The sequence below is a fragment of the Athene noctua genome, chromosome 1 (genome assembly GCF_965140245.1).
Source record: "Athene noctua chromosome 1, bAthNoc1.hap1.1, whole genome shotgun sequence".
Classification (NCBI taxonomy): Eukaryota; Metazoa; Chordata; class Aves; order Strigiformes; family Strigidae; genus Athene; species Athene noctua.
The window spans coordinates 126424672-126568850 of record NC_134037.1 but is presented as its reverse complement, the minus strand read 5'-3'; the positions used below and the strand labels follow the sequence as shown (position 1 = coordinate 126568850).

General features: G+C 39.8%; 4 protein-coding genes across 7 annotated transcripts; 1 reads left to right on the top strand and 3 right to left on the bottom strand.

Moving 5' to 3' along the window:
- Positions 1-48829: 48829 nt before the first annotated feature.
- On the bottom strand, positions 48830-63255 carry C1D (C1D nuclear receptor corepressor). 3 transcript variants are annotated; one of them, XM_074920955.1, is made up of 5 exons: positions 63187-63255; positions 54170-54316; positions 52797-52863; positions 52270-52325; positions 48830-49392 (listed from the first exon to the last, which is right to left on the bottom strand). In XM_074920955.1, exons 2-5 carry the CDS (start codon positions 54314-54316, stop codon positions 49216-49218), a joined length of 447 nt encoding a protein of 148 aa, XP_074777056.1. In that variant the 5' UTR covers positions 63187-63255; the 3' UTR covers positions 48830-49215. The 3 variants fall into 3 exon arrangements, with proteins under 3 accessions (XP_074777056.1, XP_074777142.1, XP_074777229.1); XM_074921041.1 differs by having other exon boundaries at positions 54170-54335; positions 63187-63248; XM_074921128.1 differs by lacking the exon at positions 63187-63255 and adding an exon at positions 57739-57882.
- Positions 63256-76015: 12760 nt separating this feature from the next.
- On the bottom strand, positions 76016-85002 carry DNAAF10 (dynein axonemal assembly factor 10). Its single transcript, XM_074920471.1, has 8 exons — positions 84728-85002; positions 83482-83582; positions 82297-82427; positions 81711-81812; positions 80248-80363; positions 79761-79895; positions 77607-77704; positions 76016-76908 (listed from the first exon to the last, which is right to left on the bottom strand). Exons 1-8 carry the CDS (start codon positions 84911-84913, stop codon positions 76701-76703), a joined length of 1077 nt encoding a protein of 358 aa, XP_074776572.1. The 5' UTR covers positions 84914-85002; the 3' UTR covers positions 76016-76700.
- A 6-nt stretch (positions 85003-85008) lies between these two features.
- Positions 85009-90386, top strand: PNO1 (partner of NOB1 homolog). The gene is made up of 7 exons (XM_074920603.1): positions 85009-85293; positions 85440-85589; positions 87427-87510; positions 88153-88213; positions 88945-89062; positions 89582-89652; positions 90106-90386. Exons 1-7 carry the CDS (start codon positions 85081-85083, stop codon positions 90171-90173), a joined length of 765 nt encoding a protein of 254 aa, XP_074776704.1. The 5' UTR covers positions 85009-85080; the 3' UTR covers positions 90174-90386.
- Positions 90387-91844: 1458 nt separating this feature from the next.
- On the bottom strand, positions 91845-132212 carry PPP3R1 (protein phosphatase 3 regulatory subunit B, alpha). 2 transcript variants are annotated; one of them, XM_074920732.1, is made up of 6 exons: positions 132012-132212; positions 108924-108963; positions 99594-99770; positions 97330-97389; positions 96249-96433; positions 91845-93992 (listed from the first exon to the last, which is right to left on the bottom strand). In XM_074920732.1, the coding sequence occupies exons 1-6, from the start codon at positions 132012-132014 to the stop codon at positions 93945-93947; spliced, it is 513 nt and encodes a 170-aa protein (XP_074776833.1). In that variant the 5' UTR covers positions 132015-132212; the 3' UTR covers positions 91845-93944. The 2 variants fall into 2 exon arrangements, with proteins under 2 accessions (XP_074776833.1, XP_074776924.1); XM_074920823.1 differs by lacking the exons at positions 108924-108963; positions 132012-132212 and adding an exon at positions 99980-100036.
- Positions 132213-144179: the final 11967 nt, after the last annotated feature.

Sequence of the window (144179 nt, the reverse complement as noted above, 5' to 3'; positions counted from 1 at the left end):
ATGCTTTCAGTGTATCAAACTGGGGATTGTAGAAATTAAACAAGAGCAGCCACAGCCCCTAAGGATCTTATAGTCTGAACAGTGTTTAGTCATATCTTGATGTTTTACTCTGAAGCAAACACATCATCAGGATTAAACATATCTGACTACCTGCACACAACTGACAATCCATGAGAAAACTTTGCTGGGAAGGGAAATGAAGAAAAAATTGCTGTGCCACTGGAGACAGCAATGGCAATAAGAGACTGGTGAGCTACGTTTACCAGAACTAGAATTATGTCAAGACACCAAAGCTGTTACCTACTACTGCTAAAAGTGGACCTGTAACAACCTCCACAGACCAAAAATGTGATCAAAAACATAAATTCACAGTTGCGTCAGGAAAAAAAAAATGTCCTCCCATACTTTAGAATGCTACAGTCAGATCAACATTCCCCAGAAGTCCAAAACAAGCTAAATGTCAATAGCCACACTAAATCTATGACTTTTAGATTCAGATCTTCTATCTTTTATGTAGATCCTGGAAACAAACTGCTGATATCTGTACTCAAGCCAAGGACTAATCCTGACAGGTACCTGACATTAACATGTGTTGTCAGAAAAAGATGAGGACGCACACTGCTTACATTTCCTGCCTCGGTGACTCCTCTCAAAAGCTTGAAAACATCTACTGCTAGTGCAGGTTCTTTGCAAAGGCAAAGTTGGCAACTTTGACTAGGACATCAGACTTCTGTAAGCTGCAGCCATAGCTCTGCGGCCAAGCGTGCTAATGCCAGAACTCTGGAACCCATGCTGGACGCCACTGATGTTGTAAGAGACACTGTGGAGATGACAGTTATTTCCAGGAAGAAATAATACTTCTCTGCTTCCCTACCTCCCACCTGCAGCAGGGAGGAGGTGGCCTCTCTTTGACTTTCTAAAGATTTTATTCCCAGATTCACACCATTCCAGCACTGGTCCTTCAGTCCTGATAAAGCAAAATCCTCACACTGGCAAGAAATTCCATCCCTGCCTTGCCCACAGCATGTAAGAGAACACCTACAACAAATTCCTGAAATCTAATGTACATAATAACTTTTAATTCCACAATTTCAGTGCTTACAGAAGCAAAAGGCACCTTTAACATCTTGGTAACAGAAACCAGTGACATATCTGAAAGAAATCTCTAGACTAGCTACAAATACAGCATGCTCTGCCTGCCACACACCACTGTCTGTTCACACACCTGCCTTGGAGGCAGGCTCTGTATTGACTTGTCAGGTGTAACCAGTATGGCACAAGGAGATTTGAGGCACTTGCCTGCTTCTTGCAGAAAGGAAGCTTTCCTGCATGTACCAAAGGCACAGCCTGCATGCACATGCTTTATTCAGTTTTCTCACCTTTGGAAGGAATATGGTTCCCCCAGTCTGTCACCTTCGCATGGACTCAACTGTAACAGTTAGACAGGCTTCAGGGGTTAAGGAAAATAAATTCAGAAACAGGACAGATTGCGGTGAAGATTGTAACTTGAAAAATGGAATTCCAAATTATACTTTCCCATAGGTTATCTTCTTAGTAGCTCTAGTAACCACTAGGCAGAATCCTTACAGACATGATCCAGACCTCAGGAGTCGTATCCTATGAGGCAGAGATTGACTGGAAAGGAGACCAACATATATCATGTCTGCATGACAGACTGAAACACACACCCACCACCAGAAGAATAAAACCCTCTCTTGAAGGCGACTGCATTGTAAAAGAGAGAGGGGGAAGATTGATTTATTTAAACAGTACTTAACTAACAATAAACACTATCAAACCAAAGCAAACTAATGCTCAGCCATTAAAGCATCCATTCAATGGCCCATCTGTCATATTGTTAAGACCTTTAGAAGTTGTTTAACAAAATGTTAAATAAGATGACATTCAGCAGCACAAAATGCTTGACTGGCTAATGCAACAAAAAGGGGTTGGCCTGCTAGTGTTTGATATACTGCTCTGTGCTAGAGGCTGAAAGCTCTGGAGCATACGAGGGGGCTCCCAGGCTGTCGCTTTGTATCTGAGTGAGCAGTGCCAGAAAAGCCCAGAATCACCACAGGCCAGTGTCAGCAGCATCACACAGCAGAGAGAAGAAAATTCCAATGCAGACAGGAAAAGATGTACTATATAAGGAGAGAAAAAGGAAGCAGAAGTAACAAACTGGCCTATAATAGGGAGAAGGAAGAAAGCCCCAAATTACCATATTCTTGGTGACTCATGGGTCTTTCAAATACAGTTGTCTGGGGTTTTTTTCTCACCCACCTCACATCTTTTATTCTACATTTAACAGTAAGGTTTTATGGATGTGCTGTGAAAATACATCAGATTGGCCATGATAGACTATTTAGTAAATATCTAACAACTTCAAAGGTGGATGCAGTCAATTCAGCAAAGATGCATGTAAGTTTTGTTTGCTTTCTTGCATAAGAACAGATTGTTCTCGTTTCCTTTTGAGAATAGTGACCCTCACAATATGACTTTTTAGGAACTAACTGCATTAGTGCCAGAGACTTGGACAGCTTCAAATCTATCATCAGAGTTAAGGCAGTACAAGTAGGCAAGGTAGGCAATCAGTAGGCTTCCTGCAGCAGGTGAAGAATAGGTAAAATGATGCTCCCCAGCCCCAAATGTCACTAACAAAAATAAGATCTGTGAAAATAAAATAGCAACATCCAAATGACTGTTAAAAATTAGTAGAATTTTCTATTACAATTTAAATCCTTCTCCTGGCATTACAAGACCTTTTTTAAGACTCAAGGCTTCACAGTAGTATGAAATGTAACCCTTTGTCGACCAGTATCCTTCAGTATAAAAGGTTTTTGTTCCCCATATTCCTTGCCAGCACATGTCCCTTATCAGTCCAGAGAACAGACAACCCAGGAAGCCCAGCTGTCAGGTTCAAATTTCCCAGCAGTTCAGCACTGACAGTGAGTACAGAGGTCCTTGGAAGATTTGGCCTCAAGTGCCAGAGGCAGAGGTACCTGGTACCACAAATGTCCAGGTTTTGTTTCAGCTTGGTGACAGCTAATAAAAGTACAGTATTAGCAGGCAGGACAGAGATTATATGCTAGTGCTAGACTGCTGTCCACACCAAGGCACCCCTGCTAGTCACATCAGTAGAGCAGCACCATGTTCAACTCTAGGGTAGAAGGTTACAACCTAGAGAGCTTACTGATGTTTCCACTTACCTTCAGTGGTAGCCAAATACATGTAAGGATGAACTACTATTGAAACTACCCAATGTTTCTAGGTAGCTTATTGATTTAGAAAGTATCCCCTCTGAAAATAGTCTTTTAATCAAGTATTATTTAATACATCAAAACTGAGATACAATAAAAACCTAGAAAACAGGAATTCATGTTAGCAAGTCTAGATGAACACAAACTGACAAATGCAGAAAGTTTATCTTGGCTTAAAACTGCAAGCCTTGTTCATGCTGTGATTGATAAACAGATTTCTTATCCTCCGTGAATACACGACTAAAAACAAACAAACAAAAAAAAACAAACAACAAAGCATTGTTTTCCCAGCCTGAAGTATATTCTTAGAAAGAAAAAAAAAAAAAAAAGTGCTATGCCAAGCTGGCTCTAGAACCTAAATCTCCTGCCATAAAGGTTCTACTCTCACACGGTGGTAGTGGCACGTTAAGTACGAACCAGATGCGGACGTAGCTTCAGCTTAATAGCAAGAATGATGGGAAAATCACACAACCCCTTCCCCTCTCAAACGTCCTCCCACAGCCTGTTTCTGCCTCAGCAAGATCTATTCCAGATGAGTAAGGGACCCGGGAAAAGCAAGCAAGACCAAAACAGTGTTCTGTTGATGATGTGAGTAAATAACTCCTATATATATTCACTCCTTTCTCACTGAAATTATCATGGCTGTCAGTAAAGAATACTTACAGGAACATCCTAGAATCATAATTTTCCAAACTAAAAGCTCTAAAGGTCACCCTTCAGTTATACCAAATTCAACACTACCATGACTCTGTCACCTCTTGGGAAAGGGGGAGGGATTCTTCAGCAAAACATATGGCAACAGCAGTTTATTTTATCACACTGCTGTATTGTTTTGAAGTGAAAGAAGGCTTGTAGGGAGAGACAATATCTTTTATTAGACCATCTATTATTGTTTCTTCCTCACCCTTTTAAAAGTAGTTTATTTTATGGGTTAAGGGTGACTAGAGCAGAGAAAAGAGCTCTGCCGTAGTACTTACAGACAAAAGAAGAGAAATAAAGATAAAAAGGAAAAAATAAAGAAGAAAAAGTAAGACAGGCTGATCTATTCAAAAGCTGGTACATGAGGGTCTTATTAGAGACTGGCAGACTAAGGGGAAACACAGGAAAAAAGTCTCATCCCATAAAATGAGTTCTGACTACAGACCGATTCAAAAAGCCAATCCAAAACTCCAACCAGGTCAGCAGAAAGATTCCCACAAATGCCAGTCCAGCCTCTTCGGTATGGAGTTTTCATTTACAAAAACATTGCTGTGAATATTCAAGTGAGAAAGAGGAGTCTATGCCAAATTTTGGACTTTATATGCCTCCCAGTGCAAATTATGTAGAGGAATACCAACTATAATAGCTGCCTTCTGCATGGCAAATACGTCAGCTTTTGCCACAAAGGAGAAAGGATCGTTGCACTGGCCTTTTTGGGTTTCCTCCATTTTGGGAAATATCTTTGCACTGGCCTGCCCCTAGGATACTGTATGGCAGTGAAAGCTTTCTACCTCCAAGCTCACCTGAATAACATCACGCAAGGTAACAGGAGAGCGCCAGCATGTGGAAACTGTGTTGCTACAGCACCAGGGAGATCCTGGCTCCCACTGCAGATTCTTTCCTTCCGTGATCATTAGTTAACTTCAAAGAAGCGGCTGACAACCTTCCACAGAGCATGAAGAAAGCTGAAAAGATCAATTACAAAAATGATTAGTATGCAAACTATACACGGGTTCTGCAGGCAGCTATTCCTCAATAAGTATATCAGAGACCAAACAAAAGGATAAATAAATCATCCCAGCCTCAGTTTACAGCAGAATCAGCAGTCAAAAAGAAACTTTGAAGGATTTAACTCTATTGGAAATATATTCCCTTCTTTCTATCAAATATATTGCACCAAAACTTAAATGAAGCTTTTAAAACTTGAAACTATGAAAACTTATTACCCCGTAAAAGGACAGATTTACTTTCTTGGTGAATTAGTCACCCAGCTAATCTACCTAATTTCTTCTCTATAAGGAAATCTTGCTCTTGTCAAAAGTTGTCATTAACTGTCCCTGTGTTTTTTGTTCCAGGGACAAGGTAACACATTGTCACCATATGCATGCTTGCATAGCATTAATATGATCATTTTGCAGATGTGGAAATAGGTATGTACCCAGCACCTTTACTGTAAATATTACTTCCATGGACCTACAATGTAGATGTTAAAAAACCCCAATCAAACAACAACAAAAACCAAAAAAACCCAAACTAAACACCAACTTCTCCATAATGGCTGCTTTCCTGAGCCTCCCTCAACCTGCTCAGTGTTTTATTGATAGGATTGTGTCCTTTAGAGCAATGAGTGGGTTTTCACCTTTAGAGACAGAGTTTCTCAGGTTTAACTCTTCCCTAAATATAGGAAGAAATCTGGTTTGTGAATGCATCAGGCAACTATATTCCTTGCTAATATGAACTAGTGCAGCTGCACTGACATCCACAGAGCTGCACCTATTAATAACAGCAAAGGATCTAGGCTATAGTACCGTGCTATTTAGGGTCAGTAGGTCTCATCAGTCCTCCACTAAGGAGACAGGAAAAAAAAAAAAAATTAAAAATTGAAATATGAAAGCTGAAAATCAGCTACCATGACTATATCATCAGGTTCATCTTTCAGGCAACTTATGTGTGATTGTTTAACCTGAAGTGGCCTTGGATTAGTGTGAGAGACTTGCAAAACCTGCAAACCACATAGCGGGTCATTCATCCATGAGTCTATTTGATTCACACCGTTTCAGAATCAGCAGAACACATGCTGACTTGGTACGCTGCCTCGCCATAAAGACATTAAAACAGATGTGCAGCAACTGACCAAGAACGCCTTTTCCCAAGCATGTTCTTTCTTCCTGCTGAAGTATTTGTTATATAGATAGGTCTGCTGAAAGGTTACTGAACCACACAGCTAACAAAAACGCACAGAGATAGGAGCTGCATCCTTTGACTGCTGCAGAATTCCTTGGATCCATGTTGAGCCACAGAGAAGCTGTGCTGCTGTTAAACGGCTGATTAGTTTATTCTGCCAAACATCTGAGAGCATCATTAGTTACACAAATGGCTTGAATTATGATCAAATGAGCTGAGTAACCTGCTGCCATGAAACTCCATGTGAGTCCTGTTTTATAAGGTCTCAACATGTGTTACTCAGTGCAAAGCCATGTCTCCTGGCTCTATCTGATGGCTCATCCAGGCCAGGGCTTAAGAGCCCCCTTCTCCTCCTGAGGACCACCTCTCCTATGGAACTGCTTTACCCAAAGACTGCCTCAGTATATATTTTCACCAGACAAGAAGAATTAACACAACATTTTCAGACATCTTTTGCCACTGCACTTTCACACGCTCTTTTGATCGTAGGTATATGGATGTGTTGCTCTCTACTTTTAGAAGAAAACACACATTTCCCTTTTTGAAAGCTCAGTGGTGATGGGAAGGAATTAATGAGATCAGTTCGTCTTTTCACTAAGACAGGACCAGGCTATCTTGCTCAGACCACAGAAAGAGTACTCTGCACAATACCAGCCATAAGATCTACCTCCCTCCTCTACTTTTTGCTGCCACTCCTGCAACCCAACCATTTATAGCAAAGAGGCTCTGCCATAGATCAAGATACATCAGCTCAACCTAATTCCAACAGAAAAAAATTAAATGCCAGTATTTCAAAGCATCAGTCCTCTGGTCTGCTCTCACCTTTGAAGGCTGACACCTGCTGTGCTAAATCCCAAGGGTGAGTAAATGCTTGTATTACAGCAAGTAAGAGATTCTTGCATAAGCTCCAATTGCATCAGTTCCAATTTATATTTCCTCTACTGGGTCTCTAAACTCTTTACTGAGAAAGTAAAGGATCCAGCCAGTATCACACAAATGTTGGGACTCTGCCATGAACTTAGTTTTGTCCTGTGAGGTACTGTGCTAAACAGGAGATAGCCTGTACAGAATCAACACAGCAGAAAAACCCCTCCTGTCCTCAATCCAGAGACACTGTAACATTTTATCCTGCAATACAGAACAGTGCTTCTGTGTACCCCAAAATTATTGCATGGAAAGGTATCAAGAAATACACAGAGGTACTGATGAAAGATTTTTAAGGACAGCCACAAATCAGTGTGTTCTTTCTTAGTTTTAAGTGTCTCAGAATTAAGAGTTTTGTTCTCACCTCTGGGAATAAATGGTTTCTAAAATCTGAAGGGGAGAAATGCATCACACAGAATCCACTGCTGCCACCAAGAATGGTTACACTCATTTAGCCATGACTGATCAATCAAGAAGCTCTGCAGACACTGCCATGCCAGCACGGTCAGACAAGAAATAAGCAGCCAGGTTCATTCCTGAGATTAGCAGAGAGATAACCAGGCTTCACACATGCATGAAACCCTGTCCAAAGACGAGCTGTTGGAGGAAGTACAGCACAAAGCTTGACAAGCTGCCCATCCCGGGACACACGCATTGAGTGTGTTGCTTTATGACTGAGCCCCAATATGCCCATTTCCAGGATACACACAGCATGCAGGGTGGCTTGGTGCCTTGCTTTGTATGACAACAGAAAGGGCTTGGAAAGTTGTGTTTCTTTTGCTAATGCAGAGCCGTGCTCACTCAGGTACACGCAGAGAAGGGATGCTCTGCACAACTCCAGCTATAAGGGTCCTCCTTCTTCTTTAATCATCTCCTCCTCCTTGTGCTGAAGAAGATCTGCAGCAGTTTAGCAATGTGGAAGAAAGGAGATCATTTCCCCTACATTGAGCAGTACTTGGCCAATGGCATCATTTTGTATCTACCACACTCTTACACACACTCTTGTACAAATCCCTGCAAGTGCACTGACAGAATTTATGACCTGCCTCATACATCATTTTTTCCTTCCTTTTTTCAGCCTCTTCCTGCAGAGAGCACCTGAACTTGAGTATAGCTGAGCTAGAGCTACAGCAAGCACCAGGTGAAATGCTATATATGTTATTTTGGATCATCAGACAAAATAAAATCAGAGCAAACACTATTAGTTTTAATGAGTCCAAGATTTAATCCTATTGCATTCATGCAGCTGTGAATTTTCTAACAAGAGCTTCAAGTGAAACAAGTAGATTCTGTAAAAATAAACTTTTCGATCAAGAAACTACCATTTATTCCTTTTAGGATAACTAGAACAAAACTAACCAGTTTCAAGGTGAATATAATTATTTGAGATCACCTGACTTAACTGCAGCACCTCACGACATTTCAGTTTTCAACTACTACACCACTGATAGAACACACATACAATGGTAACATATATTAGTCTGGAAAATACAGTAATTAGTATATTAATAATAATTAACATGACACAAAAATACTACTTTTCATCTGCCAGGAATACTTTTGTTCAAAAATATGCTCATAGATCATGTTTAATTGCAACAGCCTTACATAATGTACACAGGAAAAAAGTACACTGCAAATAAATGGTGTATTTTAAACTCCAATAATACTTTCTGTATGAAGAGAGCAAACCTAACACATGCAGGCTCCCAGCCCATAGCAGCAAACTTGTACCAGCCACTAAAATGAGTTGACTTATTTCCTGCCATAATATCTTTCTCTATTGTCGATGAGAAGACACTTCACAAAAATAAAACTATGGATCTTTACACTTCGAACTACCACAGATCCAAAAGCAATGTTTTCCCCCACTGAGAGACGGAACTAACCCTAACAGGTAGAGCTAGTCAATAGCTCTCTTTTGCACAAACTCGGCCTCAAAGATTTGTAACAATGCTTTCATTACCCAGTTCATAGAGCGCACTGTAATTGAGATACAATTGTTTTCATTAATTAGAAAAGATTAGCAATGCCGAAGTCCTGATCTCCTCTCCTGATAAAAGAAAACATGATCAAGAGAATTTCATTCATTTAAAGGTGGAGTAAAAGAGTGACCACGCCTTGCAAATTTGCCACTAATACATTTTCTGCCGTTGCTGTGTGTTATTCTATTTATGGATTTGCTATGGCTTCTAAGGCGATAGCTGCAACTCCTTTTTTTTTTTTTATTTTTTTTTTATGAAAGGACATCTGGATCAGGCACATATCCAGAATTAGTATTCTTCTTGCAGCAGAACTCCAGCATCTGTTCCATATGCTATTGTACCCTGTATACTGACTAATTTCCAATAGCACTGGATTTTGCAGGGTTTACTACAGTGCTATTAGAGAGCTCATCAATATGTTCCTCCACTCAGAATTCAAAAACCTACTCAGCATTATGAAATATAACCTTACAGCTTTTTTTCTCCCATGAAGCCTCTCACTGCTGCAGTTCTGTATCCTGTCATTCCTCTCTGCCTTTGCATTCTTGTAGTAACTGAGAGAGCAGACATCAGTTCTTTTTCGGCAGCAGTCTTAAAGAAGTCTTTGTTCCAAAGCTTCTTAATGGAGCCTAAGATATGGAGGCATTTTACCATCAATAATCTGTTACTGCTTAAGGGCTGTTTTTCCAGCATAGCATTCTTCTGTGTTTTCTTTTTGATGCCTCTGAATGACCTGAAGTAGATGGCCAGTTCTAAGTAGGCTCTGCTAAATTATCACATCTAGATAGAGAATAAAATGCTGGGAAGAGGTTTTTCAAAAGCACCTTAAAGCACATCATTTTTATGATTTCCTTATTTTTTTCTGACCTTATAGGAAAGTCTCATTAGATTTCCCAAATTTCAGATGTTCTTTTCCAAGTATCTCCTTTTAATTTGCAAATGACCAGAATATTGCTTGTTTTTTGTCTTCCACTTTCTTCAGCCTTTCTGCTTTGCCAGCACAACTTCATTCACATAAGAAGTTTCAAGGAGTACACTTGAAAGTTTGCTGTCAAGACCACTTTTCAAGATGCAGTAGTTCTACAACATAAGCTGCTCTGTAGACAGGAAATTACTCACGCTCTTCTTTGCATCCTCTTCTCCTCCAGATATTCTCTGCCCAGTGAAGCTACTCCTCAGTTTATTTTCTGCCTTGCATGTAAAAAAAAAGAAAAATTACTTAAGCTTTTCGGGACTTCAAGATGTTACCATCTTCTAAGACTTTATGTTGTTTTCCACACAACATTCATTATTCTACCACATATCTACACTCATCTGACACCCACCAATCCATCCTACATGGGATCTGAAACACCTTCCTCTATGAAGTGCTCGTCAACTGAATTTCTTGTCTTGATCTCACACTGTTGCACAAAACTTACAAGTACTCGTGGGTGTATTGAGGAATTCAAACTGATTACTATCGCACCTACATCTTGTCTCTCCTGCTTGAAGAAAAATGTTTCATTTACCCTCCTTTTTCTTTCTTCTTTTTTTTTTTTTTTTTTCCTAGAAAGGCATCATACTGAAAGCATTTTTCAAAGGTATTTTCATCTCCACTAGGGATTTTGCTGAGCAGTGAATCATAAGTGACATTTACCTTCTCACCCACAGAGAGCAACCAAAGTGCAGTTTGTCATTCTGGTCACCAGTTTCAAACTGCTGCCAAAAGTTTTCTGAACCAGCTTGTCCACTGCTGCACCACTGTCACCCCGAGCTCCCCCCCACCCCTCCAAGCATGTTCTGTTGTGACAATACGCAAGAACACTGTACTCCATTTGGGTTTTCAATCAGTTTCTCCCATGTGCAACTTCTATGTATTTTTCTTCTTACCAGATCTTAGTAGAATTTATTTCCATTTGCCTCCCCCAACTTTAATGTAGCCTGCTACTGCATGCTTTATGACTTCCTCCCCTTTTCACTGCAGACTTCTTTGCTCTCTTGACAGTCTGCGTGAGTGGAAGTTGTATCAAAACATGACCACTGGTTTTTTGCTAGTTTCTTTTGCCCTCAATAAAAGGCAAGCACTGTACATCCCATACATTGATTCCCCTCACATCAAATCCTCCTAATAAGTGTGGAAATATCATATCCACCGCTGGGCTCTACAGATAGAGAGCCTATCCACAGCCAAAAAAATCTGTTGACAATGTGCATGCATAATGCACTATCTTAACATCTGTGGAGAATAGTCAAAATTGCCAAATTAGCAATTAACTTCAGATGTCTCCAGTAGGACTCCCAACAACATGTTGCCCTCCAGGAGCTGAAGGAAGGATGTCACCCATCCTCAAGCTTTCATAGCCACATCACCTCACCCAGTGAGGGTCAAGGGTATGTGACAGCAATTCCTGCCAGCAGCCACCTGTGTTTCACTCTTACAATTGCCGGGGAAAATGAGGGTGCCCGATGTATTTCACCAGCTTGGAGAACCACACCCAATCACGTTTTGCCCTCTAGTTTCACTAAGGTTTGTGGCTGCATTTTCTTCAAAGTCTTTTTCCAATTTTTCCTATTCCATTTCTGGATTATTAGGATTATTACTACTATAGGAAGAGTAACCTGGTTCACTAAAACCCAGAGGTCTTTCATTGCCCTCAAATGCACGTTCAAAAAAACAGTGTTTAAATTTTGCTTGTCAAGGCATGGGATGGTTTTGTGGAGTTCACCAGGAATTTTTTTAAATTATTATTATTATTGTTTTGACTCTGTGCCTGCTGAGGAAAAAAAGACCAGCAATGGAAGGGTTTTCACCTCAATATAGTGGGTGGAAGGATTATGCAAACAACTTGTCTGTCTGGAAAGAGGGGCCTTGACAGGTCCCATGTTGTCAAATGACAATTGTGACTTCTTGCATTTCAAAAGTCACGGTCAGATGGTTTCATCTGAAACCCTCTGGGTAATAGTAGCCTTTTGAGGTTATGATATCTCTGGATGGAATTCAATAAAAGAAATTCGCTTTCAATTGAAACACTGGAACACCGCCAGACAGCCCCAACAATGCGATACGTCTCCAAAGAAAATTGGACTGATCCCCCCCCTCCTTTTTTCTCCTCCCCTTTCTATTTCTCTCTCCGTCTTTATTTGTGCTTTTAACCTTGTTTGTGAGTTGCTTTTTTGATATATTTCCTCTCCCAATAAGCTTGGGATGCTGAAGCTTTAAAAAAAAAAAATAAACACTTGAGACTGAAACAGTAGTAGCTAGTAATAGACACAGACGCTCACAGCAGCAATGACAAGTCGCTCTCAATAGCTGACCTTTGCCATATACGTGAAAGGAAATAGAATAGAACCTCTGCTCTAGGTGAAGGGGGGATATTATTACAACCACCAGCTTCCTAGTCCTTGTTAATAAGGCTGGTTGATGTACTTATTTATTTAGTTAGTTTAAGGCCAAGGGAAGGGAAAAAGCTCACAAAACCTGCCTGACTGCCAGAGGCAAAAGTGTTGGCTTTTTGCTTGGGTTGTCATTCACTCTGCCTTGGGATTTTTTTTTTCCTTTCCTTCCTCCCTCCCCGTCTTTTCCCTGGGTTTGGCAAGAGCTGCAATTGTCTTTCCTCTCTCGTTTTTGATCTTCTAAGCAGATTAACGCATGTGCATAGCTGGGAGGCTGAAGATGGAGAAGATGCATCAATCTTGTGAAAGCATTCATTTTCTCCAGTATTTTCTTTAGCCAATGATCTACCTCTTATGTTGTTCTACTACATGTGATTTGCTTTTGATTTCCCACCAGGTCAAATGGGCACAGGAACTGCATAATAAAAAAATAAAAACCCCACGCCTTGGAAACAGACTGTAGATCTGTTTGGCAGATTTTGCGATGACGTTCCTTGTAGTTTGCATTTGATTCACCTTGGGTTGTAAATCCCTTCTTTTGTCTCAATTCTACAATGATTTACCCTTCTTTTCCATTAGGTTAAGATTTCAAAACCAGTAAAGTAACAGCAATGTCAGAGTTAAAAAAATCTGACCTGGTTCCTCTCCCTACAGCGTTACTTGTCCTTTTATCCCTCCAAAGCTCACAAGCTACATAGGTTCAGGTCTGGTCAAGTGTCAGCTGAGAAAACAGGCATGGGGGCGGGGGGGAAGAGGGTCATTTGTTCTGTACATAGTGCTCTCTTCTGATCAGCCACATCAAAAGAATGGCAGGGGATGCACAGCCACCATCTTTGACAAGACATGTCAAACCAAATTCCTGCCTCACAGGGATCCTTGGGATCCACTTGCACTTTCAAGAGAGTTGCCTGATTGCTGGCATCAAAGCTAAATCTAGAATGCAAGCTTCTTATCTGCAAGTTTAAATCCCTCTCTCATTTCAGATTACTACACTTGTAACCATTTTCCTTAAACTGTACATACTATTAAACAGCTGCAATAGGACTCATTTCGTAAGAGCCTTTGCAGCTAGAGGTCCTTGCAAAGACTTTGCTCACACAAATTCAGAGTGTCAGCAATAGCATTAAACGTACCCGATCCCACTTACCTGGAGAAATTTATTTAGGTACTACAGAGGCAAGCAGATGGCAGCTCTGGATAAATTTGCATGCACAAATATTAAAGAGGGATTACAAGTCTCTAACACACAAGATTTTCCCCTAAAATTCTCAGAAGCACAAGGAAATTAAACAACAGCTCCAAGCTCACCAAAGTGACTGAGTGAGGAATAGAAAGCAGGTCTTCTCACTTCCCCTTTCACACCCCGTCCTGAAAATACATCACCTCCTCAGAGTGCAGGCTTGGTGTAACAGACCTTCCCAGGGACAAAGGTATTAACTAGGTACTAAAATATTTAGGTGCATTTACTGCATCTCATGATGTTGGATAAAAAAAAAAAAAATCATTCTAGCCAGCAGTCTTTAAGCACTCATTTTCTCAAGTTAATACGTAAATAAAACACATCCATGTGCATCTGAGCGCAATGAGTTCATGGAACTATATTCTGCTACACATACATTTGCCCTGCCTTAATTCTCCGGAGTGCTAAGCCTGGAAATAGAGTCTGTTTGGACTGGATTTTCTTGTTGTCATTATAATTAAGTTGAAGAACGTCAACTCTCTCCTCAAAAAGTTTTACAAAACCCATTCATTTGTTTGTCCCTTATGGTCAAATTCATACTGTCTTGAACATTGTTCCCCTTTTGCCTCTTTGCAGGAAATACCATTTACTCACACATAAAAATATATTCTAACTACCTGTATAAAGGATAGGAATGTTTAAAGAACAATATTCGAAAATGGTAAAAAAGAAAAAAAGAGCGAGTTTAAATCACTGCAGAGCTACCTTCCTAGCCTTTTTAGTATTTGAAAGATTTTAACTTTGTTATAGAGTAGTAAGTCAAAGCTCTCCAGGCAGGGTAGTTCATGAATATCTCAACAATGTTCTCCATGTTATTTACACCCCTGTATTTGAAATTTTTTAAAAGAAAAATAAATAAATAAACAGTTGTAACAGACAAAAATATAAGGCAACAGATTTGTGCTTTTGAAGCAACTCAGACATCTGCAGTCTAATAAGCTATGTCTTCCTGTAGCAATAATAGAAAAATATTCTATGCAGAGTACAACATAAGGTCTAATCTGCAAAAAATTACAGGCATTCTTCACTGTATTCTTGAAAAAGAATCTTTGTCTACAGAAGCAACAGGAATTTTCCATTGCTTCCTACAGTGCCAAGAACAAGCACTCATCAAGGTGGTAAATGGTTTTACTGCCTTTAACAGGATTACCCACGCTCATGCACTCAGCGGCTGCGCTGCTATCACAGGTGTGGTGATCAGCTACATCTGTACTAGCACAAACCTGGTCAGGTCAGATACTACTAAGAGCAAAGAACAGCAATATAGTTTTTTAACTACTGGGTAAAAACCACAATCCTGGCTTGGCTTACACAGATAAACAGAACAGCTTCACGGCTAGCAAAATTTAGCTAGTGCTGGTGCATCTATACACACTGGTAATTCTTGGATGCAGGCACAGGATAAATACTGAAGTTTGGCATCAAGTAATAAATAGGTGCACTCCTACTTACCAAGATGAGCATATTGTCTTCTCTTGCCAACATGGACTTTACTTGATTGGTTAATCATAGCATGCTACTAAGAGCTCTAACATGGATACTGCCATGTGAGGATCAAGGTACTTTCCTCCAGTACAACTTATTTTTTAATCCTAGCACAGCTTATTCCAGTTGTCAACCCAGAGTGCACTATAAATAAAAATAACTACACACTTATTTATATGTAATAGCATCTATATTGCTAACAGTTAAAGCCACATTACCCTGTAAAGTTATAATCAAAGACCTTGAAGTCCAGACCAAGAGTCTAATTTTTCACCTTCTTCTTTCCATACTTCAGGCTGATAACAAATAATTATTCTCACAGCTGGAAAGAATATAAAGCTTTGCTTAGAGTGTATAACTTGCACTTTACTCCCAGGAACAAAGATAAAATTCCTTAGGAAAAGAGCTGTGAGTTCTAAGCTGTGCAGAAGCAGAGGGTCCAGGAGAAAAACATTTTCCTCTAACAAAAAGTCCACACTAACACAGGATCCCGAATAGTAATATAATTTACTTACAGCATACAATACTAGTCCTAAAATTTAAGCACCTGGTAATTTTGCAGTGAACAGAACTTAATGGGATATTGAGCTGCCGGTTTTAGCTGTGGTCATAAGTAATTTCATGAGAAGAATTCGGCTGCATCCCACAAAGTTTGTGATTTTCCTTTAGGTCATTTTGTTCTAATAGACTGGATTATCACTTTGTAATCCACTAAATTTTCTCATTCTTTTAAAATGGTCACTGCAGCATAGCACTAAGAAAGTAATTTGTTATTTTAAGCTAGTGCAGCGAGTGCCTCAGGTGACCAATACTGGCACCAGAATAACAGTTCTGACTCCCATCAACCTGAGGCATGGGCATTGCTGGGATCAGTTCCAACCCAGACCTTCTTCTTGCAGTGTGAACTAGGGCTGACATTGTTCCAGAGTCTAACCTGAAAAGGAGTTTTTAAAAAACTATAATTATGCTTGTTCAGCCTTGCAAAGTCATTGTGAAAATTAACCAGCATAGGTTGTTCATACCGCATTCACGATAAAGAATAGTGATAATAAAAGGCCAGACAAGGAAAGGAAGATGCCTACCCCTCAAAAAAAAAAAACCACCAAAACCCCAAAAAGAACTACCCACATACCATAATTATGTAAGACTTCTGTGAGAATGTTCATTTCCCCCTCAGATTTTAACATGAGTATGATATGTCTTTAATTTTCACTTCTTGAGCCATGTGAAAAATCAGTCTCCCTTTCTGCACATGAAAACAATGCTGCCCCAGCGATGCTGAACTCAAGGAGTAAACCACATTTCAGCTGTCATTCCCACACACGACAAAGCTTACCATCTTCTGGGAAGGTACCATAAGATAGCCAATTTCTGCAAAGAAACATCCAAGAAGCAAAACAGGGAACAGTCAAAAAAATCACATTTAAAAAAAAAAAAAAAAAGAATACCCAGAAGACAGAGGAAATTTTTGTTTTGTTCTTAATAGACAACCTGAAAAAATTAATGCAAAATAAAATCTATCCTATTTGTTGTACTAGTACTCCTCTGAGGGGTTTTCCTGCCTGTACTGGTGTTTTTCCCCATTCCCTTTTAACTTAATTGATTCTTCCCTCTCATTATGTATCAGGTCTCCAGCATTGTAGGGCAGAAGAGATTGCAGCTAGAGCTGCCAGCATTGCCCTGCTGTGCTCTGCAGCCACAAACATCTGTTTCTTACCCAGCTGTGCCAAGGAAGGAGTCTCTCTCTCCAGACTCTCATTTTTCCCCCTGTGATTCCACTACCATTGCCTGTTGAGTAAACAGAGTGACTAGCCACCAAACAGCAATTCTGTGAGGGCACATTATCATGTCTAAGGCAAAAGCTAGCCAGCTAACAGCTCATACGAATCACTCAGAGGCTGGTGAAAGCACTCATCTCTTCTACCACCATCTTCTGAAGCACTCATCTCTTCTATCACCATCTTCTACTTCTGGAAAAAGATCTCTCCACAGCCTGCAGTCCTCTGGGGCCAGAAAAGTCAAATTACAAGTTAGAAACTCTCATAATAAGAAAGAAGTGCAGCAACTTTTATTGGAAATCGTGCTCCAAAATCCCTTGGCACTTTTTAATCTCTCTCCCATATGATGATTCATCTCACCACCTATACAAAACTCCATCTTCATTTTAAAATTTATTAATCAATCCTCCCACTAAAGGCTAGAAGAACGTTTCCCATAAAACAGTCTCTTTTGTCATAATATTCTCAGCACAAAGTAGTTTTCACTTTGTTGAAAAAGGCAAGCATGCAGGCAAAAGCAAACAAGCACAACCCACCGGGATGAAATTCCAGTGAGTCAGAAAACAAAAAACAACTAGCTGACAGTAACACTGGCTTTACGTACTGTAGCCACTTCACTGTTGATTTCTCAGCCCTGATCCTCTAGGATCCTCAGTTTACAAGTGACCTTCAAAATATCAGTCTGTAAACTAAAACTTCCCAACACAGTGGTTGCTAAAGACGTAAAGGATGTTCTTAGGTCTCTACATTTCTCATTACGCCTCATACAGCCAACCCACCTAACAACCTAGCTGTCTTTCCTTTTTCCTGACATCTAATGGCCTCAATTATTTCTCCTGCTTCACATCTCAGTCCCTACATCAACCATCTTTCTCTGATGCACTGATTAAAAAACAGTAGGCAGAAATTCACTCAGAACTATGCAAGCAGTTACAAGGACTAGTTATTAATCCCATTCTTGGGATGGTCACCTACTCTTCTTCTCAGCCACTAGAGTTCAAAACTGGAGGAGACCAGAGTTGTTACTACTCCCACTGACAAGCATTCACCTTAAGCAGCAGCTCTTCATGCTCTCAGCTCTAGGTGTCTCCGGCTTAAATACTTCTGCCAGAAACAGGTCTGCTGGTCACCTTGCTAATAGTGTACACATTCCACATTCTCTCTTCCATGCACTAGAGCAGGTAGCTAAATGAGTCAAGTTGAATTCACTTCTGTCTCCAAGAACAGTTGTTATTTCACTATTTGCCTTCGGCATTTAGCATGGAGCTCCCAAAGTACTTGTACACAAGAAACAGCCTTCCCTTGCCTTTTTTATTGAGGGCATGTTAGGCAACTGCAAAGGAACTAAGCAGGAAGAGAGCTTTCCAACACTGCTGATTTTTGGTTTGTTTTTTCTCTATCTACCCCCAACTCCCTCCCACCCCAAAATCTGAACCACAAGGCATAGTGCATCTGGAAGGGCAACTGCGGTCTGCAGTTCGTATGGATGACTTCAAACAAGGGTTCATGAGGGTGTATGAGAAGGAAGGAGGAGGGAAGTTAGAGGAAAAAAAAAAAGTTAAATCACATGCACTAGAAATGTAAACTGCAGATGAAAGGTTATCCTTCCCTATTTGTTATCATGTTCCTTCAAGGGACCCTGGCTTTCAGCTCTAGTTTTTGGCCGGAAAACTCCCCAAGCTTAATTTTAATAAACTCATAAAACAGGGCCCTAGGGATGATACAATGCTCTGTGCAACCTCCAAACAGCATTAATGACTAACACAAAATGACAAATGAAAGGAAATTCCACCTAAACTGTCTACTTGTGACCAAATATTACAGTTTAGAGATTAAGTAATATCCCAGGTGGACCTGACCTCTGGGCAAACGTTGTGAGAAAGACATCCTTTTCTTCCTGATTTTACTTCACTTGGTTTTAATCAGATTCCTTTATAACAGAAGTTGGGTCAAGAAAGTGATCTGTATTTAATTTCACTGAGGTAGCTCATTGGTTTCAATTCAGATACAAACTGAAAAGTATCACTTGGATCCAAACTCATTTATTGTTTGCTTTATAATCAACCCAGTTTGAAAGAAGTCCTGAAACTCTCCAAGATACTCTTGCAATTTCTCTGCTTTAAAAAAAGGTCCCCAAAATAACCTTTAAAGGCATAGCTCTTTTTTACAAGCAAATTCAGCCTAAAATACTGTACTTGAACCAAGAACCAAAAGCAGAGATCTCTTGAACTTTTGCCATGAATCATTACAGAGCAGAATGCAGGCACAGTCTGCCACACATCACTGGGATATGCTGGGGGAGCTGTGAAAGGAATGAAGTTCAGAGGGTTCTAGGATTAATGCTCTGATTTTTCAGTTCAAAACACAAGAAACCAGCAAAAGCTTGCCTTCCTATACTCTCCTCCACACTACATTAAAATGGATCTCACCCATAGCAAATTACACCTGCCCACAAAATTGAGGTTGCCTGCACCTCATCTGTTTTTTCTCCCATTTGCAACAGGTCAGTGGAAAAGAGAAAAAAAAACCTGAAGTGGCAGCCAGCAGTTGAGGGTTCATCAAGAGTTCCGTAATGCTGGCGATGGACAACTACAGAAGTTCTCCTAAATGCTGGGGCAAGGAATGGCAAGGAAGGCTGTGTGTAGTTTTGGCAACAAACGTCAAAATGGCACAAGCCACCCAGGGTGGGCCCACTGCTATAGTGATATCAACACTGCCCAAGAGATCTGGGCAACCTGGAATGTGTTTACTGTACGCGCACACACACAGGTCCCTGCAACATAACCGACCAGCAGGACAGATGCAAGCACCGATCAGCATGTATTCACCCACCAGCTACTGAGCTGCACATCATTTACATCTCCTATGGATCTGGGACTCAGTTACCTAAACTGTTTTAATGGCCTCAAAACAGTGGGTCTTTGTTCAGCTGAAACAGTCTTCATCAAATGTACAGTTCTTCATATTTTCTATCGAGGAACGGGTCAAAAGCATAATCCTGCTTTAAAAGAAACTTTATTGGGTATTACTAACATGTCATTGGAAACTTTTCTTTTTGAATGGATAATTATACACACGTTTTTAAAAAGTATATCTCTTTGTAAATAGACATACATATGACGTATATAAATACTGAAGTGGAATATGACCAGACTTATCTATTGCTTTAGCTACTAGAGCAAAGTCTGACTGAAGTCAACTGATCAGGAAAAAAAGCTTTCTGCTAGACAGAAACTGGTGAGGGAACAGTTTCACAAGCTTTTAGGGTGCTTCCAATACAAACCCAGCAAAAGACAAAAAGTGGCAGATCCTTGTCACAATCATTTTGCAACATTTCAGAATGCTTATCATAGGCTAATGACTGGTCTAGCAAGGATTCCATTTGCTGAAGAGCTTTAAATACATAAGCTTCTAAGAGGAAAATTACCTAAAACCACTCCAGGTCTACAGAGACAATGGCAAAAAGTGCTATACCAGTTACACCAGTGCTACCATAAGCACATCATTCCAGTAGGAAGGGGAGAAAAGCACCAGTATCGTCAAGGAAGAGAGTGCTTCTGAGAACCCTCTGTGATACACTGTGTGAAATGAGAAGGCAACCATTCAGGCTGAGGCATTGGTGCTCTCTGCATGTTTTTTCGTTGTACAACACTATTCCAGAAGGGCAGGAACATCACACTCCAGGCTGTAAATTAATAAGGGTGAAGACCCAAAGGAACAAAACCCTCACCTTCCTCTGGGAGTACAAAACAAGTCTAAATGCACTGACACTCCTCATGAGAGGGGAACATTCACTAGGGTTTCCTTGTACTCTGGGAAAAGCCAAATAGAAGCGACAGCTGTGCCCTGCATGGATTTGCTAAATCCACTAGCACATGACCCTCTGGGGAAAGTCATGAGTCCTGCTCCCTCGCTGCCAGACGCAAAGAATGGGAGTGTACACAGGGAATGCCGCAGGATCCCACTTTTCTGTCTGGGTGTTTTGAGGATGATAGCCAGCACAGAGAACCCCTGTGTCACAGCATCATGCTGTGCCTCTCCATTAGACATTACTACTGTGATTCTGGGGAAGCTGAAGCAGCGAGAGTCACTTTACAATTGTTCTAAACTGTTGGTAGGGATCTTATCTTTCTTGATCTGCCACCTGTACAGAGCAGGTGTAAGGACCTAGCTACACCTTCTCCAGGAAAGGAAGCAGGGCAGTATTTTCTGCAGAATGGCTCCTGTTTAGGTACCTCAGGGAAACAGCAAAACCTCCACAACTTTCAGCATCCAACTATTCTAGCTGATAATGGCTTTTTGAGCAAGGAAGTCCTTGGCCTTTGCCTGCTTGAAAAATACTACTGCAAACGACACACAGCAAACATATAGAGCCAACAATTCCATGGGAACTGCTGCCTATTGAACACTGGATGAAAATCCAGTTGCCTGTATCCTGTATGGCCCTGCCATCTCCTTTTTCAATCCTGACCAAACTGCCCTCATTTAGCCAGAGAATATGAAAGGTGTGAAGGATGTCCTTCCTTCCAGGCCTTTCTGTATATGCTTGGCCAAACCATAAGCAGACTTATTTAAAAATAGCTAATGGAAGCTATGCATCAACCACAGCTCACACAGGCTAACAGCCAAATGACTCTGTTTACTGTAACCTCTATGCCCAGAGAAGTTTCCTCTGTTCTTAAAATAGCATAAGTCACTGCAGAGTGGAGACATGAGGAAATTGAAGACTATATATATATACACACACATACATATGGCCACAAATCCTGGGCCTTGTACATAATATTCATTTTAATTATAGTTTTAATTGATTTGCATATTACAGTACTGTAGCTTCTGTAGATCAATGAATACATCAATATTAGGTGTTAAATAAGAATATTAAAGGGCGCCTCTAATGCATAATTTACTTCATGGCAAACAATCTCTTCCTCTCAGATCATTACTATTGCAAATTTGGAACCTTATCTGAAAAGGTTTCCCTAATGCATTTCCTAGAAATTAAATTATTCATACGAATATGATTTACATTATGATTTTTTAATTTGAGTTGAGTAGCACTGTGGGAATGTGCTATTTTCTTAACTGAATGAGAATGAAAAGTTGAGGGAAACATAGCAAGCGCTGACTTAGAATGTTATTTATTTTGATTTTGTTATTTGTATCCCAGTAACCACATCAAAGTCCCAGCCCAGGTCAAGATCTCATAGGCTAGGAATTCTGCAAAGACATCACAAAGAAAAGGTCCCTGGCATAAAAGAGCTTGCAAAATAAACACACGATGGAAAAAGGGGAGGCAAGACCCTAACTATCATTATCCCCAACTTGAAAAGTAGGGATGGAGATGCAGACTGCTGGAAGTCACAATGAGTTAAGCCAAGGGGTCTGAACTATGGCAAGAAAATGGAACAGGACTCTATTAAATGTATCGTAAGATATGATCATTGCTTACAAAGGGAATATTTCTGGTATTAAAGGTCTCATTAATCTAGTGGAAAAGGCATGACAAGATCTAATGGCCAGGAGCCAAAGCCAGGCAAATTCAGAGACATGAAGGGTGACCAGTTCTAAAAATGGAAAGTAGGCCATTAGAATTGCAACACTGGTACATAGGGACAGTGTGACTTCTCCAACTCCTGGAGGCACTGAAATAGAGCTGAATGTCTGCCTAAAAAGGCAGAGATGCTGTATCCCAGAAGTCGCAGGCCTCGTGCAAGATTCACTACTCATATTGCACAGTCTGTGATCATAGTCAATGTCAAACTCTTCTGGCTTTAACTGAATCAAGAGCAAGCTCTCAAATTCCAACCTTTTATCTCAGCTACTTCCTCTCAGAGATTACATAACCACTGAAAACACACCAGAAGCTGGACAACAGAAAGGTGCCATCGACAGCTGCTGGTGTGAAACCACACAGCGGAAGAGGAAGCAGGGAGTGGCAATAGTTCAAGGGTTGATCTGTCAAAATACCACACCAATAGGACTTGAATATTGACAGCAGCTGACAAAAGAAAAGACACGTACCCTATGTTCCCTACCTATTGTCTGGGGAAGGAAGAATTCCCTATGCCATTCCCTGAATTTACACTGTGAAGAAGGAGAGGGTCAACAATTCCATCACCTTTGAGAAGCAGCACAGCTGAGATCTTGAGAATTCATCACTGAGGTGCAAACCAGGAATTAGCAGACGCAATCCATACACATGGAGAATGATTTATGCCTGCCTTAGGCAGGGAATGGGAGAGCACACAGCAGGTCCCCAAACAAAGCTGTCTTGCTCAAGCAGTTTCATAAGCAAAACAATCTCTAGGTCTAGAGGAAAAATCCTGGCTTCAAGAAATTCAACAGAGGAGCTGCCATAGCAGTGTAGTTGCCTCTCCAAATTCTACTCCCAGCTGAACCGCTAACCTGTTGTATGACCTTGAACAGCCCTTCAGTCCCCCAGGACTCTCTGTCAGCCTTTGCACGCCTTGGGGAGTGTTGTGTGACTCTTGCTCTACATAACGTGCAGTGGCTAGCATAGCAGGGCAAGAGGTCCCTGACATTTCCACAGTACAAATGTTATAACTAATACCATTCACAGACCAATCCTACTCCAGCAGTCACCATGTGGCAGGCTCTCACCTCACTGGGCTACATGAGCCCTGCTTTTGGGAACAAAAGTCACAGCACTGCTGTACAGGGAAGGATTGCTCACATGCTGGCGACAGGTGTTGATCTCTTCCTTGTACCAAATATGTAACAACAGTACACCCCATACACTGTTCCATAATGCCACCACAGGCATTGCATTCACAGAGTCAGGCCTCAAAACTGAGCAGTGTCCCCTGACCTATATAAGGCCCTTTTTTGAAGTAGCTGTATGGACACTAAGGGGAGGAGGGAAAACAAAAAACAAAAAACCCAAAAAAACCTGTAATAAGCAAGAAAACAATGCTGGAGATCCATTTGAGATCCAGCTGCACATTCTATTATGGGACAACACAAAGTTTAAATACTCCCATTACAATGATCTGACCAGCTCAAAGAAAGTTAAAAAGGTCAAGTTTGGGGTTTTGGTGGGTTATTTTTGATTTGTTTGGGTTTGGGGTTTTTTGTTTGTCTTGAGGTTTTCTTGTTTAGTTGTGGTTTTTTTAAATGTCTGTCGCATAACTGGGCAGAGAGAAATTACCTGCAAATGGCTTCATGATCTGCCCACAAGAAAGAGTATGAAGTTTCTTTCGAGACAAGGTTTTAGACAGAGCCAGTCTTAAACTACTGAGACTTAACTTTCTGCTCCAGTGCCTTGCTGCTCAGTTCTAAATAATGGCCACCAAACAGGAACAGGAGGAGAAGAAACAAGTTTTAATTAGCTGTACAGTGAGGGCCTTTGTCCCACAGATAGATTTGATTATATCGCTGATAACCTTCACAGGGCTTGTTATCGCATTACACTACACCATTCTTCTGAGCTGAAGAAATTTTCCACACACCCCAAATAGACTTAGCAGCAGTGAAAGAATAACGTCAGAAGTCCCTTCCAGATATTTTTGTGGGATTCTTCTGTTTGACTGAGTTCGCTCAACTGGGATGGAGCCAGGAGAGCTCATCGGTGGAGTGGTGAGTGATACCAACACAGACCTCTGCCAACTCCTTGTTTACAGAGCTTGTTTGTAAACCTCTTTATGAGGTTTTTATAGGGTACATGAAGTGCCTTACATTAGCTCCTGAGAACAGGATCTGGTAGCTACAGACCTATGTGCTCTGCATAAACCCAGACAAGAAATACCAGCACTGATATTAACCTGCCATGCTGTGACCTTCAGGCATCACCCACTATAATTACATACCCCAAGCTTTCACAGAATTGGGCAAGTCATGGAAAAAAATGCCTCAAAAATAGAGCAGGCTGTTTTCTCAATGACTTCAGACCTTCCACTGCATTGCTGTGCACTTGTGAGTAGGACACCTGGCATTGTGCTCCACACCCCCTTACTACTGGCCCATATATGGCACCAAGCAAGGAGCAAATCAGAACCTCTGTTCTACAGCAATATTGGGAAAAGAAAAGGTTTGGATCCAGCAGAAAGCTTTTCAGATTAAGGTAAGTGATCCTGCAAATAAGCACATACAACTTAGACCTTTCATTTCCAGTTATTGTACCAGCCAAGAAGGAAGCCTTCCTGCTGTACTTAGCTAAGTAGCTCTAATTTAGTAGGGCTCAGACAGCAGTCATTAACACCAGGATTCCTTCTCCCCTTCCAAAGTAGGGAAACCAGAAATCCCTTGACAAACTGTCTCTCTATAGGATACAGGAGATCTGATCCTCATAGCCCATGCACCGCTTACACTGCAGGTGCAATTTCACTAAGGGATTAGCTCTAGCTCACAGCAAGACAATTGAGAGTAGGATCAAGCATTGCCATCTCTTCCTTTCACTGTTACTGGGGTAGATGGAGCCCTCAATGTGCTTGCAAGGAGGCTGGTTATGTCTTCTCTGCTATAGTTTACGTTATGTCTTCTCTGCTATAAAACTGTTAGATGGCAGACTGCAAATTCGGTAGCTTTGGTGATGAGCAGAGAATGAGCTCATATATAATAATTAACAAAAAACCAAAACTGGTAATAACATAAACATATCCTGAAGCAGATCTAAGAGTCACATTTTATTATACCAGTGGCTTCATCACTCCACTGGCCTTGTGATGTCCCTGGGGGAGGACGAAACCAACAGCCAGTAACATCCCTGGACAAAGCACAAGTTGCCTGAGCTGATAAGTGCATATTCCTGAGCTGGACTTAGGGTAAAAGGTTTTCTGTTCTGTTCTCTATATGTCCAGGTATGGACATACAAAGCAAGGAAGAAAAAAACTGCACCTTTGACTTTTTACTTCAGAGTCAGTCGTGAGTTCTGGCTGCTGTTTACCCTCATGGCAACAGATCTCTATTACCATTGCCCTTCCTCATGCACCCTTCACAAGGCTGGATTATTGCTGGTTCACATATCTGGCAGGAATTTCCTCTCCTTGTCTCACCTCCCTGCTGGGCCCACCCATGGCAGGTTTCCCACCCAGGACTCTCTGGATGCCTTTTTGCTGGAAATCAATTGGGCACAAGCTCTCAAAAGGGAGGGCCCAGGGCTGCTGAACCAGTGCGGGGAGCATGTGCCCCTCTCTTGTAAGAGGCAACCAGGACAGTTCTTCTGAGGACAAGGACGACATCGTGCTCCTCTCAGCCGTGTTCTCTTTCTTTCTCAGAGAATGCAACACCACAGCATCTCAAATGGATGCCTGCTAGGCACACACGTACTCCTGCCTGAACCCTGCTATTGTAGATAGTACAGGGTGGTCTAACCTCAGCAGCTGTGGGGGATGGATTTGGATTTACAATTCCCCCTCCCGCCTTCCTCACCATGGGTTGCATCCTGCCTCTCCCTCCCCAGCAGTGGCCAGCCCTCTCCCTCCCCCACCACAGCAGTGACTGCAAAGCGCAGCCTGGATCATCCACACAACGCCAGCAATACAGCACCGCCATGGACTGCGGCCTGATAGAGCCCGCCACGCTGGGTTAAAAACCCCTGGACACTTGCCCCTTGGTAGCAACTGATTACCCATCACCCCTCAAATTACACACACCTCTCGTCAACAGCAGCAGCGTTTTGGCTTTGTGTTGGAGAACAAGCTCAGCTGGTGCAGGGTGCAGTCGTAGCTCAAAACAGCTGTTCCCCATCTCCTCCAAGGAAGAATCTGGTGGGCTGGATAGATCAGCACAGAAGTGTGGCTCTGGCCTGCAGGCTGCCAGTTGGACCACACGTAACATTTCCAGCAGTTGTGGCGGGCTGTTAGCATCTCCAATGGCTCCGAGGCAACGCAGGCTACCCCTTCGACCGGGGTCTTGCAACGATGTGCTCACATCTGTAACACACATATAACATCTAGTCATCCTTTATAAATTAAGATTTTATTACGAAGTCCTGTTTATGAAGCTGTCCTGAAGCATGATCCTTTCCTCTAGGAAGAGGTTTTAAAGTCTTGCCTTTTCACACAGTGAAGAAAGGAATTATTTCCCTCTCCCCCCTCCTTCCTGCCACTGCCTTTCTATTAACTCTTCAGCACAGCTCTGTCTGTTTGCATTAATTATTCTCTCAATCTTTCTTTCTTCCTGAAGAATTAGGAAAGTGTTTTGAAGAAAACCATGAGTTTGAGCTGAAGTCAACAGAAAAGCGTTAGTCTGGGATCATTCAGCTCCTTAAGTATCAGATTGAGGATTTACTTTAACTCCTTAGAGCAGCCCTACTGATGGCAAGCTCAAACATTCATTTTCATCTCAGTGCTGCACATATTTATTAATTATTTTTTTACTAGAAATTACTGTGATGAAAAAGCAAAGTATACGGCTAAGATCAAAATTACATCAAATAATTAACCACTCAGGATTTAATATACCTCTCCGCAAATGTTTCTCTCACATTAAGGCCTTTGGCAAATTGAGAAGTATGGTAAATCATACAGCACTATGTTTGGTCATTGCAAGGTGGGGGGAAAGACAGTTCATATGTAAATTCCAACTTCAAACTGAGGAACACTTTCTCTCAGCCTTGTAACATCGCATCACACTTTTTTAATCAACTGAAACACCCTAAAAGACATAATTTCACAACATCATCTGTTGAGCGAATCTTCAGGTACTAACAAAAAACATTATAATGTATCTTCAGGGAGTCTGACTGTCCCAGTAAAAGTCACTGTATGCTTTAGTCGTTTTCAGATACAGCATTTATTCAAATCCTGAAAAAGTTTTTCGCTCCAACACCAGAATTATTACTATTACAAGAAATGTTTTGCTGAAAAAATATGCAGAACCACAAACTGCTATATTATACTTCAGCTCAAGGTGTGAGCCCTCACTTAGGGAAAAAGTTATCAGGGAATTTTCAGACTTTTAGCAAGGTAATACTCTGAAACTCTTTCCAGCTTTAACCCACTTCCGTTCTTGCAGAAGAGTTCATCCTCGGATGTATTTTTAGTTAAAGAGAAAAAACATTTTAAAATGTTCTTTAACTAAACTTTAAAATTACTTCTTAACTATATAAAGAAGTTTAAGATCTCCTCCTCTTTTTTGCCCCAGTCCCAGTGGTTTTGCCATCGCTTGAATTGCTTGATCGAGCCTTTCTAAGCAACACTTTGACCACACATTTGGCTCTTCACCTTCGTCTTACTTGATCTCCCCCACATCAGAACATACTGCTCTGGCCTTCAAAAGCAGTTTGCTAAAAACTAGAACAACGTAAAAATACAAATGGCTGTATAGCATTAAGATTAATACTGGAGTACAGGAAATCAGACTGTTGTATTTAATTAGTTGGCAGGTGGTTCATGATCATGATAAATTTCATACTCTAGTTGACACATTTTCAAATGTTAATGTCCTCTAGAGGAATAAACTGTGTTGTAATGACTAGAATAATGGTTTCTAAGGTGAGCATTTGGCTTATGATGGTTTCAAGCCCTGGCACTCAATGTACATAGGTGTTAGGCTACGCACTCTACAAAAAGGAAATAATTATAATCGTATAATGAAAAAAAGAAGAGGTTTACAGAAAAGGGGTTGTGAAGAGGATCTGAATGATAGAGAGAAAAACCTTCTTCATCAGTGTGAAACAATAGTTAATCAACTACTGTATATAACATAGCAGACAAGCACTCATGGGCATCCCAAGAGCCACAGTGTTCTGAATAATTGCAGCAAGTTTCTTGGTGGTTGCATGGTTTCAGCAGAAGTAAAACTCCAGTATCCTGCTTTCTTCTCTCCCACCCTTCCCAAACACACCCCCCACCCCCCATTCACTGTGAGCTGTTTTCCTCAGGGGAAGGAACTGAGGCAGATTGCACAAAAGAAACAAGGAAGAGAAAAGTTGTGCTGTAAATTCAGTCCCATAGCAGTCAGTGACCAAGGCAAGAAAGGCAAAGGCATCCCTTGAGAAGCAACAAGGACAGTTTTACAGATTGCCATTTTTGGGACTGCAACAAAGGATCCGGATCTTTTGTCTTGTGAACCATGTTACCCTTACAGGCAAGTGCTGTAACTCCACACTTTCCTTCTCCCCTAATGCTCCCACATTCTCCACCCACAAACACACACACAAATACTAAAGCCTGAGCCAGCCTAAATATTTACACAACATGAACAACACCACAGCTTGTGCAGAACCATCATCATTCCCTACACTTTTTTTCTTTGGGTATACAAGTTACCCTCCAAGCACTTTCTCAATACCCAAAAGTTCCCATGCATAACCACGCAGTAGCATACTCCTCTAACAATCTACTTGTCATCGCAAGTGGAATTAACCCAGTTTGCATCCACTGGTGATCCCATGGTCACGGCTGTATCCCACTGTCCTCTTAACAATGACTTGCATTTCAATGTCAAGGATACCATAATGATTTATGCCATCCCCAGACAAGCAGAATCATCTGCTGAGCAGCAGTTATGGCCTTATTTGCTGAAGTATTGCACAATCCTACCTTTGCCCCTATAACATTGCTTTAAAAGTGTCCTCTGTCAAGAGCCACTCTGCAATCAACATTGCTTACCATGTGTTATTAATTAAGTAATTTTACAAAATTAGAAATACAAATCACATTGTTTTCAACCAAAATAACGATCTACCAATTATTCTGCCAACAGAAATGACTTGTAGCTTTTGGCAGGTCTTTTCCCTTTGGCCATTGTTTTCTTAGTTATTAACAAGGTTACAGTTGGTCCTTTTGATTAAAAAGCTTTTTGGCCAGAATCACTGCTATGGGAAAACAAAACCCGAAATTCAATATCCTCCTAGAATTCTTTTGAAATTTGATCTCAGCACCAATAAGGGAGGAAGGTGAGGGGCCACAGGGGACATATTTTGTAACTTTTCAATTTTCTTTCCAGCCTAAGATTCTTAAAGATGAGGCAAATAGGACTGGAAAGCAAAAAAGAGTATTTTTGTTCACTAGTCTCCCCGTAAGGTACACACCGTATTACTCAAGAACTGACTGTAACATTAAAACTTTAAAAAATATGAATTAGGCTCATAGAGTATACAAGGTAGAGTAAGGCTACATAGTAAGGTACATTTCCATGACTCTTTCAAAGCAGGGCATCCACATAACCCTAGAAGACCCTTTTGTTCCCTCTAAAGGAAAATAAAATTCAGGACAACAGAATCCATGGCCTTCTGAACTAGAAAAGAATCATTAAAAGGTGTATTGAGAACTGAACATACACAAAGAAATATCATGGGAAAAAAAAGACTTTTAATATGACCAAACATACCTCCAAAATCAGTCCTTGTTCTTCAGCACTTAGCACCAAGGGTGCTCTGGAAGCAGTTTCATCTTAGAAAGATTGCTCAGAAAGTAAAGTGTGTGGCAGCAGGGCACTGCTGTACTCCCACCAGGGGAAAGCTTAGTGCTTAGGCGCTCAGCAAAATTAAACTTCCATGCATTTGCAGTCATATTAGAGCCTATAGAAGTATGGACTGGCTTCACCCCCTGTGTAATACTGCAATAAATAATGCCCAAAAGAAGGCAGGGGGAAGACCTGTACTTAGCTTGTTCCTTCAAAAGAGATTATTAAAGCAAGATGGTGAACTGTTCCTGTCCTATTCATGAGAGTCAGCATCATACAGAGGGATATAAACATGCAGTAGCAGAAACAAGCAAAAAAGCAAGGCGCATTTCCAGGTTTCTCTATAAACTGGCTCATGCCAGGTACCTCAGGTGGGATGTTTAAACAAGCATGTTAAGTACTTCAAGCTTGGAAGATTTTAAGGCTTGGGTATAATTGACTAAACAATTCAGAAAATGGCACACAGGGGTGTCAACCCTGCATATCAGCAACAGCAAAGAATCAAGCCTACCCTTCTCCATTGTTTTGCTTTCTTGCTCTGTCAGAGAGACCAAGTACAGATAACAAGTCCAAACAGTAACCATGTGAAAACACCATTTTGAAGAAGTAACAGGCTAGCTCTTTCTCAAGACAGACAAACTGAAGAGTGTTGGATAGGTTGGTTTTTTTTTTTTTTCCTTTTGCATCTCTCTGATATTTACAGTCAGTGATTTACACCAACGAAACATCTGGCCCCTAAAAGGAACATAACCACTGTTGTAATTAGAGCTCTGGCAAACAGCACATTGCTGTATCCAAGTTACTTTAGCAGCTTTCATATCTCAACCTTTGCAGTATCCCAGCAAAAGTCCTGGTAAAGCTACTGTTGGCCATCTGGAAATTTTTCCCTTCCCCAGCCATGCAGCTAGAATAAATGCCACCTCTTCTGCTCTGACATGGTGCTTTGCCTGGGAGCAAACCAAAAAATTTCTTACTCAAGAAACCCTTCTCCAGAGCCAGTTTACTTCATTCTTGAAGGAAGAGGGGGAACCCAATTAAAAAATAAATAAATAAATCAAGGCCTTAAAAATTAACCCTTCAAAACGGGACACTGAAAAGTAAATGTTGAATGTTACCATTTTCACTGCAGAGACAGCAAGGCTAAAATTAAGTTGTGGAGTAGTCTTGCTTGACCTTAGAAGAGAAAGATCATCCATTTCAAGACTTCTCGCTATTAGTAAGATTTATGCAATGCTGCACCAGTGACACTCGCAGAATGTGCATTACGCTTGGCACCAGGCCTGCAATCCAGCCACTTACTTCCATCGTGTATTATAAAGTAGAAACAGAGTCACACCTGCAAAGCCTGTGACAAATGACATTTCATTAACTTTGAAGACAGCTGGATCATTTTCCCAGGTTACATGTAAGCCAGGCCATAACAGTCCTTTCAACAGCCTATCATGAAAAGAAAGTCACTATAATGTCCCAAATATTTCAGGGAATAAATACTTCTCAATTTGTTAATGATAAAGTTCTATGTCAATTAGATGTAATGGGATAAAAGCCTATCATTAGAGATCCTAGGCCACACAAATTTAGAATGGTATTTCCCATTGCTCGTTGTGTCACTTCCCCACCACCCTTTCTCTCTCTTCTATTTATTTAATTTTTTACTGTTTCAAGTGACTAGCAGAGTGGTCCAGTACATTTCACGCAATCTGCTTTCATGTCAAACAATCTTTCCAGGTATTTTATTTCATTCCCTTGATGATTTCATGGGATCAACAAATCAAACTGTGAGGTTTTACAAACATGAAAATGTCAACAGAAGAACATAGGATATAATAGCTCAGCTGCTTTCTTTCCAAATAGAAGGATTTTTTTCACCCCAGTCTGCCTTAGCTTAGTCACAACAATCAAACCCTGTTTAAATCATACATATTACAGGTGTATTAGGACACTAGTCTGCACTGCAGAAAGAGAAGAGCTTACAAAACAGCTCTTTGTACAACACATGCCAGTGTTTTCCTCACTGTGACTTCTGTTGCCCTGAGTAATAGCACTTCTCTCTGCTCTCATGGAAGGAGAGGTAGGGATTACTCACACGTATAAAGCTAAGCACATTTTTAACAGCTTTGCTACACCAGGGCTCAAGACTCAGAACAACAAGGCTTCCTTGTGAAACTTAATACAGCTTAGACCGAGGCCTGCAACTGGATCCCTCGTGTTAGAGGTTCTGCAGGCAGCAGATCCATGGCGGAATGCAGCTCCTGAGGGCATTAACTGCACCCCAGTGGCCTCACAAAAATCTAGGGAGCAAGAGAGCATTCATCGCAGCTCTACATTTACTTCTCCAGGCCGTTTTGGAGGACCTGAGGATCACAGGGTGAAAGTCCTATGGTATTCCTGGGGTGGGGAAAGAAACACTTGTAATAAACAGGCAGTTCCCTGTTGTGCCTGGCCAGAGGCAGAGCCTGCCTAGAGTAAGAGCCAAGAGTCTGGCTTTTAATGTGCACATGCTAGTCCATCAATCTCCACTCAAGCTTATCCTGAAGAAGTTATCATCAGGAACATCACCATCCTTCACAGTTAAACTGTTCCCTCTGAACAGTATCGGGGTGCACACCAGATCACAGCTTGTACAGATCACTGTCAGAAAACACCTGAAGACCCTCCCTCATAATGAGGGATGGCCCTCATTAATGCCATCTCATTACACATTTAGATATCAGAGCCTTCCTCTTGCTCTGAGCCTTGCTCAGCCACTGAGGAATTCAATCAGGATTAAGCTGCATGAACCGCAAAGTCCTAGAGCTGCCAGATCTCTGTCGGTGTTTGTTGGCTTCTCAAGGAATCACACTGGCAACATTTATAAGTGTACTGAAAACTATTTGCAGCTTGAAATCAAGAATCACACAAACAAGATTTTAATGTTTCCTAACTACAACCTCTGAAGCCAACCAGGGATATATCTCTACTAGGAGCACTTTAATTGTGAAGATGCAAATGAACTCAACAAAATGTAAAGCACCCATGAAGAGAAATTAAGAAATTCAGGTGATAATGTGGCAACATCATTTTGCTATTCCCTAAAGAAAGCAAACTCCATGGGTAAAAGCACAGCTTTGCTATTGTAAACACGCCTACACCCAAGGCTCATACTGCCTACACTTCTCTGTGAGCTGGAAGTTACATCTCATAGCATTTAGTACAGGAAAAAGTATCCGAAAGAAGCCTGTCATGTACAGATGGCCCATAATAATTAGTCCTATCTATTGTGTCGATCTACTTTAAACAGGCTATACTACTTCGGATTGACTCAGAAGGTTCTGAATCAAATACCACCACAATGATCTAAACTAGGTATTGACTGATTTATGTCAACATCCTCTTACCTTAAAACACACTATGGCAGGCTTCATCCATTAATATTTTTCTATTTAGGAGTTTGTGTGTGTCTGTATTACTACTGTATCTCAACTACACACCCTATAGTAAATAATCTTAATGAACAAATGACAGGCTTCATATCTCTCTGAGCGGAATTCATCTGATTTATTAAAGTGACACCAGACATTTACTCAAGGAGTAAACAGAGCTGACATTATAGGATGATCTCCAAGGGGATTGCTCCAGGGTAAATACTGAGGAAAAGGCGTGGTTATGCATTCTGTTCCTTTGTATTTCTTGCCTAATTCTTTACTTTCTTCTTTTAATGTTCTTATTAGTATTACAACATCTTTTGTGATCTTTAGACAATAATCTCTAAAAGGGAGTCCTTGTAATATGGTCAGTCTTTAGAGAAAAAGAACAATTGGTTGAATCTCGAGAAGCATCTGGAGAAGCCCAGTGACTCTTTGTCTGAAATACAGTTTCAGAGAAACTGTCTACTTGCTCTGCAGTGGAGTCCCACCTTTACAGGGAGTCATTGAGGAGCTCTGGATAAACCTCTTCACATCATCTCTAGTGACTACTTAAGAACAGGATTGTTGCCCTTCCTCCCCATCCCCAGAAAACATCAGTCAGATTTACCTTGTCATGTTAGGATTATGGGTTTGTGTTTGTTAATAAGAACAAAGGGAAGCAAAGGGAAAAAGAGGAACAATATAGATAAAGGTGAATCTTCCAGTCTAACCACAAGTGCAGTGTTTTCTTTTATGACATATATATTGGAATGACTTGACCCAGCAATCCTGTCCCTCCTATGAATGACAGTAAGAAGTTGTGTGGCTCACGCCAATTAAATTAAAACTTAAGATAGCTATTCTGTTATTTACATACAAAATAAGCCCTACCCTCCTTCAAACGTAGTGCAACACAATATCCTGTTTTAAGACACTGCTCTGGTGACCATCTATCCCCCACCCACATCAGTGCAGAAAACAAACATTCCCAAAGTAAAAGGAGGAGCTATTCAATCATTCATAAATAAAGTACAAGGTTTCCCAGTCAAAAATGCATGGAAAAAAACCCCCAAAGATCCTTAAAATAACACTCATGGTAGCATGCTCACACTTATAGTAACCAAAGCCAACAGAAAAGGAAATGGGTTACTATCATTTTTTACATCACAACCAGGAGCCCAACATGGTGAGATGCATCTGAAGAGTGGAAACAAAATGGCAGATCCAGGAGAGCCACAAAGGTCTTCTTCGCAGCTTTCAGTTTTACAGAGGAGACTCTTGACGGTCTGGTGAGAGGATATACCCTTAGACAATGAAACAGTACTCACAGGCAGTACAATAGGCCAGGTTAGGCACGCAGCAAAGCACAAGGAGAAGCAATAGTACCTAGGAGGCAACTTTAAGTGGTTTAGCAGCCTGTGAGCATTACCTCTCTCATCTTTTTCTGACAGGTGTTTTGACAGTCCTTGAACAAAGCTGAAGCAAGGCCAAACAGCTCTCATTCCCTCAAAAAGAAAGTGCTTCAAACTGGTACACAGGGAAGGAGAGAAGACTGTAAAATACACAAACTATATAGACATTAAGAAACACAGTGTGAATGAGATGTAGCACAAGTAAAAGTCTTGCCTTGGCTACACTAACAAGGACAATGCTAAAGCCTGGATTACCTTGCTTGACATCTATCACTAAAAAACAAAGTTTAAATGAGTTCTCCAAAAATCACAGCATCAATAAGGCCGCCACAGCAAAAACACCATATCTGACATGAACCATCCTTTCCCCACCCCTCACATGGGGGATCATCTAAACCCATTCTCTCTCATCCTCCCTGAAGACAACTTTGTGGATCCCATTACATATGTAGGATAGATATATGTAGGGAGATGTCCTGTCCTCTAGGCCAGAAGGTTCAAACTTCTTAAGGCACTGTTTTTAAGTTGAAAGTGCTTTAGCCTTTCAGCTAAAACTTGGCTAGAATGTTGCTAAAAAACATAACTTTGCCATTCAAGATTGTTCCATCTGCAGCATGGCCACACACATGAAGGTCCACATCTGCAACTGGCATAATTTGATATAATGCTCCTCCAGTTGGCAGTGATATGAGCAGAACTTACAGCTTCAAACTTAAAGGTCTTACCACCATAAACACTGAAGACAACTGGAAAATTATATTTAGCTACAATCAGCAAGTTAACCTGGTGCTCTCATGAAAAATGTCTGTTTCCTTGACTCATCCATCATCAAGGCATAATAAACTTATAATCAAAATGATATCACTTCAACTGTTGCTGCCAATCTTTCCTTAATGGATTTAATTTAATAAAATTTTTTTAAAGTTTCCATGTGTGTCTACAGTAGACAACAATAGTAACAATGGCCTCATAGGGACTGTGGAAAAAACCCTAACCTATTGCACAGTGGCAAAGTGCTCTGCCTACTGGATGTTACTGGGGCACCGCAGGGCTGGAGGCACTTACCCTCACAAGGCAGAATTGAGCTTAACTGCCCTTTCATGGAAAGGGACAGAAAATAGTTAATCTTTTCCGTTCCCAGTTCTATTTTCTCTGCCATTGGCTGGAATCCAAGCCCAGGAGGGTTGTTTACTGGGGTTTGGTGGGTTTAGGAGGGTGAGGTCTCTGCACCTGTAGATAACATTGCAAAGTCTCACTTTGCAGCATTCATGAGATGGCATACTGCTATTCCCCTTCGGCTGTTTCCTTCATTCAAAAGTTTCACTCTTTTATTTCTTCCTTCTTCCAATCACTCATGATGGGCCCAATCCAGTGTTTGCTGAAGTTGGGGGCCTTTCTGCTGAGCTTGAAAAGTCCAGTGATTTCTTTCACTAGATGAAAATAGCACCCACTACAAAGTAGAAAGGTAAATTAAGTTCTGCATTCAAGGCAGAGACTCACCTCCAGATCCAGGAGATTGAGTGATCTTGAAACTTATGATGGCAAAACCTGAGCCAAAGTCACTGGTAATTTTGCCTGGGTCTTGAAATCAAAGGAATGTTAGCATGATATTTTCAGCACATACAGACCAATTTCTACCAGTTTTAGTCCTAGTCCCTCCATCACAAAGCAAACACACAATTAACAGAGATTGTAATCAATCAAAACCAGAGAAAATTCACTTCAGTTGGAGCGAGCAAAAGCGGGTTTTCTATTTAAAGCAGTACTTTGTCACACGAACAAATGGCTTTTAAGCTGCTCAAGGGCACATTTTGACTTGAAATAAGAAAGATATTATTAAACCAACAGCTTAAATACAACAATTCTGGGTCAGCTTTCTCAGGGCCAACAAACCTAACTCGTTAAGAATGCTGACAGGACTTTTTGACAGGACTAGGCAACACCATTGTCTAGTGGAGGACCTGATGTCCCTGACCTATAATCCATCTCGTTACACTGATGGCCTCCCTGTGTTACTCAGGAGTGCTACAGGAGGGAACACATTGTTTATAAAGAAAAGGGAAGGAGAGAGAAAGTAAAAATCCTTCTTTCTCAATGGATATGCATAATAAACTGGTTTCCCTCTTAAAAAAGTCATGCTAGAGGCTAAAGGCTTTGGAAGCTAGTATTCATTCTCTACTGGATTTCTTCTGGGAGCTGAGTGCTCTACATTCACACTCTGAGATACAAACAGGGAATTCATCTTGGGACTTGTCCAGTGCAATGTTACACCAATGGGTTGATTCAGGAGCAAAATCTTCAAAGAGACTCATACTGCTGAAATTCTGGGGAGAAAAAAGGAATGACCAACATGCAAGTAACTACATGTGTCAATGGGCTGTGACTGAAGCTAAAGGACTTGACTTTGCATTCCTCCTAAATTCAATGGGGAAACTGGGGCAGGAGGGGTGAACCACCAGAAGTTTTGCTCAAGGAATGTCAAACAGAACACAAAGTCTATTGCCCCCATTGGGATTTCACAACTACATAAAACTGGTGATTTCATTAGAGCCAGCCCTGATTTAGTTCAAAGCAGAATCAAACCTCAGGTCTAAAGAAGCCCTTAAAATGTCTTTACTAATGCCTTATTATTTTAATGGTGTAAATCCACAGGAATCAGTCAGGCCATCCAAGATTTACAGCGGTATAAATGAAAGCAAGTTTCAAGACTTAACATAAAAGTTTCTCAGACCTGTGATGTACTAGTTTAAGCACAGGCATGAAAATCATCAGTGACCAGACGCTAAGCAGAGAAAAAACACTGTGAAAATTAGACCTTTTCTCAAAAAACTTCCCAGATAAAGTGAGTTAAAAAATTAGGTATTTGGGGCTACCATCCTGTGCTGGAAAACAGAATCAGTCCATTAATAGAACACTTTTGCTGGCCAAGGCTGCAGCCCTTGACCATCTTTTCTCTCCCACTGGGAAGGACACTAATATGAATAGGGCACTGCATAGATGTGCTCACCTCAAACAACACACCTAGCATGACACATCATGGCAGCTAGCTCTGATAGGCAGTAAGCAGGGAAGACAAGTCAACACCTGCTTAGCCCTTCTGGTAAATCTGCACCTCTTCATTCCCAAAGAAGTGCAAATCCTTTGGAGTCCACGGAGCATGGCTTGTTGCACCAGCTGGGGTACTGTCCTCCAGTCTGCAGTTGAGAAATGCTGCCTTTTCCACTCAATGTTTGCAATCGATCAGGATCCTGAGCAGAAAAATAAAGGACCTGATCTGCTTCTTGCTTACATCATTGTAAATTAGAAACAAACCCATCAGCATTAGCAGCCTTCCATGAGTATAGAACACGTGTGAGAGTAGAAACAGGTCTATAAACTCAGCTGAATTTAGAAGTCAATGTATTACTTTCCAATCCTGCAGAGATTACATTACATTATGTATATACATACACACACTGTTTTTAAAACCTCTCAAGGAAATTAGACAGAAACTAAGCAGAGCATATAGAAATTTAACTGGTTGCTCATAAAAAGCTGCTAAAATCTGCCAAAGTCAAAAGACACAGTGCAGTCTACTACACAGACGTTAAAAAGAAATAAGGTAAGAAAAGCAGTATTTTTAACTGTGACTACCTGATGGGTGGAGCAGCAGTTTCACTTGTCTTAGAAATGCAAAATTCCTGTATTTTTAAAGATATGAGAGCTTGGGTTCTTTTCTCGTGCCTTTTTTTTTTTTTTTTTTTTTTTTTTTTGTCCCTGAACCTCAGGAGCAGATTTCTAAGGCTTTAAAAAAAAAGCACTTCTTGCCGCTGCCTCCAGCCTGTTTGATGCTCCTTTGCTGCCACCAAGTGGAAAAGAGACAGTAAGGCTAAAATTTGCCGAAAGAGCTTTTAGCTGACACCACGTGTCAAAGGCCTCCTCTAAATTTGCTTTCTACTCCCAGCTTTCCCTCAGCCTCTGCCTCCTCCGGAGCTGCCGGCAGGGAGAGGGAGGTGACAGCTGCTACCACGTTAAGCACAGGGTCGTCCCCAGCAAATCCACCCTGCGCAGCCTGCCACAGCACTCCCATCCATGGCACACGCTGGGGTAACATGAAAAGAGAAGCAGAGAAATGATAAATACACAGTATTACCACACAGCACCTCTAACAGACGTTGTAAGGAAGGGGCTCCTCAAGCATTACATGCATTTCTGAAATAACATACCCCCATTTTGCCTCCTTGCAGAGCTGCTACTCCTCCACTAAGTGACACAGGTGCACTTCATATATAAGTGCAAGGAAGGGTAAATCCTACCTTCTTCCTGTAGAGGGACCGAAGAACAGGTCAAAACACGCTGGTAAGCAAATACAGCACCTCACAGCCCTACTCGGGCAACACCACCATCTTAGCCCTGGGCTTAGGTGGTGACCGACCACAAAATAGCACACAGAGGCTGAAGCTATGTTGGGCAGGGCAGAGGAGGTAGGCTGTGGCTTTTGCTCTGTTCATAAAACCACACACACAAAACCCACCAAATTCAGGATGAGCCTTTAGGATGTGTATGGGGATGTGTGTCTCTCTCTGAAGGGCTCTGCTGGGGGAGGAAGCTGGCAGCCATAGCCTCTGAGGGGGGTTTTGTGAAGTACAGAAAAATGCCCTCCATTAAGTGCCTGAGTATGGAAGTGCAGTGGTGATTGAAAGAACTAACAGACCCATCAGGGTGTGAGTTTTGTGGGGGCAGAAAAATATAGTCAAGTAAGTCTTTTGGTGAGCCATTTAACCTGGCTGCTGTGTTTGCTTAAACCATGCATGGTGTACCTATGTGTTTAAACAAGGTAATCCATGCCAAAGCAGATACCATCAATGATTATATTCCAGGAAGGATGAAATCTATCAGTCAACCACTGCTTGCTGAGATATTTCAACTGGTTAAAGGAACAAACATCTGGTTTATTGTGTTATGGATGGATGGATGGTTTGGGGGCAGGAGTGCTGCCCACTCTGGAGGGGTGCAGAGGACTCTGTGGAGAGTGCTGAGACACTTCAGTGCAGCTGCCATAAAGGAATCCAACAGTGCATAGTGGTTTCAAGGTATATATATGCTGTTCACCTTCCCTTTTAATTTAAGCTAATTTAACCTACTATAAGATGTTCTCCCTGTTCTAATAGACCTTGTTTTTGTAGCAATTACTGTCATTTAGGTAATATTACACAGATGTGCCCAAGGAGCACAAACTTGCGAGAAGCCCTGAAGAATTTCTGGCAGTATTTCTTTCTTGCAATCTAATTTCAGAGGCAGGAGAGCCACCCAGTTGAATTACATTGAAGGCGGGCATAATAAAAGCAACTGAAAGACTGAAAAAGAGATTAAATATCCTTTAAGTATAAAAGAAATTAGACATGAGAATCTACACACATTCTCTGTTGTGCTGCAATCAAACTGAAAAATGGCTCTCAAACTCGATACAAGTAAGCTAACCTACTAAAATAAGGAAGTATCAGATACACTAAATAGGGAAAAATGGCAAACTTCTAAGCTCATGGTTGACTAGTTCATTTTCCGGGTGCTTTTCAAAACCTAAGCTTTAAGACATGTTCTTCAGTTATGTCAAAGAATTATTCGTATATCTTAATAATATGGGAACTACAGATGGGTTAACACACACACTGCCAGCAAAGTCACTCCAGTTAACACAAGCTGAGAATCAGCTTTTAGTTTGTTGGGTTTTCTTCCTGCTGTTGGTGGGACTTTGGCTTAGATGCTTGAATAAATTATTGCTAATCTTTGCCAGCTGAGGTAATGGCCACTGAGGTTCCTGAGGCCAGCAGGCTACCCAATACAGGCTTTGTCTTAAATGACTCAGAACCTCAAATTCTTTTTGGACACACATGAGCTTACCACTATGCATTAACTGAAGGTTTGGCTCAATTATGTCTTGGCTCTTTGCTATGGGAATGGAAGTGCCATGGGGTCAGGAAACACTGAAAGTCAGAAGTCACTGTAGCTTTATGTCTGAATCTAGCCTCTTTGCCTTCTAAAAACCTGTGCAAGCAAATCCAAGGGCAAAATCTGGGCCTTAATTTTTCTCACAGTACAACCTCAGCTAGGTGGCAGAAGACAAAAAAAACGTTTTTCCAAGCTTATTTTGTTCTTGTTAATTTTTTTTAGTGGGCCAAGTCTCAATCTGGGCAGTTTGTTTCAGGAAGGAAAAAAAAAAAAAGAAAAAGGCACCATAAATTACAGGTACATCTAGAAATATTAACCCATGCCCAGAAATTACTCATTTATCCACCAAAATTCTTCTGTGTAATTCTATATATAAGGGATGAGGTTGAATTCTTAGTCTTTAATGATCTGAGTGTCTTCCAGAAAATAGGATACTTCAACCTACACATCCCAAGAACACCTATTGAAAGCAAAATATTAAATGGACAAGACTTCATTTGACCAGCTCAAACCTGGAGCAGCTCCACAGCTTAAAAATTAAACACACACCCCCCCTCCAAAAACCACCTCCAACCAACCAAAAAAACCCCAGTATAACAACTCTTCTTTTCATTATGGTTTGAGACAAAAATTTAAGTTTCAGATTCTAATACATTCATCATACTTAAACAGTGAAAAGAGGTACACCCACACTGGAGTTACCTTTTAGGGAGGTGACAAATGAATTAATTCCATTTTAAACTGCTATGAAGTCCAGTGTGATCATAATGTAAATTAATCAGATACATATGAGAGCATCCTTTGTCTACATTAGCTTTTTAAAAAATCTGAAATCCATATAAAGCTTCATTAATACAATACTGTTAAAAGTTGAAAAGTTGTACTAGATCTGCAGTTCTGCAAATATAGTATGTTACAGAGCCCTGTCATCATCTGAGATAAATTGGACTTTAATTGCAGAGCCCATATTCATCCCTGAGCTATTTGTGGCTTCAGAACTGTGCTGGGAGCTCAGTAATGCTGATGACCATGCATGGGAAAACTAGAACACAAGCAAATTAAGGGCCAGTATCTACCATGCAGTTCTCTGAGGTTTCTCTAAAGCCCTAATCTGGACAGATTTTCACTGGGATAACTTTTCTTCTTGATTTCAGATTTTTACCTCAATGGAGAGTTACAACCTTTAGAAAAACATGGTTAGAAGTTTTAGCTAACATTGCCAATGTGGCATGTGGCAATGTGGCAACCATGTTCTTGAACAACTGTAAGAATAACTGCTCAAATTTTTTTTTGGGGGGGGAAGGGGGTGTCTGTAAAATAATCATTAAAAATTCAGCCATAGCAAAGACCAAACATGAAAAAGTCCAATAGAAGTACTTAAAAGCTGGTAAAATTATAAACATCTGGGAACAGAACATTACCATAAGAAGCTGAAGCACAGTGTGGAATTATCAGTGGTAAGCCCTGTATATAATAAAAGGCAAACAAAGCTTAACAAACACTATCAAAGCATCAAGGAAGTGGACCTTAACAGACAAGTAAATTTCTCTGGAAGTCAGTGACAGAATCAGATAGATTTTTAGTGCTGTTTTTGTTACATAAAGACATTCATACCCACATAAAGCCAAATTTCCGGGCCTTTTGTGCTGGATTCTTGCTAGTGTGGCCCAAATAAAATCAAGAGTTAAACTGACTTAAAGCAATAGAAAATTAAGCCTGTGATGCTATACACAGTCTCCAAAAACAGCATTTCACTAATATGCACTTTGTATTCTGCAACACACCAAGAGAAGAACTTACTGCCATTCAGGAGATATATAACATGCAGGTGGATGTGTAATGTGTACATATACGGACAGCACCTCATGAGACTAACTGCCTTGAGGAAACAGTCTCTCCATGGACACTTTGCAGGAGAAAACATGTTTTGTCTTGTGTGTGAGCTGGGGAGTCGGTTTGTCAGCCCAGAGCAACAAATTAAAAAGACTGTTTATGCTATCCAACTTGACAGTGTTTGTTACTAGGTATTTCTCCTTCTCACATTTTATTAATGGGGACAGTAACTTTGTGGCTTTAAACAATGGCTAATTTATTCCCCTGAGGCCAAAACCCACTCAAGTTACAAAGAAAACATAAACATTCTAGGAAACAAAGACTACAACATATTCATGGAAATGAACATTCATATCGAATGAGAGAATACCAAAGACTACTGCTTTTTCAGACTTTTTCACTTGCCTAACTCAGCAGCTGCTCATTTCCTTTAACAGACTCAGCTCAGTAAACAGCAGCTAAGAATTTGCCCCTAGAATTACTATTTTAAAAGTTTATTTGCAAGCACAGCTGAGTTCCATTTCTGTCTATTCTGGATCATTGCTATGCAAGATATATCACTACAAATTTGAGGTGATCCTTAGCCTGAAAATTAGTTTGTTGTTCATGTACTCTTTGGATATACCAACCAGGTACCTCTGCTATCAAGATTGTCTTGATGTAAAACTGGAACAACATGGTACCGAATTAGATCCATTTTCTACCACTTAATATAGGCTTTAAATTTGTCCATGGAACGTGTCCACACTAGACTGAGAAGAAGCCTCTTGGCAATACTGAATTATCATACTGAATTGCTTCCATCCATTTGCTGGGGCTGCCAAATTGAAATGATGCATGTCAAGGCAACCCTACACTGAAAAGTAAAAGATAGCCTCTTAAATGTTCCATTTATAAAGCTTTTTATTCACAGTCAAATTTAGTATCCCCTCTGAAATATATCACTTTACAAAATTGATACCTTGCCATTACAAGATTTCCACGCCATATTCACTCAGCTTAGTAGTAAAAACAAGCTTTTGCTCTTTTCCCTTTGGTATAGCTGATGAAAACTGAGCAGCTCAAGGTCTGCTTCTTAGATCACCAGCACTAAGTATTCCACAGATCTGTAATCTTCTCCTGCAGGGAAGGTTAAAAGTCAGCAAAAAGGCGAACTGTTAGTTCTATCAGTAAAAAATGACAAGTAGTGCATCGTATTGGAACGCAGAAATTGAAGAAAAAAACCCAACAAACTATTACTAATGCTAAGGATGCCAAGAGTGATCCACAAAACAAAAGCATTCACATGGACTTTCTGGAACACTCTGCAAGGAGTATCACTCAAATCAAATCAGCAGAAAGAAAAATGACACTGTCACACTGCAGAACATCAATGTGTTTTTTTCCCAACATGTCATGTATGACTCTAAAATGACAAATTGCATTATTTACTTTCGGCATTATTTCCCCTCAATTGCTGTAGCCTAACACTTTTTTTTTTTTTTAATCACTGGCAAGTAAACTTCTAAGAAAGATATACAGTCTTTTTAACTAACGCCGTGTTTTGGCATCTTTACATCTCAGTTTATGACAAAGGAATAACCCGCTCACATTTGGGATGCAACCAGTTTCAATTATTTTGGCCCTCTAAGTTGGAAATTCTTTGGCTTGAAGTTTGTCAGGCTTACTCTTTTGGAGAAGCAGAACACTTCCACAAAGCCTCATGATAATTTCTCCGATTAGATTCTGATTTGCATGTCACTGTTTAGCTGAAGTTAATTTTTTTCAACTTCAGATTGCATCAAAAATAGTTTGCTATTGTTTCCTTACACTTTAACACTCTAAAACAGCTACACATAAACAGCCAGCCACGTCTGATGGAAGAAATGACATCAAGTTGTTTCATTTTTTTATTGAAAAAAGTGGCTCATACCCTAGCTTGTAGTGGTATTAAAGAGAATAAAGTTTTTTTCTAGGTATAAGGGGTTTTTGCAGTTGCTTGCAGTAGAGAATCTGCATGAATTGAGTCGAAAGTTCAGTGAGATCTTGCCAGAAGGAACCCTATGTCACAGAATGCCACTTACACCAACATACCTCCACGCGTTTCCAGTTACAGATTGAAGTTTGCTGTTCACAACTCCTGAAAGCCTTCCTGTGGCCAACAGCTGAGAGCAGCCTTAATCCAGGTAACAAAGGTCTCCTCTTCTGGGGCTGCAAAACCAGGTCTTTATCAACCCCTGGGCAAAGTATGGCATTTACTATGAAAACCAGGTTTTCCCTTTACATTTGTATTGGTCCCAGCCCCACAGTTAAAAAGTGAGTTTTGGTCTACCCTCTTAAATCCAAGAAAATTCTTAATTCTGAGAGAATTAAGTTTGTTTAACTTCTGTCATTCCAAGTAACTATGTTTTGAGGAGGTCTCCAATGAAACTGCAACATTAATACTTTCTGACAAAGCTTCATGCTAGTATTGATTTTCAAGGCCAGGAAAAAATAGGATGACTTAATAAAACATCCACTCTTGAGGATGCAGTTCTCAAATAATAAAAATACTGAAGGAGTAGAAATGAGCACCGGTGATGTGTTGACTTCCTAACTCATGGCTAGCATTTATATGGGTAGGAATTTAAGTTCTGGTAAGATTCCTCCTTTGTTAGCAGCCACAGTAAACCCTCTGCCAGAGAGAGAGGTTTTCTAGGAGTAGATACGTAGAAACTTTACGCAGCTGGGAGAACACCTAGTTTCTCAGGTCAAGTCCCTACTATCCAATGACCTCCAAATTTTGCCAAGCACAGAACTTCTCAGATGCCCCTAAGTGCTGTTTGCTATTTTAATGCAGTTATTCAACACTAACACTAGTGGTGCTTAAAATCTTGAGTTGCGTTTTTGTTTAAAATTTGTGAAAATTCTGAAGTATTCTGACATATTTTCTTGGTAAACTTGGAAAATTCCCCATGCAACCTCATATCAAATTCTAGTCATAGCTACTAACTTCACATGCCCACCTCAGCACTTTCTTGGTGCAAAGACTAGAAATCAATAAAAGTTCCAAGAACAGGTAACACAGTAAAAATGCATCTATCAAAACACAATCTTTAACAAAAGAAATACTATTTCCACTTTTAACTTAAAAGCCAGAACACAAAAACTTCTAATTTTGACATCACTGACTAGCTCTAGTCAGTCCAACTACATATATATTTCTACCATAACTTTTGAGTTTTACATAATTTTCTCATTGCATTAGTTAGAAACATTTTCAGAAACAGTAATTTTGTTAGTGCTTCCCTTAGCTGGTATGTCTAACTAATATTAATTAACCCACAATATATTTATAACAAAATCAAGATGAAGTAGGGAGGTGTCACACACACTTTAACGTTCTTTTTAAATAAATAATACTTTAATTCACTGGTACCAATAATGTACTATTACAACAGTAACTCTTTGCATTACATTGGCATCAACTAATGCAGAATTGGTATTTCTGAACTATATTCAGCAATGGGACTAGAAGTGTCCCAGATGTTTTCCTTCCCTTTCAGGCCCTATAGAACCATTCTACAAACTATGGCTCATACAGATTTACGCACACAGCCACTGCAATAAATGTTCTCCTCGCCAGCCTCCTATTTTGAGGCAGGAAAGTTATTATTTGTTATTCCAATAGTCATGTAGCTTCTCCATGGAGGAACTTTCATGAACAATGTTCAATCAAGTCATTTCACATTTGAAACATCAGTAAAGTTAAATAGCTATCTTCAAGTCTGGATGTTCCACAAACACTGCACTGATACAAAAAACCAATTAGCATTCATGATTTAGTATTTCAAGCCTCTTTCTAGTAGGGCTGTTAGTGAGTAACAAGCAAACGGTGACACTTCTTAGTTTGTGATGCACCTGTCTAGGTTGTTTTCTTTGTGTTAGAAAAGCCACAAATCCAGGCTGCGAACAGACATACTGAATTATAAAATCCTTAAAAAAAAAAAAAAAAAAGTTTACAAAGTTGTGTTTGTTACATCTATTTAAACTGCCCTATCACAAATGCCAAATACCTGTATATAATTAATTATATCAGATGGACTTCTACCTCAGTTAAATCTTAGCTAATAGCCTTGCATTATTCTTGTCTAAACATTTACCAATGAAACCTGTGTACTTTACTGGACACTGAATTATGATCCTTTTCAGAAATTATCCTTTTAAAACAAAAGCTATAATTGAAGCTTAAGAGGAAAATCATGTAATGGAAATGTCCTTCAATCCCCTTTTAATTAACAGCACTGTGCGTAAATACAAGCTGAGCTGTTCATTTCCTCAAAACAATGCCTCTGAAAGTAAAAGACGTTATCTCCCAGAAAATCTCTATATTAAATTGCTCTGGCTTGTGCCACTTCAGACCACTTCTATCCTATTGTTTTCCCAATTAATTCACAGGACACCTGGCCTTTTTTCTTTCTTTAAATTGATGGTTTTGAGACCAATATTTGAACCTCATGCTTTGCACACACAGACCTCTACAGCCAAAGTTTGTTTCTAATAGTCTACAGCTGTCATTTGCAGTATCAGGTTGAAAGGGGTGTAAGAGAGAAGGCACACACTTCCAAATAAACTCTGTCCAAACCTACTGAGCACATCAAGAGAAGAACCGCTTTACACAAGTATTGCTATCTTTGGTCAAGAACATACTTTGGGTCTTTTGCATTTTTAACCATAATTGCACAAAAAAAGACTCCTGAGTCCAACAGCTCTTTCATTCGGCATAACCATGACATTAAACTGTAGAAATAAAGCATTCTCATTTTAGCTTTCAGCTGGCTAATGTTTGTGGGCCCTTGGTGTGCATACTCACATGAGCAGTCCTGTAGATCTGAGGCAGCAAAGTTGGGTACCTACATGAAAATCTATGTAATCAAGTCCTCTTGTTAGTTGGATTGAAGGAAATGCTATTTATTCAAAGCATTTATCATGAACAAAAATGTGTAAATTTATACCAGTCACTGAAAAAGTTTCTGGAGATATGCAACAATTATTTGAGTTTAATAAACTTGTCAATGTATTGAACTTTTACTTTCAATATACATTTTGAGACAGTCAATGACAAGACGACCTTCATTTTAGCACCTAATTTAATTTAGTTCATATTCTGCATCGCATGATGCAGTACAACTCTGTGAGGACAATAACTACCCACCGTACATGATTCAGCTTGCAGTACTATAGGTATACTGGATTCATTTGTTCTTATCATTTAGTCTTTCACACTAACAGGATTTCCTAACCAGTTTTGTAGACTGCCACCCAAGCTGCACTTTAGTGAACTAAATTATTTTTCCTTCATAAGTAGTTAGGTGACTGCTAATTGTTAAGTAGCTTTTGGCGGATAATTGAGTTTTGCTTTGCAGTGTATTGAAAAATGAACTAGTGAGGTTCTTCTAAAGAAACCAACACACCTTCCCTCCAAAATGACTAAGCTTCACATTTTGAGAAAAACAAATGGATTATCTGCAAGACAGAGCAGTAGTTTTTACTGCACCAGAGAATGCTTTCCCTGATGAAGATTTGAGAAATAGCAATGGGTGACCACACTCCTACCAACTCAGAGCACATTTCTTTCTCTCTGTCAGCAGTAAGGGATAAATACTGCAGCCAAAATTCCAATCAAGTTTCTGCATGTGCTGTTTCCTAATAGCTGTCCCCAGCCTGCTCCTTTCAGACCCTACAAATTGCCCTTTGGGGATATCTATTTTTTCCATTGACTAGACACAGTGGCTTAGAGTGGAATCCAGGCTGTTTGCTTGTGGCCCTTGAAGCTTGGTTTTCTCAGAAGCAACAGAAGTAAGGGAATATAGCATACATTCAAGTTCAGAAGCTGAAAAGGAAACAGTTTAACACAGTGAATAAACCTTACAAAAGTCTATAAATACAGCATTTCACACAGTGATGTAATGAGAAAGTAAACATGGCTCTTTCATAAATACCACAGACTGGAGAGCATTGTTTGAGACTTTTTAATATTTGGGAGATTAAGGATATATAAAAAAAGTGTCAATCATTCAGCAGTAAAAAAAAAATGGAATTCTTAGGCATTGTGAGCAAAACATCACTAGTACCTATTACCAGCAAGCGTATGTCAGGTCATTATCATTTTAATAATGAAATGTTACTTCTCCCACATCAAACGGCACCTTCAGGTACACATACAATGCAATCACCTCAGTGACAAGTGTTCTAGACAAAATACAATCCTGTAAAATTCTTAAGTAGATCTTCATCAGGATGTTGCTATACAGCACCTCTGCAAGATCCATACAGTATTCGAAACACATTTTGAACTAAGTTCTAGGTGTCTCTAATTTATGTAAGAGGAAACAAAAATTTAGTCCATCTTTCTCTTTTTCCCTTTAGCAGGAGTTTTGGAGGTATGTTCTTTTTCAGCATTTGGTTCCCAGAGTGCATTTCTTACAAATCTAGAAGCAGCTCCTTTATCGAGTTTGGATGCCTTTTTCTTGTCTGCTATTTCTCTGACCTTGTTCATGTATGTTCTTATTCTCTCCTAGGGGATTTAAAAAAAAAAAAAAAAAAAAGTATATTTCACACCATTCTTCCAAGATTGCTGCTGAAATAAAATCAGTGAGTAAAAGCTCTCCACACTATACATTTCTGTAACTATAATACCTAGAAAAAAAGCACCATTTAAATATATGTACCAAGCTCTTTGCAAACTGGTGGCTTCCCCTTTAGCAGATTTTTCATTGCAGGTACCTACCACACTAATATCTGCATGTCATCCACTGTCATAGGAACATGAAATAGGAAATGAAACATAGGAAAAGATGAAAACTCTGCATCTAATTTGCATTGAGATGAGAATTGTTCTTGCAAGCAAAGTTAGAAAACAAAACACTGAACTGAATTTGGAGTTTGGCCTACCTAAAGATGGCAAAGTAATACTTAAGTATTCGACATCTTTACAGATGAATTATACTGCCTGAATACTGTCTACAAAAAGAAAAAAAAAGGAAAATTCTGCATATCCAAGCAAAGCCAAAAAGTATCTTACACAAAATCAAAGATGTTATAAGCATTATACAGGCAATTACGCAGAAGTCTTGTGGTTAAGATCCTGAAGGGGACTTATCAATGAACTTATTTAAGGCAGTCTGATGAATTTCCAGTTGTACCAGAAGTTCCTTTTATGACCATAAATAACAAAAAATGCCTGTTCCTCTGTCATGCCATAATGCAAGGGGTTATCTTCTTGCCATCTTAGCCTACCATACTCATTTGGTGTATAAGGGTTTTTTTGAACAAATCATGGCTTGGATTCAGCCTCACCCAAGAATAACCTCCCAGGTTAACAGTCTCCTTTATGTGCCTACTCATCCTCATCTACTTCTGCAATTAATAAAGAAAATTACTTTGAGAGGGTAACTAAACCCCTCTAAGATGGGAATCACCCTCTGTAAAGTGCCTGCTTCTCTTTACTGACTAGAGAGGACACTTAAGAGTAATTCTGTAAAATATATAAAAGTTTGGTTGATAGATTTCATGTCTACGTATTTATCCTACTATGGCCCTCAACTCTAGGGCCCTGAGGTGTTATCACAATACAAACAACAGTAACATATATATAGAACTCTACCGGATACCTGAATTGTAAACGTGGATTACCAGAACATTTATGGATACTGCTAACTAATAAATGTTGGTATTATGTAATCCACACGTTTCTCACACAGCCATTCAGTCCAGAACAAAAGTTACAAGACCTACACTATAGAACTGATTTTCAGTTCTTCAGTGACCATTATAAGCTACTGATTTGTTTAAAAAGTTGGCCACTCTTTCTGTATCAAAAATACAGTTTTAATGAGGAGAGCTTTACAGGGTCTGAAATCATGATAGACTGTAGTATTTCTTCGGTGATCAAGATGGCTAATGAGAACAGATGGCAAACCTGCATGTATCAACACGAGAAAAAGGAGCTGACAAATGTCAACGTGACAAAAGAAATGAACTCTGATAGCTTGAATGTGAGTTTTATTAATATAGTTTGAATCCCCTTGTATTCCCTCTATGTATACAAGGAGAGGCAATTCTAAAAACAAAACAATCATGACAGAACAGGGGTTATTTTATTCCCTTTCCACATGAATGAATAAGAACATCACAATGCTCTTGGAAGGAAGGAATGTGCATTCATTCACCTTGATACTTGTAAAAAGAAAACAGAACTGGATAAGAATATAGGCTGTGATAATTTACTCATTCTTCAGAGTTAAAACAACTGGCAATTGTGAAGTAAAATACCAGCATAAAATATCCACAGCAGAAGCGGTGAAAGTTATTTTTTAGTATCGCTAAATTAACACAATATTCAGACACTATATAATATAGGAGGAACAAGAAACTGACTGAAAGCCCATGAAATATTAACTGATTCATTTTTTAATATGATACAGTCTAGACTAGTGAAAACCTCACAAAATTAAAAATAGAAGTATTCTTGTTATTCAGGCTAGCTTTCCACATTTTTCAGTTCTATCTTCCGTTCTACTGGTTATGTAAGGATTACATTTAAGCTAAGTATTTTACGATTGCCCAGATTTAATATTTTCATTTATACCGGAATTAAAATGGGTAGCTATAAGTTTTGATTTCTATTTTTTCTTCAGGCTAAATGATTTGATTTTGTAAGTCAGCAGAATTTTCAAGATAGCCGGCCTTCTATACTGTAGTCATGCATCTAAATGGAATATAAAGATAAACCTGAAAGATTTATTATACGTTGTAAATATGTCACTAATGCAGAATTACTGGACAATACACATACAACTGGTGCCAAAAAAGCTTTTAGCTTTGTTGCTGAACTGGATTCTTTACTGCTGAGAAAATGAATTAATGGAGGACTTGGAAGGGGGAGGGGGGCTTTTTCCCGTCTTTGCTAGTAAATCAACCACACTATACTTTTAGAGTCATACAAAAGTAAGAAAAGGCAGCCTGAGAGATTAACATGATTCCAAGTATTTATAAGAAAAAAATGCCATACTGGAAGTTATAAATTATTATCAGACATGTAACATTTTTCCATTTAACAGATACAAGTGAAAAACTGCTCTGTTCAGAATCCAGTTCTCAAACAAAGGTGAAGAAAAGATGACACCATTCATCTTCTTGTTCTTTTCTAATTTCAGCAGACTCTACAGCTTTGCTTTAGACAGTACTGTTTGGAACTAAAAATATTACTTTCTTAATTTAGAGAGCCCAGCAGGGCATATGAACAGTTATAAAACACCATGTAGCATATGCCTGCTATTATGGCAACATATCAATTTTAAATGTAGATATAAACATTTTTTTTTTATTTTTATATGAGTTAACTGTCCTGAGCAAGTAAGATATTGCAGTGCATGCAGTGTAAGAATCTTACCAGTTCTTGTTTCACTGGATGTTCCTTTGGATTGATTCCCTGAGTAGCCAAGTACACTGCAAGAAAAACACTTTTTGTTTTTTGAAACTGAAGGCTGTCATGACTGAGGACCCAATTAATAAGTCACATAGGAACACAGTAGTTTCCACATGAAACCATTAATAAGAATTTGAGTTAACAGTGTTAAGTACCTGACAAATTATTATCACCATATACTGCAGCTAAAAAAAGAAAAAAATACATCTAACACGGTTAAACTTTCTGTTCTTAAAAAGACAGAAGAGGTTGCCACGGAAAAGCAGAAAGAAACATCCTCATGCATGTACAAAGTCAGCTTTTGCAAATGCCAATTTTTGATTTGGAGTATCAACATCATTTATCCTACGGATGGCAATAACTTGGGTCCTCAGGGTAATTACAAGTTTCTAATGATTTGGCTATGAAATATTATTATTTAATATTTGCAGCTGTCTAGGTGTTCAAATAGCAATTATAAACACTAGTTTTTCCTCCTACCACATACTTACCCCAGAACATTGAATTTAACGTGTACACCGAAACCAAATCCAGCTTTGCTTGCTCAAGAGGCTCTAACTAGAATCAAAACAAACCACATTGCATATTTTTAGGCAAGATGTGCACAGTTTTTAGTAATATGCATGTTTTATAATTGTGAATATATTCATTAAAAAAACCCACACTGAACGAGCATGCTTCTGCACCACAAGTTCACTGAGACCATGTCTATGGCTATTTTCATGCCACCACAAAACCATTCTCTCCTCTGCAAGCATTCATGTAAATTTTCCCAGTTTGATGTTCAATGCCACAGTCCCATACGGCCAAAAGCACAAAAACCCCTTGGCACGTAGCTCTTAAGACTACTGTTCCTGTAGTCAGAGATAAGTCTCTATTTTTCTACAGAAACTTAATTCGAAATAGTTGTTGCTATCAATGGGAGAAAAAAAAAAAAAGTCTCAATATTTCTGAAGCTCAAATGAGAATATAGTATGCTACAATCAGTGAACTGCACTACACATGGTAGACTGTATGTTCAATGCATGCTGGAATACTTAGGGCTGTAAAGCAAAGGAAGAATAAAGGTAATGAATGTTTTTTTTCCTTGACTGTCAAAGTCAATTTATTATTTTAGTCCTATAGGATTTCCAGAAACTCTGATAACATCATTGTACAGCTCACTAGTTCTAACATGGATACTGTCAAAAGATTGGTGCTGTCAAGACTGTTTTCTTCATAATTTATTTGTGCTAGAAATCCTCAGAGGATAAAGAAGTTCCCTCATGTGCCGGCTTTTTCTTGCCCTACAGAAAGAACTTACATGTTAGGCTTTAAATGTTAAAAGATGGAAAGGATTGTATGAAGTCTTTGGGCAGTACCTTGCTCTGTCTTTATGCCCCAATAAAAACCCACATTTTACGACTTATAATGTAGCCAGAGGAGACAGCACCAGGTTCTTCAAGTCTAGACTTCCAGAATCAGATCAATTCTTACTCTTGTCAATTCACCTTTACATCCTTCTGGGTATACTAAGTTCCATTAACTTTGTTGTGAAAAGGTCTCAGACAAAAATGTGAACGACCTCTCTATTATGAAAAAGCGCTCAGCATGCACTTTAAGGAAGGTCAGGAATAAGCCAGAATGTCCCCTACCTAAATGACTCACTGGTAAGATCATCACTTTTCAGCTTAGAAGACCATATATTTCACTGTTTAGTTTGTAAGGCTGTCTGGATATCTTAGAAATGTAAGAATTTCACTATTAGGTATCAAGGGTAGGTAGCGTCATATTTGTTATTTCTCTGTGCGGTGGCTTTTATTTCAGTTTGGGCTCCCAGGTGTTCTTGTATTAATAACAAAAAGATTGTCAAAAGGGAAGTTACCTTTTGGAGAAGCTCACTCCTAGAAACTGACATCATTGTCTTCAGCATCTCATCTACAGAACCAAGAGATTTTTCAAATGCTGCAAGATACTCATGAATTTCAGTGGGGTATTCTTCTGTATTAATATCATCTTCTGACATTTCCATCTGGAAAGAGGAAACAAAACTAATAATCCTTTTCATTAAGTCCCTACAGAGTCAGAAGACTGTATTTTACAATCCAAAGCATTAGCATTCATTCAATAAACATTATAAGAAATGCTTACTTCTGAAGAGTTCTAGCAGGTAATGTCAATAGTGACACAGTTAAAGGTCCTGTAATTTCAGGGATATCTCCTAACCACCGTGCAAAATGGCATGAAGGAGCATTACAAATTACATGACTGTAGTACCTATTCTTGTAACAGTCCCAAACCAGTATTTAGCTTTTATGGTCTGTGATAGAAAGAAATTATTTGCTTGTTTAAAAGAAGTGCTCTATAAATCACAGTATATAAAGAGCTACACCAAGCAACAGGCAGGACACTAAAAAAAAGAAAAAACACCACCAGAGATACAGCTTCGGCCTGTCTTAGGAACAGACATTACTTCAGCTTTAAAGCAGTTATGCAGCACCGGTTATGTCAGGGTCAGTTACATCTTCCAATGCTAAATTTAGGAGTTGGTCCAAGAAATTCTTCTTGTGAACCCTGAATGTAGTCCTCTGAATTCTCAATGGAGTATTATAATCTGCGATATAACTCTACCAGTAACAAAGCTGAGTTGATTTGGGGATTTCAGAATACTCTGGAAATCTCGTACACACATCCATACACAGCAACTGAAAGAGAATCAAAGATGTGAAAAATCCCAAAGCACTCCCTTTTCTGATCCCAGTGATCACGGTAACATGGCACAGCTACTGCCAAGCCATCTGGCTGCTGGCTTACAATCAATATCTTTAATTCCTCTCAAATCATAGATCACATATTATCATCTTGGGGAGTTAATGTTACTTAAAGCTATGTTATTTTCTACAACTTCTACTGATTGAGCAACAACTTTTGGAATGTTATAAGGAAAGAAGAGAAGAAATAGATTATTTTCCTGCCCATTTGGTGAGCTGCATCAAGAGCAGTGGGAGCACCTGGATCACTGCAGTCCTTCCGACTCAGGATCAGCATGATAATCCCACTACCCAACTGCTGAGTACAGAGGGCAGGAACATAAATTGGAGAAACTCAACTTTATCTATGAACACCAAGCCACACAGCCAGTGCAAACAGCAAAGGAAACAGCACACAGCTGTCACATCACTGGAGTTTGTTTTAGATAACAATTCGATCTTTCCCTTTTCCTGGCAAAAGCATGGTATGTGTGAGAGAGGTTTCTTTTTATTTATGTCTCCTGGAGGCCAAACAGGAGGAAGACTGGGAGGAAAAACCGTGTGGAGCTACTCAAGCTTGTCTGCAACTCCAGTTTTAACCGCACCAGTGTAATTCCAGAAACATGATCAGCCAGTTAACAAGCTCAGTTTCACTGCTGTTGTTTGCATAGTTTAGAATTATAATCCTACTCAGCTGCATGACTTTTCATCCTGGTCAGAGCCATTTTTCAGATTGAGTACAGAATCACAGTGCTAACCATGACATATTGAAGGTCCCCTCCCTACCACAGCATGTAACTCACACATGTAAATACCGTTTCAGCCAGCTGCAGCAAACCTAAGCGAGAAAGTGGAGCTAGACCTACAAGATGCTGACCACAGAAAGGCAAAATACCAATACAGTTATTTCTGCCATTTACAATAGTTTGTATTTCGCTCTGATCTAGCCACCTGCATTATAATCACCTTTCTTAGGTTGATTAAAGGAGCCCAGAAACAACGTTTGCTGTTAACTTTTAGTCATATCATACAGCATAAAAAACACTCAAAGCTACAGAAGAATCTAGATTTCCCCAGCTGTTAATACAGATAAGCTTTGTTAGAAGGTGTCTGTCAATACACATTTACTGTACTTACACATAGAGGGAGAGAGGTGTAATCCAATCCAACAAATCATCTACAGAGTTTACCATCACTACAATACTTAATCTACTATGGTCTTAATTTGACAGACAGGCATGAACGTAGTGATAAATTCCAACTTTTCTGCCTCCCTTTATCAGGGCATCCAGCAGCAACAACTGCAGGAATAAAAAACTCACCAACAAAAACCTGTAGCAGGAATGTGTTATCAATCAAAACTAACTCAAGCTGTTTTCCAGACTTGCGAGGATAAACAGTCACTAAAGCCTATATGATGTTCTTTCCAATATCCCAAGCTACACCTAAAGAATGAGACAGAGAAAGAATGGGAAGATAGAAGGAAAGACAACAGATACAGTCCAAAATATATTTTTCTGTAACTGCTATCTCATGAACCAGAAAGAATTAAGTTTCCCCTCGTATCACAAAGTATTTACTTTACACGCAATTAGCAAGGAAAGGGAAAAAAAATGCACCAGCCTTCAATGGAACAAGGCTGCACATTAGCCCGTGTACAGTACCCTTCATTGATAAGTCCACTCCTGCCCAGGGAGGGGGAAGAATTTGTTGAACTTGTGTTTTCTGTTCATTTCAACAGGAACTAGCAAGCTCCTACTCCTGCTGCGTAGGGACCTCTCTCTTTTCATTAGACTGTTGTTTCAGCAGTAGTAATCTCTAAGCAGGATATGTTACAGTGTTGGCACATGCCAACAATAAGGCAGCAGTCAACAGCCTAAAATAGTTTTGATAACATTAAATCAACAAGAGCCAACTTACACTACATTAGAAAACATGTACACCGGAAACTCCACAAAATTTTTTCTGCCAAAATCAACACACAGACTGCACAGTCACACCTGCAGAATGACAAAGCCAAGGATGGGAGGAACCAAGACCACATTGGTGATTCTCTAAACATACCTAAAGTCTATACTGCCCTCAGTAGTTACATTTCAGTTATTAAACCACAAACACAATTTTCCTCAAAATTTTACAAGTGTTTATATATTTTGAACAAGTCGATGTTTACTACACAGGTTTTCACTGTTGAATTTGCTGACTTTCAAACAAATTTAGCACAGAGATCCCGCTTAAAAAAAATAAGGTCAGCACAAATGCTGGGTAAGCTTGTGAATAATGGGAAAGTCTAAGGATAAGACAGCATTTTCATTATCAAGTAATAACATTTATGATGCAGAACACAAAATCGGTGGTTGTGTGCACAATGAGAATACTTTATAAGATCTTTATATATATATAATATATATATATATATAAATCTTATATATAAGATTATGAGAACGCAAAGAAAAGTTCACAATCCCTAAATATGAAGTAGAAGAGGAAACACCTACTTTGACTCAGGACACAGGCAAACAAATAGCAATGAAAAATGCAGTATGACTTCATAACATCGGTCTACCAGAAATAACTTTCCCTTTTAACCCTGAGCTCAAAAGCTGCCGTGTAGTTTTTGGGAAAACAGCATCAACGAGAAATATACTGAGGAAGAAAAGGACTTGGAATCACAAAAGCAAACCATTTTCATGAGAAAACTTACTCATTGCTCTTAAGTCTGATCAAACAGAACAAGCTTCCACAGGTGGAAAATTTCTGAGTATTCTGAAAATGTCTGAAGTGTCTGGAATTTCTGAAAATTTCTGACTATAGTTATGCAAAATTCTGCAAGGAAACAAGGAACAGCTTGTTTTCTCTCCAATCAACATAGTCTAAACCTCAGCAAGTAATACACTCAACCTGCAAAAAGGGAAGAGAGGGAAATATCAGGCATTATGAACCACATAAAAGACACAAATATGGAAAGGACAAAGCAAGAGCAAATACGTCATCTTCTGCAGACTGTATAAAAAAGACTAAACAGGTGTCAATCAGATGCAGTTTGCCATAGTGCTAATGTGGCTATTGATTGAAGATCCAACTGAGTTAAATGCTGTATTAAGGAAGTTTAAATAAAAACAACAAACAAAATACAGATAATTGTGCACTATACAACCAGCAAAATCATCCATCTTCATATTTATCTTTTAGGAGAATAAAGAGAAGTATCCAGCAGACTCCTTTCAAGAAAAACACACCCATGACTGGCATACAAAGGTAAGAAAAGGAAAAAAGGAAACTGCAGACAATTTGCAGGTGGCTTTTAAGAATAATCTTTGAATATATCTGGTGCTTTAGCACAAGCCTTAGAAAATAATTGCCAGCTGTCTTAAAAAGCAAAACCAAACCTCCTTTCCTACCTACCCCCTCAGCAAAACTGTATCTGTCATACTGAAAGATATAAACTCTAATTAGGCCCTGGGTACCTCTATGAGAGATTCTGCTGAAGATGCATGGTGAAAATAACAGAAGCTACATGCATATATCAACATGGCAATAGGAAACCCCAGAAGAGAGAATTAAAAAATGCTCGGTGTTAGTGTCACGCACATGGTTTTCAACTGGAATTAAAACTGCAAGTTCAGGTTAAAAATTGTGTATTTGAAATATTTTGTAACATGCAAACAGAAGACAAAAGTAATTCAGCATCCTTCATTCTGCTTAATATTGCAACTCACTTCATGTTAATTCTTACCTATTTCCTAAGTGCTAGAAGGCCTTGTCTTCATACTGAGCTCAACTCTTTTATTTTTTCAGGTTATTCATCTAACAAAAATCAGATTAGACTTTCCTTCTTTTCATGGATATTTACAGATTATACAGAAAAAGCCAAAACAAACCCAAAACCTTTTGGTCAGGGCATATAAAAATGCACTCAAATTCAAAACAAATGCATTAACAACATCAATATGACAAACCATCTCTGTCAGCTCCTAAAAACTAACACTGTTCTCCCTCCTGTGAGTTCTGACTCACAACCTGCAGTGAATGTAGCTGATGTCCCTTCTGCTCTAACGCTGTAGTTCTCTGTGGCTACAGGACAACAAAGTAACGAGGAACAAACATCTTAAATTTAAAGCTACCAGAGATCATGACTAAGATCTCTGATCACAAACCTCTGCTGGGCAGAGAAACCCACTTCATTCCATGTTTGCAAAACTCTAAGTACAACAGGCTCTAATTTGTGACAGACACTCCTCAGCATTACTGCTGCATAATAAATAATCAGTTGCCCGCTAGTCATCACTGTGCCCACAGATCTGCTTTGCTACTAATGCCTTTCAAGTCAGCTCAGGGCAGCTGGAGAGCACATCCAGTACAATTAGTCAGAGCACTCTTGCAACGCCAACTCACAATCTTGTTTGCAAGAAAGATTTCCATTGCAAAAGTAATTAAGCCTACCATGAAATACCAAGTATGCACGAACAGGCTTACCTTGATCCCCTTAAAAATATCCCAACTCAACCCATGGTAGTTACCCAATGCACAGTTTGCACTATATTACAAACAGGCAACAGCCGAGCAATCATTTTTAGCCCTGCCTTCGAAGTTAGGCTCCAGTCAGCATCTCAATTTGTAGGGTGCACTGAACCCTACAAAACAGCTCACAACCATCAGGCCCTTGATGATGCCACTGAGATAAAGTCTCTTGAGCCTGAAAGAATCTGCAAAGTTTATTCTGATCCATCTTAAACAAAAATTTAAATTTAAAGGGAGGGAATAGTAGTTTTGACACTCACTTACACTTCAGCCCATGGTAGATATCACATGAGAAATCAGGTATCTCAGCGTGGCTTAAACCCATATTCACAGTAGCCCCATCCATTCCCATACCAACCAACTTTGACATAAACCTTGAACTTGACCTGCATGATTCATAAATTATTTTTATTCTCTGTAATCAACCGTCCTAGATTCCATGTGTTCGATGACAGTTGTTTCCTCTTTTGTATAAATCCAACATACTCTGGCTCTTGTTCAGCTCCAACCTGTCAGGACACCCATCAGTAAGTACAATGATAAAACCAACTTTCTTTAGGTATGTCTGGAACACTTCTCAGTGAGAGGTTTTCATAAAAGCTCTCACACTATGCTACCACAGCTTAGTTCAAGACTGAGGCTTTAACGTGATGTTAGATTTGTACGTCTTGAACTGGTGGCACTGAACCTAGCAAGAACTTGTACAGAAAAATACTGTCTCCTTGCACAAAACAGTTTATACACAGTGGGTTTTTGTTCATGACATCAATCAATACTGAATACTTCTATCCTGCCAAATTTGCAGCCAACAGGGAATAACCTGCCTCCAGTCTATAGCTCCTGTACACTCTAAAAACATGGGAGTTTACTGCCTCTTCTAAAATTTGCTGCCACTCTCCACTGGTATCAGCACCATGAATATCCAGAATCAAAGCCAAGGAATTTCTTAATCCTTTTAAACTGCTGACCTCCTTTGTTTCCTTTAGCCACTAGTTCCACAATGCGTGAAAAAGTACTTCCTTTTATCAGAATTCAATTTCCTGTATTTGCACTTCATGCACTAGCTTTCTCTACTGTTTAGAACAGCGACCCCAATCTATTTTTGGCTGTCCATTATTTCACTGTGCTAACAAGGCTCTGTTCAACTATTAGAACCATATTTACCCATATTTTTATTGGTTGAATATAAAGCAGTAACTGTGGGATGTTGTGTTCTAACCATCAATCTTATTGAAGCAGGAGAAAAACAGGGAAAACATTTTCTAACTATTCCCTAAATGGAATTTAAGAGCTGATAACCTGACAAAAAGGAGACCAACTAATAGCAGGAAAGAAAATAAAAGGGATGTGCAAAATCACAGAACTGAGGGAGTAATGAGGAAAACTCATGTGGGAACATGGAGCTTTCACAGGGTTTGAAATAGATGAAATAAAACATTGTAGCATGGAGAATAGATAGATGCACCCTGGTCTGGCACAGGAAGAAAGGGCACGGCAGTAACCACAGCCTGACACAGAAGGGAGAATAAAGAACCTGGAGAATAGAGGAAGAAGAGAAACAGGAACCTGAGTAATTTCCCAGCACAGAAAAAAGGAGCTTCTACAGAACAGCATACATGGGGAACACTGCCTGCATGAAGAGGTAGCTAGAAGTGGTGTGTGTCCCAAGGCCCAGCAGAATGCCTCACTGCAAGCCTGGGTGGAAAAAAGCAAATAGTGAACGGAGAGCTCAAACAAAGGTAATAAAGTCTGCAATCTCAAAGCTTTCATAGTCTGTTACCACATCCCCTTAGCATCACATCTGAAGTTAACAATATCAGCCTTCGCTCTCTTTTTTACGCCTCAGTCAAACACCTTAGTTTCTTATTTCTGTGCTACCTTTTCCAGCTCTGGTTCTGCAACATCCACCTGGAGCTGTGGCGACCACTGGTACCATGCAGTACCGTTCCAGTGCAGTTTACTTATTTAAAGGAATTGATGTTTTTCTCAGTTCACCATTCCATTCCATACACATCCTACAATTTTGTACTGCTGCCATTAAAAACAATCAATCTTTACTAAATGCAGGCAGTTTACATGAAAAGCAGACCAACTGGGCACAGATAAAAACTGATTCTAAAAATCTTAACCCACTTAAAAGAGAACGGCACTTATTAGAAAGGTTTGTGTGACTTTTGCACCACATTTCTGACAGGAAGCCTAAGAATTCTATCACTTTCAAGTTTCTCACGTTCTGGGATATAGCTTTTGTGTTAAGTGCTTTCCAATTTCTTCAGCAAGGGTCATACTGCCACAGGATTAGGAATATCCAAGTATTTTAGATTGGAACGGTTCTTTTCTATTTCTAAAGCCAAGAAACGTGCCAGACACCTTTCAATTTTGATTTATTTTACAATCAAGTCTTTCCATTTTTGTCTCAAAAATGAGGCCTTTTAATTAGCATAATCTAAAGTTTAATTTGCAAGTCAAAGTCCCTTCGAAGTTGCTAGCAGCAACTATGCTTGCTGTCAGAAAGCTGTGACAAAGTGTAAGGAAGGGGCTATCTTCACATTTGCAGCAACATGAGAGAACTCTAACAAGATCTACTTTATTACAAAGTGCTTGAGCTTAGTAATTTTAAGTATCACCTACCCTTCTGCTAAGGGAAGAGTGCTGCTGAACTATTTTAACCATGGCCTGTATGTGCAAACTTTATTTTCTCTCCGAAAAACATCCTCTTCTTACAACAATTAACAGGTTCTCAAGGCTCCTTGAGTCGCAACACTATTTTATTGGCTTTTAATAGGAACATAACCGTTTACTGCCTGCAGTACAGCTTTCCCTAGGTACAACGATCCTCAAGCATGACTCCAGCAGAAAAGCCATATTCTCTTTTTCATTGGTAACTAAAGCCATGCATTAAACTGCTCACTAACAAAATCGGCACTGCACACAACTCCACCCTCGGTTCTGGGAAGTTATTTGGGGCAGTGACAACAGAACAACTTGGACTGTTTAACACTGACTTATAGCTCCCCTGGAAGCCAAGTTTAGCTCTTGGGCCACACACAGGTTCCTTGATACACTTGCATACCAGGTAAAACAGATATGCATGCAAACCGAGGCTTTCCCAACAGTTTATAATCAAAACCCCCTGCCCTAACACCTCTTTGTGAAAGATGACATGGTAAAATGGGGCTTTAGCATCTGATTCGAGTTCCCGAATGGTCACAGGATTTCCTAAAGGAGCGGGCTGTACCCTCGCAGGCCCGCAGAGGCCTGCTGCGCAAAGCACAGCACAGCACACCGCCCCGCTTTGGCGCCTTTTCTGCCGGCCTCACCTCCGCGTCTCTCAACAGACTGAAAACCTACGGGGCCGAGAAAACCCCCTTGCGAACAGACTCTCCTCTTTTTCAAACGTTTTCTGAGAAACCCCAAGGCCCCACGAAGCCATGCGACCGCCTTCCCCAACTCGCGCCCCACCGGCAGGCCGCCATTTCCCTACGCCGGGCCCACAGCCCCCGACCCGCACCACCCGCCGGCGGGGTGGGGGGGGAAGGCGGGCAGGCCCATCTCGGTGGGGGTGTGGGAATGTGAAGCGCCTCTTCGGCCCCACGCGCGGGGCAAGGACACAGGCAGCAGCCGCTCTTACCTCGGGGCAGGCGGCCTCACCCCGCGCGTGGGGCGGGGGAGAGCGACGGCGGGGTGGGGCCTCCTCCGGCGCGCCGCGGCTACGTCAGCGCCAGGGGCGGCCACTGGGCGTCAGGGGCGGCCGCTGTCACACGAGTGTCCGGCGTGGGGCGGCTCCGGGTGACGGAATGCGGAGGGGAGGGCAGCGTGTACCGCGCCCCTCCGCGTGGGGCAGCCGCCTCCGGCCCGAGCTAAGAAGAATCGGGCCCGCGCTTTTAGGGCAGAAAAGGGGGTTTTCGGCGGCCACGTCGGCTAAGGGGAGGGGGTGGGCAGCCGGTGTGTCTCCGGCTGTTCTCAAACACTCCCAGCTGCTCCCCGGAAAAAGGGAAAACCCCTGGTTTTAGATCCCTTGGTGCTAGAGATCCCTTGTCTGCAGGGGATCAGGGCGGGGGGGGGGAGCTCCATCTCATCCTCCAGTGGGTTCCACTTCTAACTGCGTTATGGGCTGCAATTCCCACCGCGTTCCTCAGTGGGAGACATCGGCCTGTCAGCCTTGCACAGCCTGTGAGAAGCAGCTAGGCTTTGAAGAAAAACAGGCTTTGGAAGAAAGATAAGAAACTGCTCAGTTGTACCAAGGTGGCAGGAAAAAACAACGGACACCTGCAACATTAAACTGTGGAAAACCTCAATTACTGGGTTCAGTTTTGGGCCCCTCACTACGAAAAGGACATTGAATGACTCGAGCGTGTCCAGAGGAGGGCAACGGAGCTGGTGCAGGGTCTGGAGCACAGGTCTGATGGGGAGCGGCTGAGGGAACTGGGGGGGTTTAGTCTGGAGAAGAGGAGGCTGAGGGGAGACCTCATCGCCCTCTACAGCTACCTGAAAGGAGGGTGTAGAAAGCTGGGGGTGAGTCTCTTGAACCAAGTAACAAGCAATAGTACAAGAGGGAATGGCCTCAAGTTGCTCCAGGGAAAGTTTAAACTAGATATTAGGAATCATTTCTTTCCAGAAGGGGTTGTGGGGGTTGGAATGGGCTGCCCAGGGCAGGGGTGGAGTCCCCATCCCTGGAGGGGTTTAAGAGTCGAGTTGACCCTGCGCTGAGGGATCTGGTGGTGTTGGGAACGATCAGTGTGAGGTTAATGGTTGGACTGGATGATCTTCAAGGTCCTTTCCAACCACGATGATTCTGTGAAAGGACTAAACTGTGAGAAGTTACCGCTGCGTGAACAGCGCATGATCAAGAAGGTGATTGGTCTGCACAGCACATGTTAGAGTAGTCTTATGCTGATAGGAGGAAAGGTTGATAGCTGTCTAATTGCTGATTTGCTAATTATGAAGTAAGAACTTTACTGACAGCATGCGAGAGCATCAGTATGTACCATTGTAACAATAAACTCTCTCTTTCCTTCTGCACTTCACGGAGAGTCCATGTCTCAGTTGCCACATTCCTCCTCATGATTGCAGCAAATAAATCCGGGTTCAAAAGGTGGCAGATTAGTATTTCCCTGCTCCGAGAGCTTTCTGGCTGGACGACTGTTACAAACATATCCACAGTGCCTGAAGATCAGGTCGCATTTTACAGATTGACGTTCTGACAAGTAGTAAAACAGAAGTCGGTATCCACACCCAAAGTCTTGCCATGACCAGCCAAGGACCTTTTTCACCTCCTTTCTGTTTACAATCTCATCTGAAGCTTATCAGAAGTAAAGCCCGCAGCCTAGCCCCTCCAAGGCAGGTCAAGAAAGGATCACTGGATCCTGCAGTGCAGTTGAAGAGGGCCTGTGCTCAACTACCGGGGATGGAGGAGTGTATGTGGTTGATTAAGTCGTGGCTGGTTGCCTGAATGGAATGTGCTGAGCTGGCTTACTCAGCGGCAGGGTTTCTAGAGGAAGAGAAAAACTGGTCCAGTCTGAAGAAGGACAAGGTCAAGGCTGGGGAAGGTGGAAGAATGTATTCATAGGGGGAACAGGACTAGAAGTTTGGGGTCTTATCTAGCTTCAGTGCACTTCCCTGTGCCTTCAGAGGAATTTAAAATATTGCAAAAGTGAGCATCCTTTTAATAAATTGGTTTACATCAAAGTTCTATGTCTATTCTAATTAAACCAGTATGAATTGCAAATGAGAGTCTTTCTCCCTACTCCTGGTTGGAAACATATCTAAAGATCTTCAAATGGAGGAGTTACTTGTTTACCTCTTGACATCTCCTTTTCCTCCAGGATATTTAGAGGTTTAGGTTTTCATTTTCAACCAAAATTGGCTGCAAAAGCAATACAAATATTTTTTTTTAAATAACAGTATTTATGAAAGCAGCAAACACAAGGATTCTTTAAGAGCCTTTCAGCTGTGTGGGATGCACATATGGATAGTAGAACCACTGGGTTAAGGAATGACATCCCCACTGCCTGCTAATATTTTAGTTTAATGTTTCACTGAATTTTCATAACCATTTATTTTCAAAAAACAGTCTTAATTATTTTACCTTGTTCATTTTTACTAGCATAACTACAGAATTATGCACTTTAAGTAAAAGGGAATTTAGGACATTTTTTTTTCAGAAAATTCAGAAATGCAGCAGTCTGAAGGGGAGCAGAGAAACAGCAAGACCTGCACTCCTAAATAAAATAATACTTTGCACAGTGTGTCAAGTGTCTACAAGGATCTCAGAACACTTGACATGTGTTTAGTTCATTCTTACCTCAGTATTCACATCTCACAGGTTGTGAAATACAGAGAGGAAAGTTGATTGATAGACTAATAGATTTACCAAATGTTAGGCAGAAGTTTCTGCCAGAGTCATATTTCCTAAACCCAATATTTTGTTTCAATTACAGGATCAAAGGAGAATGCAACACATGCTGATCAATGTTCAGATTCAGCCAACTCGGTTTGTAGAATATTGTAAGCACGAATAGCATTAATGCAGCGCAGGTTGTAGTGAGTATTTCATGATCATACAGTGTGGCTCTCTGTCTCCTTCTAGTGGTTTACACTTGTTACAGATTTGCTACTGGGTCCAAACTACTACAGATTTATATTTTTGTTCGGTTAACGGGAGTTTCTATACTGAATGCCATAAGTCTTGAAATTTCTTGAGGCAGTTCACTCAGAGGATTACTAGGCATACAAGCACTCATTTTCTGCTTTACATGGCTGAGTTGCTTGGTTGGTTTTCAAGAGCAGGGAGTAAGGAGTTAAGGATTTACATTTATCCCAGCCAAAATCTGATTGAGATACAGCTCATATAATTCAATTGGTTTATGCTGGTGCCACTCTAAAAATATATTATGATTTTATATATGGATATCTATACAAAAATCTATCCAAGTAAAGCTATACTGCTGTCCAGTACTTAATGGAAGCCATTTCATTTGAGAGGCCTGTGAATGATTACTGATTTTTCTCCATCATTCCCAAAACAACAGAAAACAATCCTGAGTATTTTCTCCAAATCAGTCAAAGTGACAGACATCTTTAATGTGATTGGTCCTTTATTATGATGTATCTCATTCATTGTACATACTATATATTGACTCCTGCAGAGTCAACATTCTTTGTGGAGCAGACGTAGAGGCCAAATCCTGTTGTCCTAACCTCACTGGAAACATTACGTTACAGCCTGGGTCATGCAAAGCACCACAGCAGCTCCAGCTCCCAGGAACAGTGCCACTGAAAAAGCTTCTGGAAATGCTCATATAGAAGACAGGACAAAAAACCAGCCTCGATTCTTCTGCTGTGAATACAGTGGGAATACAGAGAAGGATGCTAGAAGCTACTTGTACAAAGCCCTTTAACAAAGGGGTTAATAAATCATCAGCAAGATAAAAATACAGATGCTAAAATCAGACCAAAAGCAGAAGGTGGTTGTAACAGGCATCTATAGTCATCCTAAGCGAGAACATAAAGCAACAGAATTGCTTTGTCTGGAAGTCAAGCTTCTTCTGACACTAATTGCTCTTTTTGGCCTTTTAATGCAAGTCGTAATGACAGCAGCTGAGATACTTCATTAAATAATTCAGCCTTTCTAAGTAGACACTTTTATCAGGTGTCCACTATAAGCCCTTTCTAGCAATTACCGGAAAGCCTGTACATCCAAACACAGAGAACATTCCCTTTTATTCTGTCTCTGTCTTAAACCTCTGGAGATTCAGTAGTTGTGCTGAAAATGCGAAACCAATGCAGATTTAAATGAGATTAAATCAATGAGAGTACAGCTACTCTGTGTTGAAACTAAACTGAGAAATTTTGTTACCTCTGGTCAGTCTGTTACTTGAGTTTCAAATGTGTTTGTCTCAACTTGTGCAACATCACATTTTAAACTATTTCAAGACTGAGTTAGTCTGCACCTGCATTACTTGCGCTGCAGACCACTTCACGACAGTTCCTGTCCCAGCATGTTTAAAGTCAAGTTATGGACAAAGTCATTAAAAAGCAGAGTATAAGGCGGTACCTTTTAAAATCCCAGGTTGGAGCAAGCAGACCAGTTTGGGAGGTACCTCTGTAGTACACTTGTGGCTGTAGGGCCACAGCCACACTGGGCGTTTCTGGGATAGGCATTTTGTGGTTGTGAGGCTGTTTCCTCGCGGTGTAATCTAATGAATTTGCAATCACCTGATGTGTGGGCAGACCAGCAAGTTACCAGAAGAGGGTGTAGCAGCAGTAAGCTGAAGCATGAACATCCATCTGCTTGCCAGTACCTGCCTGCCTACGAGCACTTACCACTCAGTGGAAGAGGGGTGAGTACCTGATGTTCCCTCTGGTAAATCAGAAGACAAATATTCATAAAAGGAGAGTTAAAGGCAGCTGCCTGGCTCAATAGCATCTTTATGGCAACTTACATCTCTGCCTGTTTTCTACAGAGACCAGATACAGGCAGAGAGCAGAGAGGCAGGGCAGGAATAGAGATTTTACAGTGCTTTATTACAAGGCAGATGGTGAGTCCAGAAAGAGAGCTCAGGTTTGCACCCAAGCCACTAGATAGGGTAAGAAGGGGAACAGAGTCTTGAGGCTAACCCACAGGGATGCCTTACATCTTTAGGAATAAAAAAACCTGTAGCAGTGACACTTAGGACAGCGAAAAAAAGTGTAGCTTCCAAAATTTTTTACGTTGTGATACAGTTTGCTGGATTTGTGGACAGCATAGGTGGCAGCCTAAGCCCAGGTGAACTGAGACTCACCTTTCAGTTAAAATGCTTTGGAAGTGTCCTTTTTTTCTGCAGTCAAATTAAATTAGAATGACTTTAAACCTGCTAAACACAGACTCTTTTCCCTTTTGAAAACATAACATTTCTAATCAAAATACAGATGTAAAAGTACATGGAAAAAAGGAAACTGAGCTTGATGTAGCTTTGTTTTAGGGAGGAAAAAGAATATAATTCAATAAGACTAGCTTAAACCCTCTGATTAAAGCTTATTTAACATAACTGATAGGGAGGATGAGATGTACACTAAGATAAAGATAGTTAGTACAGATCAAAAGAGCTTGTGTTCATGCCAACTAGATTAAATGACAGGATGTGGTAGAGTGCTGGGTACCTTATCTGGTTACTTTACATACAAAGCTTTATTCGCTGAATGTAGATATATCTATTAGGTTATATGCATTTATATATGGAAACAGTAGAAATAAATTGAAAGCAATCTACCATGTGTAGAGTATTTGGTCTGATACTGTTCTAAGATTGCATTTCTTCCAATTAGTATGTAAAGCTGGAATTTTTTATAGCTGTCTCTCTCACTAAGATGGTGGAAGTAAATTGTATTAGAAACTGAGGTTTATTTCTAAATGCATTAGCATTCTACCATTCTCACTTGTTAGCTTCTGTGCATATATTCAATAGAACCATATATTTCATACTCCAACTTCATTTTAGCAGGAAGCCTAGGACAACTAGTAAATTAAACTTAGGACCCAAATTGCAGTTGTCATTTTAAAGCGTTTTTTTAATATTTCTTTATCTGCACATGGCCCCTGAAGAGGTGGGATACAGGACTGGAAGGCTGTTTGGTCTAACCCAGTGTGGCTGCTCTTATGTTTCTCATACACCCTGCGACAGCAGGATGTGGGAGGAAGGGAACATGAATGTGAGGAAGGAAAAACACTGCCGGATATGAAGATGCCACAGGCCTGTGCTACTGTGCACTTCTGCAAGGCAGCAGGAAGAGTCTGTCCCCCACATCTGCTGAACAGGCCACGAAGTCCTGCCCCGTCGAGCCACGACAGAAAGAAACATGAAGGAAAGATTCTGTCATTTCTGCAGGAAGATTGATGCCTCAGAAAATAAAAGGTTTAGCATGGGATGCATCTGAACAGAACAGATTTCATTAGCTGCACCTACATTTAATTGTTATTTTTCATTGTTTCTGCAGCGTTGCCTAGACACTTGAGCTTGACAGTGCTCCAAGCTGGAAACACTCATAAGAAGATTGTCTCTGTCTCAGGAATCTTAAACAGTAAGCAAAAGACAAAAGATTAAGTGAGCAGGAGGAAAAAGCCTTTAGTACACAGAGGTCATGGCTAGTGTTAGATTATTTCTGGAGGACAGATGCAGGACAGGCTGGAGCAACATCCCAGCATAACCTGAGCCAGAAGCAGCTACAACTGCAGCAGGAAGAGGTGCATGGTTCTGTTATGATCAGTGATGCAGGGAAGGGAGCAAGAAGTTGCAGCTCCCTTAGCTCTCCCAGCAAATCCACAAATCAGAACAACTGAAGGCTTTGCGACACACGTAGTCATTCACATTGGTGCAAAGTGAGGATAAAGGAGCATTTCTGTGCTGATGGAAATGTTAATGAAAAAAACTCAGGTCCTTGTTATTTTATGAAACACAAATATTGCCAGTGGTGGATTTTAATGTAAGCAGCCCCTGCCTGTAAGAGAAGAAACTGGAAGCAGCTGGGACTTGGAGACTTAAACAGTAATTTACTTGAAAGAAAGAGTAGTTTCAACGGCAAGGCTGTAACAGTCAGTCTAACAGTGGGCAACTGATACCATGCAATCTGGTAAACAGGCTGAGCTACTATTTCTGAATCACTGCCACATAAAAAGGTCCCATCAGGTCTCAACTGCTGTGCAGTTCTGTGGGCCTTACTGCCATTCTGCAACTCATGTCTCTGCCTTCAGAGAATGTCTTAAATGTTTCATAACTTTAAAATCCCAAGCAACCTCGGAGAGCTTTCCTCTGCTTGTTTTATTTATGTTGCGGATGGATTTTTCATAGTGATGAAAAACATTCAGCTTCACTGCCATGCTTAAGAAGGTCAGGGTGTAAAGTTCTGATCAGGACTGAGAGGCTGGCAACCTTGGGTGGCCTCTTGCACGCTGACAAGAGAGGAAGAAGCCATTGGTCTGCAAAGGTAATCCTGATTTGTGCAATCAGCACAGGCTGTTTTCACTGCCAAGCTCAACAGAGGAGGGAACTTAGAGGTGCCTCCACGTGGTTCTGCAGCTCCACGCTCTCTACTTGTCCTCAAACATGGAGGTTTACTAAAGATTTACTAACATTGTGGAGGTAGGGAGTATAAACAGGAGGGAAGGAGATCTCTTGGAAGCAGGGAAAACTGGAGCAGACTCATCTGTCCCAGAGGCTGTAGCTGTACTACTGAGCTAAACAGCAATGGGCTTGTTCGCTGGCTCGGAGACCAGTTGGCACAGCTTGTGACCATACTGTTAAATTGAGCTGGTCTCCAAAGTCAGGCTGCCACACAGCCTACTCAGAGCAGCCCCTGCTCACGCTACAGTCCTGAATCACACCAGCAAATTATTGGGCCACTTGCTAGTTGACCCAGATCAACTATTTAAGAGTTTAACACTGAAGAGTATGACAGGGAAGAGATATTCTGCTGTGATCCCCTTTACTGCAGGGTTCTACTAAATATCTCTGCCTCTTTGCTGGCAATTGCCTTATTGGTGGCTGAGGAAAAGGAAGGTGAGAGCACATGGCAGCTCTCATTGCCCTTGAGACCCAAGATACTCCTGCAGCCATCAAGCAACACGGATCCACTTCCAGCATCCTCTGCAGTCAGTGCTGTGCAACTGCAAGGGCAGGCTGTGCAGTGAGAAGCAGATCTTCCCAAAAAGGCCAGCAAGGAATGGAAACCTTTTACAGCCAAGGCTAGAACTGGCCACATCACCAAATAGCTCTGGCCCAGTTCCACAGAAATCCCATCTGGTCGTTCCTCTGTGATGCCACAGGCAGTGCCACAGCCCTGCTTTACACTGCACACAAAAGGACTCATCTCTCAGCTCCTGCCTGAGTGAACAGCTGCCCCTGCTCAAAGTACTGGGACTTGTGCTCGCTACTACAAAATATCTTGCATGCACAAAGGCTTTAAATACACTCTAGACATACAGACTGTAATTTGGAGACTGAGGATCAGGCAGTTGTTCTGGTCAGAGTGCTTACTACTGAAAATACAGCAGCAACGGCATCAGGAGCAAGAAAATGCAGGCTTAATAACTGAAAAAAAAAAAAAAGTAGTAAATCGATGTATTTCCTATCATTTTGTCGATATCAACTTTACAGTTAGACAACTTTATTACAGTGATGAATATGCAGGCCACAAGTTAGTAGCTCCTTACTTATAAATCAGCCAGTTTAGCCAAACAGTCCCTATTTGCTACTGAATATATTTGATGGCAATAATTTAGGGAAGATGAACTGAACTGTATTGGCAAGCTGTATCCGCTGTGTCTGAAGTTATCAGTGGAGGTCAGATGTCCTTTTTCCATGCAATCCCGTTTTCCATCTGTGCACCAGTTCCATGATGTCCCTATCAGTCCCAGTGGTTGTGAAGGGGCAAGGGCACATGCACTTCTAAATGTCAGTATATGCTGTGCACCTCACAGGTTTGCCATTTATTCCCTGCTTCAGCTCTGTCCGTCAGAGTTACAGCTGCTATCTTGGAGGGCACAAGCAATAAGTTATAATAAACTAATACAGTTCACTCATGAGCCATTCTAACTTCATAGGGTAAATTATCAAATGCTGGCATGCTACTTAACTTTTCCTCAGTCCATTCTTCTGTCATGGCTCTTCTGTTGCTGATTTTGGTTTTTAATACCTTCTATATCACAGCTGAACTTTGGAAAAATCAGACAACAGGTGATGTTTCTCCCACCTTGACAGCACACTGAACTGTAGCTTCCCATACAGAACCATAACTTGCCATACTTTGCTTAAAATTCAATCCAAGTCATGGCTAAGCTGTAAATATTTTTTTTTTTTTTGTGATAAAAACTATATACTGGAGGCCAAATATAGACTACCTGCACAGAAACCTTGGAGGCTGTAATGTCCAAGGATCTGTACAAATGGTGAAAGTCAAAGTAACGATATAGATGTGAAAGAAAAAACCCTGACTTGTAATAGCTGGGGATTGGGGCAACACCTGGTAAAAAACCCAAACCCACTATGTAACACATACCTATATTCTGGCTGCAGTCATGCCCATAAACAGGTATTTCTGTTCCGTGAGCATACAGGGATGGTTTACACAGGAAACAAGAGAGAGCTGCCAAGCAGATATACTGGTTAAATGCGATCACTGGTGGTAGAGCCACCGAACTCGGTAGCACATTCCATTCCCTGGCGCTGGGCAAGGCAGGGGTTTTCCAGAGCATGCCTTAGTGCTGCGTCAGAGAGGATCTGGCCCTGTGCATTTCATCTCTGATGCATTATGATTTATTTAGAACACGCTTTAGTTCTTCAACTTCCAGGCTGCAGAGGCAAGGTGCCAGTCTCCAGCAAGAGGGGGAAGGAGTATAAATAGAGCAGGCTAAGCTGCCACAGGCAGCTTTTGGTCTGCTTAAGTTTCTTGTTTAGCCTGGAAGCAGAAATCCAACCTGCTGAGGAGATACGTCATAGTACAGGCACTACGAACAGGTCTTCTCTCCAGCCAGTAACTATCTTCCATTTTTTGGGTACACAGATACAGCCACTTCCCTTCCCTGAACAAGGACAGCACTACCAGTCATCTGTACTTCCCTCCAGCTCGCTTTGCTTTTTGCAAACTCACGCCATGCAAACCATCACATATTTTAAAATACATTAAACCAGCTACTCGTGAGGGAAACGCACTCCTGCATTTTCAAAACAAGTAAAATGAATCTCAAAATTAAGTACCCAGAAGTAATGTCACACATTTAATCTTTTGGAGGCCCCCTGGAGCTTTAAGAAGTGTTTTTCACTGGTTCTTGCTCTAATTTGTCTCACCATCATGTAGGCTCACTAGGAGTTCTCCCTTGAATTGTTTATATAGGGAAAGGACATTTTTACTGCAAGCCAAGTACATAATAGAAATACCACCAAGAGCCCAGTCCTGCTCTCAAGAGTTCTGTTTTCCCTCACAGGTACCTATGCCAAAAGCTTTTTCTTCCCTTACTCTGTGCTTGACTCTTAGAGAAACCATATTCCCATGAATTTCTGTTGCCCAACATACCTTTCAGTGAGTAAATTCTATTTACAGCACAAAGCTAGTGGAGGCCATCTCCAAACAGTGCGTTTTAGACTCAAAGCACTAGAATGGATTCTTTGAACTCCATACGCCCAGCTTTTCAAAGCAAGCTGCAGCCGAGATTGCACAGCAGTAGTTCCCCCTATTCCCACCTGCTGGGATGCACCCCAAGAGGGACAACATTTAAAATAATTTCAGAATATGCTCTCAGTATTACGCTATGCACATAACCAGATGGGATTACTTGTGTCAAAAAAGAAAAAAAAAAAATCAGTCTAAATGTTACACTTGAAAGCAAACCATCAGGTCTTAAGGAAGACAGCTGGATCTCATAAATCTTTACCTTCCATCAAATATTTAGCCTACATGCCTCCAAAGAGCACTTGCAGGCCTACGTGCATCTAACATGCTACCCAACGTGCCATTTGCTTCCCAAGCCAAAGTGAACCTGGATGCCCACCTGCACCAGTGGTTAGCCCGGCACAGTTTTGACAGATGGACAGACCTCACTAGCCCTTGCTCAGTGATCCTGAAATTTTGGGCTCAGCCTTAGCAGCTTCGGTGCTGGCGCACAGCACTGGGAACCCACCTCACCAGGGCATCCCCACGGTTCTGGCCATGCTGAGGCACCTTCCCAGTGCCAAGCCGTAGAGCAAGATGCCTCCTTCATGGAGGGATGGATTCCTGCTGGTCAAACATAAGGGCTGCTTTACTGGAAGTAAGCTTTTGTTAGTTACAGATACCTCCCCAGTTGTTACTATTCCTTTCATCCATCCTGGCTCTTGTTAAACCCGAGATACAAGAGACTGAATTTGAAGGCTAGAGCTATCACTGACCTGCTAAAATCATGGACTTCTACAGACACATTGGGTTTATGGTTGATTGCAGTTCTCCTGCTGGCCCCTCTCTGCTACACAGGCATTAATGATTTCTACATTCCACATGCTGTGAGCCTTCTCTACCCACAAGTGCCTGCTCTCTTTTCCCTCAGCTGGTTTAATCAATGAAGATAGCCAGGAGTTAGTAAGGACAGTTTTATTTCGCTTGTATTTAGCTGGAATCTGAGAGAAAAAGTCCATAGTCTATGAGTCCAAAGCTTGTCATCATGTGCTCTTCAAAACAGACCTGACTGACAATACACAGGTGAATTCGCATCCCATTTCCCTCTTACGTTTGTGATCTAGCTATCCCAATATCATTTCTCTGACACAAGCTGTTACTTGGGGGCGCAATGTTTCTAGATTTTGGGAAGCTGGTGGGACACTAATTTCTTATTATAAATAACTGTAACACAGTGGTAGCATAGCAAGGTCCAGTTTGGATCCATCATCACGTTCAGATCTTTTAGACCCACCTCACCCTCTAAGGATGTGACTTGCTGCAGTAGAGAACTCATCAGCCCCCAGCAAACTGAAGGGACAGGCAGCTTTGGAAAAGGTCTCAGAGCTACTGCTCAGCAGCCCGAGGACATCATGTAGCGCCAGGTCAGCGAGGGACGGCAAACACACGATCTGTCTCTTAGCATATTGCACCTCAGTGCCACCCTTCTGCTACAGCTCCTCACCTCCCCTTTCAATCCAGCTTCCCCTTCTACTTCCAGCAGCCTCCAACTTCCCCACTGCTTCCCCCACCTTAACCTTCAGTATCTGGCCCCTGCCTCTTCCTCCTGCATCTCACTGGTTGGTGGCAGGACCTGGTCAGACATAAGGCCCTGGCCCCTCTCTCTCCGCAGACCAGCCTCTGGTTTTCCAGAGCAGTGGCTTCGCGGGACACAGGTGACTCACTGGAATTTGCCAGATACCAATTCCTCATTCTGAAGTCAGAAAACAGAGCTGCTTTGCCAACGGCCACACAGGGACTCTTTTTTTGTTAACCTGGACAAAGCAGACATTTTCCCATCACAACCTGGTTTCAGGTAAAAGTATTTAGCTGTTTCTGAAACTTGCATACACACATAAAATTCAGCTGAAAGCTAATACCAAAGAAGTGACAAATGAAATCATTAGAGCTTACTAATATTAGGAAAGCCCCCACCATACTTCCGCAAACAGAGGACAGTAACTGGATGTGCCTGCTAAAAAGAACTGGCACCAGCACACACTGGTAAAAATGAGAAAAGAAACAGGCTGGAGACAAGGGGAGTTATAAAGAGAAGTTCAAGTGAAACTACAGTAACAAAGTTACTCTGTCATGTCCGGTTTTGAAGAAATACTGAATCTGTTAAAAAAAGAAAAAAGAAAGACACTGTACTTTGGCTACCTTAAAGTTTTTCACAACGGAGGTAAGTTTTAGTGACTTCTGCTGCAAAATGTGTTAAGTTTTACCCAAGTACTGCACACTGTTCCTGTAAATCTATACAAGTACATTCCTTCTCTAAATCTCTGGATGTTTGAATAATATACTTTGTTCATATTAAGACAACAGTCCATGTAATTTTATTTGTAGAATACCAAGTTGCAAACAGACATAGAAACAACAGTACACAGAAACTTGTTATGAAACCAAACTAAAATAATAAAACAGTGCATTTTGCCCAATAGTTTAATTTCAATATGATTTTCAGTAAAAAGCTCACTCCATTAAACCTGAATATTTCAGCATTCACTGTAGTTTCTCTAGTGTATTGAAGAATCCTAAGTCACTTTGACAAACACTCTAATTAATATATCCAATGACACAAAGGGTTTCTGTGAGGGAGTATACAGTAATTTCCACTGCATGAATGCATATGGACAATACTATATATAAAAAAGCCAAACCATTTAACAAGTGTGAACAGATGTGCGCTGTGATTAAACTGAACACAAACAATTTAAAGCGATTTCTAAAATTACAGGTTGCGCTAACACAAAGGCACATTTTAAATGTAAATTCACATTTCTAGAAGGTAAAAGTTATGTGCCCAGGCACAATCAAACAACTCTAGCTGCACATATCTGAACTTTCAATAGAAAGATCTGGTTTCTATTTCTTTAATCCAGTTTTAATAAGGAAGAAATTAAATTAGAAACAGGAGGGCTCTCCCTCCCATATTTACAGACTGTAAACTATACTGCCTTCTCATCAGAAATTCTAGTTTTCCTGTCAAACTTTGTTAAGCTTCGTAACTATCAGCACCCTCACGGTTTGGTCAAAGGCACCACAGACACACAGTCCCTTTTTGTCAGGGCTCCAGTCTAGGCTAGAAATCGGCTGCGTTGACAGAGTCACATTCTGCAAGAGACTGACAGAACCTGCCACCCCCATCTCAGCTCCTTCAGAATCCTTCTTCGAGCGCTGAGCTGGGTACTCACTGGCAATAAGAGAAGTACAACAAAAACACATGCTTAGAATTTACTGATACAAACACATCATTATCCTCTTTATTTTCAAAAGAAGGGTTTCCTCTGTTCTATAGATAAGGCAAATAAATGTCTTGCAAATAACAAATAATCATATCCAGCCATATCCACACTGCATACTTAGTAAATATTTCATGAAAGAAAAAATGAGGCAGGAAGTTTTGAATCCTGACATCTCTCCAACAGCCCTTCATTTTTTTAATTGTTTGGCTTTTGCCACAGAAAATTTAATCTCAGCTATTCCTCTGAAACTTAATGCACCTACTTCACTGCATGTAGGAGGATTACTGTGCCTTGTGATGTAAGAAGATGTAGACGTAAGAATCCTTAAAAGTTCAGGCTTTCAATATTCTTCCATTTATCACCTTGTTAATCAAGGATATAATTAGACCTTGATTATGTTAAGAAAACTGACCAGAGCAAAATTCACCTGTGCTGTTGTCACATTCTTTTAGGGATTAATTCAAGATTCCAGATCAAGTACTGACACCGAAATCGCCCTTTCTACTGCATTTGTAAGCAATAATTTCAACTAGATATTCTGAGGTTGGAAGCAGGACCCCACTCATCATTTTCAGGGAAATTCTTTCTTAAGACATTAAATGGTTTGTTTCTTATTCCCTGTTGCAGGCTGGAAACAATCACTTACTATTTCCAGAGATGAAGGCTCCCAGCTCCTCCACTCGTCATAAATATATCCCTGTTCTGTGGTAGGTGCCGAACCTGCCATATGGTTGATTTTTGTGCCTAATAAAAAAAAAAAAAAAAAAAAAAAATTAGTGTTGTATAGAAATCAGTTACGGATGAGCTTCACAAGAAAGGATGCAGAATCTTAAAACAGCAATGGCTCATATGAAGAGAATCTGCCTGCTGAGGGTGGATACCAGAATATTTGTTCTGGGGTACCATTCCTCCCCCCAGCCTTGTGACCTGTGGCCACAGGAGTGGCCGGTGCCCGCGCCGGAAAAGCCAAGCCAGGCCTCCAGCGCATCCTGCTCTTCTGCAGGGATACAGCAGCAGCCCCACCAAGGCTTCCACTCACTAGTGCTTCAGCTCCTTCAGGGCTGGCTATGTGAGCAAGGTTGAAGACAGGTAAGGCAGCTGAGTAAGCATGGCTTCTGGAACTGCTCTAGAACTGCAGGATTCCCAGGCTCTCTGGTGACACGGTCACCACAATGTTAATTTCACAGACTGACGTCCCTTAAAATCATTACTGGAAGGGAATATACAAGCACTGTGCAAACACAACAAACAATCTACAAATTTAAATCTCAGCCAGGGCATGGCAAGCTCACATAGCAATAGAAATCTCTTAGGGAAAAACCCCAGCACACACACTCTGACTTATTGTGTATCTGTCTGCAAATGTCCAAAAGGAAAACCTGAAATGCAGCAAATGAAAGGTAAGAAATTCCATTTTTGCATTCCAATACAAACACCAATTCAGTAAATATTTTTGTGTTATCTAACCAAAGTACTTCTAACACCTGTTTTGAAAGGTGGTATGGAAAATATTAATTTAAAGGTATTAGGTTGAAACTCAGCTTTCTCTAATTTAGGCAGCCTTGGAGAACTTCACCATAAAAGTTCCTTTTCTCTAGTTACCATCAGATTTTGTTCACCGAAAAAAAAATACTGTTCTATTAAGAACTTAAGCTAATCAACACAGTGGTCACAGATGGAAGACAAAAAGGTGTACTGGGTCTGGCTGAACTGGAATCAGTTTTCCCCTATAGCAGCCCTTACGGTGCTGTGGTTTATGCTGGGAGCTGCAGGGTGTTGATAGCACCCTGGTGTTGTGGCTGCTGCTGAGCAGGGCTTACACAGCACCAAGGCTCTTTCCGATATTTCCCCCAGTGGGACGGGGTGGGCAAGATCTTGGGAGGGGACACAGCCAGGACAGCTGACCTGAACCGACCAAAGGGATATTCCAGACCATATGACGTCTGCTCAGTATAAAGCTGGGAGAAAGGAGGAAGGGGGTGGGGTCACCCTTGGTCCTCCGAGGCAACCACTACGAGTATTGGAGCCCTGCTTCCTGAGAAGGCCCGACATCGCCCATCCATGGGAAGTAGAGAATAAATGTGTTTGCTTTTGCTTCCGCTCGCGGACCTTTGCTTCGCTTTGCTTATATTAAAACTGCTTTTGTTTCACCCACAAGGGTTAGTTTATCTTCTTTCCCCTCTTTACCCTGTTGAGAAAACAAGGGCAAAGGGGGGGGGGGGGGAAGTGATAGAGCGACTTGGTGGATACCTGGCATTTAGCCAGAGTCAAACCATCACAAAAGGTTATAAGAGTTCTCCATATTTAACAGCCTTCAGGCCACTAAGTCTCTCCTATATATCCTTTCACTCACTCTCAATATCCTAATCCAAGAATGTTTGTTTCTGAAGAAAAATAATGATTTCTGTGTCTCATAAGAGGTCTGGTGACTGCAGGATGAGAAGTGTTTGCAGAGAGCTCATTTGATTTTGGGATATATTTAAGATTCGTATCTGCATGCTCATGACAATTTAATATGGCCTCCGATAAACATGACTCACAGACTAGGAGCACAGCTGAGCACACAGAGGTGCAGCTGCAACAGAACCCAAAGACCAGAGAAGCCCAAATATCAGGTTTTAAAAGGGAGGAAACCCAGGTGAGTGCTGGCAGCTGGATGGCCAGGAGCCAGGACTTGTGCCCCAGTAACATGGGCATTTACTTGCCTATCAAAGACAATCGTTTTAGACCTGTAGTACATTGATCAGTGTACATTCAAAAAGTTTGTCTGTTGTTAAGAATTTCTCTGTCTCCCCAATACCTTCTCTGAAACAGAAGCAAAACCTTTGGTTGGATGCTGAGTCCTCATATCAAAAACATGAAATTTTCCCTCAAGCGATGTGGCCACTAGCTTGTTCATATTTACATCTTTCCTGTCAAACTCCACACTGCAAACCTGGAAAAATAAAAAAAAAAACATTCAGCCCTGAAATTTAGCCACTGCTAAAAAAAAAAAAAAAGGGGGAGCTTTTCAATTTGTCAATATGCATTAATGATTCTTACTTTTTACAATGACATCACCACCAATTTGGGAATAACAAAATCATCTGAAAACATGAGTCTGCTGAAAAATACCCCATGCTATCCAGACCAAGAATTTGAGGGGTACAATCTGCTGAACTTAAAAGATTCCTTGGTACAATCTCAGCAGAAATGTCTTCTGGATCAATTTCAGATAGACAGAATCCTGTTAATTTTTCCACCCCGCACAGGAGCCGGAATGAAAAATACTTTTATGGTTTCCTTACCCCATTCTTAATGTTGGTCTCCCATCGTAGAGACATGGTTTTTAAGTCAAACAATTTAATGTCCCCATTGTCATATCCAGCACACACCACACGTTCCTCTTGATTGTAAGCATTGCCTGGACACAGAGGAAGGATTAATTGGAATACAGAAACCCTCTTTAGTCTGTAACTTTCAGACCTCCTAAGTGTGCAATTTCAATTTATATTTATGGCAGAAAAATATTACTACTGGGATATTAAGATTTAATGAACCTGGTGGTTTTCATACCTAAAGGGTATAGAAATATCTATATAGCTTCAAAATTGGCTGTCTGTTTCTTTTAAAAATATGAACAAAATTAATCTTCCCCCTGCCAAGTCCTGCCTAAACCACAGACTAAAGTACTGCACACTGTTCTTGTCAACCTACACAAATACATTCCTTCTCTTAAATCTTCATCTGCTATGAACAGCACCACAGCACCGGAGCAGAAAGCAGTCGGGCTGTTCCTTAACCAGATTCTCAAGCATGGAGCATTAGCAGGACAAGAAGACTTTTCTGTAGATGCAGACTTGCAGGGAGGCTCCGGTGTTACTTTGGCCATCAGTGGACAGATGCTGACAGCCCGCCTCCAAAAATTCTCAGCTGACAGGATCAAGAAAGCACATCCTTGTCTGGAAGAAGTTAGTTCAAGATGAACCTGGCCTTGGCTCAAGCTTCAGTATCTCCAAAGAAAACTGAAAAAAATATGAGGATGCTTTTCCCTCCGTTCGCCAAAGCAGAAGACAATGATCAATAGTGGTGAGCATTACAGCTGCACCTTCTTGCCAGGAAATGTCATCTCCTTACTATCAATTTCGTTATTATAATCCATGCACTTATTAGCAGTTTGTAAAACTTACTCCCTGACTGTAGAGGCATAAAAGGAGCTAATCCAGAGCTACCAGCCTGTGTAGGACACAAGCAGCTTGTTCCCTCCAAAAGAAAAATGCAGAGCACACATCGAGCGTCACTGTTGTCTTTAATTAGCCCTTAGCTTCAAGGATCTTCTCTTCAATTAATGTCTTAATGGTTGATACTTGGAACTACACCACAAGAGCAACTGGTTCGTTGTGCACTGCAACATTTTCACTCCTTCAGGTCAATGCAGCTGGAGAGACTGTTTTTACATTCCTAGGCACAGAAATAAAGCTTGCACAGCTTATCTGTGAAATCACAGAATCATTTAGGTTGGAAAAAACCTTTTAAGATCATTGAGCCCAACTACAAATTATGACCAAAGGTGGTAAGACAATGAGTCCAAAACCCAATTTATCACAAAATCGGCTTCTTTGGAAAAAAACATTAAAAACACATAAATTTGACAAAGTTGAAAAGCAAAGCCTGCTACTTATGCATCCATACAAAACAAACTATTCCATAACATCATGAAATTATAATTATCAAAGAACAGTCATATTAGAGGGAGGAAGTTATAAATTACCAAATGCTACTGTCCAGCAGTCTCTTTTGCTCTCCCCTTGTACAGGTTCCATATTAGCAACAGGAGTATCTTTCTGTCTCGGGTCCCACACCTTCACAGTTCCTGTGAAAGGAAGACAATGGATTTTGTATTATGGGTACACTGTCACGTGACATTCATTTTCCCAGGGAAGGCCTTTGTTTTTCACCCTGATCATTCAAAACACAGGAGCATCTCTTTCAATTCCAGACAGCCAGACTGCATTTAGTGGATAGAAAAAACCCCCACACACAACTACCAACAAAACCACCAAACCAAAAATAAAAGAAGTATTTAAGGGTGCATTTTCTCTAGCTGATACTTTGCATTTGTTCTGCTTTGTATTCTTTCTGTCCCATGCTCAGTAAAAACAGTATCTTTTGCTTGTCTGTAGCTTCTAAAAGAACTAGAGAAAATTTGTCCCAAGCAAGATTCAAAAGACAGCATATGAAGAACTAGTTGCAACAGACTTGTAACTAGTTCAGATGGCAGACTGCACCTTGCCATCAAAGCTTGCAGGCTACTTTCTCCAAGTAACTGAAAAGACTTGCAGAGTTCTCTAACTCACCATCTCGACTGCCAGTCACAATTTCTGGTGCACCTTCCCCAATTCCTAAGCCACCTACACCATCTATACTGTTTATGATTTCCTTATGACCTTTGACAGAATATACTGGTATTTCAGGAGCTTCTAAATTCCTAGGCAAGAAAGAAAAAGAACAGATAACATGGCATTTTTCTTGACACTCAGGATTTGTATAAAAGTGAGAGGAAACTTGAGCACAGACTATATAAACTCAGATTAGCAGTGGGAACAAAATACAGATATTGCCATTAAGAACCGTGAGTCTTTGTGGGATTCCTTCTTTGGCTACTGCTTTAGACTAGGCTGGAAGTTTTTGCTCAGTTCTGGACCTCCCTGTTTGTAAAGGCAGTTGTGGGATTCACTACAGCAACCCTTAAGAACCAATTTTTATGTTGGGCTCAAAATGAATCGTGTTACGGATCAAAACAGCTTTACTTTCAGTAAGTATATACAACAACTTTATTCACTGATCCCCACCTAGCTCTGACTGCTGCTCTTCAACTTCAAATGAAAGCTGCATTTCACTGGGTTTCACAGTTCTTTCTCACCGATTCTCATCCTTTGAGAATCCTTCAGAATTTTATTTTAAATTTCAACTAGTGACTAATCCATGTCATTCTTTTTTATTTAAAAAAAAAAAAAATCATTCCTTGGCAAGAGAATAATAATTATTATATTATTATAGTAATAGATATATTAATAACAACCACCCCCTTTCTGATCCTATAACTTTACTTGCATAATTAATCTGTGTAGGTAAATTGATGGTCAAATCATTCAGAGACCTGAAAAAACATTTGAAACTTCAAGATTAAAAATACATCTTTAATCTAGAAATCAAATTTAGATCAAACACAACCTCTTGTTTGTACTCGCGCATCCATTCAAAAGCCTCGTTTCAGGACGAGGACCTAGAAGAACTTTAACTTTTTGTGGCTGCACACAGAAGATGCAAGTGAGACAGCACTGAATTAAACCATCACGTTGTCTTTACAAAGCAGGCCTGTTCCAGTGCAGTAGCCAGCGAAGCTTACGACTGGGTCCCGACCACATGCAGGACAGGGAGCATCTTCTACAAAAGCCAGCCACATACAGAAACATGAAACATCGATTCAACGACATGTACAACATCAAATATGAACACTTCAAGAGAATATGTGTGCTTACCATATATTCAGGTTTCCACCAAAGTCTCCTGTAGCTAAATATCTCTGCTGCAGAGATGTAGCACCAAAAGTTCCACATTTTATAGGTTTAGCCTTTTCAATCTTTTAAAGAAAGGATACGTTCTGTGTCAGCACATGGGAAAAAGCAACACAACCGCAGACTGCGGCACTCTCGAGAGTCCGCAGGTGGCAGATTGAGTGAAACGTACACAGGATATTCGTCGTAAAATACAATTAAAATGCCATCAAAGGCAAATTACACTTAGTAGTTGGTTTCTTTGCGCACATAAAAGCAGGGATTTCAGTTTAATGATCTTAAACCTCTCCCCTCGGCTGGCTAACGATACTCGGGAGACTGCTGCCTCTACTGACGTGCAAATACAACGCAGAGGGAAGCCCAGCTCTGCCCCGAGCCCCGCCGGGGGAGAGAGAATTATATTATAACTCGTTATCCCTTTCGCAGGTCCGCGGCAGCACCTCGGCCCTACACAACTACATTAACCGTGAAGTTGCGGCCCTGCGGATCTTCACGCACCCGAGGCGCTGTTACCCCTGAAAATTAACGAATCCTCAAAGCTCAGCCTGCGTTAAACAAAACCAAACCCCAGCAACCCAAACACAACCGGAGCCCAGAGTCTCCGCCTTTCTAATTCCTAAACAGATGATATATAAGAAAATTAACACGGAAATTCTCGTTTCAAATGTTAAGGAGAATACTAAGCCAAGACAATGTTTTTCAGATGATCCTTAAATTTAGGCTATATAAGGACTTCTGTAATCCATTTTTAAATTTGCGATTTATAAATGTACTTTTCATTCTCTTAGGTCCTATTTAAAATAGTATTACCAAGTGGTATAATCTCTGTATATCGTATTTCACCTCTGCCTTATTGAAATTGTTAAGCCGCGCACTTTGGGCACTTTTATATCCTTCCCTGTAAGGCGAACCGTGACAACGAGCCGGACGAACGCGAGGGAACGCGGCGACACCAGTTACGGGATTACCGAACGGAACGGCCACACCAGGCCAAATACCGCGGTTTTCTTCTCATTTTCTTCCCGCCGCCGAGTCCCGCTGGCTCCGGACAAGCACCTGGGTGCGTGTCGTCCCCTGCCCCCGCCTTCCCGAGGGGGCTGCGATCACCGGGCAAGGCCTAGCGGGCCTCGGCTTGTACCAGGGGCTCGGTTTGCGTCGTGTGTCCCCCCCCACCCCACCCCGGGTCTCCCGCCCCGCCGCCGGCGCTCACCTCCCTCAGCAGCGCCAGGCGCCCGCCCCGCAGCTCGTAGAGCTGGAGGAGGCCGGTGCCGCGGGCGGCGCTGCCCAGGCAGAGGAGCCGGGCGCTGCGGGGCACCCACTTGCAGTCGAACAGGGTGTAGCTCAGCGCCTGCTGCACGTGCGCCACCACCTGCGGCCGCTCCAGCCCCGACGACATCCCACCGCCACCCCACCGGGGCTGCCCGCCCCGCCGCCTGAGCCCCGCGCTCCGGCACCGCCGCGGACACCACGGGAAGCGGGCGGCAGAGCGGAAGTGGGAGGCGGGGCCCTTCCGGCGGCACGTGAGGTCGCGCTCACGCCGTGGGTGTGCGTGTGTCCCGTCTAATGGCGTCCCTGGGCGCCGCCACGGAGAGCGGGGCGGCGGCAGGGGGCGAGGGCGACGGCGGCTTCACCAGCGTCCTCTCCAGGCGGAGCCGGCGGAAGCGGCGAGCGGCTGCCGGCAGGGAAGAGCTGCCGGCGGGGACCGCCATGGACACGTCGGAGCCGCGGCCCAGCAAGAGACCGGCCTTCCCGCCCGTGGCCGCCGAGGCGCTGGGGGTACGCGGGGTGGGAAAGCACCGGCCTGGCCGCGGTGCCGGGAGGAACCGAGTGCCCGGGGGCTGCCGCTCCGGGGAAGCCGCGGGGGGTAGCTGAGCGGTGTCCGGCTTCTCCTGGCTTCAGTGCCTCTCGCTTCTCCCCGCTAGGTCGGAAAAGGCGAAATGAGGAAGGTTCCCGTGCCCGCCAACAGGTACACTCCGCTGAAAGAAAACTGGATGAAAATCTTCACGCCGATCGTGGAGCACCTGCAACTTCAAATCAGGTTTAATTTGAAAACGAGGAACGTGGAAATCAAGGTAAAGAGGGCTCCTTCTCCTCTGCTTTCCTACCGGTAACGCAGTGCCTCTCCTCAAAGGTATTCTTGTTCTGCGTGTTAGAGACGAGTGAAGCGTCCTAAGTCCATAGAAAAGTGGAAACTGTAGTTGCACCCAACCAGAAAACCTTCGCTGAGGTTCAAAATAAAATCTGTCAGTTATTGCTTAGAAGCAAGTAACTAATACAAATAAAATTCAAAAGTGTTGTTCTCTTCAGGAGAGGGCCAGCGTAAACAGGTGTGTTGGGGTGGTTTTTTTCAATTTTTATAGGAGAAAAGTAGGTACTTGAGAATTAAGGACGAGCCTTAGTCTGTGTGTTAGGTATGATTTTGGGATGCAGTTTCCCAGCAATTGAAGGCTACCACGTACTTATGTGACAATTTGGAGTTAACAAGTGTCTTTTGAGGGGGCCACCAAATCTTCTGTTATTTTTTGTTTGTAGTTTAATAGCTTGTGATTTTTTCTTTAATGTGTTGTGATGAAATAGCTCAGGGTGCAAATACTAATAAATAATTGTAAACCTTGTAGATTTTCATTCTTACTCTTTCTCAAGAATATTCTGAGTAGCTGCTTTTAAGTGCATGTCCAAAGCTCACGCCAAGGCTCTGACATACGACTGACTGCATTAGCAGTGTTGACGTACAAGATCTTCTAATGTAATAGCAAAAATACAGACATGAACAGTAATTTTGCTTCCTAACCTTGAAACCTTATTACAGCTTCAATGGTAGCAACTAGAGGGGAGGTGACAGAACTGCCCCTTATTTACGCTTCCTAGAAATAACTTGAAGGAAAAGGTAGGTAAGAGCAGGAACTCTTGCACTTCCACCGAATAACTCTGCAGGTGAAGAACCTGGGATTTTAACTCTGCTTTTTGATACAAAACTGTGTCTGATTGAAAAGCAAGGTAGCTCTGTTCTTGATCAAGCCGAGTTCATTTTGCCTGTATCACAAATACAGAATGACTAGAAATTTTGAAATGAGTTTGTCATTTCATTGATGTGGCGTGGAAGCTGTAAATGACACTTTCAGAGTACCTTGCGTGTATTCCAGGCCTTAACATATTTATCCTCACTGAATATTGTTTCCTGCTTTTCTTTTTGTACAGCTTCACAGACTGCTTTTCTCTGAGCCGTGCCTGTTAGGATCTGTAAATGCAGATGTGCACAGACATTTCCACTGGTAGCAGAGTGGTGCTTTGGCCCAGTTTTAGAACATGAACTGAACAAATGCCCCCTGGCAGCAAATCCTGTGGCCTCTGCTGGCAGTGGGGAAAAAAAAAAAAGTATAAAACTTTAAACACTTCCAACACTTGCTGCTTTGTCTGATTGATTTGTTCCTGTTCCAAATATCTTGTTAATCTTGTCCCATATGTTTTATTGAACCTGTCTGGGTTTCTATTCACCTGCTAAAGCATCTTTAGAATATTGGTACTGGAATAACTTTCTCTCCTCAAACTTCCTCCCACCATTGTCCTTCTCTCTTTTTCTGCAGTTCTGTGTTGCGGTTTACTTTGTGGGTTGTTTTTTTTTTTTTTCCCCATAAAAAGGGTTCTCCTCCATCAGTGGTGGTGGGGATTTGCAGCAGCTTCTCTTTTCTCTCCCCTCCAAACACAGGCTGTGGTAGCTGGTGCATTCTTGTTGTCGAGTCAACATTATTAAAGAAGCACGAAACGGATTACTTGCATCTTTCAGTAACACAATATAGGAGCCTTACCTGAATGTGGCTTTTTTATGGTTAGACTGTATTTCTTAGATTTTTCAAGTCCTGATCCTGCTTGCATGGTCTTAATTTGCAAATATAACTTCTTGTCTTGCAGACTTGTCAAGAGACAAAGGATCTCAGCGCTCTAACAAAAGCGGCTGATTTTGTAAAAGCATTTATACTTGGGTTTCAAGTAGAGGTGAGTCTCCCAACAGCTAGGCTGTGAGATTGCTTGCATGATGTCTTTGGTCTCTCTGCAAATTACAGTGAGAAAGGATAAAAATCCTTAGGTGGTTTTCTAGGAATAAATTTGTTTGAAATTGTGACTGGTAGTCTAGTTTCTTAATCTAATGCAGGATAAAAAAAGTAACCTTCAAAACAGCACATTAAAATTACAAGATAAAGAACATATTTGAGACACAAGCACGAGGCAATAATGTGGTTCTGAGGTGCTCTGCACATATAGTGACTGTTCGTTTTGCTTTAGTCCAAGCCAGTAACCTTCAGTCTCTTCAAAACTCACTGTACTTGGAGAACACAGAACTGCGTTTTGCAGTATTGTATGGGCTGCTCACTGCTGCAGGCCAGTACTGACTGCGCTAGTACTGGTGGGCCTGGGGTGAATGGGGTGCGTAAGCATGCATAGGGTTCTCTACACAGAAATAAGAATTGATACTGCTATTGAAAAGGTAGTCGATCTAACTTTAGGTGACTGTTGTTTGATATATTAAGTAGAGAAATACTAATGTCATCCGTTTATATGTATAAAGAAAACATCAGCTTTCACCTCTCTTGTGGTGCTGTAACACTCATGCTGATAACAAATCTCTTCCTATTTCAGGACGCTCTTGCTCTCATCAGACTAGATGATCTTTTTCTAGAATCATTTGAAGTTACAGATGGTAAGTAGTTTCTGCTTCAGTATTCAAGTAGTTGTGCGCACCATCTGCAAGGATGGTTTTTTCCTCCCCCCCACTCCACTTGTATCACTCTGGAATCAGGAAAACCTTTATGCCATTACACAAAATTGTCTGGGTACAGGCAGCTTGAAAGAGTTGTCATTTTTCTAAGATGTCCCTACAAAACTCCCTAAACCTTCAGCCTCAAAAGTATGTCACTTGGCCAGTGATTTGCTTTGTATTGTCACACTATAAAATGTTTTAAACTCAAGAGATGACATGGAGTGTCATTAGATTTTTAAACAGGACTGGGCTTTGTTCCTCCTACTATCCCAACAGTGAGGGGGGTAGTAGATAGCAGAAATGTCCCAGTAAAAGGAGTCCCATTCAGAGCAGCATCTAAATCCAACCCATTTCATTTCTAGCAGGGTGAATTGTGTGCGCTTTGGTTCAGTTTCTTTCCTCAATCTCAATTGCTCAGGAATGAAAGGAATGCCTCCCACTGCAGTTCTGTATGAGAATTCTCAGCTGTCAAGAGACCTCACAGTCATGTAGGACTGGATGAGATTTTCAATTCTAGTCACCTAAGGTGAAATACATGTGTATCTATATTCACCACAGTAAAGTTGCTTTCGTGTTGCTTAGAATGAGTTGTTTCCAGTATCTTGAACAAGGAAAGCAGTGCAGAAACGTGCACCACTGCTGTTACACTGAGCATGTTATTCTCGTTTTAGTCAAACCTTTGAAAGGAGATCATCTGTCAAGAGCAATAGGGAGAATAGCAGGGAAGGGCGGAAAAACAAAATTCACTATAGAAAACGTAACCAGGACACGAATTGTTCTTGCTGACGCGTAAGTACTGATTTCCTTCTGGACAAAGCATAATCCCTAAATTAATCCATGTCCTCTACCAGCAAAAAAGGTAACTTGATTTTTTGAAACGTTTGTAGAGCAGTATTAAGACAAAATAGTTTAAGTTCTATTTTTAATGAATGCTATTTGAGTATTTGATCTTCTGTTATGAGAACAATGACAGTGTCACCATCACATCTAGAATTAACTCCCCACAGCATAATAATTCCTTTTTAGGAATAATCAAAATTGGACCAACAAACCGTGCCACAAGGCTTTTCCTCCTAAAACTGCTACACTTACAATTTGTAAATTGTAAAATCTCTTTTTAAAAAGGATTTAGAAGAGCACAGGTTTTACACTGTAGGTTTTCTGAGTTTGAGGTGGGTTTTTATTTACAAGCATGGAAAATAAACTACTAGACTGATCTGAAATTCCATTTTCATCTCTAACCTCCATTAACTATGTAATCAGTTTTTTCTTCCATTAAACTAATGCTACTTCGACTGCTTTCTACAGGAAAATTCATATTTTGGGATCTTTTCAGAACATTAAAATGGCACGAACAGCAATTTGCAATCTAATTTTAGGTAAGCCCTGCTAGTTAATCTCTGTTACATACAAATAGATGTTGCAGTTGGAAACTGCTTTCTGGGGGTCTTCCCTTCTTCCCTGGTGTGTCCACACCTGCACTTGGAGCAGGTAGCAGGTATCTGGTTTGCCCTTAAGAGAAGGGTTTGGGAAGGAGGGAGCGCATAGGGCTTGGTTTCTAGCTCCAAAATCCTATCCACAATGCAGAAGGAAGATCTTCTGCTCTGATACAGCTGGAGCATTTGCTGAGGGGCTGTCTAGAAAGCCAAAGGGGGCAACCGACAGCAGAAGTTGTAACTCTGCACTTGCAGTAACAGACAAGGTGGTTAACCTTGACCATCCTTCTCACGCATCGGCTTCTTTGTCCACTTTAATGCAGAAATGAACAAAACCTCCAGTTTTGTGACATACATTATCTTGTTCGCTGACTGAGTTTGTGCTTTCTTCTGCAGGAAGTCCCCCATCAAAAGTTTATGGCAATATTCGGGCTGTGGCCAGCAGAGCAGCTGAAAGATTCTGAGCAGCAGCATGGCTGCACCACCAGTGACTGGGAGTCATGGTTTCTATATGTATGAGAGGCTGGGAGCTACACAATCACCTGGTCCTCTGCCTGATTTGGAAGCCCAGAAGAAAACTGGGACTGTTTGTGCAGCCTAATTTCAAAATCAGACGTGCTGTCCCACTGAAACACACTTAGTATTTTGTCATAGTCATTAAAAGTTATTTTAAAGTGGTTGTGTCTGTAGCAGAAGTATTGGGTACCTGATTTTAGTTAAAAACATGCTTCATTACCAACTTCCTGAGTGAAGTATGAAGAGACTGCTGTCAACTTCAGAAGGCCTTTGTGCTTAATGTTTTGAGCCTAGAGGAATCGGCACAGCTCATAACCACGTCATGGATTAGTATCTTTCTGGAAAAAGGGAAGAGTCAACAGAAAGGGCAAGTTCACTGCCACACTGCCCAACAAGTCTCTGCTGCTGGTGGAACAAGGTACCACACAAACATGGTAAGAGGTAAATAGTATTTATAAACTTAATCCTGGAATCTGCACATATATAGACTTCTATTTTTTTATTCTCTCAGAAATGATCTGTAAGGGCAGCCCAGTGAAACAGAGAGCCTCCAGGTAAAGTACTTAACCAGTGTACAAACAGCTGTGAAGGGCTGTTGCTCCTTAAAATGCTGCACATTTGCATGGGGCAGAGATGACAGCCCAGCTACAGTCCCAGTTTGACTTAAACACAGGCCCTTTTTCTCCAGCCCCTGCCAGTCTAACTTGTTACCAAGTCTCTTGCAAAACAATCAATTCAGTTTAGGTTTGTGAACAAAAAAAATTGAAATGAGATCATCAAAACCCCTAGCAAATGGAATAAGCATTTCTCTCAATGTCCAAGTTGCCAGTGCAGTGTTCTGTAGTATGGAATTACTACTAGAGCCAAATTCATTCAAATCACTAAGATTTAAGACTTGCTGAGTTACCTAAATGGTACAGCTCTCAGCAGTCTGAGCAACACAGGGGAGAGCATGGCCATTCTGAGAAGCTCAAGGTAAAACTGTGCATGTGCCTGGTGAGCACATTTTCTGCTCATCAGCTGCTTACGTCATTTATCTCAATTTGCTTGGAAAATGAGAGGGGAGAGTGAGGCAAGGGCACACAGAAGTAATCTAAACTTTATCCTAAAGCAGGTGCATACCAATACAGACAAAAAGCAGCAGAGGGCAGCCCAGGGAAGGCCCAGACAGCTGCACCATAGACAATGACAGCAAACAGCTGTAAAGGATGTTCCTGCTGCAGGGAACTCTTCACCAGCACAGGTCTCCAACCTTCCCTTGAGAAAGCAGCTGCCTTTCATTCCCCACCTACATTAAGGTTAGGGTTTTTTGTTTTTTAAAACCATCTTCCACTTATCACAATCATCCTGAATTTAGCAGGATTTAATCCAATTTGGACATTTAGCAAAGAGGAGCAGATGTGCCTTTAAGAAAAAAAACCATGTAAGTGCATCTTGAAACACTGAAATGAAACCTGGGAGTATTCAGGGGATTTTCTGCACCCTGAACACTTTTTCAACAAATCTTTCTAATACAAGAGGGGACAAAAACCACAAACAGCAAGTTTTCTTTAGAGCAGGGTGCAGAGCTGCTCTAAACTGAACAGGAAAGGTCAAGGTAGGTACTGAAGCACCCCAGCCAAGGTTCAAATATTTTATTTTGTATTCATATAGTATGAAGGTTCTTATAGTTCCCACAACATATGATGTAGCATGCAGAGGAAAAACTAAACATTCAACATAAATCATTTTTCCCCACACAAACTAAAAAAAAAACCATCCCTCCCCTTTCAGTCCCCCTAAGGAAATAACATTAGCACTAATTTCTATAATGCCAGCCAAGATATGCACAAGCAAGTAAGAGAAATCGAAAGCATTTGCTAAAATGTTTGTAACAAATACTTATGTACAAAAAATTCACAAAAGACTAGTTCCCCCTTGAAGCAGAGCACATGGCAGTTGACACTGGAACAGATACAACCACTGGCTGGGATTATAAACCACGTACTGATCCAGAGGAAGAAAAGTTACATGTAGTGGAGATTTTTGTTTTGAACATTAACATTTACCAAAGTTTGGCAGCATTATCTTTTAAATTATGCAAATTATGTAAACAAGAGGAGCATTTCAAATCGATCTACATGCAAAACTTCATGTCATGCAAGGACACCAAGCACCTGGATTTCTCTCTCACAGACAGAGCCCATGATGTGCAGCACTCAGTTGAAGGAACAGCTATGGCAGACAGGTGCTCGATTGAAGTAGGTTCAGACAACCTGCACTTTCCACTGCTGATTATAAAACAATTTTTAATAGAAAAACTACTATACAGGAAAGATGTACTGTCCTAAAAAATCTAGCAAATGTTTTTCTTCCAGCCAATAGTACCATTGCAGAAAAGGGAAGGGATGATATAAAGTTGTAAAACATGGCTCACTACTTTTATATCACACAAATACATCAAGTTACCATCCATTAAAAATTATGATATGGACAAATCTAGAAAAGAAAAAATTCTCCAGGCAAAGGACTGGAGAACCACAAGAGGTATAAATTTAGATAGTGTGAAGTTTTCCTCCTCTATGGCATAGGTTAATAAGATTTTCCCCCTGTATGAATCCTATATACATATATATATATAAAATATTACCAGTTATTTATGCTACCTGTAGTATTCTTTAAATGCAGAGGGGAAACTATCATGGTTGAAACAACAGAATTTAAATGGCAAGAACATTTTATAATCTAAGTACTGTATAAAATAAGTAGATGGGAATCCTGCACAGTTAAGTTGATCCTAATTTCATTAAGCTAAGCGCAAGAGAAAATCATGAATGTGTCTAACACCTTAAGGAGCCATATCTAAAGTGAATCCAAACAGCAGATTTGCCTTAACTTCAGGACAGCTGTAACTGCTCCCAGTTCCTAGGTGACAAAATCTAGCGGCCAAAGCATTCTGCAGTTACTATATGCACACAAGGGCTAGATCTTGGCAGTAGCATTAAACGATATTCTCATATTAAGTAAAACTGTACTAAGTTATTTAGCAAAGAGACACAGTCCCTGGTAAATATATTAACAGGTATAAATAAACTTAGTCTCCTGTGTTACAAAAAATGTAATTAAGGTGAATTAATAAGAAGCAATGCTTTGTCAGCCAGTCAATATATAGAAACATCTGAACAGTCACAGGAAGAGTTGACCTAACACCCAGTTAAAATTTTACATTCTTCTACTATATATATAAAACTGTGTGAAATAAAAGTAAGGATGTATATCCATATATTGAACTGTTAATATTCTGCTTGGCACTTTGTATTCTAGTTTTGTTTCTGAATCAAGTATATTAAATTAAAGCCCACCTAGCTACTACATATAGAAAGCTACATATATATCTATATATAAATACACACACACATATATATATATATAGATAGATATTTCCTTGTTATAAAAGATGAAGAAAAATAAATTAAAAAGCCAACCCCTTCCCTTTCTCCACCACACTGATATGCTCTTTCCATCTTTGCTGTCCTTCAGACTTTAAAGTGCTACACTGAGTTATTGAGAGAATAAAAGTTCAATAACACTTAGTTGGCTTCATGAGGCTCATGTTGGAAAATGTGGCTTCACAGAGAAAAATACTTCCATTTAAATACACAGAGAGCATTGCTGGACGTCTTGAGCAGATCTTCAGAGATGGAGAAGAAAGCAAAAGTGTTGGGTGGTGCCCTACTGAGTCACACGTCTACGACCATCTTTTTGTGGATATCTAGGCCGCCTACAACCTGGGGGGGGGGGAAAAAAAGTGTTCAGAGACAGATGAGAATTGAATGTTAGCAATATACAAAGAAAACACTTTATTCAGAAGATGCATTCAGGTTGATCATAATTCCACCATTTCCCTGGCCTCTCCAAACTAATTTACATTTCACAAGTACTGCAAGATACGCGAATGAATTATTTTTTACCCAAGGTAATTATATTGGTACAATTTACACACTCAATGGCCTGAAAAACAGTGTAAAGTACACTATTTTGGCTTTCCTCCCCCATCTCATTTTCTGTCCTTGTATTATGCTTCTGAATGTTAAATGAAATGCTAACTTGACTTCTAAAACACCCTCTAAAACTGCGCACCTTTACATGGGAGGCAAAGGACCTTAGGAAAAGCAACAGGTTTCTGATAAAACCACATGCACCCAAAAAAGAACTAGTGTTCAAAGGCGTGACTCACACAGAAAGGAAGAGAAAAGGTGCAGTGTCAGAGGAACTTTTTATAATGCGGAAATAAAATTCAAAGGCCAAATAGTATGGCTAAATGCCATGAACAGAAAAGTACTTTTGTAGATAGATGGCACCAAATTCAAAGAAGGTAAAACACAAGAACAAGAGGGTAAGAAATTGTAGGAATGAAAGAGGTCAAGAAGTCAACAAAACTGAAGAAATTAAAAGGAAGAGGAAAATCAGTAGTACGAGACAGGAAGTCTGGGCAGAAGCCCAAGGACAAAAGAAAAGGCAACATCATATTCCATGGATAGCTAGAAGACAACAGTCCAGGGCAAGCAATGAACAGGTTTTTCACTAATTTGGGTGTTTGCAGGCTGCAACTCATTCCCAATTCTCTGCAGATGACCATGCATTTTCACCTTGATGCCATGAAGATAACTAAAATCTACCAAAAAAACCCACACAGGCAGCAGAACATTTTTACTTTAACAGTTTGGGGGAGGGCAGATTTTTTAAAACTTTTTTTAGAACTTTCATTGAGCAGTATGAGGTATGTTTGACATGAAGTTGTAAATTCAAAGAGTAGGAAACAAAAGCAATGCCTGAGTGCCTGTCAACTCAAACTGTGCTACCTAGGTGTATGTTCATTCACAGACCATTTAAAATTAATGTGTAAATGCTCATTATTGTAATTTTGAAGTTTCAATGTATCATTTACTTTTTTTTAAAGAGAAAATGTAAAACTTGCTGTCAACTACTTAAACAAAAATATGAGGGAAAAAAAATCAACCTTTTCAATTCTCAAGTGCTATATTCAATCATTCTGCTCGGTAAAACCCAAAGTTTTTTAAATGCACCTTTCAACTGTCCTTTGTCAAGAGCAGCACTTGAGGAGTTACTCTCCCTGTAACTGACACAAATCCCATCCCGTGTTCTGCAGATGGTGATAATCTCCCCAGGCTCTCCACACTCTGCAAAGATAAACCTTTCTAAAGGGTGACTTGGAGCAGACACCTAGTTCAGAGACTGGGAGATTAACCTAAAGTTCACCTCTGTGGAACGCACCTCTCCCCTCCACGCACCACCCTGACAGCAACACTTTCTGAACAAGAGGTCTGCTATGACGTATTCTGGTTTTACAGCTTTGGGAGGTTTGAGGTATATTTCCCCGCCCCCCCATCAGCAGACTGTACATGCCTGCCCACCATGCTTTCTTTTTTTTTTTTTTTTTTTTTCACTCAGTGTATTCTGTTAAGCAGCTAGAGAAATTTAAAATGACTGAGAGTGCTGTTTCTTTTTTAATCAAACTGTTGGAAACAAGGAAAACCAGCCTCCTACGACAAGCCAATCACTCACAACTCATCTTTAAAGCTGCTATTTTCTACCAGTGCAGAGACTGGAATCCAATATATGGCTTCATATCAGGCTAGCAGTTTTGTCTATACACAAAAATAATTAGGACTGGTCTTCTGTTTAGTATGTCATAAAATGACACAAATTACTTTTGTAGAAGTTGCTGCGCTCTGAACAAAACACCCTCTTCTTCAGGCAACTAGATCCAAAAGGAAAGCCTGCATCCTGAAGGAACTGACTCATGGTGTACCAACAAGTCGTAAGACACGTTGCTCTACTGGAAGCCCCAAGACAATGATACCATCTATAATAAAAGCTGTGTCAAAGGGTGACTACTGCCAGGTCAGAAGCAGCAGTCTGCTTCTATATCTCTATAATCTTACCCTTTATACGGTTTGCCATTTTTCCTCGTTTTTTAAAAAAAATTCTAATTATCAAAGTTTTCTTTACAAGTTACTTACAGCACAGAATTCTTCAAAGGATATTCTTCCATCACCATCCTTATCTGCATTAATTATGGTTTTATCTACAATCTGCTGTAACTGAGTGTCTTTGAGATTGTTCCCAACCATCATCTTCAGCACCTGGAAGAGCTCTCCATTTGAGATATAGCCATCTTTGTCCATATCGTAAATGCGAAAAGCAACTGCAGAAGTACAATATATGTAAAACCTTCAGTAACAAATGTGGTCAGAAAAGAGAAATATACATTCATGTGCTTTGTATTAACAAGTGATGACACAATCCTGCATAAACTGCATTTTAAGTGAGATTTCTAACAGCCTTCATGTTTCATTCTGAAAAACATGAAACAGCAGAAACAATACAATGAATGTTGCTACTACTGAATTTAAAATCACATTAGAAATGTCACTGAAATTAAATTACTTTAGCACCAGCAGTAAAAGAACTCTATAACTGAACTGGAAAGTCTTCACTACCACACATAAAGCACCACAGTAGCAGTTCATTTGCAGCACAAAAAAATTACAACCTTCCAGGGAACAGATAAATCAAAATCCCACCTGGTTACTTTGCTGCAAACAATCTGGCATTAAAACTGAATTTACTTTTAAACATTTCAGTCTTAGTTATTGAAACCTACATCCATGACTGAACCTGTCCTCTCCTCACTCCAAAAGCCTAGGTCACGCTGAAGTCCTGAGATGCGGTTCGCAAACAAGAATTCAGTGCTATTCTACCGTAGCAGCAAATACTTTAATATTCTTCTTATGCTCCCATAAAGCAAAGCACATTGCTATGCAGTTTTGTGCACTACATATTCTTACATATTTTTTTTTTCCAACAGGACACAACTGAAGATGTTCAAAAGGCAACCTCCTCTAACCTTCCCTGCAGAAAAGAACACTGGCGAATTCTTCACACAAATTACAATGTGTGCAAAAAGCTTACAACCTACCTTCATTATTTCCCGCTTTTTGAATTTTTTAAATTTCAATTTGCTGGTTTCTCAATGTTAGCCAACAAAAGTCTATTTCTGAGGATCAAGACACTTTTGTTAAGGAAAATCAAAATACTTACACCTCAACTTCTGTTCCTTATCTCCTTTGACACTGAACTGGGAGACTCCTTCTATAAATTCTGAAGAATACAAGAAAAACATTATTTAAAAGTGTATTTTTTTAATAAACCCAGGAAATCAACATTCAGAAATTTAAAAAAAATGTAAAAAGAATCTAAGTTACCCTAAAAACTTTAAAATATTGCCTACCTTGTGACACCTAACGATCTACATGCTTTGATACTTTAATGTTCTTTAGCAGGAAGTACTTCAAATGCAATACTGTTCACACCAGTATTTAAGTATTTTTATTGCTAGACTTTCACAAGAATTTGATATAAAACCCCATCAAGATCTCTGCTGAAGCTACTCCAGTGCATATTCTAATCACACAGCTCCTCTTTAAGATTAGTTTCACAATATAAATCAAGAATTACATTAAAATTGAAAACGGCTCTAAAACAAATTCCTAAGAGTAATATTTTTCTATAAGAAATAGGGGGAAAATTTTACACTGTTTAACAATGAAGTCATTGTCCCAGGAGTAAATTCTTGAGTTGCCAAAGAAACAACCCCCTGGGATGCAATCCTGTAATGACACTTTACGGGTTTTGGGTGGTAAAAATGACAACGGTTCAAAAGCGCAAGCTAAACTACAGTCCTACTACAGTTGCAATCAGTTTTGTGATATTAAAACAATTCCTATGATTTATCAATAAAACACTTGACTGATAACACGATTTTTTTTTTTTTTTTAACCTTTTTACCATTGTGCTTCATCTAAAAAATCGTTTAGGTCTTTCAGCAAAAGAATGCAAGTTTCCTCACACTAGCAGTTTCCTTTTTCATAGCATCACCCAATGGTTTGGGTTGGAAGGGACCTTAAAGATCATCCAGTCCCAATTCCCCGTCATGGGCAGGGACACCTTCCACTAGCCCAGGCTGCCCAAAGCCTCGTCCAACCTGGCCTTGAACCCTGCCAGGGAGGGGGCAGCCACAGCTTCTCTGGGAAACCTGTGCCATTGCCTCACCAACCACATCATAAAAAACGTCTTCCTTATGTCCAACCTCAACCTACCCTCTTTCACTCTAAAACCTTTCCTTCGAGCTTCCCTCTGAGACAGAAATAAAAAATTTATATTAATCAAACATGGCCAGATGACAACAACAGAATTCACTACCACTTACTGTATCATTTCACTCTACAAAATCGATTTTTACAACTTCCTTTTCCCACCCAAGAACAGCAGCTCCTGGTAATTATATTAATCACAGCTCAATGTCATAAACAATATACCATAATCTTTCACCACTCCCTATTTTTCACAAGTGAATTTTGGACAGTTACATACAATATTTAGTGCTTTGGAAACTGATACCAATAAAGTCTCATACTCAACGTTCCAGTTACACTGTAGTTCTCCCTACAGGAATTTAAGGGCTTTTGTGAAGGTTACCAGCTTTTGTATGTTGACATTTTATTTAAAATGTCAGCCTGTCAATACAAATGAGATTTAATAACTTGATCCAATTAAAAAAACCCTCAGGAAAAACAATTAACCTTTTCTAGTCATGAGCAGTAAGAAATAATTATCAGCTTGAAAAGAAGAGTTACAGACATTATCACTTCTAAGGGTCAGAGACTGTTTTAATATAAACCAGTAATGAAGATATTTAACCCGCCATCCCTTTTAATCATGAATATTTAAAATAGGTCTAAAATTTTGGAGGAATGTAATAAATTACAACTTGTTTTTCACTTGAAGTGTCTACCCAAGATCATAAAAAGAACCCTACAAAGGAAGTACTAAAAGTAAAACATGGACTCCTTTCACAATTTCAAAAACTATTTTCAAAATACTCCAAAAAACAGGTCTCATAACATTTGGATAAATACAACTTATGCACAGACACACTGCTTACACAATCTACCCCACTTCTTCCAGTCTCTTCAGCCAAATAATATATTTCAGATAGCACCACAATTAAAGAGTCTGATTTAGTGTACTTCAAGAGATACTTAACGAGTAGTCCTAAATTGTGTGACCTGGAAAGCTATTACTAAACAATCTGCTCTTTTATGCATTTATTTCAGGAGCACATTGCCCTAATGTGCCACAGAAACTAGTTTTACTGGTACTCAGTTTCACTAGAAATTAGAACCTTATTTTGATTACAGAGTTTTTTTCACCCTTCCTTTCTCAGCTGAAGCAAAACTTGAATTCCAAGGCTCCAGGAATTCCAATAAAATGACACCACCTACCACGAAGCATTGTCGTCTTACCTTTGAAGTCCACTTCTCCATTTCCATCTGTGTCAAATATATCTATTACTCGCTGTACTAAAGGGTTCTGTTGCAATTCAGGTAAAGACATGAACTCTTCCACACTCAAAGAACCAGAGTTGTCCAAATCAAGCTTCTTGAATCTCTTTCCTAGTCGTTTTATCTCATCAGCATCAACTGAAAGGAAAAAAGCCACAACTATTCTTAGAAATGCTTCAGTAAACCCTTTGCCAGCTAAACACAATGCATGTTTCTTCATTGGTTTCCTTCCAGAATTTCTCCTACTTTATTACAACTGTTAAACCCTCTTATGGAAGATTATAAAGATAGCATCAAATTCTGAGGAGAAGCACAAGCCTTTTCATTTTATTTTAAATAAACCTTACCTTTTTTCCTCCCCGCACCAGCCATAATAGTTAGCCTTGTGACTCACTGAATACCACACGCTGACACAACATTTTTAAGGATTGAGGATGCTTAGCTAGTTCTTAGTCTGACAGCTCTTACAAATACCAGGTATGAAGAAACTAAAGAAGAGACCGAGTTTTCTTTGAAGGAGATAGCATTATGTTTACACAAGACTAACATAAGCCAGAAAGACAATTATATTAGTAAACCTACTAGTAAAACTACAGCACACCAAATCTATGAGATTTCCTGGGATACGTGCCAAGTTAAGCAGGTTAACACAGTCCCACTGTTGACCAGTTATTACTCACCTACTCAAAACATCACCCAGACAGACCCAAAATTAATTTTTTTTTTTCCCCCTCCACCTAAAACAAGAAATAGAGATACCCATAGCCATGACCTGTATACATCTACTTTTTGGTCACAACAATTAAAACAGATTCAGGTTCTGCATCAGTACCACTTCATCTATCCTCTTCAAATTTAAAGAGAATCTCAATTAAAGCATATACCTCATACCCTACTTTACACCTCTGACTTTGCCAGGAATAGCCTAAATCTGTGAATCCATAAATACCACTAAAAAACCCTTGTGCTCTGTTACTGCTGAAAAGCTTGAAAATTTTTTAACAACCTGAAAATTCCCTATCAGCAGCTTGATTTATGAGAACAAAGTAACACCATAAATGGCTCACCATGTTTGGGTATGAAGAAGGAACTGAGGTTCTTCGGAAGTCCTAGAAAGGGGCCAGCATATTGAAAACACATCTTATAGAACCTAAGATTTCAAACTCCCCACATCAGTTTCTTCCCTAATGTGAACAGTCTCCTTAACACTTCTTAGCTCCATTCACTGCATTTGCTCCAGTAGTAAAAGAAATTGTTTCTTAACTTCTACAAGGTACATACATACCATCTGATCCACTTTACATCACATTAATACCTTCTTAGGCTTTTTAAAAAGTGCAGCATGAAAACAAATAACACTTAAGTCTTTCCAATATGTAAGGTCAGACAACATGTAGAGCTTTACGTCAACATGTAGAGCTTTATGTTTGGAAACCGTAGGCAATTCAGAGACCTGACCCTCTACCAAAGCAGTAACAAACTTCCACTTAAATTTCTTGATGTCCTTGTCTAAAAACCAGACACAAATCCAGATACACACACAACTGCAGTATTTCAGAACAAAAGGAAAAGAGCATGCCAGAAGCCCAAGATGATTTTCTGTCAAGACTTACTTTGCCTGAATAGTAAATTCTGACATTCTGCAGTTGGTCCTGGTAACTGCTTGCAACTACAGAGGCAGGGGGCAAAAAAAGGGTCAGTACACCCAGAAAAATCTTCCCTTTGCTGTGCCAGCAAGCAACAGATCTGATTCTGCTTCTAGGACTATAAAACAACGCTAAAAAGCATTTGCAGAAGCTTCAAGTAGTTTCCTCAGTTACCAGTATGCAATTTGGCATTTCAATTAACAAGGCTCTCAACTGCAATAAAATTGCATTCCTTCTTCCACCAGTTTACACAGAAACCTAGAACGTGATTGAAAGCGTGCCCCTAACAGCACATCATTGCACCGCAGCGTCAAGAGCACACTACTATCAGCACAGCTACACAGAAACCCCTCTGGATCCTGCAAAAGGACCCATATCACCATATAGTAAGCTCTATGTAGAGCATAATTGTGAGACCAAAAGACAACAGTATTGGAAGAGAATGGCAAAGCAGAGCTCCACTGGCAACTAGCCCAAATAGCTGCTTATGAGTTCCAGCAGCACAAACTGCTTCTCCTCAGCAATACACTGATGATATTTGTCAACTCTTGCTTCTGTCCACAAAAACTCATTCGTTTCAATTTTTTTCAAAATCTTAAAAACTGTAAATGAAGTCAGTCTTTGAAATGGCAGGCACTATCCACCCTTGCTCCCTGCCCTGCCACCCTGAAGTTACTGGACCTATTAAAGTTTAATGCAGAGCCAGCACCTTAGCAAGATGTTAACACGGGAGCCTCATTTTTACTGCAAACTCTACTCCAGACTTGCAACTCACATAGAAAGTTAACATCCTAAAAAAATCCTCACAGCACAAGCATTTCAAAAAACACAAAAACATGAAGTTTGACTTGTCATACTACACATGTAAACACATTTTCCAATGTAAAAATTAATGTATAGATAGACATAATTTATATCACAATAATGTATATAAGGACTTCTCCAGCCATGACATCAGTCTCTGTACTTTCATTAGTAATGTTTAAAACAATGTCCTGGTCCAACCACAACTCTCCTGCTTCCTTACCTGGACTCAGAAATTGCAGTATCTTTCAAGTAACTGGTCAAGACAAATCCCTCACAAATGATCTATTTTTGAAATCAGAAGTTTGCAATTCCATCTAAAACTCATGCTAGGAAACCTTGAAATAAGTTCTACGAAGGTTACTGTTAGAACTATTTCCTACTGGAAAAAACAAGAATAAAAAGGTACATGTTATTTATTTCCTTAAAAAAAAAAAAACACCTTCACTTTAAAACAACTAAGCAGCAAAGTGAAAGTATTACCTAGTGTATACAATGCACTTTTCATCCTTTTACCAGATCAGTGAAATCTCACTTCCAGTATTAATAGAAAAACTATCAGTGACTAAAATCTAAATATTAAAGCCTCCTAAGCAACATGAAATATTTCATAGTTCTGTAACTTCACAAAATCACAATGGAGAAAAGTGAAGGAAGCATTAACATAGCTGGATCTCTTCTCCCTTGCCACACAAACTCATGAATTAATGAATTGCAAGTTTTTAAACATTTATAACTTACCCTTAAGAAAACCCTAAGTATGAAAACACAGCAATGACAATTTTACAAATCAGGATGTAAAGTGATGCTTGAGGCAAGACTGAAGACCAGCAGTCATCAGACAGCATCATTTTCTCAGAACCCAGAGGCAGCATTAAGCAAAGCCTTATTTCATTACTCCAGCTCCCAAATCAGGAAATGGACTGAAGTCCATGATATTTTTCCTTACTACAAGCAAAGACTGAAAGTGAAACCTAGAGTTTTGTAAGTGTTCTGCTATGAAGTGGCACTAATTACCATGTATGTAAGTCAGTCAAACACTGCTACATAGCTTTAAATTATTACAGCTGGCAAAAAAGACAGATCACACTGACATCACATTGGTCTGCTCCCGTAGAAACTATCTCTATCAAGACCTACCAATATGAATTTAAAAGAATATTTTTTATTGGGACATTCAGAAACTGATCCCTAGCACAAAATGTTAAGCAGTGATGCTTGGTCCGCCATCACCTGCTGGTCATAAGACCCACTGTTAGTTAACCAGCCTTGCATTTGTAATTAGCCAGATACTTAAACTTACAAACCAGCAGTTCTTAAGAGAAGATAAATCACCAATTTATTTTTCTTTTAAAGGCTGTAGTCAAGGAGGTCAAGATTATGGATGATAAAGACAGGACTCAGATGATGGGAATAGGAAGATGTTGCAGACATATGTAAGAATATTTCTCAAGAACGTTTGTGTTTTGCTGAGCTGCAGCAAAGCAACTGCCTAAATTATGAAAATAAGAGTGTCCTCATACTTCTAAAATGTTCATTACTCTTTCACCACACATGCACACATCCAGCTTCATATCTCATATGGTCATTTGCAGTTCACCTGCAATACAGATTCCAGGTACAGATGCTGAACAGCAGTTTCTACTAGAAATGGGTATTACAAATTTCTCATTCCTAACCTTGAAACATTCAAGCAAAGGGTTTGCCCGCATTGGAGAGCTGAGGTTCTACTCCTGGGGGAAAAAACAAGTCAAAGAACATTACTGAAGAAGTTAGTATCTCTGCCAAAAGCTGATCAAATATCAATCTCGTCCAACTTTTTGTTTCTGGCAACGGACACAGCATGGATGACAGTACTTGGAGGAGAACATGATGAAAAATCAATGTAATTACTGGAATAGGAAAATTTCCTTTAGTAGTTCACAAGCATAAAGGCCTCTGTTTATAGTGAACATATATGGATAAAAAAACATCTGCAGATCAGTGTTTCATAACCAACTGTATGAGAATTTCATATCAGAACAATTTAATTTTTTTTCCTTAAATACATGGCAAGGACCTCACCTACCTTTAAGTTCCTTTCCATAAGCTGGAATTTAAGAAGCTTATACACTTTAAAAAAATCATTTCAGTAACATCTTTGTCTTCATAAAATAGCTTTAAAAAAAAAATAGTAAGAATATAAAATAAGGGATGAATGCATTACAGTATAATCCTTATTTTAAATTTACATAGTTTTTGTCTGTTCTTTCTTTAATTCACAGTCATCACTTCCTCTGATTCTCTCTGCCTGGGCTGAGCTTGCTTAAAATTCATGTAGGTTTTCTGGGTTTGTGTTTTTTTTGTTGGTTTGGGGGGGTTTTCTAAATTTTTCTTTTGAATTTTTAAAGGGAAACAGCACATATTTATTGTAGAACAGCAAATTTCAAAAACACCCTATTTATTTTTTGTTCAAATTTCCTCCACAAATGTGGACAAACAGTCCTTCCTCACCTATGACAGATGTGCCCCTATTACAAGACCCCTTTTTCTTCGGTATTTCGCACCTTTCCTGCAACTCTGAAGGCTCGGTAATTACAGGCAACACAGTGCCCACACAACAACCCCGAAGCTATCCTGGAAATGCAAGGCACAGGATAGTTCAGATACAGTGAAGATTTCTGAGCTGGAAGGACTGATGGTGGCAGTAGTAGATAGAATTTTACAAGACTCAAACCACCAGGATAGAGGTGAAAACACTAGGAAATCCAAAGGAGGTCTAAGTCCACAATAGTGTAAACAGGGTAATAACATCACTGAGCAAAACAAGGAGGATCAAGCTTTGTTTACATCATTTGAGGCAGAGTTTGCCTGTGACTCATCACAGTGGACTGAGCTTCCTTAAACTCTGGCCGCAGTGAGCGTTCCTCTAACCTCAAACTCAAGTTAGCCTTTTTTGTGCTTTGCTTACCAACTGACATGAGGTCTATGCATCCCATACTCTTCAGCAGAATTGAAAAGTATCTCATCCACTTGGCACAGATGCCTGAGCTTACAAACTTACTAACTGGCTAGAAATAACACTTGTTAAATGTTTTTCTTTAAAAGGCTTTGCTGGGGAGCCTGCAGAAACATCAAATTATTCACTGTTCTAAAGCACAGTTATTTTTATTTAATAATGCATTTTGAATTTCATTTACCTCGCAACTAATGTGAGATAGGTTTTTTTAAGCAGTTCCAGTATTAAGGATTTTTGGTTAAATAACTATCAGTATTTTCAAGATTCCTCTTTCATTCAAGTATCAAAACTCTAGAGCCAAAATACCTGCTTCATACCTTGAATACATCTGCGTGCATCTAAAAATGTGATGAATCAGGTTAAAATGTAAGAACTTCATGCTTCCAAGAAACCACATGCAAATGCTTTCTTTAACTCCGATTTTAGTACAGTAGTTTTATATTTCAAGCTGAACATTAGTATGTTGATACTATTACTGAATACCCTACTCCTTTCCCCCAATACAGAGGATGATCTGTGATGTTTTAAAATGCTTGTTTCAAGCTGTCACATAACTGATGCTCAGACAGTATTGTAAAAAGCATTCAAGGGGCAACTAAAAAAGCTTAATTAAAAGCTAATTTCTGCAGTACAATATGCTCTACATTGAAAAGTGTAATTTCAGAAAATTTGTTTTAATGATATTTTTTCTAGTCTAAAGGTGCATGGCTAGTTGGCTATTAATAATGGTCAAAAGTAAAGAATGCTTTAAAAATACAGATCTCAAATCCACTACATTCAGTGATTTTTAACAGGAAAATTGATTATGTATTCAGAAGCACTATACATCCATTGCTGCAAAGTACAAAACTTACACAGCTGTCAGCAAAGTGTACAAACCTTAGAAAAGTTGTACATCAGCACCAGATGCTGGGCACTTCTGAAATCTAAGTGTTTACCTAAATATTTAAACCTGTAATTAAAAGGTTGGCTTTTCAGGTACTCTTCAAATACTGACTCAAAGTTATGACTAACAAAAAACATACCAGAGGGTGGTCCCAAATTGCCTAGTTTACACATATTTTTCAAATACGAAATCATTATAAAGAAGAATATTGCTAAAGTATTAAAAAAAGAGTTTGTAAATAAAACATGTTCTGAAATTTATTTTAAATGTTTCCAGGTTAAAAAATTCCCCCCCCCCCCCAAAAAAAAAAAAAAAAGAATGGATTGCAGAGATCTCCAAATAAAACAGACCTTCAGCAAAAGCTCTCACCTCTATCTACAGTCTTGTCTGATTCACGAATATAATGTTTCAGAGTGGCAACCAAGACAGCCATTTCAGTCTTGGGAGATCAGATTTCAAAAAGATGACGCCCTTGAGAACACATTCAACCACTTGTCTTGTATATGCTTACACACAGCTGGCCTAATCCTTTTCATGACTTCAGATGTGTCAATTACAATCTCCTAAATTAGAAGAGATACTAGGCTCCTTATCCTAAAAACAAAACATACTATAAAATACTGTTTATACTATGAAATACTATACTAAAACCTACTTTCCACTATAAAATACTGTACTATAAAGTATTGATTACTATACTATAAAATAGTTTTATTCACAGCTTTTTGCTATGATAAATTTTTCTTACAGATAATTTAACATAGTTTGGCTTACATCAAATTTTCACCATTTAAGACAGCACTACATTTTCAGTAATTTTTCAGACAACACAGCTGAGAAACAAATCCACACTGTTCTAAGGAATCCAATCTTGGAGCACTAGCTCACCCACTGAAAAGAATAAATGTTCTAAAATGAAAGGTAAAAAGAATATTCTTGACTATTTAATGGTGTACATGCTCTGCACAGTATCCTGAATTTGCTACTTGTAACTGCCAACTTTAAAACAAAATTCTTATAAAACAAGATTCCAAAATAGCAACTGCAGCACCAGCCAAAGGTTATGTCTCAATACCAATCCAGCAGACAGCAGAAATACATTATTGATAGCTGACAGTCTACCAAAAGTCTAACCATTCAAAATTATTATCAAATTACCTTCAAAAACATTTTATAGAATTGCACTGAAAAGCTTTTGTCCTGTCACTGACAACCACTTGGAAGCAGCATGGACATTTAACATTTGAAGAACAAGGTGAATACCTAACTTAGTGGACTTCTTCAGACATGCTACTGTATGCATCTGTTTCCCCAAAGAACCCTGCTCTTTGAGGATATTCAGGCATCCAGAATTTTTAAGCACAGGCAGTGATAAGGCACAATCAAGCAAAGGGAGATCTGTGATAACTGCATCTTCCCCAGTGTATGCAGTTATGTTGCCCAGAGAAGCAGCTCACTGATGCTGTGAGAAGGGCCAAAGCAGAAAAAGCTTTAATAATGCAAAACTTTAGATTTACACAATATCCTCAACATACAGTTTAACCACAGAACTTAATGTGGAAATCTTATCTTTCTTTGCAATAAAAAAGGGGCAAACAAGCTCAGTAATAAACCTTTAGGTTGGCAGTTGCTCCCACTGAATACAGCTTGTCCTAGAATCAAAAGTTAAGGATGGCAACACACTGCTTACAACTCTGGCAAAGACCTATTTAGTTTAAATAAAAAAAAAAAAAAAAAATCTTCAGAAGCCACTTTGTCCCCAGAAAAAACTGACCAATGGAGTACTAACCTAAGATTGATATATATGATTCAGGAAAAGACTACTGAAGTCACCAAATATGAAACTTCCACCCACATACCCATATTTAACAAAATACACACCGAAAGCATAACACAGCAAAGCAGTGCTGCGGGTAAGATTCTCAAGTGTTTACACACTGATGAGTCAAAACTGTAATTCATGTGGACATGTGTATTAGGCATAGAAGACTTGCAAATTACTGGCTAAAGCCTCATTTTTCTGAAAAACATTTAGAAAAAGATTCCTCCATGTTTATTTCTATCACTGTTTTGACTTTGAGCTGGAATTAAGTTGTGACTAGCATTGTGAAAGCAACCTAGAAGACAGTCTCTATCTTGAAGAATTTATTATCCTGTTTAAAAACAAGATTTGATTCAGATGAGGAATTTTATCAAGCAGTCCATACACACATACTCAGGTCTACACATGATTTAGTGCTGAAGGAAAATGTCCAAGGAGAAAAGCAGTTAAAAATAAGTACATTTAGCATAACACCCCAGGGATATTTCATAAGACAACCCTTTCTCTGGTTGACTTTAGGCAAGAAATACTTTATTTTTACCAGGTAGACTAACCTCATGAGACGGAGCAATGAAATTCATGCTCACGTGGCCAAAAGTGAACACCACCAAGTGGCTTCTCACCTAGATGTCTGGCTGCAAGCATACAGAGGAAAAAAAATGCTCTTTTAGCCTCAACCTCCCTTTCCTCTAAGGGTGCAAAGACAGCTTAAGCAGTATACTCCCCTCCTCATGCAGCACACGCTGCAGCACAAGCTGTTCCACATCTCTGAGGAGCTGGTGCTGTGACTGAAAAAGCCCCACCAGTTGAACTACCAGTTATAATGCTTCGCTGTACAGACAACAAATCTATCATGTTTGTTTCATATGCTAAAAGAAAAATTTAAAAAAATATCTTAAAGGTTTTTTCAAAAGCTGGACTGATTTTTGATTTTATAATCTAAATGCAAAAGCTACATTTTTTCCAGAGGTAATCTTTCACCTTGTAATTTTACTCTTTTGGTTAGTATATAAACTGTGTATTTTTTCAAACAGTAAATTCTGTAAATTCATTCATGGAAGTTGTACACATTGATCTCCAAGATCAACCTCTCTAACAATATAATGTAGCAAAAAAAAAAAAAAAAACAACTTACAGTGCGAGCACATTTCCAAAGGGTAGCTTGCCTCATTTCCCTGAAACACAAAAAAAGAACAAAGTTGCAATTATTCCCGATTTAGTTTAGAGGAACTATTTTAAAGTTTCAGTACTGTAAAAATCTCGGGCAATACAAGTTACATGGTTATTTTTAAATATATGTTTTTATATATATATATATATATATATATATATATATATATATATATATATATAACACAACAACCATGGAGACTGTTTTATTTGGATAGGTCTATGTTGCCAAAACATACGAAGAAATATAAAACCACCAAGTGGTCTCTGATGGGAATTCCCATGAAAATATCAGCAGTCCACACAACAATAAGAACTTCAATCCCATATTCTAAACTCCAGAACTCAAACTCACTACTTAAATATTATGCAAATGCTCTTTTTCAAGTTAAAATAATAATTAATTTCAAGGCTTCACAGAATCTACTTTACCATTTTATACGCAGAAACAGACATGCCCTCATAAATTACCATGACAAACCTTACTCAATTAGCATCCTTTCTCCACAAAGCCACCTGCCCACTCCCCCCAAAAGGATTCACATAGGATGCCAAAAAGTGGTTTACATAACCACACCTTCAGACGTTACAGCTTTACATTTAAGTTTTTGTAATGTACTATGTCAATATGTTCCTGTTTTGTAACGGAATGGAAAGTTAAACTAAGATTTTAAATCCTTGCTGCACTACAACACAGTCATAGCAAGAAAAATTAAAACCTTGAGGGTACAGTCACTTTAAACTCACACACACTTAGATCTGTAACTACTGCAATATGAACACCAAAAGACACTAAAATTATAAGTTGCTATTTTTCCCCCCAAATGCCTCCCTCACTTTGAGTCAGAGAAGATCACAATACAACGCATGCTTAATATTTTTTTGGAATCAGTAAAAGAAGCAACCAGATCACTGAAGAGATTCATAACCAAACATTTTCAAAAAGTTATTTTTAAGGGAGTGTTTTATACAAGAAAACAAAACATTTAAGGTTAGTCTAAGACACATTCTATTCAGCAGTATTTCTCTTATGGTGTGTAGTGTAAGGGATTCCATAGCTGAGCACTTGCACAGAAAGACTCAAAATTATACAGAATTGAACAGAAATACAGATATTATTTGACAGAAGGAAAAAAAAAAAAAGGAAGAACTACATTTAGCCTGGAAGCATGCAACTGCCTTTCCTAATAAGGACAAAAAGGGGCAGAACAAACATTTCATGAATCTAAACATGTCTGAAGAAGAGATGTGTTGCTGGGGGCGTTGTTTGCCTTTTTTTTTACCTCTAGAACATATTCACTTTGCTTATGCCCCCCAAACCACAAGCATTCTTGCTTCTTTAAAAAGATAATCCATTTACTTTGTAAGTAGAGTAGCAAAAAATAGAGCCTGAACTTCTTCCCCAATGTCTATTTATAGCAAGACAAAGTAGCAGAATAGAAATGTGGACAAGGACCATCAGGTCCCTAAAACCTCAAAAGCATCACTGAGATGTTCTACAAGAGAAACATATTCCATTGTGGCAGGGAATCCAGGAGAACAGTGCCACTTGGGAAATCTTGGACGGAACCCAATTGAAGTCTTAGAAACAACACGAAGACCAAAACAGGTAGTAAAAGCCTAGTGTATGTATATGAATATAAAAGGGTGGGGGATTTAAAATTGAGGAAAGCAGAATTTTGAAACAAGAAGAAACAGGAACCAGGGGATCCAGCTAGGCTGCTCAAGACACGAGGTCATGAAGAGGCAAGAAAAACACCAGACTGGAAGGCTGCAAATTAAAGGAGAAAGTTGAATTAAAACCAGTGCACTTATGCACATGCACACACAAATATACAATCATAACTACATTAGAAGACTGTTCTGGGCACATACATCCTTGTTGAGGTGTTGGGAGAAAGTTAATTCTACTATAGGCTACTTAAATCAATCTGCCTATAAAAAGCACAAAATGCTTCTGAAAATTGAGCAGGAAAAAATTTTTAAAATGATAACAACTTTCTTCATTTCATGAACTAAGTGTAATGTTTATAAGGAGTCTTATTACGCATCTAGATGCACATACTAAGCCATAATCTATGTAACTAATCTAGTTATCTAAATGAAGTAGCCTAACAAAAACCATTTGGAGAGTAGAGGAAAAAAGTGAATAAACTTCAGTTTAGTTTCTCTGTAAAACAGTAGCTGCTAAAAAGAAGTGTTAAGAGTACTTACCTATCCAGGACTGGAACTTGAATATCTACAAAAAAATTAGAAAAATCTAGTGAGCAACAAAGTAAAAGTTGCATGATTACTCAAGTTTTTGCTACACAGTATTTGAAAAAGGTATTTTAAAAAGTAGTTACCTGCTACTGATGTGCTGAGTGTTCATCTTCACAGGAGAATCCAAAAGTCTCCCAAGTTTTAAAAAGATTTTAATCCTTTTTTTTTTCCATACAAATAAATGTTAAAGCTAGTCATGCCAAGAATCCTGTTTGCACAGCTGTGACCTGGACAAACACAAAGGTGTTCCTCTATACCAAAGACTTGATTCTCAGAGATGAAGATTAATGATTTGGCTTTGGCAGCAGGCATTCTTCATCATATTCTGAACAGCAATACAAAAAGGTCACTTATTTTTGCCCATATACAATCAGTATGTGTACATATGCTCTCTGAGATAGAAGTCCTGAAACTCAAGTGCTAAATAGGTTGAGTACTTTCTTGCTGTTTAAGAATAGATAGGTAGTAAGATGGAAGGTCTAGAGCTATATCCACATTAATGTGTTATGAAAAAAAGCACAGCTATGAGACTTCATAAAGTATCAAATGAGCCCTTTAAGAAAAAGGAAAAAAATCAGGTACACATTTCCATCTGTACAGTTTTAATGCAAAGAATTACCAAAGTTTAACACCAGGACTAGGTAGCACTCTAAAGAATGCTGGAAATATTACTTTGTGATTGAATGCACTAACAGAAAATTTGACAGCTATTGCAAAAAATCACTGTAATTATAAACCTTATTCAGCAAAATGAGACACATTTTTTAATAGTTTTAAGATGATGCTCATTTATAAAGACAAAAGAAACTGTAAAATCTCCAAACAGCATGTCATTTAATCTCTGATGCAGAAAAGTTGATTTATACAAATAAATGTATCGAGTAACAAGGTTAAGATTGCCAGCTTAAACTCATTATAACATTAGTATTTCCTACCAGCTATATATTTAGCATACCTCACATGAAGTGAGAGTATCCTCTCACACACACCATATTGGCACATTTAGAAACGAGTGACACATGGTTTGTTGAAGAAACACAGCTTGTACAGCGTCAACACTCCACAAGAAGTTTACTTGGCACCTATGCCTAGTAAAAAACGTGCTTTCCTCAGCTGCATCTGGGTATACTACCCTACTGCTGGAGTTCAACTCTCTTCTCTCGAGTCACATGATTAGAACAAGTGGCTGGAATACAATGGATATTTTGAATAGCCTTATCATTTTAGAATCATCTTGACATTTTCTTGAATGCTGTTAGATCCCTGTAAATTCCCGATTAAACAGCAGCAAAATGACTTACAGACAGAAATAATTACATGATCAAGGAACAGACCAGAGTCTACTAACAGAAGGCTGACCAAACTTTGAACACTGCAGAGGTATCAATTTACTAGAGAGAAGTCAAAACATGTCACTACAGTATATCAGTTTATATGACATGTGATTTTTCCTTTAAGAAATATTCATTGCAACTTATTTTTTTTTCCTTTCAGCAGCTGTGCCTTTTTACTGATTAAGGACAACCTTTTGAGTGACTTCAGCCTTCATATCTGCTTAGATTGTCCACAAAAATGTGTTTCTTGATTTCTTTTTCTGTGGCAGTTACTCCAAATACTAATCACTCCCCCTTCTTAAGATCAGTTTTGTACAAGCTCCTTCAAGATAGGATAGTTAAGGGCAATTATCTTGACAAGTTTCATCTTAGCGAAGGACATGAAGAGCTGTGGATAGAAAATAAAAAAGGAAGTTTGCCATTAGCAAAATTAACAAGAGAATCTAAATTCTTAGCTGAAGTTATTTACACAAAACAGCTTGTACACTGTAAGACATCAGACTGCAAAACAGTTCTTCAGCATATATTAGTAGAATAAGCTTTCTAGATCTGTTTCATTGTATGTTACTTTTCTGCATGATTTTCTAAGTATTTCAGACACTTAACTTAGTGTCAGCCTTTAATTAGTTTTCTGCTTTTATAAAAGCAGAAAATGTGTTTAAATGCCAGCAAGACACAATGTCAGTTTAGGACTCATCTCAAATTTAGTCCTAAAAGGTGGTTTATGTGAGATTGTTTCAAATCTTTTGACTTTTTTCCATAGCCAGACAACGAATTAATTCAACAAGTGGCAAAAGATGCCTCCTAAAATCTCTTTAGTACATGCAGAGTAGTTGTCAGATTTACAACGATTTCTGCAGGAACATAAAGTAGGGTAATAAACTCATCCTTGCTGTAAATGGCCTCAAACATGCAAACTGCCTTGACGCTGCAGTTGGCTGTCACACCTGTGCATCAAAGCTTCCCACAGAAACAGAACACTACCCATGTTTCTGTATTTGCATTTTTGATATGTGGGCACCTCATGGAGTGCTGGCAACACGTTGTATGTTGTGCTTCCTGCATGTGCTCCTGCACCTTCTACATTACTAATTGTCTTTGTTATTACAAGAAAGAAACTACAGTACGCAAAAGTGGAACAGTTAACCAAGCCATGTCAGCTGGGGGTCAGAACTAGGGATTATCAAGACAATGAACTTCAATTCTCAAGTTACACAAAAAGATTACTTCCTTCATCCACTACAACTAGAAAAGTAGTGTTAAGTAGAAAGATGGCAGAAGCTGACAGTCAGCATTTTAAAAGAGCCTACTCAAAAGACCCTTCTTCCACAAACACACAAAATGCTTCTTTCTCATTCTTCTCCATATCACCAAAATTAATGATTAATGAAAATTACCTGTTGCAGAGATGTCCTCCTCTAGGTCCTCCTTCGAGCTCATTTTCCATGTATTGCCATTTTCACAAGGCTTTAGCAATGAAGAACTGCCAGCTTGGTGAAAAGAAGCTTGGGTTTGTTTGGGTTTTTTCTTTGGTAAATGACCATCGTTTAACAAGTTACAAGAGCTTTGGCTGTCATGGGTTGGCACTGTATTCTTCACCAACAAACACCAGGCAAGCTGGCAAACTAAAAAGACCCTAATTTTTGCATGAACAGAACACACCACACAGACACGTCCACAGTGGTTTAAGTATTTGTTGAAATGAATTTCAGACAAAGTCCATGAGGCTTTAAGCCACTCAAATATTAGAATTTCTGAATTAAATGTTGGTCACAAAATATGGAAGATCTCACCTAATATAATTTGTACATTTCATGTGATTTATCAGAGCAATTAAAGCCTAAAAGGAGTTTACCAAAGCACAGCTGAAAGACATGCCCAAAGTTTCTGTAGATACCACAAGACAAACAGGAGTAAGGTTTGAGAGGAAAAAGGCAGCAAGAAAAACACTTTCATCTACCCCATTCAGAAACTGTGAATATACTTTGCCTTTTTTGCTTACATCTGATTAAAAACAAAAAAACCCAAACACCCTTAAACTACTCAATAAAGAAGAGCTGTGTCTTATCCTGAGATAAGTCCAAGAATCAAGAAAAAATGTCTTACTGATTATCTTCCAGTATATTCAACAGGAATATCTAATTTGTACACTACAAAATGGAACTTGTGAAGATGTCTTAGATAAGATCGCTAGGGAATCTGGCATTTGTGTTTGACTCGTAGCAATTAAGTCAACTTTTAGGCTTTTCCTTGCAGCCACTAAAAGAAATCTACTTAAAACCAGGATATCACAACAAGGCAGTTACCCAAAACCAAGACTGGACTTAATGTAAGAGCTGATAATAGTGAAGACTAACTGCAAAGATTTACAAATTAACATTTAAAACAACTTGGTGACTTTTACACTGTTTTATGCAAAGCAACTACTAGGTACTTGCTTTGCATGAAAGTATCACAGGCACACAGTGCAACTCCACTAAATCCTAGCTCCTCAGAACTAGCATCTCTCTTCTACTCAAATATTAAGAGAATAAATTTACCTCTGAGGTTCTTATGATCATATTAATGTTGAGTCAGATATTGTGATGCAAAAGAATCAAGCAAAACCAAGAAATTAGAAACCATGTAGAAGATTGAGCAATATAAGAGCAGTGACAGTTTCACTGCTGACTCCAAATGCTCAGCCTAGTTTCTGAAACTATGACCCACAGATGGAACTAAAGAAACACATAAAAATGCCTGACACCAGCCTCACATTCAGTAGGTTCCAAAATTAAATATATTCTAGCAGTATCCTGTACTACACTTCCTAATCTGACATTATTTTACCTAGTCATCAACAAATCCATTCACTCTTCTGAGGGACAGCCTAATTCCTTGCCCCTCTAATCCCAAAGCTAAAACAGTATGCCAGCAGTTTAAGATTCAAGACTTCCAAACTGAATCCAACTAAGATGCAAATTTACTGAACGTTCACAATTACACAATTTTCACAACTTCAGCTCTGCTTATGCATTTTTGTAATCAAAGCTGTGGAAGAGTCCCACCACATATTTTGTAGCCATCACCTTCTGTCCAGAAGTCCAGTATAGTACCTGAAAGCTGGAAACCATTTCATTTCTGGCATTTGGACTGTCAGATCTGGGCACCTTGTGAGTGAACACTCAGTTGTCCACATAAGCAACAGAAGGAATTAAACAGGTTACAAACAAGAAAGCAATTTTTATACATTATCCAGAAAAGCAAGGGTTGACAGCAAAAAAATAAGAAAAGGCAAAGAACACAGAAGCAGCAGTAACAGTACCAGCTAAGTGGCACAGACCACAGGTGTGACAGTAAAGGACTCAGCCATTCAGTTGGAATTTCAGTTGTGCTATCCTGCTTTTCTAGTCAAATTTCTTATTAAAAAATCTGTAATTTCTAATTATTAAAATTCCAACAGCTAGAACTGCCATTATATTCAATTCACAGAAGGCATGGGTCATGAAAGTAACACAGAACGTGGTCTTTACCAAATAAATTTTGCAATGATATGTTAGCAAGAACAAACAGTATTTTTATGGGAGAGTACCCACCATTTGTTTCCTTAATTCTTTAGTCAGCCAGAAACCAGGTGCATATTATAGCAATGGCTTATAGTTATTTTCTTCTGAACCTCTGAACACAAGATACATCTACAGAAGCAAACTATGAAATTTATGTATTGACCTTAAATCTTGGTATTTAGTTAGCATTTCCTACAAGATGTTGCACCTTAATGCAAAAACGTACACATTTTTCAACTCTAAATTTGCCAAGGGATTGCTAACATGTTCTCCCCTACTTTTTATTCACATACACAAATATATTCAAATGTAAATTCTACAAGAGCTGAAAAAAAAACCTGAGAAGCATGTTTTTAATGGCCCAGATAATGTAATATCTGAAGTGGCAAATGCTTTAGAAAGTCTAATAATCTTTTCTAATACTTTAATAATCTGTAAGAGCTAGAGAAAACAGATGAGTTTCATTTGGGGTTAAAATTATGTTTTACAGCTATATTTAGTTAACACTTAGCTGTCCAATCAATTTATGGTTTCCTTCTGAGGAGGTAGAGACGTTTTCCACTTTCTGGCAGCCACAGTTTTCAAGAGGATACAACTATTCAGCATGATACATCCACAACTCCTCAGCATCCCTGTTACAATTCCACCTAGCTGTTTAAGACCAACAAGATAAGCCGCCAACATACTCTTCCATTCCACCTTCATCTTTGGTTACAGTCTCCATTCTGGGACTACAGTATAAACCGTGCTCTCTACTACACCTGTTGACAAGTGTAATTATCATCCCTTGAAGCTTTGGTAAAATTTGCCCCCAACACTTTGTTACACTTTTTGGAAGTTTTACTAGAATTCTGATAAACCACTGAACTTGACTCAGTGCTCAGTTTTTATGTATGATCTTAACTGAAAGGCAAAACTACACAGGTACAAGGCACAGGTCTTACAGCTGTTAAAATTCTAAATTAATCTCATCTGCATGCTAATCAACAGCAAACATCAAGAAAGGCTACAAACATTTTGTACTCAAAAAGGGCACTGCTAGGGGAAAAAAAAAAAGCTTGTTTTAACTTACCTTTGTAAAGAGAAGATTTAAAGTTTTAAATGTGCTATCTCCAAAGTAGCCTAAATTTTTTAATCCCAACTCTAAAGAAAACACTGTGACCTTCAGAACTGAAGGAACTCAAAAAAGATTAATACCTAATTCTTCAATATGGCATTTAAATTGCAGACATCAGAGATAATGAACCAAGGCAAAGGGGATTGCAGGATTTGGGATTACAGCAGAGATCAAGTCAGGTTAAAGCTGTTGCAGCATTCCAGCACTGTTGTACTTCACAAGTATGCAGAGTTAAGTGTTACACTTCCCTTTGCCACACTTAAATAAAAAGCCTTATTACAAAAACCTTATTTTAGATACATTTATTCAACTTGTTTATAACAAAAGTAGTGATGATTCTTTAGAAGATTCTTCCCTCTCAGATGTACATCAGGTTCTACCACATCCCCCTTCAGGATGCATGAGGCAAAAAAGACTATACAAATCTTAGGAAAAGCCTGCAGTTTACTCCTTAGTCACCACCTAATCCAGTCATGGCACTGCTCAAGCTCTGTCAGTCATTTTAAGGGAAGCCACTTGTCCTCTGGCTGGCAGTTGGCCAGTCACTTCTGCTATGCTTTATTTAAATCCTCCACTGTCCACGGGTCTCCTCCAAAATGAGATATTAATGGCTTGAGGCCATCACAGTCAAGTGGCTATTCTAGGATATCACAGGGAAGCCCTAAACCAACTAAGCAAGAAGCAAACCTGAAATTAGAGATAGCTACTGTTGCCAAAGCCTCTACCAGACAGGAAAACTGAAGGAATAAAGAGCGTAATTGTAAGAGGATTCAGCCTTTAGCTTTAATAAGCCTTTGGCTTTATTAGTATTAAAGGAAATGGAAATAAAAAGTCGCTAGTCAAGCAGATTAAAAACATTCATTTTAAATTTTAATATTTTGTATTTGAAGTGTTCAGGACTGAAAATCAATCCTTGAAGTCTGTCCAGTTATAGCAGGGATTATATTAGTTATATTCATATACATAAATGCCATAGCTTTTCCTATTTGAACTCAGTTACAACTGCTGAGCTTTCAGCAAACATCTAAACTCGCATGATCCTGAAGGTATGATAGAAGTACTTGGCTTAATCACACATCTATACATACAGACACACAACACTGTTTACTCATCTGCAGATAAACTAAAGGGTCTCCAAGAAAAAAAGTTGTCACCTAAATCAGAATGAGAGATAAGGACCCAGCAGAAACACAAAAAAAAACAGTTTATAAAACTGCTTAAGAACACATGATCAAAGATGGAAAACAGTTTTACTGCAAAGTCCTCTTCCTGAATTTGGAAGAGAAAGGAGCCATCAAGTCAGAGTACACTGATAATACCATTCCCTAGGTATATGTCTATCACCACAAATCATCTTACACAAGTTTGATGTAGACATACTAAAAACCTAAAGGATAACTGGATTGCTTTAAACAACATAATTCAATTGTTATATTTGTCATGTGCAAATATTAAAGTTTTCTCTTCTATTTTATGACTTCCCTGACAGAGTTTGCAACATCAGGTAGGAAGATTATTAACAGTGCTAGAGACAAGCATAGTGAAGTTTTCACAACAAGGTGAGACAGAGGAAAAGACTGTATACCACATTTAGAAAACTTACTAACTATATTGTTACATGAAGGAGGAACACAAAGCCTCATATGTACAAGAAACCATAAGCTCTCATACAAAAAAGAGATCTCACTGCAAAAACTTGCATAAGCAATCTGTAAATAAAACTTGAGAGAAAAACAGTCACAGGAACAAAAGTATTAATTTTATGAGCTAAGGTACAATTCCCTGTGTGGTATTAGAAAATTGCACTTTTGGCAGCTCACAGCTATTACTCTTTAGAGGCAACAACCCAGTCTACTTACGCAATCACTACAGAGTTGTCATTTCTAAAGCTTGCATCACTCTTGAAAATCCTCAGAACCCTGTAATTTTAAGTGCATAAATGAATAATGAACTCTCCATAAGCCAAGGAGAGGAGTTTCCCAGAAAGATTCTGAAGCAACTCAACCTTTAGTAGGGGAACAATAAAGTTCTGCCACCACTAAATCAAAGTAAGTTCTGATGCAATTAAGAGTTCACATTTGGAAGTCTTTGGGGTAAGACAGGTTGGTCCTCCATTCCTTCTGGAAGAGTCACAAAAAAAATTGCAAGACACTAATTTATTTGTTCCACTTAGGTTAACACTGGTTTCACCTACAAAACCTCTTACTAGGTTTACTACATAAGCCTCTTCACTGAAGTTTATTCAGTTCCCTTAGCTAAAAAAGCCACAGCAGCCTTCCTTCTCAATTTTAAAGTTAACTGCAATAAAGTTTCCCAATTAATCCACGCCAGGACTGTGCCATTACACTCACAAAATTTCATACTAGTGAAAATGAAAAAAAGACCATGTTGTCCAACCAGAAAGTTTGTAATCAAAGCACAGCACAAGGTAGAAGATAGAGAAGACTGCAACAGACTAAATGACAATTTTTTAAAAAAAACCATAACATAAATCTTTGCGCATAACAAAAGTGGCATTGAAGAGTTTTAGAGAACATTTCAAAGAATGCAGTTTTGTTTGTAAGTATATACTGCAAAAGTTTATAATAAACAGTATGGAAGAAAGCATAAAACATGACTGAAGATTATAATAAGTGACTAAGGTGTCATGGGATTATCAAGAGTTAAGGGTCAACATCTTAACAGAAATTACATCAACTCACACTTAATAGGATACAACAGGGAAACAAAAAGTCTATTACAATGACTTTGTTCTTCAGGACACTGATGGACATAAATTGGGTATCAGATACTTATGACCTTCTCTGATTTAATCACTTCATTAATAAACAGGAATTGTTTCCCTTCACTGGTGAATATGAAGATAGAAAATCCAAGAAACTGCAGACTGTAAATTGTGTCATGCTGGTATGAAAGAACAACTTCAGATCCGGAAAAGTAAAGTAACATATAGAACAAAGGAAACAAAACTTCACTCAAAACACTAAGCCAAAGTATGCAAGCATCACTGAGAACCTGGAGGGACTATGAACAAAGTCACACAGTTTTCACCAGTAATTAAAACAGATTATACTATTATTCAGTGAGATTATACTATTATTCAGTGTTTGTCAAATGAAGAAAGACAAAACTACCCAAGAGTCAAAACACATATTTTACAGATAACATATTTAATAAGCCATTAAAGCTCTTTCAGCTTCTCCTTTTCTCTGCAACGATTTGGAGATAAAATAGTTTTTATCCCAAGTACCTTCCCAGAAAACAGACAATGTTCAAAACTTCCACTCCAACACAAAGCAATAAAACAGCGGTCCAGCAGAACTAAGGATTAATCACTGGCTGACCTACACAGAAATAGGAACAGAACAGTTACTTTACAAGATACTAACTTGACCTAAAGCCATACTGAAATGTACTTTGGTATATATAGGTATACTCTTCTCATGAGGCCGCTTTCAGTTACACCAATTTAATTCTCGGCACTTCCAGGTACTATAAAACCAAAAAGAACTAGGGAGCTTCAGCGAACAGCTCTCTGGAACAATCCCAGTAAAAACTCTGCCAAGTTAGTCAGCAATACCTCCCTGCAAAATTAACAGTCAAAAAAACTAGTGATATTCTCTGTAATACTTCAGTCAAGCACTCTTGCCACTAGATTGATAAGGGGTGTCAAAGGTAGGCTTTCTTTTCTCTGTACTGTTTTTTAAACATGCTTTAGTATGTTGTGGAAATTACTGTCACTTAAAGGTATAGTACTTGTGCTTGCAAAATTAAACTTACTTTTGAAGTAACTTTCAAAAAGCTAAAGGCAAGTGTTATCAACATCTACAGAATCAAAAACTCTACCTCTTAAAAATATTACTTGTAACACTCCAAATACAAAGAAGTGAGTGAAACTGAGGGTGGCCCAGTCTTCCGAAATTTCTGAACTTCCTGATTTTGCTTGTACCAAGATCAGATATAATACTGAAAGTCCTAACTCTACAGGCAGGAAGAAAACCAATAATCATTAGATCAGCTTCACACTACTACTCTTCAGCAACACTATAAGCATTAGAAAGGAGTAATAATACTTCTCTTCACAAAGGGTTTTCCAAAAGCAGAAAAGGAGCTATAGTAGTCACAGAACCCTCAGCTGAGAAAACAAACCCCCCCCCTAACTTCTGCAAGAAATGGCTACAGGCCTGCTTGTGACTGATCAGATATATCTCACATACATATCAGGCTGAGGCAAATATGAAAGATGAGAACCTAGCTACAAATGAAATGGAGCATGCTATCCTCCGACAGCAACCGACAAACATACAAATTAATGTATTTGTTACCAGCATATCTGGTAAAGGTCTCTCACCACAAACTGTTCACCAACTTGTGCAAGCAAAGAATAGGAGATCACTATCAGTTAGAAACTAAGTTTAGAAGGTTTCATATTTTCAGGGAGTTTAGACATAGCAGATTCACTGTACTGCTGCAAGTGGTATTTGTGGAAGGGAAAGAAAATAGCAAAGATACTTTCTAGAAACGAAGAAATTAAGGTAGCAAATGATACTGCATCATGTAACAGTATTATACTACTTAATGTAAAAGACTATACTACAATTGAGCATAATTCCCTATTCACAGGAGTAGGTTGGAAATACTCAAGAACAATGTGACCAGCTCATCTTTCTCTACCAACTGATTATACTCAGTTTTTAGATTTTAATAGTATATTTCAGCGATGGGTTAACCATAATGCTTAAGCCTTTGGGAACAGTTGCACAGATAGTTTTAAATAGAAATGAGAAGTCCTGGAGGAAAAAGAAAGCTGATGCAGCTCTACTGTATACAACAGTCTACTAACAGAGTTAAGACTCAAACAGGGAAGTTTAAGTACCAATTCAAAGAATATCACCAATTCACATAGACTATACCACAAGGACTTAAAAGATTCAGGAAAGTCACATAGGTCAGTGTCCAGTACTTGATAAAATGATCTAAAAGTACAGAAACAGGTTGCATAAATGGGAAGAAAGGCTGGTGACAGCATCTATTTAAGAAATTTATAAACAGTTTAATACACAGTGCAAAAAAGGGAAATCTGAGTTTGAAAGAAGGGAGATAAACATCTTACAGCTGCCCAACAAGAGAGAAAATGGAAGCAATACAGTGAAAAAAAAAAAAAAGTAGCAGCCAATTACTAAAACATCACTCAGGATCTATCCCAAAAGAGGATGAAGAACATTTGCAAAGAATTGTGTAAAGGACTGATAAAAGAAAAGGTAGTTCAAAAAATGGGATTTGATTTCACAAACTGACAAGAGCAGAAAATAATTAAGGAGGCAAAGATGCAGAACTGGGCAATGTGCAAATCAAACGAATAAGCAGACCATGACAAAGGGGAACTGCTGCATAGATACAGAATCTAAAAAATAAAGATTGCATTCCAGTATTCTTAACCATCTGTAATAGTTAATGCTAATCTTATTACTTAGTTCTGTTTTGTTTTTTCAAAAGGAAAATAACTTCATCAGAACTTAGGCCTGTCAGCTATTAAACTGAGACATTTTAACAAGCTCTGGTTTAGTTTATACCACTCAAGGACTCATCAAGAATTCAGTAACCAATAAAGATGAGTCATACAGTTTGAAAACAGACCCTACCATCACTGTGATCCAACACAGGGGGATCAAACCCACTGTAATTAAAGTATCAAGAATTTTACAAAACATTGAACAGGTCTGGGCATTACCGTTTTCCATTCCAAGTGAATACTTAGAATTTCCAGCACTCTAGAATTCCCAGAGAATTAGGAATTTATTTGCTGAAAAAGATGCACTACAGATTTCCAGTTTTCCAATTATCACTAATATAGACTTCCTGATCAAAGGAAGTCAAAATGAAACAGTAAACACAGAAAAATACCACACTACTTTCAATTAAGGTTCTCACTGCTAAGAAATATTCTAAAACCTTGAAACACTTTTTTTTTATGACCTGTGGCATGGAGAAAATACTGGGTTGTTTTTTTTTTTTTAAATCATAACACTGAAGTAATGTTCATTCAGGAGTTGGTTATATGACATAATATTCAAATGCAGTTAAAAACATTAATATTTTAGGTTAAGTTCTTCAGGAAAGAAACTAACTTGTTTCTTATATTTATGTACAGGAATGCAAATATTTACATTCAGTATCAAACAGAGACATCTAGCACTTGCTACAAACTAATAAAGGATACTCAAAAGATTAAATTAGAATTTAAACCCAGTTTCAGTATCTTATAAACAATCATATGTCAAATGTTTGAAGAATTATCCAAAATCTCATTTACTTACAGACGTTAGCATTATTTTTGGTAAAGATTAACAGCACTTGCTAAAGAAAAGATTCCTTTATCCTATCAGAAATCAAAGCTTGTTAATTGCTGTAACTAGCAATACAACTGAAAACAGCTGTCCTGAAGAGCTGTAAATTTTCCTAAGTTGTAAATGTACATAAAAGCAACCATAAAAGTACACACAAAGCAGCATTAGAAAAATTACTGCTATTTATAGGGTCCATGGGTTCCAAAATAAGTCAAGTAGATACACCCCTGCAGAGCCCCAGTGACTTCCAGTAATAATTACCAGTTGCTCTGGAGGCTCACAACCAAGAATCTAGTCATCCTAGTCCAAGGCACAGTACAAGTAACTGCATCCATCCCCCAAAGACTGACAAACATGTATGTATACACAATTTGCCCATAGAACCACAGGTTACCATCTTTCTGCTACTTCCCATCTTACCTCTTCATAGGCTATACTTCCAAAAATGTACTGCTTGCACACCTTAAAGGCAGCACATAATACGTATACATTTGTACGCCAGTCTGTAATATGAACTGCAAATCAAAGAACACTTCTAATTTTAAAGTGTTTTAACTGCTCTTTGTGAGATGCTAGGTAACATGGATTGACTTCACAAAACATTTATGATACCGCACAATATATTTGAGAAAGTAGCCAACAAAACTATAGCTAAACGCCTCCCACTCACTAACTCTTACCAATTCTTCTGGAATCTTTAGCTGCTCTGCCCCCTGCATCACAGGATATCATTACATAGAATGCCTAAACCATAAACCACCACCTTCTACTTCCCCTCAATTTTATTCCCTTTTACTCATGAGACTTTTTGTCTTCTCACCAAGAAAGGGAATTTGGCCACCTTCTAGCTCACTGCTCATTTTTTCAAGGGCCTCTCAAAAGAGAATTTTCCAGAACTGAACTCTGGCAAACTCAGCTGCACCAACACTAGGGTCACACTCCAACATTCAAAACTACACATGATTAAAACGTATTAACCTTTCCTATTTTATAAGTTACATTTGTCACTAATCTGATTTTTCAACGCACTGAAATAAAAAAATGACACCAGCAGTACCCAGTGCAAATGCTTTGATCTTATTAGTAAAATAACCAAACCTAGTGTTTTGAATAAAATATTTCAGGAAAGCTAATATTTTTATGAGAAACCCTGAAAAAGTTTATGTAAGGAACAGGTATTTTGCTAGATACCCCTATGAAGAACTGTAATTAGAGTGCTAAGATAATCAACTATAAAAATCAAGTCTATTATTCATAAAGCATTTGTTGTTGCTGCTGTTTAGAAGTTCCCCTTTTGTTGTGATTTTTTTCCTAGACTTGTTAGCAGATCTACATGCAAATCAAGCTTTTATCCGAGAAATGTGTGAAGTGTTCCTTCAGTATTAATAACAAAATTGACCCATGACTGCTCAGATACCAAGGTGCTAAGCCTGTTAAGCAGTGGCTCAATACTAAATTAAACTTCCCCAAGGGAACATCATTAGTTACACAACACCAAAAAAACTGCTCGGACATCATGCTTACAAGGTACATGAAACATTCTTCATAAGCTCAGGCCTAAAGTCATATCCATGGAGTTTATTTTACAAAAAAACTCCTTTTAAAGTCCTCTCTGCTAGCCACAGTACCATTCAGCAGTGGGAACTCAAGAGACTATTTTCAACTTCAGTGATGCTATTCAGAACCCACACAGTCAGCAGTGAATCAGCAGTTGTTTTGTTTTTCACTACCTATTACAAAAAAAACCAAAACACCTGATAAATGAACACAGAAGCTATTTACAGGGTGACAATGAAGAAGGGGTAGAAAATGAGGAGTACTGTAGCTGAGGTGTTCCTTCCAAAAGTTTCCAGCTGCTTAAAAAAAAGAGTAAAAAGCTTCCATGTTTGTCACAGATATACAAGCAGAGGAAAATAAGTTCCACAGCATTTAAAGATGATCCTAAGATGATAGTCTTGTGAGAATTGCAGCCAAATCCACTTTTCTAATAGATGGGTTTCTTCCCAGAAACATATTAACCCTGGCCTTCATTTCTGGGCTTCCTATCTGTTACTCCATCACTGCTACTCCTGCCCCTCCCAAATTCTGACTGAAGTTCTTCAACAGATGTCTTACTATATTTTTTAATTCCTACTTTACCTAACTTAGACAATGATATATAAAGTGTTTGTGAACTTCAAGCTGACTATGTAAGCTTTTTAAAGTAGGCACAGTATCAGCTTACTGGGGGAGTTCCGGTTCTTTGCCTTAACAGTCTGCTTAAAAATGTCCATCAACATAGACTTCACAAATATCCACCTGAGTGTATAACAACTGGCACAACCTGTTTACAGCTTGGAAGCCAAGATTTTTATTGGCAGTTCATGAGCAATGCTGTCCTTTAATCCAAAGCATTTAAAGGGTTTCTGAGACTTCTTTAATGCAGTTAAAGATTATTATTTATATCGCATGGGATTCTTCCTTAATTGTGGAACAGAGTATCAATAGCAGGGCCAACCGACTGTCATGTTACAAACAAGTCAGATATAGTCTCCAGCCTGTTTTACACCATCTACATAGTTTTCCCAATCAGTTAAAGTAACAACGTGCTTGTGGCTATGCTAGGTACAATCTAAAAAGCAATATATAAAACATTTTAATGATATTTCTGCTTGTGGAAAAGGCCTAATAAAGTACAGTTGCCAAATTAAAATTTTCAAGCTACACATTTAGTAAATTAAATAAGTCAAGATTAAATTACCCTATTTAAAAGAACTATCACTCCAAAAATTACTTCACTTGAAAGATGTGGGTTTTATTTTTAGACACACCTGAAACTTTTAACAAAAAAAAAAAACACCTCTCCACAGACTTCTGCCATTCAAACTATATAGAACAAACCTGAATAGGAAGACAAGCCATAATTTAACCCTGGTTAAATTTACCTCAATATTCAGTATTACTAAGGAAATACAGTAATTCACAGAGTGACCAAAATAATCCAGTTATGTCATACATCAAGCAGAATATATTGCTTCTCGCCCTGTACTTAAATCACTACGAAATCATGAATTTCAAGTCATTTAAGCTCCCTGATCACTGATCCATGGAAATGGCGTGAAAACATTCCCAAAATACTTCAACTGCTATACTGAAATATCTATTCAAGATTAAAAGATGTTGGTCCATATCCAAAGTCTGTCCCACTTCATTCAGCACATTAAGGCAATCTTTGTAGCAGATCTTTCCCAAACTGTTGATGTCAAGATTACTATAGGCCACTGACACATAAGAAACGGAGTAGCATTTATGGGATATAAACGGCCCATTTCCAGGTCTAATCTCTAAATCACTTAAGTGGCTCACACAATGCTACAAAGATGTTGAAAGAAGGTGGTGTATGATCAAGCTTTCAGACACTACACAGCATCACAACCCTTAAGCCAAAGGGACAACGCACAGCATGTTTTCTAGTGGCTGCATTCTAACTCCATCAGCCCCAAGACCTCAAAATTCATAGCAGTTAATTGGATTTAGACTTATTTATTTTCAGAGCTACAAACACATTATCCATTTCCGACACGACACACTTATGTTAACTTCTAAACAATAAGGGCCCTGGATAAGTTATTACCACACTATGATCTCATTTTTTTTTCATTTGTAGAACAAGGACAGTATTTACCAGCTTCACAAGAGCACAGCAAGATAAGCTTTTACGGTCTTTGGGAAAGAAAGAACATGTTTAAGTAATTTATATAATCAAGTCAGCCAATAAAATTCTTAACAGTTTCCAGGAGTTCCAACTTCTTTTCTGGTTTAATTAACAGGGACATGCAAGTAAAACAAGATATTTATTTTCTTACAATATCCTGCTCAGAAGGTTCCAACTGTGTAACCTTTAAGCATAAGCACTTTTCAGTCCTCTCCTTTGATGCAGATCCATGCCTCTCATCATTCCTTCCCCTCACTTCAATCTTTACTCCCCCAGCCTTGCAGTGTTCGCTCCTCCAGAAGCAGAGGAGTTTGATCGTGACAAGGACATCACACAGTAGCACCTTCCCTATTTCTGCTGATGACTCTGGCAAAGTAGCAGCATGTAGGAAGCATGGGAACAGCCAGCCCCCTTTGCCCCTGTGGCCTTTCTGTAGGGAACACACAGCAATAAACAAGCTTAAGAAAAGAGGAAAACATACAGGCCAGAAGAAGGAAAGGATGGAAAACAGGGAAATGTGTCACTAAATGAATTGGCTACTAATCAACAGAAAACAGCGCAGTGTAATTTTTCTCCCAATTAGAAGTTCACAAATGATACTACCCAAAGCAGGGAGAACAGGCTTGGGAGGAAAGAGGAGGGGCAAGGAAATCCAGAGCAAATTGCTTTCAAGAAGTCATATATTAGCTCAAATGACAAAGAAGTTTTCCCTATGAACAAAGCTTTTGGTCACCATTTCATATAACTAAACTGAGGTCTTAACAGCATCATGCTCAACTACCATTCCGACATGCAACATTTTAGGAGAGGATACAATTTTCTTTAACAAAACTCAGACAAACATGGCCAATAAAAAAGGAGAGAACAAAAGAATTCTGTTACTGACAGGGAAATCAAAGCAATTTTGAAAAATCTTATGGAGGTGCAATTTATGAATTACAGCAGAACACTACTAAGCATACCTACAATTCAAGAAGTTATTCCTCCAGCAACACTGCCAGGGAAGCACTGATTCAACACCCAGCTACAAGAAAGCTGTAAGATCTTCATTGCTAGAATCAGTGCTTCTTGAAAGTATATTATGTCAATCAAAACTGATAAATAATTTTCTTATAGAAACCTGGATATGACTTAACTTTATAAGAATGAGGGAAATGAGGTGGCAGAAGCAAACCAAGAAATAGTTTGGTGCTGAAATGTGCATTTCTGCCTCATTTCTTTCCTCTGAAACAGCAGAGTCACTGAAGCCTCATTTTCAAGCACTGATCAACAGAATATGTTCTCATCTCCTTTATGATATGAACAACCCAATTTAGATGTTATTAATCACACTCCTTTAAAGCTTCCTTTTTAGTGCTAAGTCAGATGAATATTCTGAAGTTCCTGAGGCATGCCCACAACCCATTTTCCCTTAAACTACTCAATTTTCATTCCTCCTGTTAAAATTAATAGTTTAACCATATAAAGACAGGATTCTACTTCTACTGCAGAAATAGTGAAAAAATATACTTTTAAAGTCTTTCCTCCTCCATCAGCAGGATCTGTCTTCCTTTGAAGATCACAAAGTAAACTTACATATTGAAATTGGCATCTAAACTATGCCTCTGAAAATTACTTCCAAAATAAAATACTTTATTAAACAAATTGGCTTAAGTAAGCCTACTAAATACTTCTGAATACCTACACATGAGCTTCACAGCTTGAATTCTAGACCAGTTATTCCACCTGTGGCAGACAACCACCAGCAGGCTGTAAAACATAAGACAGACCATGTGAGTGCCTCTTGGTTCCTGCCACCTGTTACAAAACTTAACCAACTACTCAGATGTTTGTAATGATAGCAGTGAAACTATGATTTGGTAATGGAGTAACTATTTTTTTTCTTCAGCTAAGAACCAACTTATTTAATACCCTCCTTGCTAAATAGTAAAAAAGTAAATAGTAAACAACGATCCAAGATGGTCTTCTGGGGTTCTGCTTTATTGCAAAAAAATGTTTTGGTGGTTCTTGGTTTCACTAATTTAGAACCACTGTTAGATCATATAGAGAAAACACACCAGAAGTACCACTGCTCAAGTAAAGTGAGTCAAAACAACTGAATAGAGACTAAGATGGGTGCACTACATACCATGGTTTGGGTGACTCCTGTGGAGTTGTTGTGTGTCCTGTTGTAGAACAATAAAGCTCAAAAGCTGGATACGAACCAGAACACAGATCATCCCAAGAAAACAGAATTTATCTATCCAAACCCAAGATTGTTTAATAGCATCTATCTGTGCTATTTACCTTCACCTAGAAAATACTACTCATAGGAAAAACTTGCTAAGTCAACTCTGACAGAAATAGCCTATCAACATTACTTCTAGCATTATGTAACGGACTCATCATCTTATGCTCTGCCAAATAGATTATTTTAGAACTGGCTATACCAAAACATCCAGAACTACATTCTTTAACTTACTAGATGTTTATGTTTTATCTTAAGCTACCTACTATGAACACAATACATTCACCTCTTTCTTCACTATAACTGTCAGCTCTCTGGTCCTGTAAGAACACAAAAAGAAGTGTTACCCCAAACTGTGAAAAAGAATTGCTCTGTTATTTTAAAGTAAAGGTTCAAACAAGTTCTACTCCTTCATTAAAAGTGAACTCTTTCAGTGAAAACATCCAGAGGGCGACAGTAAAAAGAACAGCAACTTAAATGAAACAGGGTTTTTTAATGTTTATCAGCTGTTTAGTTTTAGCTTGGTTTTCAGACTACGAGGCACCTAAGATCAGGTGTTATCAGAATCAGTGTACTGATACGGCTACAGTGAAAACTCCCCTGGTGTTGTTTATGTGAGCAAGCAAACACCTTTACTGGTAGAGAAAATATCCAGCATACCTTTTTTCCCAGCATCTGCATTTATACATTGCAACTGATCTTATACAAATACTGTTCAAGAAGCCAGAAAGTAATAACCAACATGATTATACCATCAACAGATGCTAGGACAGCTTTAGGAAAAACAGAATGGAGAAAAAAAGTTAATCGTACATGAAAGTTAGGATAATTACAGGTCAGTAACACCCACGTGGGCATTGGTTAAATAACATTTTCTTTTATGCATGTTAACATACCTCATCATGCAAGTCTTTGAGAACAAAATTTTCACAGACAACCCAACTAATGGCAGTATGAGCACAACTGTGGTGTGGAAGACGATCGCTGATCATCTATATATTCACAGCAATTAGCAGTATTGCAACCACAGCATAATTCCTCATAATAACGTTTTTCTTCTTAAGTCTCAACTTCTTTAATACCACCTTCTCGAAATACGAGCCTTCTGTTCTCAGTCTTAAGGTACTCCAAGACTGCGTTAAGGCATTCAGTAAACAGATTTAGTCCCTAATTGAAACCAAGCCTTTACACATTTCAAAGTATTTCTCCAAACACACATCTAACAGACATTAAAGCGTACACGCAATGCCGACCTGAGCATAGCACATCAGTTTCTGCTACAACTTTATTCTTTAAAATAAAGACTGCAATCCCCTGCTTAAAAGCAAACGGAAAACCATTTTCGGCCCCCAGGCCTTGTGAGGTCCAATGGGAAATGTGATCAACAGCTGGCCTTGCACTTAAAGGGTTAAGCACGAAAAAGGTTAAACCACTTGTATTTCTCCAGCTGTAAAACCAAAATATTGCCAGAGTCTTCCTGCAGCCAGGGTACTGGATAATTTAGGCTAAAACAAATGTTTATTAAAAAAGGGCGTTGATTTCTTGGCAGCAGTGAAAAGCAGGAGACACCCCTAGTGTCGACGTAAAATACTACAGGACTCCATACTGTATCTCCGAGTTAATTTTACGGCAATAAAAGGGAAATTTAAATCGCCATGATTTAAAAAACGGAGCAACTCTAATACACACACCTGGACATACTGCATACCTTCCCTCCTGCAGGCTCAAACCCCACACGCCTATCAAAATGGAAGTGTCAGCTTTCTGACCCCAGACCGATTAAAGTATACATTATCTAGCCCGTCTCCCTGCCATGGGCTACGTGCATTATAGCTTTCCGGTCTGCACATGAACAGAAAAATGCTGCTGCACCAAGGGCGGGGGTGGGGGGGAACCCTACTGAGATTGCAAAACAACCCCCACAAGACATCGCTACCAAAATGCCGGGCTCGCTTAGGGCACTGCTGATACATCTGGAAAACAGATGAAGCGCAGGCCGGGGAAGGCGAACCCCCGGACTGAGGGGAAGGGCGGTGGGCGAGGGAAGCGCGTTTGGGGGCGGGGGTGAGGTGAGGGGGTGCCGGAGAAAGAGAGGAGAGGGGGGAGAAAAGGAAAGGCCGAACCCGATGAGCGCTGCCGGGAGGGGAGGGGGGAGACGCGGCGGAGGGAGTAGGCGGGGAGGCAGCGGGGAGGCAGCGGGGCGCACGGGGGCGAGGCGGTGGCCGTGGGTGGCGGGGAAGCGAGGGGACGCGCCTGCCTCAGGGCGGCCACAGCGGCGGCCCTCAGGGAGGGAGGGAGGGAGGGGGAAACCCAGCGAGGCGCTCGCCCGCAGGAGGACGTGGACGGCCCGGGGGCGGAGGAGACGGGTCAGAGGCAGGGCAGCAGCAGCGAGGCGGAGCGGCAGTCGGGCCCGGCCGCGGGGCCGTTGCCTCGCCCCCTATCCCGGCGGCCAGGCCCGGTCTGGAATATTCCGGCAGGGCGGGAGCGGAGGGCTCTGTGGGGAAGGGAAAGGAGGAAGGGTCCTCACCATGGCGGCGAGTGGGCGTCAGGCGTCTCCCCCGCAGCTGAATCCACCGAGCCCCGGCCTACGCTATGCGTGTTCGGCGTCGCCGCCGCCGCGCCCCGGGCCCGTCGCTGCCGCCGGCTCCGGTTCCCCTCACTGCGGCAGTGGCTCGCGCTCACCCGCAACAGCGCGGAGGGAGGGAGGGAGGGAGGGAAGGAGGGGGCGCGAGCGGCGCTAGCGCTGGGGAGCGGGGGCGGAGCCTCCCACATCCGGGCACCCGCCGCGCCGAGCACCGCCCCCGCGGGGGGCGGGGCGAGGTCGTGACGTCACCCAGCGAGGCGGGGGAGGGAAGGAAGGGCGAGGAGGGGGGTACAAAATGGCGGCGGCGGGAGGGCGGGTGCTGTTATAGTAGCTCTGTTGCTTCTTAAGAGCGAGAGTAAGGCTGTGTGAAAGGTGGGAGTGTCGGCCGAGGATTTCCTCTGCTGCCAGGAAACTTTTTTTGTAAGGCATTCGATGTTGAGTGTTGCCTCAAGATAGGCCTGTACGTGCTCCCTTCTGTCTCTCCCAGGGAAAGGTTCCCACGGGTTCTCCGAGGGCTGTTAGAGCTGCTGGCTGCTGTTAACCCCCACGCCCTCTACTTACGCTGGTCTCCTTTAGCCACTTTTTAAGCTTCACTGCCGGAGCTTGTGCTGCTCTAGCTTCCTTCTTCCTTGTGTTACTTTTGTTCTTTGCGAAAGAAGAAAAATCTAGGTAAAGAGAAAGCTCAGCACAGGTGGGCCTTTAGAAGCATGGCTCTGAGTGGTGCTAGCTTTCTCAATGTTCTGGTTGTAACTTTCCTCAGGTTTTTAATTTTGCATTGTAAGAGCCTATCCAGGCTGGAAGGTGCTCAGTACTTAACAGATTTCGCAGTGTTATATTTCAGTCGTGTTAGTAGTTTATTATACAAAACAAAAGGAATTGTGATGAGACCATTCTTGAAAGTGTTTACATGTATGTTTTGTGGCTGATGCGTTGTACCCTGCATAGTTCACCTAATAAAATGGCTCATACAGATGGATGCAAATGAAGATGAAAGATGTAGTCTTCATAGCCTCTTTAAGGCAAGATTTAGGGCAATGCAACTGATTGCATAACTATGGCTGACCCTCAGGGAGTGATCTCTATATTGTGAAGTTTCAAGTAGGCCAGATGACACCTTTAAAAACCTCTGTGAAGGGTAAAGTAAAACAGTGAGTAAAGATGGCTTGATTTCACCTTTTCTTTACTGTTTTGCCCTTCTTTCTGTGCTCTCTCTGCTGAATGTTTATTTTGGAGCACCATGACACAGCACATAACACTGTGACAAATGAAGTGGTGATGTGAAAATAATAATTACATATAAAATATTGTTGTGTTAATATTGCCAAAGAGAAGATTCAGTACCATGCTGATGTTGTTTTTCAGGCATTTGCTATTTGGCTCATTATAGCTAGATACTTTGCCAGGGAAACTCAGATCAATCCTGCCAAATTCAAGGTGAATAGCAACCTAATTTAGGGAGAAGGGAAGACTGGATTATTACTTAAAAACCAGGTTAATTTTTCAGGACTGTAGTTGAGCATGAGCTTTCCAGTCTAAAATGGTAATTTCCTCTCCCTTCAGCTTCTTCTGGAAAAAGAACTACCTCATCACTGTTGCCCTGTTTGTGGGAATGTGAGCTGGTCTAAGGTTAGCAAAGGTTAAGAATTCCTGGAGGAATCTGGAATCTTGAAATCAAATGCCGATGCAAAAATCCTAAGAGGAATGGAGAATCTCCTATGTTGTGGAAAACTTGTCAGGAAACTAGTTAAATAAAGGGTGACCATGAAGTTCAAGAACAGATTAGGAGTTCTCATCTAAAAGACTGAAGCAAAGCATGGCAATAAATGTGCAGTTCTTAGAAACTGTTAATGACTGACAAAGGTTCTGTTTGGAAACTGATACTCGGCATGCATTTGTATCTGCAGAAGGGTGAGCATGGCCAGGAAGAACAGAGTAGATTAGGGAGCTTATGCAGAAAAATCTAGCAAAAATAAGTAAATTTAAAACATGGTGATGAGTGAAAGTGATGGGAACAAAAGGTAATTTGCACTAGAAGAAAGCAAAACAAACACCAGATCATGACTGTAAACTGAGTTAATAGAAAATCAGCGTAAAAGGCCTTGCTGGTAAGAACCTGGGCCTGGCCACAATGAGAGGTTGTATGATAAAATGGTCAGATCCAGGAAAGAAGTTTCCTGCCTGTTCTTATTAACAGATACAGGTGGCTAGGACAGCTGCTCTTTTTGGGGAGAAAAAAATTTGAGTTGCTAGGATGTCTAGGAATAAAACATTTCTAGATTTCACTGAGAACTATTATTAAAACTGACTGGATCCTACCCAAAATAATAATAATAATCATAACTTCAAATGTACAAAAGAAAAATAAGTTTTGCTGTAAAACAGTTGTGCTGCTTACCTCTTGTACTACGGCGTTATTTAGCTGATGCAAATCTGGAATAAAATCAGCTAAATGAAGTTAAATATGGTTAGAACTTCTATTGCATAATGTAATGGGACTAACATAAACAGAAATGAGGAATACAATACCTTAATTGTTACCTTTTTAAGTTACATGTAGACAGCCAAGAACTTATGAAAATATAATTTTTATCTTGTAATAATTATGTCACTGCTAGTAGTTTTGAACCTCTAGATGCAGTACAAGGATGAGCTAATTCATTTTTAATTCCTTTTTCTATTGTGCAAATGTTTTCTTTTATATCTACATATAAAAGAGGTTTAAAATACAAGATAGTATTTGTTACTGTGTAGCTAAGAGTCTGTAGAAAACCAGGACTTGGAGTTAACACTTTGCATTATATTATCTCTATTTCTGACTGGTATTTCTGCAATTACCAATATTTGAATGTGTTTTTTGGAGTGAAGTTTCAGACAACACAGTGTTTTGTCAGTTTCTGGTTTCAGGAAAGCAACTCTGCATCATAATTATAGCCATTCAAACTAGGATAAATTGTATCTTCATGTAACTGGAATCTGGTTTAGCTACAGATAAATGAACAGGTTTATGTACCTGTTTCTGTTCTTCAGCGTTATTAACTTAATGATGTGGCTTGCACAGTGCTTGACCTAATGTCTGGAAAACAGTTTCTGTGCTCCTGCTTATGTGTCTGGACTCTGGCTGCAGTACTTTTCATAGCATGCTTATTTTAAAGTGCTATTTGTGATGCTTTATCTGTCTCTAAGTTTTGGTGTTTTTTTAATATAGTATGTATCTTTGATCCGCAAAGCATATCCTTCTTTGTCTTGCCTTGTGCTGGTCTTCATATAAACATCCCTTACTCACAAATGTAGATGGAAGCAATTTGGATGGAGCATTCCTCTCTCTGTTAACCTAGGGTGAGGGCTGCCACCTAATTAAATAATCTTCTGCCCTGACCCTTAACAGGCTGTAAGCAGCTTTTCCCAACAAAGCAGGTAAACTCTTGGGATGGTGCAGTAAAGCTTGAAAATACACGATTTTTAAGGATATGCATATTCTCATGGGCTCTCGTAGTGTTTTATAAAAATAAGTAAACTCTTATTCTTCTTTAATGTTCTAGAAGGAAAAAAAGAAAGCCATGTTATATGAACTGGCTTTGAAGGAAAGTGCTCTTATCTACAGTGGGTGAGGAAGCTGTATTTTATCAGAAAAAAAGGAAGCCTTTTTAGATGGAAATTAAAACTGTCCTTGCTCAGCATGTTTGAATTGCCCTGTTAGTGTAGGTCCTGAACTCTAACATCTGTAAAACCAATGCCCCATATTTGTTCATTTCATTTGTAATAACAGGTAGCATAATAAGCAAATCTAGATATACAATACTGACTAGAACTGACAAATGGTTGGAAAGATAAAGTGCCTCTCATTGTATCTCTCTTACACCTACATCTGTCTTTTCAGTTGAAACAAATCAAAGGGAGTTTGCCCTTATTTTCTTACATGTTTGTGAGAGCATGTATAAATTGCCAAGGTTTGGGAGGAGAGGGAGATGATACTTTTCAGATGCAGTGAGACCCAGCTGAAAATACTAGTCAAATGAAAGGGTTAGGAATGCAGTGGAACACTGCTCTCTTTACCTAGAAAATGAGGAACAGGACTCTCCTTAAGACCAGAAGAAAGGCATGAGCCACAGAAGCCTTGTGAAGCTGTAGGTTAGTAGCTCATTTTTGGTCACCCATTGGTTCATTTTGCATCACTGCAGGATGCTGCATTTCAAACTGCTAGAGCAAGTGCAGATGTATAGTTGTCTCTAGCATATGTGCGTTTACTGAAACAGTGGTTATAAATGCCTCTGATCTGAGAATCATGCTGCCCAAGGTGCTGTAAATTAAATGTCCTGATAGTAGGATTATTTCTTCGGGTACCCTTTTCAGCTCTTGGTGATAATTAACAGCCCCCAAGGATTTGAAGCCACAGATTGAAAATGCCTGCATGAAAGTTTCTTTTTCTTAACTAGGTTATAAAGAGTGGTTTTCTGATTTCCTAGACTTACTGCCAGTTCTGGCTAGGATAAACTGGGGATAAAAATGCTTTCTGTATCTCTGACCCTGTGCCTGTAATTGTTTCACTGTATCAGATAGCTCTCTGCAGAACAAATATATGGAAACAATTTGCAAGAAAGGTTGAGACTAAAAGGTTACATTTTTCTTGAGACTGTGCTTTTTGCATAATAATTTCATGTAGTGATCTTATTTGCCTAGCAGCTGATAAGATTTCTTGATGGCATCCAGCTGTAGCTAGGGTTGGTGTAATTGGCTGCTTTTTTCTGAAGACATTTGTTCTGGGGAACTCTGGTAAGAGCTGTGGGCTGACTGCTCGAAGACCTTACAACAGCTGGAGGTAAGTGCTGCGAGCACAAGTAGAGTTTGATTTTTTCACTGATGTGGTTGTCTACCACCATTGTAAAGCCTTATTGCTTTTGTTTAACTCTGCTAGAGAGATGCATGTATAGGTATGATTTGTGAAGTTCTTATCTTCCTCCAGTAACTGATTAGGCGGTAGAGACTGGCCTGCACAGGATATTAATGAGCTGTTAATGTATGTAAGGATCTTGTGGAAACAATCACTTGATTTATTTTAAGGTGGTATGTGTTTTATCACTGGTCATGTGTTGGCTGACTGGTTCAGGTTCTGGCCAGTACAAATTCTGATGATTCAGGCAGCACACTAGACTAATAATTTAATAGTGAAACAACAGAGCCTGAATTGAAACAATGCCAAAAGGTCTTAATTTGTTTTATTTTGGTTCTCGTGGCAGAGAGAAAACTGGGGAATTGTTTGATTGTTGATCCCCTAAACAATTTGCATTGGGGACAAATTTTGAATACCAATAAGTAATCTGACTCTTTCAAAACTAATTAACATAGATGTTGTTGTCATGTGGAGTACCTTTGAGTATATCAGTATGTGTTGTGGGGAGTTAAATGAATGTAGTGTGTTCTGTGTCTATTAACCCTTTTTGTTGTCATGGAAGAGAAGAATAATTGCATTAACAAATGCTGTCTGTGGTATGATATAATAAACTGCATCCATCTTAGCTGTGCATTTTCCATAGCTTTGATTGTCATGATCTCAGTGCTCATATAATCTGTTTTAATTTACAGGGCTGTCAGCTGGGTGAAAAAATAAGTAGCTTGTTCAGAGCTTTCAAGGAAAACATGATGCAGCATGATCACTTGTATTCATGTAAATGTTCCAGGTTGCCTCAGCTGAGGAGATGAGACCGCACTGAGGTATGCACTGTGTATGTGTGAATCTCCACTCTGTGCCTCTCTTCCACGCAGAGATTTTCTTGGGAGTGTATATGGAGGACTGTGTGTTTGTAGTTTCAACTTGAGAAATAGGAGGGGGTATAACCCCATATGCCAACTAGGTCTGTTTGCCAGAGGATGTGATTTTTTTTTTTTTCCCACAGGAATTGAGACATGCATCTAAGAACTTCCCAGGAACTAGTTTGGTGTTCATACTACCTGTATTTTTATCACTGTAACAGATTTTACTACTTTAGATGTGATGAAACTGGGTTTGGTGATGCTCTTTTCTTGAGGTGCAAAGCACACAGTCTATCAACTGTGCCTGTCTATCGGTGTTTGGATCATTGGATACTGCCTTTTTCTTACCATGGTAGTCTTCAGATATTCTGGGTCTGCAGCACAGGACTAGAAAATTGTCTCAGCTCTTTGGTGGTGGGTGAAGATTTTGTCCTGCTTTGCTGCGTTCAGTAAAAGAGTGGAGTTATTCTCATGCTGCTGGACAGGGGGTTGTGTTTTGCTGCTACAGGTTCAGGTCCTGAATCCAAAGTGTTTGGACATTTTAGTTTTTATCCTTTCATCCTGATGCCAGAAGGGATAGACTACCACTGAATGCCTGGTCTTCACACTTTTGGCACAGTATGGTCACCTAAGGAATCAGAAAAAGATTTAGCTTCCTGATTTAGCTAAATAAAAAGATCTAGCTTTCCTTAGAGAAAGAGTAGTTAAAAGGCTGTAACTTTCTTCGTGCGGAGTCATTACAGCTGCTGGCAGCTCTTGCCTTGCACAGAGATTAAAGTATCCCTTACAGGAGTTATAATTTAGATGGATTTGCTGTTAATCTGTGTTATTCTGAGATTTTGTGTGATTTAAATCTTTGGACCTTGATGTTGCAAAAGACTGCCTAATTAAAAGGGGCACTTGCCAGGGATGGGGTGCAGCTTGTTACCATGGTATGCTGTAAATCATGATGCTTCTGTCTTCTACCTGTTTGGCAAAGTATTATCCACTTTCTGGTGTGGAATGGCTTTATAACTCCAGTGGATTTAATATTAACTTCTGATATTCTGATCAACCTGATGGATATTCTGATCAATCAAGCTGTTGTTGAATTTTCCCACAAGAAAAAAAATGGAGATTTTCCTTTCTGGAAGGACCTGCAGAGTTTTCAGAGGAGACTTCAAAAGTCAGACTAAAAGCATTTGCTCATATTTTCATATCAGACTCTCCCTGCACCCTCCCCCTGCCCTATCTCCCAGCAGAGAAAAGGTATAAATAATGAAAGGTGAAGTTCCTAAGTAAATACCGTGAAATTCTGGGTGACTTAGTCATACTGTAGTATTTTTCATTCCTCTGTCAATAGGGAAGAATTCTGCTCTCTGGAAACTGTGTGCTTCATTTTGCAGCCTGCTTTGCACACTGAAAACAACTTCAGATTTTGTACTATGAAGTGCTACCACTGGAATTTTACTACAGCCCAAACATTTTTACCACTGGCTGATAATCTCAAATGTGCTGTCCCTAGTTTAAGCGGCAGATATCATACAATGAGATACTCCAGGCTATCCTCAGTGTGAAATCTAGTTTCAGAAAACCCACTCCTGTAAGCCTTGTCTGTGGCAGGAAGAATAAGACCAGTAGTGATTCTAATGCTTTTCACCAGGCAGGGAACTCAACAGAATGCTTTGTGGATTGGGTGCATGCGCTTATGCATAAATAACCAAATGGAGATTTAAGAAAACAGTATCACACAAAAAAGAATAGTGCAGATTATTCATTGTCAGGATAATACTAATGAGATGAGACTATTTGTGTTGAAGTTCTTTCCACAATAATATGATTTTTTCAACTTTGTCTTTTGCCATTCAACTGAAGTTGTTACATGACTCTGCAGACTTAGAGATAGCTGGTAAAATTGCAGTGGAGAGGTACTTACTTCATAATACTGTGAGAGCTCTGTAATACGTGTAATCTTGGTATTATAATATGGAAACTTTAGTGTTATAATGAGCATGTTACCTCTTATTGGGATTCTAGAGGGCTTTCTGCGAGAGAATGGACATGTGAGCAATCCTGCGTGGGAACAAGACTGATAAGAGTCTCAGCCGAGCAAGAATGCGATAAGGATGTAACCCTGAATGAGGGGGAAGAAACAAGACAAGACAACCCCTGGAAGGGGTTGGGACGGAAGAGGAAGTTACATAAGGCAGGAAGCCTGGCAAGGCTGATGTGGCACTTTTTATCCAATCATAAGAAGGTTTAAAGCGCGGGCTAAGTTAACTGTCCAATCTTGAGGACTTGTACTGCATGTTACTCACGTGTGCGGGAGAACATTATAAAAGGGCTTTCTTAGTTGTAATAAACGGGCATTGCTTGATCACATTGGTCATGTGCGTGCTCAGCTCTCCCGCAACCTCTGAGTAATGCTACAACTGCATGGGTTGAAACTGGACAAAGATTTACTGAGGTGTATACAGTTCTGCTGGACTCCCTCTTCCCAAGGTGACAGCAGCCTGTGGATGAGACAGTACTGCCATTTTGACAAGCATTCTTAGTGTAGTTGCAGTCAGTAACTCTCACCAATTTTGGACTAGAATAAACAACACTGTAGTGGCTTTTTGGTCAACGTAATTTGTAGTTTTCTGGTTGACTTGTGCTCACAGGAGTATTTTGCTACCTTCCTGTTGCTAACCAACAGAGCTAAAAGTGTAGGACATGTTTGGGAAATGTTTATGTTCTGGCCCTCTTGCAAATAGAAACCATTTTGAGAAATGCCCCTCATGGCATGGGGAGGCAGTGTGCTGCTTACTTATTTTGGCGTATGAATGGCATATGATTTTGTCATGTTATTATGGCAAAGAATAAACACAGGTCATCAGTACTGTCTTGCCCTGCTGGATGTGAACTCTCCAGCTCTAGCGATACCTTGATCAGGACTTCAGTAGCAAGAACTGAAAGCTTTCATTCCCTGTGTCTGTATCCCGTAATCAGACCCTGGGATGAAGGGGACTAAGTACCTCCATATCAGGGAATACATACCCAGTCTTCTGATGATCAAATGAAGTGGCACTTAGTACTGGCTTTAGTTTAGGGTCGGGGAAGAGAGAAGAACTGCTGTTAGGGAGAAGGAGGAGCACATATATCATCCTCTTGGGAGTGAGCCCCTTTCTCCCTCTGCTGACCAGGACAGTCTTGATTGATAGCATGTCAGATGTACCCACATCTGGTACAGTGACAGAATTTGTCCTGTGTATATGGAGGCTTCTTTTTTCTCAGATTCATAAATGGAGATTTACCTTTCATACTGAACAACCTGCAGCCCTTCTTGTGTGGGCTGTTAGGGGTTTTTTTCGGTTGCTTTTTTTTTTTTTTTTTTTTTTAAAGCACTGCTGTTCTGAGTGCAGTAAGTAGAGCCTATTTTAGATTAATTCTCCTGGGAAATAATTTCCAGTATAATCTGGTTGTCAACACTCAGAAGCCTTTGGATATAGCCTAAAACCATTTGTTGCAAACCTTGGGAGGTCAGAGTCTTTGAAATAGTTATGTGGAGTAGGCAGTGTTTTAAAAATAAAACAAAAAACTTCCCCAGATCTGAGCTGTGTGGTTTTCAGAGCCTCCCAGTTCCTGAAAAGTCTTGAGTGACCCTGCAAATGGGCTTTTTAAAGAGGAAATGCTGCTAGCTGATCAAGGCCCCTGAAGGTGCAAAAAAAGTGGAGAGTGTCTACAGCCAGTAAAACTTGTGGTACTAAGATGAAAAATATCCATCACTGAAGCAGTCAGAGCTGGAATCTTCAAAAGTTTTCGGAATCTGTGGGTAAAGCACTGGATTCTTGGGAGTTCTTGAACTGAACTAAAATATAACTTAACCAAGGACTATACCATCTTTTAACTTATGTTAATGTGGAGTGAAGAGTATATAAGAATTAAAAAAAAAAAAAAAAACCAAACAAAACTTGCAGTACTGTAACTCCAGGTTTGGGACTATATCTTTGTACAGTGTTCAGTTAAGTATCTGGTTTGTATAACTGTTGAGGAAGAACTTGCCTCCCTGTCCTAAGTCATTTAGTTTATTAGTATTTTAGTAACATTCAGTGCTCGTTTTACTGCTCAGATGGTTAATTTGTTAGTGTACATGTACATTTATTTTGAATATGTGGGTGTTCAGTCTGACTGAATGCATACATCTGTAGATTTATGCTATGGAACATAATGGAAGCTTAAAATACTCAGTTCTTGGCATCATAGTAGCCGGTTTAAGCATTTGCTCAAGATCTCTGTTCCTGAGTAACCAGCTTTGAGTTGTCTTCTGTGTATCTCATGTCAGTTTTGGGATAATTATATTTTGAGAGAGATTGGGTTGGGGGTAACTCTGCAGATAACTTCCAGTTAAGAGATTAAAATAGTTTCCCAGGGGTTGTCTGGTTCCGCTGAGCTATGAGATTGGGCTGGAAGCATACTGAATTCCCGAGTAGACCAAGGAAAGGCTGTTGCTGTGGGGCAGCCCCTGTTGCCCACTCCCTTTGAGCTAGCATATAGGCTCTCCAGCATCCTTAATGTCCCCATTAGCAGTGTGTAGTCCTGTTCAGGAACACATCTTGGTCAAATGTGTCCTTATCTGTAGTAATGTGCTCTTGTCTGCCTCTCTGGTACCACAGAACAGGTCTAGATGTTCTTATCTGTGTAAGGTTTAGCCTATAGCCTGCTGTTTCTGTTCTGTTTTATGGGATTACTAAGCACTCTAGTACTAAATTGAGATCACACCTAGAGTACTGTGTTCAGCTCTGAGGGGCCCCCAACATAAGAAGGACATGGACTTGCTTGAGTGGGTCCAGAGGAGGCCATAAAGATGATCAGGGGTCTGGAGCACCTCCTCTCTGAGGACAGTCTGAGAGAGTTGGGGTTGTTCAGCCTGGAGAAGGCTCTGGGGAGACCTTATAGCAGCCTCCAAGTACTTAAAGGGGCTACAGGAAAGCTGGGGAGGAAACAGGAGAGATGGGGGGTGTACAGGAAAGCTTTGTCAGGGAGCGTAGGGATAGGATTGAGGGGTCATGGTTTTAAACTGAGAGTAGATTTAGAATCTTCCCTGTGAGGGTGGTGAGGCAATGGCACAGGTTGCCCAGAGAAGCTGTGGCTGCCTCATCCCTGGCTGGGTTCAAGGCCATGTTGGACGGGGCTTTGAGCAACCTGGGCTGGTGGAAGGTGTCCCTGCCCATGGTCAGGAGTGGGGGAGTTGGACTAGATGATCTTTAAGATACCTTCCAACCCAAACCTTTCTGTGATTCTGTGAGGTTTCCTGTGGAGTTGGGGATGCCAAACCTTCATCAGGACCACAGTGATTCTTTGCTACAACTATTAAGAAATAAATTGCTTTAACATCTGCGAGGAGGATAAGCATTGACACTAAAGTCTAAGACAAATTTTCTAGTATATGTGCTTTTCTGGCTGTCACTTTGGGAACACCTCTAGTAAATACTCTGTTCGCGCCGCTGGGTTTAAATAGGGGATTTTACTACCAAAAATCTGCATAAAAACCAAACAGAATAGCTCGCTAATAAAATTTCAGGTATTAAAAGAGAGCAAAATCTTAAGCTGAGTATTTTCTTTGTTTCAGTATTGCAGTCTAAATTTATGATGAATCCAGTTTTTTAAGTAAAGATAACTCTTTACTGTTTCATGTTTAAATAAAAAAGGATTTCTAAGACTGTGTACCATACAAGTTTGAAAATGACTCGAAATATTAAAGGTATTAATAAGAAAACCCACTTAGATTGCTTAGCTGTATGATAAATAGTTTATAACTGATAGCTCTAGTGTCAGTGTTTGGGGATGTCTGGTCCCTTGCTGTGGATTATTTTGTAAATGTAAATGAATGTTTTGTGAATTAATAGTAATGCATGTTTTTTAAGGATAAAAGGAGATTTAGTTTGACCTAATTATCTAGTTACTGCTTTTTGCAATAACACACTACTCCCTGCAGCTATAGCTAATACTCAGCTGAAATGAAGATCACTTCTGTAAATATGTAAATGTTTGTCACTTCAAATCCCTTAATAGAAGATGCTAAATCTGTAAACCTTGGTGTTTGAGGTCTAGTTTTGATTTGGAAGGCCCTTGAAGAGACATTCATATTCTAAGCTGAGTTTCTTCCCTCAAATACCTGCATTGTCTTCAGTAATAAATTTGCATGCGAACTGGAGGAAGGCGTTTGGCCTATTCTTAGAGCAAGTCAAAATTATACTCTGCTTCTTCATGATCAGCTGTACAGCTTCCTATTATCTCTTGTATAGCAACAATGTGTGCAAGGCACAGAAGGAAGTCTTTGTATTGGAGGAATTTACAGCCTAAATGTAAAGGATAACTAGATGAAATTCAATGATTTTATTA

Coding starts and splice junctions, on each gene's coding strand:
- C1D (XM_074920955.1), bottom strand. CDS start 54,316: ATGGAAATGTCAGAAGATGATATTAATACAGAAGAATACCCCACTGAA. Junction 52,326..52,796: donor GTTAAATTCAATGTTCTGGG/GTAAGTATGTGG, acceptor TTTTTCTTGCAG/TGTACTTGGCTACTCAGGGA. Junction 49,393..52,269: donor ATCCAGTGAAACAAGAACTG/GTAAGATTCTTA, acceptor TAAATCCCCTAG/GAGAGAATAAGAACATACAT.
- DNAAF10 (XM_074920471.1), bottom strand. CDS start 84,913: ATGTCGTCGGGGCTGGAGCGGCCGCAGGTGGTGGCGCACGTGCAGCAG. Junction 82,428..83,481: donor GGTGGAAACCTGAATATATG/GTAAGCACACAT, acceptor TTTCTTGCCTAG/GAATTTAGAAGCTCCTGAAA. Junction 80,364..81,710: donor CTGCTGGACAGTAGCATTTG/GTAATTTATAAC, acceptor CTCTGTGTCCAG/GCAATGCTTACAATCAAGAG.
- PNO1 (XM_074920603.1), top strand. CDS start 85,081: ATGGCGTCCCTGGGCGCCGCCACGGAGAGCGGGGCGGCGGCAGGGGGC. Junction 85,294..85,439: donor TGGCCGCCGAGGCGCTGGGG/GTACGCGGGGTG, acceptor TCTCCCCGCTAG/GTCGGAAAAGGCGAAATGAG. Junction 85,590..87,426: donor CGAGGAACGTGGAAATCAAG/GTAAAGAGGGCT, acceptor CTTGTCTTGCAG/ACTTGTCAAGAGACAAAGGA.
- PPP3R1 (XM_074920732.1), bottom strand. Junction 97,390..99,593: donor TGGAGAAGTGGACTTCAAAG/GTAAGACGACAA, acceptor TGTATTCTTCAG/AATTTATAGAAGGAGTCTCC. Junction 96,434..97,329: donor TAAGGAACAGAAGTTGAGGT/GTAAGTATTTTG, acceptor GTACTTCTGCAG/TTGCTTTTCGCATTTACGAT.